A 107,762-nucleotide genomic window follows, 5' to 3' on the forward strand; every position below is an offset into this window, starting at 1 on the left:
TATTTATTTTTGTTTTAAAAAAATTTGCAGATTATTTTTTTGCCTAAACTATTGTTCATTATTAGGTTATAAATTTTTTATGTTTATATTTTTGTTATTATTAAATTATTAGAAGTGCCTAAAAATGATGACAAACTTTACAATTAGCAATATATATATAAATGCAGGAATTATTAGTGAATTATTAGAGTATTTTTATAATTAATATATTGACATAAATATTGAATCATATGAATAATGATGAAATTTCAAAGTAGAAAATAATAACTTATACTTATAAATATTTCGCATTGAATGTATGGGGGACTTTAATGTGTATTATTATATTGGAATATTAAAGTATAAAAATTTTCTGGTACTTATGATAAAATATCTGATTTATTAAAATAATTTTTACAAATTTTTTACAATAGAGTTTTTTATAATTAGTATAGGCCTTAAATATATTTTGTGCAAGTGTGTCTTTTTGTACATACAAGTATATAAGGATTTATATTCCTCTGAAAAATGGCGATAGGTTAAATTACGATTTTTGACCTATCGGTCCAAAGAGGTAGATTGCCGGGCAATTATCGTCGGGATTACCGAGAAATTGAGCATATAATTCCTGATAACGTGATAAAGTCAATCCACCGCGTCTTCTGTCATCATCCTGTCAACATGACGATTAAAATAATTATTTTTAACATGATGTTTAAAATATTTTAAGATTTAAGATTAATTTTCGATAAAAAATGTATGCATTGCTTGGAGATCTTTCTAGAATAAATTTGAAATATTTTGCTAAATTTTTTAAACAGGAATATGAAAACAATGAAATATGAAAATTAAACGAAATAATAATTATTGATTTGATTGACTTTATAAATCATAAAATTAAATTTCTTAACTTACGTTCAGAAGACTTTGAAAAGCTTTATCAAGAACATCTATGTTATCCACTGCAATCCTTGAAACACAGTCGTATCGAAATTCTTCCGCACCAATTACGCCATCCTCTAAAACAGGCATCATAGAATTGAATAATTATTTGTTTCTATTCGAAATTCATTATTAGATTACATGGATATCTCTTCTATTAAAAAATGGATTTGTTACACGAAAGATTTCTGAGACTTTGTTTTAAACTTTTCTTGGGAACTTAAAAAAATAATCTGCTGAACATTTTTATTTCCAGAACATTAATAGTACATTTAGTAACAAGCCGTTTTCTGCATCTGATATTTCGTAGTTTATTTCTTATCTCCAAAATTAAAGTTGAAAATGAAAGGCGTGTGTTTTGATGACATTTTCAAATTACGATTCTTTTTTTAAGCTATTTTTCAAAAAGACTTTTAATTATTTAATATGTTTAAAATAATTATAAAAAATAATTTAACATTTAATTAATAGATAAATTATAAATGTGTATAGAAAAGAATTCAATAACTGTAAAATCAATTATTTATTTTGAAGATGAGCAAGTCGTATAATATTTCAGAAAATAATGTATAATTTTGCGATTTTTTAAAATAGATTTTACCTTTGTGAGGATAAATAATAATTTATTTCTCACGTTCCGCAATATATATTCATATATATAAATATAAACATATGTTTATATTTATGAATGTTATACGATACCATTCATGTCAAGTATCTTGAAATGGCTATCGATGAACATCTTCATGGCTTGAGGAAAATCATTATAAGAACGACCAACGCAGCTACTCTGCACGGCTTTTTTAAATTCCTCTGTCGATACAAGGCCATCCTAAGAAAAAAAATAGAAGAATTACACCCACAAATACTATTATTAAGATATAATTTATGATATATATATTTTTTATTTAATTAATTTAATGTAAAAATAAAAATTTTAAAAAACTGAGTAAAATTTGTAAATAATAATTATTCTAAATTATTAAAATAATCTTTTCAATGTGATTTTGAAATTGAAATTAGAGTTTTTTTTAATAATAAAATTTAGAGGCATAATTATGCCAGTAAGTTTCTCTATAAGTTATTTTCGTGATATGAGTTTAAGTCAAAATTAACACTTTCAATAAAATTATTGTATGCATAATCATAGAATAATTCTCAAAAATCCTATTATATGTTATTTTATATACACCTATAATAACAGAACATTAACTAACATTTCTGAATCTTAATTAATGTTTCTGAAAGATATATTCCATATAATTGAACAAGTTATCACTAAAAATCTTAAAGTTAAAATTAAAAATAATTTTTTTATGTTATTGAGCCAAGAAATAAATCTACATTCTTAAAATTTAAAAATATTATTATATTATTATATGTGTAGGATTAAATAAAATCAACTATTTTACATTTAAATTTACAAGTAAAATTGTTAACAAAAATTGTAAACTTAATTGTCTAGTTAATGTAAAAATATAACGCGTATTCGTCAAGGAAATGCTTGCCAAAAAATCGAGAACAATATTCTGCATTGTCGAAGAAAGATATAACAGATTGCTATAGATAATTATTTTAAAACACGTGCGAAAGATTTATGTATCTCACGAATAATTTCGAGTTACAGTCTCGAAAGCTAAAATATTTGAAGAATTTGAAACTGGTACAAAATCTAAATCGTGCCAAGAGAGATGGCTATCTGTCGTAGAGACAATATCTCGTAAGCATACCTTATCAAAATCTGCCAGGTCAGCTATCTCTTCCCACAAGGAGAGCATGATATGGAGATTTTCTTGGTATCGATTGTAATTAAATTCACCCTTGCCTTCGATCAGCGTCATTCTCAATGCCATGCATTCGAAATCGTGCTTGTCCAAATATCCATTGTTATCTATATCTGCAGTTATATATATTTTTCATTAACAATAAGTACTTCTTTTGAATTGTAGATTCTTTAAATAATCATTGAATCGAGTTTTTGTCTGTCAGGGTACCAATAATACGCTTTAAAGAATAATTAAAAAGAAAATTTTTTTACTAAAAACTAATTTTTTAAAGGAAAAAAATAGATAATAAATAAATAAATAGAATAAAATAGGATGAAGAAATAATTATATTCTTCTGAGGTAGATTTTATTTTAATAGAAAATTTTAAATTGAGTTTTTAATTAATTACAAAGATATACATATAATCAGAAGATATACGCTAAAGATAACTTTTCTCGACGTTTATGTTAAAATAAAATTAACTCCAAATTAATCAAAGAATCCGCAAAGAAAGTATGTTAGCGTCTTGTATTTAATTTCTCTTTGTTTTCAATCCCTTGGGATACTATTGTATATGATATAGTGAAGAGATTAAGTGAGAGATAGAAGAAAATACAGTGTTAAATATTTTTCAGAAGTACTGAATATATATAATTCTTATATATAATTTTTTCAACTATTATTCTAAAGTTACTTATTAATGAATATTTTTTTGCCTATCAAAATTTCAACAATAACAACAAAATAATAATATATATGTGTATAAAAATATAAATTAGTTCTTTTTTTTTTAATAGAGAATATTGATCTGCAAAAATTTTTTAGATCTTTTAAAAGTCCTAAATATTTTAAGAAAATTGAAACATAATTTACGAGAAAATAATAAAAAAAAAAGAGTTCAAATAAAACTAAACTATCATATTATGTTTTTATTGTATAATTCTTGATTGGAGGTATATGTATTTTACAGGAAATACCTATTTTCTTTCTTTCTGCTTTCAAATCTTTTCTTCTACTCTTTTGGATTTTTTGAACGCGGACTTATTGTTTCTTCTTATTATAAAATTTTATATTATTAATATGCTTTATGAACAATCTCAAAAGAAAGAAAGAGATAACTCACTTAATCAGAGATTCACCGAATTGAATTTTTTTATACGGATAATCATTGATCTTTTCGTGTTCTAACGTTGTTTTACAATATTTTATTCAGATATAAAATGATTTAAATATTATAATTTTGACTCTAATATTTTTTGCGATATAATTCGAATTTTATTTTACGCGCGCACGATTCTAGTACAACAATAAACGTAATAAGAGATAAAAGATTTTGAAGATTTCTTTATTATTTTTAATAGGAAATAATGCAGAATAACGAAGAGAAAAGATATTTTTCTGAATTTTCCAAAATTAGAAATTACTTTACGCTTTCAACTAAAAACGTATGATTTTCTTTATATACATAACATTGATTAATTTTTTAGTACTTTATATATAAAATATTTAAATAATTTGTACTTTATTTTTATATGGTACTATATAATATTTTTTTAAACTGATCCCTTTTGTTATTATGTATGTAAAAGCATCGAAAAAAATTATATGTTTCTATTTACATAATAAATATAAAATATTATCCTTATAACAAATTAAGAGAAATGTTTTCTTTTTAATTATTTGATCTTATTATTTTTAAATTATACAGAGAAATCTTGTTATGTGTTTTTGCACTTTCTACGTTTAGTACTTATTTTATATATATGGAACTTATTGTGTGTGTGTGTGTGTGTGTGAAATAATCTATGTATTATCAAATTGCCACGATATTGTCACACCACGTGGTCCACATATACGTACACACATGAAAATATGAGAAATACAAGATAATGCAAGGGGCTATACGAATACATGTTCGACAGAGGAGAAAAATATTATTTTACGTAATAAATTAAAAAGAATATATGTGCATTTTTCATAAATTAAAATTGTACGGAATAATATATTTTGAATGTTGTAGATATAAATTTTAGAATCTACCTCTTTGTATCAAAGAGTCAATTTATGTTACACATTCTTTTGATTTATATCTACATAAATATCATTCATTTTTCAATTTTTACTCATCAACATCGCGATTCCGATAAACAGTTTATAAATATCCTATCTTTCTCGCATAATCACTATCTTTTTAATTGTCGTCCTCTATCGTAAATTTATATAGACTCTTGCAATATCTTTCGCATCTACTAACCATATAGAAACCTCACTATGAAATCAACACGATTATCCCAGCTATATGCCATCGCGATTGTACTTCTCCCCCTTTATTTTTCTCTCGAAAAATTCTTAGACGTGGAATATCGAAAAGAGCGAAGTGTTTTCCGGATCGCGACGAGCTCTTTTGCTCACAATCAGATCGAAACGCGACGTCCACGCGGAAAGGACGTCCCGCGTGAAGAAAGTGATTCGAGAGGATGGTGGTTTCGTACTGAACTCGGCCGGAGTGTCGCCGGGTCTAAACTTAGGCTATCCCCTCTGAGCGAGGGATACAAAGACCGTGGTGTTGTACCGGGGAAGGAACTCAGGTGGTGGAGGTGGAGGTGGCGATGGCGACAACAACGATGGAGATGTCATCGTGCGTCCGCGTTTGCATCTCGAACTTATCCCTCTTGCATCTGCGAAACTTTAAATCTGTTTACACGATTTCCCTTCCTTTAAGAAAATTCCTGTTTATTCGAGCATAACGTGGTATACCATTGATTGATTTTTTTTTTTTTTTTCATTTATAACACAAACTTTCTAACATATTTTTAGTATCAGACAGTTATACATTTTATTGAATTTAGTGTCTATATTTTTCTTTATATCATGTATTGTTTACTTGATATCTTTATCTTGAAGTTGTTTGAATGATTTGTCTCGAAGATTTGCTCGAGGCTTTCAAGAAAAAAAATACAATTATTTATTTCTTTCGCGCAGTAAAATACGGTAAAATTCGCTAAATTTGAAAAGAAGATCGACAGCATTTTATGTACATTAATGGTGACTTGAGGAAGTAAGTTCCGCGGTCGCATAATACATCAGGAAGTTATTAATTATCTGCTTGGATTCATATCGATCGCGCGGAATGGGATCTCTTGTATCGAGATATCTCCATTTCCGCCTTTCTAATTCTCGTTGACGGGAACGGATCTAAATTCTAATTGAGCCGACTTACGTTGAAGCGGATCGGTGCAGTCCGAATTTAACTGAGGCCCTGCTGAAATCAGACTCTCGACCGAGAACTTTCCTCGTGTTGTCCCGCGCGACGCGTGACGTACTCGGGGAGGTCGAATGTACGTTTTCTCGTTGCTTGGAAATTATTTCCGTGAGACAGCTCGAGCACAAAGCACCGCGCGGGAAATTATTTTCAAAGGGAAAGAGACAAGCACACCAAAAACGAAATCTTTGTTTAAAGATAAAAAGTAATATATACTATATATAAAATTGTATTGCTTTTTTTGTATAAAGTTTTCTAATTGGTTTGACAGGAAATGATGGGAAGGACAGCCGTCGTGAGCATTTATTTCGCGTAATATTTTTTTACTGCTATTATTGTCATGCGAATACGTGTAGGAATATATAAATTTGATTTCGAGAAGAAAAAAATTGTATGAAAAAAATTAATATATTTATGATATGTATATTACATTTAATTTAATATTAATATAACATATTATAATATTTAATAATTGAAGTGTGAATATATACGGTATAAAATGAAAAGTTTGATCGAATACATATAAGTATATTACACAAATTTCTCATTATTGAGTAGCAGATTTTTTTCAACCGAAAATATAATTTCCATTTATGGTCGACAATTGGACGAATTATTAGTTGATTAATTTGTGCGAAAATGCCCCATCATATACACCGGCCGTTCTTCTTCTCGCAGCATTATTCTAATTTGAACGGAGGTCACGTTCGAAGCAACGACTGTGCCTCCCGTAGCTACCTCGATTTATCTTGTTGCTCCGCGTAAGTGTATATTTTCGTACATGGTCTCTGTCCTCGGTGGACACGGTGGACCGTCACGAGACACGCGCGATCACGCTCTTTGTTGCCGATGATGCGGAAATGGGCTCGTGCGTTAATAAATTATAAGTATTTGTCTACTTCGATGACATTTTCGAGCATCTTCAATATATATCCACAGCAAGAAGCACTATGATAATAGCTTTTGAAAAACAAGTTTTTTATAAAACACAAAAATTGTAATATACTTTTGTGTTTATTGTTTAAAAAAAAAAATACACACACACACCACACACGCGCATATATATATTTTTTTTTATATGTACATTATAATCTCAATTAATGTATCATATGTTTTTGTCTCAACTTTATATTTTACATTATAGATATAAAACTTAAGAAAAAAAAATTTTAATAAAATTATGAAGGATTAATATATAAAACCAATATATAAAGAATATGAAGAATTATATATTTTAACAAATTTAATTTATTATATATTCAGAGGCAATATACATTTTATAATAATACAATATTATATACTGAATATCGTCATATATGCGATATATATTAAATTATTTCAGAATATTGCATACATCTTTGTTTATAGACATGAAAAATATTCACACATTTAATAATGTATAGCATGGATAGTTATGTAAAAATTACAAAAATAAGAATAGAACGCTATTTAAAGGAAAATAATTTTATTTAATTGTTCGCGAAATTGTAAATTAGATGTAATTGTATGTTCTTTAATAAGCCTTTTTGTAGGATTCACTCGGTATCGTTAATTAAAATAACACATTGTGCTATAAGTTAGATTTTGATTGAAATCTTAATAGATAACAAACCATCGTATAAAAAGATAATCATTTGTGAGATATGCGTAGTGAATATTAAAAAACCTGTTAATTTAAATATTGATTTAAACAGCAATATATCAAGCAACTCCCCGAATACATATTTAATATTAAATATGTTTTCCTCTTAGAAATTCTCCTGCCCAAATATCCCCCTCTTAGGTAATTATTGTACATATATATATTGACATACATTTGTTCCATTTATCATGGTCTTTTACCCATCGAAAAGCATTAACTAGGTATGTTCTTTAGTTTATTTTAATTATTAACATTTTCATTTTTATTTTATTTTTTATTTAAGTTTTTTCTCTTTACATTATTTATCACAGTTTTATCATTCTGAATATAAAATGACGTTATAAAATTACTTTATCAAAAACTATTGCCTACGAATGGAGAAATATATTTTTTAAGACGATCAGGATTACATTTTTATACATAATACCTACATAAAACACATATATTAAAAAAAAAATAGGAAGCACTTTAAATACCCTAAAAATTAGACTATTTTTAAACCGCTGTAACTCATCGACAAAAGTCATCATAGACAAAATTAAAAAAGCATTTTAAAGTTTCAACTTTAATGCATTATTATCGAGATTTTACTGAGGGTTAACAGATCACAGATCTCCGATGTAAACTTTATTGAGAGTACCGAAGAAATTATTATTAACATCTCGTCAGTGCTGAGGGTGACAGTCTCGGTGCGAATTTTACTGCGGATATGACTCTTGAAGAAATTTCTACCAGGGGGTGTGCATGATAGATTTTCGAGATTTTTAACGAAGTATATGTGCATGAAAAATTGGTACTTCTCAGTAGAAATCTCTTCGTAGATCTGTCATACCTTTGGTAAGGTCCATACCAGGGGTCTGTCACACCCTCCGTATAGTCCGTACCATGGTTCAATATGCTTAGGTTACGTTCTGTAACCCAAGAAAGTTTTCTTTTAAAGAAAAATTTTACTAAAGTAAATAATAAAATCAATCAGAAATGCTCGAAAAAATTTCGAAACAGCCATTGAGTAAAATTTTCTTCGAACGTAACCTTAGTATGTCATACATAATGCAGAGTGCAAAATACGGAAAAGAGAAAAAAATATATCCATCATCCGTCTTCTTCTATTATCCAAAATTAGCCGAAACGTCTCGAATCTAAACTAATATTGCTGTGATCTGTGATAAAGCAGTAGATGGTAGATGCACGTGTATCAGGATATCTTGCGACAATAAAATTGTTGCAAAATTTGTTGGTGCAAATCATTATTGTAACTGTCAAAGGAATTGTAAATGAATGCAAATGATGAAAACCTTGAAAATTCTGAAACATCTCAATAGACCGTTGATCAGTCAAAATTCATTCTCCAACAAGTATATCTAATTTTATCTCATTATTATTTAATTGTTACCAATCGTAATAAATCATTTTAACTTCTAACTTTATATAATTCGTTTCTTTTGTTATTCTTTGTTTTTTAAACATTAATCAGTTATTAATTAATTATCAATTTTGTTTTTGTTAGCTACGTAAATCTGAAAAAAGTATTTGTTTGTGTAGAAATAAGGATTGATGTTTCCTTCACTTTATAGATTGTTTGAAGGAAGTAAGATGGAGAGCATAAACAGAACAATGTCAACAGTAGATCCTAAAGAAATTGCACATCATTCTAATATGAAAAGTTTTTGGTGGGAAGAAAACAGTGGCATTAAGCTTCTCCATTCATTCAATCCACTTAGAGCACAATTTATGAGAGATAGTTTGGCTAATGCTGGCATAAAATTAGAAAATCCAGCTCTTCCATTAGAAGGACTCAAGATTGCAGATATTGGCTGTGGTGGAGGTATATTGACTGAATGTCGCCAGAATGGGAGTATATGTAACTGGAGTAAATGCAGCGACAGAATTGATAGATATTGCTAAAGAACATGTAAAATTGGATCCCACTATATCGGAGAAAGTAAATTACATTCAAGCAAGTATAGAAGAGTTTTCACCGAAAAATGAAAAATTGTATGATGCTGTTATAGCTTCTGAGGTCGTAGAGCATGTGAAAAATGCAGATATATTTCTAGAGGTAAACTGTGTGATATAAAAACTACAAGAATCATTACATATAAATATGAACAAGTTACTTTAATTACAAGTTACTAAATTCTTTACAGGAATGTGTGAGAATTCTGAAACTTGGTGGCTCAATTTTTATAACGACAATAAACAAAACTTTAACATCTTGGCTTGGCGCTATTATAATCGCAGAATATGTTCTCAATTTGATACCACATGGCACTTACACATGGAATAAGTTTATTCCTCCACATGAAGTACAATATATATTGGATAAATGTAAGTTTTATACATGTTATCTATATGTGAAAGAAATGACCAAAAAAGCATTTTGTGTTATCACATCCACATATAATTATAACAAGTTTGTAATAATAATTGTTCATGCCAATACTATATTTTATAATAATTTTTCATTATTTTGTTATTATGTTTAATAGGTGGCTGCGAAACTAAATTAATTCGTGGAATAAAAGTTAATCCAGTAACAGGTCAATGGTCTTGGTCGTTTACAGCTATCCACTATGAACTTCATGCAGTCAAACAAAGAGAAACTAAAATATGATAATAGCTTTGTGAACTTGGCACCCGACTTGCAGCAATCTTTTTTTTAATTATTTTTCGAAAGATTTTTGTATGTAGTTGAATGTAGTAACATAGATTTTGTTTGTAGTAACGCAGAAAAAAAAATATAACAAATTAAAAAAATGTCATCCCCCGACTTTGAAATTAATCAATTTTAACGATTGTTTCTTAAAGAGAATCGTTTGTAGTGGATTGTAGTAAAATTATTTCCGTTTGTAGTTGCTCCGTTCGCGAGATATAATTATTTAAATAATTTCATAAAAAATAAATTTTTCTAATTTTCAAGATATTCCAAATCCGCTTGCGGATCTTGATTCGAAGTTTTAACCTGCAGCACACTCTATCTATATTTTTATAATCCCTCTTTTTGCAGTAAAATATAATACTTTAAACAATTATTAATATTTCCGAAATAATCTTGAAACACTGTAATTGATGAATAAAAAAAAGAACTTGCGATATCTTTAAAATTAAAAAAAATTATTTTTTTCTAAATGTTTAAATAATTATTTCTCGGCAACGGTGCAACTACAAACGAAAGCAAAAGCACTACAAACAACTACAATCGATTCTAAATTAGATCCCACAAACGGATTTGCAATATCTTGAAAACTAGAAAAATTTATTTTTTATGAAATTAAATAATTATATCTCGCCAACGGTTTAACTACAAACGGAAATAATTTTACTACAATTCACTACAAACGATTCTCTTTAAGAAACAATCGTTAAAATTGATTAATTTCAAAGTCGGGGGATGACATTTTTTTAATTTGTTATATTTTTTTTTCTGCGTTACTACAAATAAAATCAATGTTACTACATTCAACTACATACAAAAATCTTTCGAAAAATAATTAAAAAAAAAAGATTGCTGCAAGTCGGGTGCCAAGTTCACAAAGCCGCACATCGCGTAGGTTGTAAACTCTATATTCGTTACCGAAATTTAAACAGATGGCAAGGACGGATAGAAAATTGCGCGAATTGGATTTTAAATTACAAATTCAGGTAATGACGCGTTTTCCGCTGTTGAATTTAATATACATACATGTTCTTTTTAATGTATTTACAAAAGAGATTCCATAATATCGTTCTTTTCGAAATCTCTCGGATGTCTTCCAAATTTTGCTGTTATTTGAATTCTGTATTATATACGCGTGTACATTTCTCTCTCTGATCGTGTTTTATAGTGTTTAGTTTGCCGAAACATTCAAGAATGATTGACGGCACGCTCGCGTAATAGCTAGAAAAACAAAGTAATCTTTGGCAAGGAAACAAATGTCTACAATGAAAATGTGTTGTCTCATTCTTTATTCTTATGTCATTTTATTATTTATATTATACATACCCGGAAGATGAAAAATAGAAAATTATAGTTTCGAACTTATATGGGGTAAAAGAAAATTCCAAAGTGTTGCGCATTACATCTGTGATGAATTCAATGTCATTTTTTTCTCCTCATTGAAAATTTCATTAGAGCTTCGTGAAAATATTTAATTTGATGTTTTAACTCTTTAACATTATTACTTAACATTAGATATTTACATAAACTCGAACTAAAATTTTATTCACGTAGCGTTATATTTTAGCGAAGTATAATTTGATAAAAATATAGTAAAAATAGAATCTTATTATTTATTTGCATTTATATGAAAAATTCGATTCTTGCAAATAATATAAAACTCGAGAGATGTTGTATGTATCATGAAATTTTTGTCTAACATAAATGTCTTTCAATTAATAAATGAAACTTTGTTTGGCTCGTTTTAAACCTGATGATAATTTTGCGAAATCTTTTAATTCTCAATAATTAATCAAGAAATTTGATCTAATATAAAACTTTAATTAAGAATGAAAATCGACTTTTTTCATCCAAGAAAACATATTTTTACAATTTTGTCACAATTATTAAATTCTTTGATGAAAAGGAAAGAGAGAGAGAGAGAGATAAGCAGATTTATATACTTTTGTAGCTGTGATACATAATCGAGATAACTCATGAGAAAGGTGCGCTACTTTAGAAAAATAGCGGTACATCTGGGTTATTTCGCACAGCAAATTAGGGCTAGCTGCCGAATCGAACGTCATCGTGATAGATTCTCTGCAATTATACACAAGCTTAGTACGGTTATTTGGCGAACGGCCCAACCGGTAATAATCGCTGCGAAATCGTACGGGTTCGCCTCCAACTGTGTAAACGGCAGGAATGATGGATGCGCGATTCATCCCACAGAGAGATAATTAATTAACGCAAGTAAATCGTCGCCTTTCGCGAAAACGTCGCGTGATTTAACTCTACATCCGAAATTCGGACAAAAATTATGAAAAATTTCTCTTTGTAAGACAATGTCGAATAGAGTCGAAAGACTAGAATCTTGGTCACTATCCATCAGTTAAATTAGCGAACTATTGTTATTTACACGTCATAGCCTGTTTTTACGAGTCTAGGAGCTAACAATCGTCCAAAAATAATGTTCAGCTTGTTTCGCTAGGTATATGTTGCTTTTCAACATTTATTTATCTTTATATTGAAAGTCTGAAATTATAAATTGCTATCAAGGTTTAAAATTTATTAAAGACTTTTATTTAGGTCTCTGAACCTTAATTAAGAAAAAATTTATATATCTAATCATTTCAAACTTTAAATTTGACCTTTTGCAAAATTTCAACAGTGTTATAAAGAAAACATTTTAAAAATTAACCAAAGAATTCTAAAGAATTCAAAGAACATATGTTTTTAGAGTGAAAAATTCATCGTTTCTAAATTAATGAATAAAGCAATAGACTTTATTTGCTCAACTGTTAATGTGAAATCTTTTTTAATTATTTATTAAATCTTAATTAAAGAATTAATAGCGAAGTTTGGTTGAACATACTGGTGTGCACTACAAAAGTTAAAGGTTATTGTACACAAATGTAATATAAATATAAATAATTATACATTAAAATAATTATAATAATATAAAGCTATTATTATTGTCATTATTATAATTACTTGTATTGTATAATAATAATAGCTAGTAGAATTGTTTTACTTTTTTAATTACTTATGTCAATATAAATTTGTGCAGTCCAACCGAATTGGTTAGATTTATAAAGCTATCATCAAGTAAAAATTGAGCTTGAATTTAATAAGCGATACATATTTTTATTTTTATTTTTAATTTTTTTACTAATTATCGAATAATTATTTATATTTGTATTGATACATAATTAATATGTTATGTTAATATCATTAAAATTTTAAATGAAAGAGCTAATTGATCGGTGCTTTTATAGTTATTACATTATTCAAAGAAAACGTTTCTTTGATCGATGACAAAATACGGCATCGATACAATTTTTATAATTTATTTTTGTAATTATAATTAGCGATTAAGAATAAAAATATTTTCTCATAAAAAAAAACAAAAGTGTCAACAGTGAAAATAAATGTAACAAAATCATACTTACAATTAAATATATATTGAACACAAATTTTCAATTAATTCAAATCAACTTTACTTGCATACAGGATTTCAATTTTGAAACTTAATTATAAAGATATATCGAAGAGTGGCAAATCGCAAGAAGCGATGACTAGCATGACCTTTTTGTCAAAAGGAAAAATCGATCCTAAATTGGCCAAAGAGTGTGCCATTAAGCGGTATTCGAAGTACTGGTATTGCAATCATCAGAGGACGAGTGAAACAGTCGTCTTGGTGGAGATCCGTGCGATTAAGCACCGTAAACTCGTCATATAAGGCGTGCTTTCGTAAGGGGCCGTCAGTTTGAAAGTGCGAGCTGACGCGCGTGGAACCCGCGTAAAAGATCCGCGCGCGCGAAAGATCGACATGAGATCAAGGATCCGTTTCGTCCTGATCGCACTTCTTGCCGTTTCCGGTGAGTTCGCAATTCGCGAAGTATTCGCGAGTGCGCGTCTTTCTTTATTCTAAGTTGCGCAAATCTGTTTTTTTTTTTTTTTTTTTTTTTTTTCAAGGATGAATTAGATCCTGGAAAGAGTTAAACTTAAGATCCGATTATTTTCCCATTTTTAGCGCGTTTATTACGATTCTGTTTATAAATAAATTTTTATGTTAAATTTATATATTAATTTGGAAAATTTATATAAAAGGGAATGATATTTTATTCTTACAAACATATTTATAATCGCATGTTAAATTAAACATATTTAACTTTAATTATGCATATTATATGTTTTTTTTTGTTTAGAAAAAACTCTTTGTATTGTTCGCATAAATTTTATTTAGACAAACTTATGCAATAAAATATTAATCTATTTATAACTCATTTTTTTAATTGCAGTCGCGAGGGAAGACAGTGCGCGATGATTTCTTATATATATATATATTCAATGCTAATCTTTATTGATTTTAGTAATAAGAATAACTTTAATTAACTAAAAAATTTAAAAATATTTTTTCATCAAATTGAAATTTTCAGAACGGTTTTCAATGTTGCAGAGATGAAAGAAATTTATGCCTATGTTTTTTTTATATTATATAATATATAAAACTTATTATTCGTTAATTTAAAAAATATTAACTTACAGAATAAGAGATCATTATTTTGACAGATTTATTATTTATGTATTATTTTTACTTTTATATTATTTAATACATAATTAGAAAATATATTATAAATTTAATACATAATTATTGCGTTTTTGCAGCATCGATTACTTTCTATTTATGACTCCAGTAAAAAAAAGAAATAAACTAAAAAAGATGATTTTTGTGTTTTTAAATTAATCAGAGATTGTAAAATAAATATAATCTGTGTATATAATACTGTATATACAATATACATATAAGTAAGTAAATCCCTTCTCTTTTCATTTTATGTGCAAGACAAGCAGGATAGATAACATAAAATAAATTTTTGTGTAATGGAAAAATTTCCACAAGAGAAAGTTGTTTGTGTGTATGTGTGTATGTGTGTGTGTGTGTGTGTGTGACGACACAAAATAATGTTTATAATAAAAACTATTATATTTATATATCATATAAATTTGACTGAAAACTATAGATATAATCAATGAAATTTTGATATAATTAATAAAATAAAGAATGAAAATTTTAAATTTAAAACAAATTAAAAAATTTTTTTATTCAAATATCTACCTGTTAAAAATAAATGATCTCGTTCTCTTCTTTATTCGTAGTTTCAAAAATTGTTTTATTTGATTTTATATATACATAAGTATATATACAAAATTATATCGCGTTTTCTGTCTTCATCAGCTACATAAAAATAAAATACGTAGATATAATGAAAAAAAAATACAAATTGACTTTGAAAGGTTTGTTTTGTGTGTAAATGATGATGCGCGCCGGAGGTTTCACTTCCGTTTTTGCATTCGGGTGAAAACGATGGCGCTAATCGCGCGAGATTTCTCTTCGAACGAGTATACATCGCACGCTACAGATATCCGTTTCCGAACCGGAACGTGAAAGTATCCCGCGCACTTGAAGATAATCTTATACCCATGAGATATCAAAATTGTTTCGATCAATAATATTTACTTTATGAAAATCGTCTTTCTTGAATGTATTTGAAAATAATTTTTTTTTATTATAAACCTTAATGTTTTTTCTTTCTCTTTTTCTTTTATATATACGTCTTTCGTAATTAAAAATTCTTAATTAAAAATTTTTTTTTGACAATCTGGAATTTAATTTTTTTTTTCATAAAAATAAAATTGATATTTTATTTGTTTTACTTTAAAAAATATTATTTTGACATAAAAAATATTACAAATTTGATTAATATGAAAGAAAGGATTGTGCGTCTTAAAATTGTGCTTGAAAAAAAAATCGCTAAAAATGTAAACTAATGTATGAAGAAGTCATTGATCATAAACAAATAAAAAATTAAGCTATTGTCATATCAAAGTGTTGTTGGACGTATTAATTTTGTAATAAGTGATCAAAGTGTTTTCTTGGTTGCATCATCAGTTATCAAACATCCTGTGCGTACAGGATACGCACAAGAAAAATTATAAGAAATTAATTATAAAATGTACGAAAATATTACAGAGAAAGAGAGAGAGAGATGAAAGTTTTAACAGATACTTGTAATATTTTATTTATTTTTTGTAATGTTTTTTGTAACGTATTTATTTTTTATAATGTTTTATTTATTTATTATTAATTAAATTCGCAAAGCGAAATTCTTATTGATACTTAAATATTTAGAAGCGTGGAAAATGTGGGTCGGGCAACTTAAACTCCGCATCGTGATGTTTTTTTCAGCAAATACTACGGCGGAGAAAGGAAAATCCGGAGAAGTCCCTTGTATAGACGACAACAAGTTCTATCGAAATCCTAAAACACCGTCGCATAACATCTGGTCGCCTACAGAATGTGCCAAATATTTTCTCTGCTTAGGTAATTATAAATAATAATACAAAAAAGAAAAAAATTATATTTAAAAGCTGACCATCCATCCATGAAATTAACCGCTCGCGTCTGTCAATAAAAATATATCACTTAGAAACTTGGCAATCTTTTTCCATCTTTTTTTTTTAGCACTAATATATGTATAAATAATAGTATATGTCAACTAATTGTCTAATAATAAATTGTTCAAAATATCATGCGATTAATTACGTTACAAAGAATATTAATTTTATAAATATTAAAATTTAATTATAATTTTATTTTTTTCATATAATTAAAAGTTTCTTTCATCTTTCCATTTATATATTTTCAATATACCTATAGGAAGAATTTATAGAAATAATACTTGTAATCATCTTTCGATATAATATTAAAATTGTGTCATATATGATATTTTGCAAATATATATGTTGTATTCTTTCTTACTTACCTTCTTTTTTTTCACGAAAATATTCTTATATGTTTCTGGGTTAAAAAAAACACATATATTTTGTAAATCTTATAATTATGCATTATTTTTATCGTTGAAACAATTTATATGTAAAGATATAAATAATACACTTTATATATATATAATGTAAAATCTAAAGCTATATGATACACGTAATCAATCAAAAGTATATGCGTGTTAATCATCATATTTCAGATAATGAAGTATTCGAATTCAAGTGCTCTCAAGGACTCCTTTTCGACGTCTCCAGGCAAATTTGCGACTTTAAGACAAATGTCGATAATTGTGATGTAACTTCAGGTATACCTACACATACTATGCATACTATGCAAACAGAATAAAGGCACCGGCGAACTTTACACGTCGATTTCTACTCGCGTAAGAAAATGATCGAATGTTATGCACGTAACTATTACTTTCACTTGAAAAATCATATAGCGCGGCGATGAGTTAATCTTGTTTCTTTGTTTGACCGTTAAATCTCTTATTGGTGGTTATCATTTTTGTCTATCATTAGTATCGAATGCATTTAACTTTAATTTTTAAATTAATTTTAAGCAAAACACGTTATAAAATTGGATCTTTTCGAGAACAAAGATCCATAAAGCTTCTCGTACATGTTCAAGGTGATTCAAGATCTCTGCAACAAATTCTGAAGAACGATATAGGTCTCGCAGAGACAATCATTTTTTATCGAACAATCCATATTCTTTGATGTTTGAGTTACGCGATCACACAGACAGGTCTCACATGACATTTATTACTTACAATTAGAGCCTCTCGCTACCATTTACGTCCATTGATTTTTTCTTTGAGGATATGTGAAGAGTATGCTATCTCAGTTAACACTAGAGATGAATTAATTGTGCGTATATACGCTGCTTTTAATTAAATTAATACAGATCTCAAATATAGAGTTTGACAATCAATGTTATGACAGTGTCATAAATGCAATCAGATTCAGGGTAAGCATTTTGAAAATCTTCCGTCAACTGTATGCAAATGTATTTGAAACAATAAATAAATAATTCATTTCATTATTAATAAATGTGTCATTTAAGACTTGTTTACACGTGTTAATAATAAAGAGCATGAGTTATGGAATAAAAAGTGATTCTTCCTGCGAACGCCTATTGTTTTTCAGAATTATCCTGTGACTTAAAAATGTATTATTATATTTATATACCAAATGGTGATGTGAAATTTGAAAAGCTTCTCGTAGATGTTCAACCAGCGAAGCCGTTGCTGAAGAATGGCGAGTGTGACGAGAAAAATCTGGCTTGCGGAGATGGCACGTGCCTTCCGGCTCTGTACTTCTGTGATGGAAGCGTCGATTGTCCTGACAGTTCCGATGAGGGATGGTGTGGTAAGAGATGTAAATGATGTGTAAATATATATGTATCTTGCGTCCAAATCTTTAATCGTACACGTAGATATACGTAAAGTGTTCTTTATCTTTTAAATTGCACATAGTTTTATCACGATAAATATATGTAATATATGAAATCGAAAAATAAAACTTAATGTAAAATTTAATATTAATTAAAATTATTTAATATACAGGGTGTTTGGTAATTAGCGAAAAACTTGTTAATGATTCTTGAGATCATTTGGAGTCGATTTTTCCTCAGCGAAAATATCGAGAGACATTAATTTTTGCAAGTTTCCAATTTTTATCATTATATATCTTTGTAATTAAGCCTTAAATTAAAATTCTATTAGAGTAAACCCCATCTGAAATTAACTGTAGAATGTAGTTTTTGTAATTTTTTAACTTCAAAAAGTTTAGTTTGCGAAAAGTGCCTTTTTTTCAATCGCCTATTATATAACTCAGAAATTATTGATGCCTCGACATTTTCGTCCAGAAAAAATCGTCTCCAAATGATCTCAAGAATCTGCCATTAGCAGGTTTTTCACCAATTACCTGACACCCTGTATGTATATTGATATATAAAAAATAATTGGGAGAAAATTTAATTGTATAATTTTATATCATTTTGTGTGGAATGCTCTTTATAGAATCATTCCGCGTTCGTATGTTTGAAAGTAAGAGAAATTGCGATTATTTCGATTTCACGAAATGAAAATATAAAATAATAATCTTTCTGATGCACAATTTAATTATTGATATAAGTATCATCGATCTGTTATAGATATGCAACATGATATAAATGCTGCACCAGCATGCGACACGCAAAAGTGCCGATTGCCAAATTGTTGGTGTTCCAAAGATGGGACTCGAATTCCAGGAAATCTCACCACACTCGTTGTTCCACAAATGATAACAATCAGTTTCGATGACGCTGTAAATGCTGAAAACTTCGAACTCTATTCAAGTAAGAGACAGAAGCTGGTATTTACCAACGAAATCAATTTCATTACCTTGATTGTTTCTTTTTTGTTTTTTTCTTTTAAAAAAAATTTGAATAAGAGTCTATATTAAGATTTTAATAATAAGTAGATATAAACATTATTTAAGCCTCTCAAAAGTTAAATTGATCAATTTCATTTTTTGTAAATTTTTTAATGGTGATTACCTTGATCTCTGAGAGTGACTCATTTATAGATACATATCAGACATTAATTTTAGTAATTTTTCTCTTTTTTGCTTGTGTATAATATATAAATTTATTTGAAAGAAAATGTAAGAATATATAAAGAATAAAATATAATTATATAAAATATAGAATAATAATAACACCAAACATTAATAAAATATAAAATAGTAATAACACAGACATTTACAGAAATATTTACGGATGACAGAAAAAATCCCAACGGCTGTCCCATAAGAGGAACTTTCTACATCAGTCATCAATACACGAATTACAGAGATGTACAGTATTTGTGGAACACTGGCCACGAAATAGCCGCACATTCCGTTACGTGAGTATTTTAAATAAGATGCTGATAAAGAAAAGAAATTAAGAGATGAGTCATAGAAAACCGTTTGATTCGATACGCAAAATAAATCGAGGATTATTATATACTTAGGCATCGCGGACCAGAAGAGTGGTGGTCGAGGAACGCGACGATCGAAGATTGGTTTGACGAGATGGTTGGAGTAGCGAATATTATTAAGAAATATGCTGCGGTTCGTATCGGCGATATCAAAGGTGAAAAAAATTTCATTATCATTATCAGTTCGATGTAATTTTACGAAAAATAATTCAACGATAATTATTGAAAGGAGTTTTACACATAAATATTGCACACATTTATATACTTATTGTATATTTAAATATATAAACTTAAATTAAAATTTAATTACAACAATTAATTTAAAACAAATGCCGTGTATCGACCGACTTCCTTTTCGAGCTCGAGATGACGAGTGTTTATTATGGGGCAATAATGTCGGTAGGGATAAGGGCCCCTTTTCTGCAGGTTGGATGGAATCGCCAGTTTCTGATGATGTCCGAATTTGGCTTCGTTTACGATTCCTCGATCGTCGCACCGTTTTCCGATCCACCTTTGTGGCCCTACACACTCGATTATAGACCGCCGCATCCGTGCGTCCGCGCGGGACAACTTTGCCCAACTCGTTCCTACCCGAAAATCTGGGAGCTACCTCTAAATCAGCTTTTGGCAAATGTAAGTAAATACCACACACGCAACAGACTGGAACGTTTCTCGTTTGTCGATAAGTACCGAGTAAAGATGAAAAGCTGAGATCGTATATATCTTTTAATGCAAGATTGTTACGCACGCGCAAAATAAATTGCGCAATTTTAAAATTTATGTATCTTTATAAAAAACACAAATCTTTCCGTTAGACTCATAGTCATGATTTACCGACGATTTATTGGAATATATGAACAAAATAAAAATGTTTCAACTTTCATCAAATGAAAGAGCGCTTCGATTAATAATAAATGTAGATATTAGAGCATTTACTTTTTTTAAAAATGAATTTTATTATATATAAAATATATAAATATAATAAAATCTTCATATTCTTAACAAGTCGGAATACGAAAGAATTTAGAATAAAGTTATGTAAAGTATGTAAAGTCAATTAAATAAATTTGCAGATACAAAAAAGTATACTTATAATTTATTATTTTTGTTTTATTTTAGTATTTATTTTATTTGATATCTATTTTATTTTAATATTTAAGTTAATCTTTCTATGTGTTTTTTATTAAAGATAAAAAAATTAGATAAATTCTATCATAAAAGTACTAGTTATATTTAATTATTATGCACTTTTTACTAAAAAAATAATTTTTACTTAGGAATATACTTGCACTACTGTGGACTCGTGCCCTTCCAATTTATCTGGCGAAGAAGTTTATAAGGTGCTCTTGTTAAACTTTAAGAGGCATTATCTCACCAATCGAGCGCCTTTTGGTTTACACTTACATGCATCGTGGTTTCAAAATCCAACATATTTTTATGCATTTAATGTAAGTAAAATTTTAAAAAAAGTTACCTAGTACGATTATTACCGAATAAAATCAATAATGTTTTTAATCTCAGATTAATGTTATATCTTTTTAATTAATTCATTTATTTTAGAAAAATATTTACTATATCTACCTCTTATTCTTAATAAAAAAAAAATCAGAACATTAAAAATTGCGGATTAAAAAATAATTAAAAGTAATTTGATATATTCAAGATTCAACTGTTACATAAAAATTGTTTAATTTTTCCAATTCTTTTCCTCTATCTGTATATAAGTATAAAGTTCTTATTATTCCTATTTAATTAATTATATTAATTATATAGTTATATTAATATTTTCTTGTGTAATTAGAAATTCATCGATGATGTACTTCGGCTGGATGATGTGTTCTTTGTCACAAGTCATCAGATTGTGGACTGGATGCGCAGACCAACATCTTTGAATGAAATTGAAAAGTTTGCACCATGGCAATGCGCAAAACGGCATTTTGAACCATTTGAAGTCGCCTGTGACTTGCCAAACAGTTGTAAATTACCCAGTAGAGTGCTTAAATCATACAGGTATTTACACACGTGTTTCGAATGTCCACAGCAATATCCTTGGTTAAGAAATGAATTCGGAATCGAGTGAAAATGTGCGTTGCAGAAGCAACGTAAGATTTATTCTCCTATGTTGCTTATTACACCAGGAGTACACATAGTACCTTATTTAGATATAATTATATTATTTATTATAAACATAGATATAAAACTATCTCTCTTTTTTTAAGAAAATGTCATTTATTTCCTAGATACAAATGTAAGCTTCTTCCATTCTCGATATGATGCAAAATAAATTATATTTCTTTATCATTAGAAAAATGGAAATGATTCAAGATACTGAGATGATTTTTTTTTTCTCCAAAATGTAACATCGTACTGGTTGTGTAAAGACAAATCTCTCCTTCTTATCCTTCCTGTTGTATGAATGGATTTTGAATAGACTCCATACCATCTACAGGACAAATAAGTACTACAGAGGTTCCTCTACATACTACCAATCCCAACATGCGAGTGTCCTGATTTAATTTATATGGATCATCTGGGTCTGTATAATTAAGAAAATTATTTATGTTTTGGGAAACATTCAAGATACTGCGTAAAAATATAAAATAGTAAGAAGATATATCAGAGTTATAATTTATAATCACATTTATATAACTTGTTGTATTATCAGTCATACCTCTAAGATACTCCTTTGTGTTGTCAAGTACTAGATTGAGTAAGGGATCGTAACCCTTGAGTATACCCTCAGCTTCTCTGCCTCCGGCAAACTTTACCCTTATGTTTTTTTCGAGATACTTAGATAGATCGAGAATACTCTCTTTTCTTTTCTTCTCTTTGTGCTCGACATTCTGTTGCTATAAAAATAATACGCTCAGATTGATAATCGGTTTAGTTACTATGCATGTGGTTGCATTACCTGTTTTGATGTCTGTAAGAAAAATAGTGAGGTTAACTTGAGGGTACCTTAACCTAAGTTAGAAAAATACAAAGGGTATATATAATTTCATACACTTACAGACATCCTTGTGGAAAGAAAGATTTACTCGTGAATGATAGACCTCTTTTTATCAATCAACAGAAATACATCACAATAATATCAAGTAAACACAAACTTGCGCGTACTTCTCAAAATTGTTTGTCAGTCTGATCGAATCTTTCAACAAGTCAAGTATCGATTTCTCCCGCGTTTTTAGAATCGATTTTGAATCGAGATTACGAGAATGCTATCTTCCATATATTTTCGTTTTGTAGAATAATTTTAATTTCGCACTATTTGTATTAAACAAGCGTTATAATATTGAACATTTTTGAAAAAAATTTATTTTGTAAGTAAATTAACTAATTTATTAAAGCTTCTATTATTGTAATATTCATGTTGTTTTCTTAAAGAATTCAATTTGAATAAATTTGTTAGAGAGAATGAAAGGAATGAGAGTCAATGCATTTAAAATGCTGGATATTTTTATTTTTATTCATAGCACTAGAAATAATAATAAATAAACAAAAACAAAAATAACAAAAAACTTTTAGACTTTTTATGAAAGACGTTTCCCAGGTAGCAAGCACGTGTCATTTTGATGTCGAAAACTGTCATTTCTGGTTCAGTGATGTCACGTGACCAAATAATGTCTAATTTAAAACGTCCTTTTTATGACGTCTTAATGATGTAAAAGAACGTCACGATATCATGATTCTTAAGTCATTATTATAAATCGCTTAAATCTTTTCCTCTAGCGTGACCTCGTGAAAAGTTTTATTAACGAATTCAATATTTGTGAATGAATTTGTCATTTTTTACGAGTTCACGTTAGAGGAAAAAATTTATGATCAAATGTCATTAAAACGTCACTAAAATGATCATAAAGTCACGTCTTTTTAACGTCTTGAAATGTCGTCATCGTCTGTAACATTAGTCCATTTTTACGTCATTACATCATCACGTCATATTTTGACGTCAAAATAATGTCATGTGCTTGCTACCTGGGCTTATTGTCATCTCGTTGCCGTTTTATATAAATTCAACAAACATACAGTAAAAAAGAAAAAAGAACACATCAAGTAAAAGCTTGATTTTATTTATCTGGCTTTATAAAAAAATACATGTCAATGGCATAATGTGTACGTGAACAATGTATATGCAATACGATTGAAGTATATATATATATATATATATATATATATATATATATATATATATATATATATATATATGACTGCTTTTACATCTGAGAATTAAAATCTATTATTATATTATATTGAGAATATTTTTCAACAACTTCTATATACGATTAGTGTCTTGCACATGTACGGAATCTTTCTTAGGGAATAAGTATAGTTTACAGAGCGCATATGAGGTGTTTTTATCATGTTTCTCTCTTTGAATAAAGCAAGCCGTGCAATGATCTTAACAAAAGTCCAGTAGAAAAAAAGAGAAAGTGACATCGCTATTTTCACAACTCACGTTATAAATAAATAAACATAAATTAATAAATAAATAACTATAATTAAGAGCAACAAATTGTCATATTAATAAAACTATAAAGCAAATTTTTCGACTAATTAAAATATCTTATGTGGAAAAATTTATTTATATATTATACGAATATATTTATATTCATGCGCATGAATAAAAAATTCGTAAATCAGGTCGCGAAAAACAATAAATAATAAAGATGTTAACAATTCAGGATACAGTCGGACCTCTTATCCTACGACATTTTCGGTCCGGAATCTTCCCCTTAAACCTCTGATCCTACGATAAAAATTTGAGAGTGGGGGTATAATTCCCCTTTTGCGGTCGTAGCATGAGGATTTTTTGTCGTAGGATAAGAGGTTTCGTAGCATAAGAGGATCGTAGAATAAGAGGTCCGACTGTATTTGGCCATCGTAATTGTGCGCGATAGCATAATATACGTCTGTACATGTAAGTGAAATCTAAAATTAATTAATTAAAGGTTGCGTAAACTATACTTTAGCCCAGTATCTTTCTTACTGTTACTAGGGCTTCGCGTGTGATATTTATTATCCCGAAATTACTTTTCGTATGTATTTTCGAAATTAAATGTAAATCTCTTTATATATGTGTATATACATATACACATACGATAAACTTATGTATTTGTTAATCTAGCTTCTGTAGCCTCTGTAACGGAACGTGTTACTTGTTCTTGACGGAATCTTGTACATTGGCTCGTGTGTCCCATATGTGTCCAACTGTCGCGTTGTTTACAATATTTCTACGCTATTACGCGATATTGTCCAAACTTTTTCTCTTCTGATTCGATTTTAATTGGATGGATAATTTTTTACGTATTATTATTATTATATCGATAAAACCTATAAGTATGATAATAAAAAGTTCGTCTCCTTATATTAACCAGACGGTTGCCGAAACTTTCGTAATCTATTCCATTTGCGAATAAATTTCGATGTATCGAATGCGTTAATTTGACATCTTACAGACCAAGATTAAAATTATTATTATCCGTTTATAACTTGTATAGCTTCGTAAGTAGAGCGCGAGACGTTCTCTTTTTGCTGCCATTGCATTGTTCCGACATAAATCGGCTTGTATTGCTTCGCTAATTTATGCTTCATGAACTAATACAATCGCGGAAAAACGATTGGTCTTCTATTCTTCCATCCTGATATATAATCAGACACACAGTTGGAAAATTTGTGTTAAATTTAACACAAATCGCATGTCGCAATCCCAAATTATCGTCAGAACCGAAATTTTTCTGTTAATTTAACATATTAGGCATATGTTAAATAGTAACATTAGTATCATGTATTTTAACAAAATAAATGTAAATTTCATAGTTTGACATAATTTTTGTGGGAAAATTTAACGAGAAAATAACATGTTAAAGCAACATGTTATATATGTTATTATTTAATACAAAGTAACCTATTATTATACGTTATTATTTATTATATTACAGTATAAACTCAATATTTTTTCTGCAAATCTTAACATAAAAATTTTAACTAGCAAAATTTTTAACAAAAAAAAAAAAAAAAAAAAAACACAAATTTTCCAACTATGCACGTAATAAAATGTTATCGTTTTGCATTACATAGAAAATGTGATATCGCTACATTATCGCAAATTCGAGATATCTATCGAAAAGAAAGGAAGCTGGAGACCTCAAAGTTAAAAAGGAGTCTTAGACTCCTTTCTTATATATTCAGAAGAGCAAATAGTATTTTCGTTTGTCGTATTCCATTTTTATGTCTAAGATTATAAATAATCTTAATTCCAGAATCTCGAATTCTAAAACTGCGCTTGCGAATAAGGCCTTAACTCATCTCGCCAAAAACGGCTCTAAAATACCTGCAAATTTCTTGAGAATTTTGGTTTGAAAAAGTAGGCGGCACATTAGTGATAGTACTATAGATCTCATCTATTTTAGAATTACCCAGCTATTCCTCTAGTCTGCATTTTTTTCCTATTCATTCTTTTCTAATGGTAAATACACAAAACGAAAACATTATTGTGCACTTTATCTTTCACTTTCTCATTCTATGTATATAATTATATGATTGTGCGACAAATGTGTATATAGCACAAAAAGATAATTCTAGTTTAGAGAACAGCTGTTTCAAAATAGAGAAAATCTAGAATAGAAAAAATCTATAGTATTTTATCGTATCTCATAATAGGCGTCATGTATGCTTTATCATACAAGTTAGATGTATTCAAAATGCATTATGATCACGTATTTGTATATCATAACTTACAATTATGCCTAAATGTCAGTATTTTACTTCAGGATATATATTTGATATATATGTAAAAAATTAAGCGCATAAGATTAAAAAATAAATAATCTCATTGTCAGTTGTACGATATTAAATTAACAAAACAAAAATATAAATAAATATAATAAGTTTTTAAACAATCATTATGCATAAGTAGGTATCTAATAGATATACATTTGAAATGTGCGTAACTTTATGATAAAGTATACATGACGAATTTTAATATATAAGAGCCATATTAAAAAATATTTAGATTATGTATGTATGCGTATATGTGTGTATGTACGTGTGTGTGGATATCGACAATCTCGCGTTAGATCCTGGTAATGTCGGTCGTTAAGTGGCACGAAACAGTTTAGACCATGTGTCATGTTGTCTGTTGATCCTCCTCTTGTTCAGCGAGTAGAGGAACGCCCGACGAAGTCTGTTCCGCATTATTGTTCTCGTTCTCATCTTGCTCATAAAGCAGCGGCACCGCCTGCTGATTATTATTATCGGTCTCCGAAGGCCTCCTGCTCTGTCCCGGCAAGAAGGACATCGGTATCGTTCCCGAGGGTGTCGTTGGGGCGGAGCGCGACAACCACCGCTTGGTTTTGCTCCGCGAACTCGGCAATCCCAACGGCATGTACAGTTTGCCACGAGTTCTCCTTACTTTGTACGAGCCGATGTCGCTGGGACTAAGAGGCCGTTGTTGCGTAGTACCATCGCTGTTGGTTACATATAAGATCGGGGTCTGACAATTTTGCTGGGAATTTTGCATGACGGTAGCATGTCCGTTAGACAAATGAGGAAGTTGTTGAATCTTGTCCAATAATTCCCGCAACTGGAAAATAGTAACGCGTTGAGTATATAAAAATATTTTTATTGCATAAGGAAAATTTATTTGAATTAAATTTAAATTTAATTGTGATTTATAAGTCTTTAAAGTATCTTTTACAAAAAAAAAAAAAAAAAAAAAAAAAACAATTAACAATTAACATTAGAATATTTTTATGCATCATAAGAATATTAGAAAAATATTATAAATATTTTTTGATTATATAAACATCTATTTAATATTATCAAAAATATTTTCTTAATTAATAAGAGAATTTGTAATATAATTTTATGTAAGAAAGAAAAAATATAACTGCTCGTTGTAAATTCATATTTTCTCTTTGTGACTATGCATTATCTTTATACCAATTGATTTGTCATTAGTCTGTGCATAAAAGTATGAAAATAAAAACCGAAAACTAAATATTTTATAAGATATTTTGTATTTTATATCAAAATACTAATTTTCGAATCTCATAATTCGAAAAGTATTTAATAAAAAAAAATACTTTATTATAATGTTTGGAAAAGCTCTCGAGATAAACTATAAAAATAGGGGGAAAAGTTTTATTTGAAATTTTCAAATTGGGTATTCCCCCTTGCATTTCCTTGGAAGAGAGAGCAACCCCTCCGACCCCCTTAAAAGAGTAACTCCTCGAAATAAACACGTGCTTTGCGATTTTTCGGAATTTTGAATCATTTCCGAAATATATTAGGGGTGGGAACAGACTTTATAAAAATCCTGTATATATTTGGTAATCTCTAAATTAATAGGTTTTAAATTAATTTTATGCAGTAGGGGCGTACCTCTATTGTCGGGCTAGTAGCTCTCGGCGGAGAACAAGGCGATTGAGCAGCTAAACTTGATATGTCAGAGGTTGTTCTGTGATTTGTCAACGAGATGACCGAGCCAACGTCGCCGGTCTCTCTTCTCTCGCATTCTGCCGCTGATAATTCGTCAATACTGTTGTTACAGGAGTATGGCGGTGGAATAATGGTGTTCGCTTCGTTCACCACATTACACATAAAACTTGAGCTCAACGAATCCAACGTGCTCGCATGAGACAACGATCTGAAGTAGCGCATCACAAAACCAGAAGTTCCTTTGCCTAAAGTGTCATCGTAACCGATCACCAATGGATAAAGATCCGGTTTTGCAGTCACCTAAACATAAATTGTACAATCAGAAACAAATCAAAACAATAAAAACTTAGATTTATATTCTTATTTAGTATAATAGTCTCGAAGTAAAACAAAATAGTATAAAAATACACATATTTATTTTCAAATACAGGTGAGTGTCTCATATAAAATGTGACAAGTAGTTTTCTTCGAAACAATCAAAGGTGAAAGAAAATTCTTTCTGCAGTTTTTATAGTTTATTGATGCTTTTTAAATAATAAACAAGGCATCGCCGTCAATCTTTTAAAAAAAATTACAAAAAATGAAATCTTGTTTTTTTTTAAATGGAATAGTATGCAAATTTTTTGAGTAGATTTCTTTTAATATAACAACATTTAATTAAAATATTTTTTTCATATTTTGCAAAAAAAAAAAAATCAAAAAATATTGGCGATGCTTCTGCTTCTATTATAAATATTAATGTAATTAATGCAAAAATATTTTTAAAAAATTAATAAATATTTGGAAATTAATGGGTAAAATTTGAACATTTATTATAACATGTATGAAAATATTTATTAGAAAATAAATACAATAATTTTATATTAAGGGTCTACTGTAAGAGAAACTGTAGATTTCTTCCCGCAGAGAACCGGAAACTACGTAATTTTATATTTTTTGTCACAACTTTTTAATTATGCAAAATATGAAAAAACGTTTTAAGTAAATATCATTTATCGTTTAAAAGATGCTAATAAATCATAAAAATGCAAAAAGAATGTTCTCCCTACCTTTAATAGTTTCGGAGAAAACTATTTGTCACACTTTATGTGAGACATCCTGTATAGAGAAAACAAATTTGCATGTTGTTTCGTACAATTTGTAGAGAAAAAGCGAGTGAAAAACAGAAGATGTATGCGTTCTAAATTAAAATTTTTTGCAGTTACCTCATTGTACGGTGGTGGTAACGCCTGGACGAAAGAACTACATCGACTGTAATGAGGAGGTGGATACCACGGTCCTGTGGAGGTTCTTTCCGAGGACACGGAATCTTCCGACAACGCTGTACGACGACGTTTCCATAGCCAAAAGCCGCATATTGCGGCTATGGCCAAGGCTGCGAGCACTGCTACCCTGTAAACAAAATATGATACTTCATTATTACATTTCATTTATACAATAACAAACATCGCGTTATACACGAAATGGAATATCATGTTCGGCAAACAGTGTGTAAATAATTATAATTGACTGTTAGATAGAAAACGGTGCTGCAAAAGTAAAATTGCTTTTTAAAAACAAGCGACGAGTAAAAAGGTCGAAAAAAATTATTTCCTTTTTACTTTTTGCGCCGTCGTTGAAGTAAAGAGTAAAAATAAAGATATACCAACCACAGGTACCAATAAGTCCAAATCAAGAAATTGAACATCTCTGAAACATGAGGATGTACCGGTGTGAAGACACTATAACAACAGCCGTAACTACAGCAATCTTTCGGAGGAGAGCAACTGAAAAATAACAATTACGCATTTTTCTATTTACGTTTTGTTTCGCAAATTTTACTTGGAATTCATTAATCTTACTACATATTTAGTTGTAAAAAAAAGGAACTTACACATGCCCTCCATCGCACAGCCTAGAAGACACCTTAAAAGATAAAACAAAAAATAAAATATATCGTATTATAATTTTTTTTTCTAATAGGCAGCAAATATAATATTATTTATAATAAACATACTAATTGAACTAGAATTTTTAAATTAAAAGTTACACATACATAAAATTGAAAAAAATAATCTCTTAATATTACTTAAACTTCATTTTTCATTTCAGATATTTATGAAAATAGTTTACGACATCGAATGCTGTTCAGGCAAAAACGACAGGTGTGATTTTCGCGACAGCGATATCTTCCTTAAATCGACGGGGATCGCGAAACAATGGGACAATCGCCTACGATGGATAATTAATTTAATAAAGGTCAACCTACACAAGATAAAGCATTTTAATTATACATTGCATGCGTATATATTAATAAATCACAATTGTGTTTTACAGATTTCTAGAATTATTAAATAATCTCTATTGATTTTTCAGCTTAAAATGATCGCATTCTATCTTTGAACGATTGGCTGTTACGTAAAATTAATTAAAGTCCGGCAATGGAAAAAAAACAAACATTTTTTTCATTTATATCTTCGCAAAATCCTTCGGTTTACTAATATACAATTTTTCGAGAAAAAAAAAGAAGAAAAAATGCTTCCGTATGTTCGTGAAAATTAGACGCAGAAGAGTTTGAAAGACCTTTATTAATTTATTAATAAACTTTTATCGCAACATTTCTCACCTAAGGTGATTCTGTTTGAAAATAAGGTTTCGTTTGACAGATGTGGGGAATGCGTTGGCGAATCCATTAATCGGTTAAAAGGAGCATGGAAAAGACTTATGCATCAATGGCAAGCACAGCGACATACGGTCGTGTATTGATCGAGAGCGCGAGAAACCGAAGGGACAGCAGGGGCTGCACGGACGAGGGTGCGAAACGCATGTGTCTCATCCTTTTCTTTTTCTCACACGCGAGATCTGATGACGCGTTATCCTGGAGAGAACCTGGAGCGACGTACAGGACAGGATGAGCGATCGGATCGGCTATCGGGATCGGTGGCTATGCGTTCTTACTTGATCGACGAGCGACAACAGCGTCAACGTCAGCGTGGCCGTCAAGAGCGGTGCACCGGATACGCGACTCCTCGCAGCGGTTTGCACCATACTTCTACCACGGGAGACTGTCGTGTGCACGCGTGCACGTCGTTACGCACGTTTATAGCAGCCGCTACGCGTGCCACCACCTCCCGTGCGTGTGTACGACACGCACGCACGTCTAAGCACTCGACGGCACTCGCCGCGTGCTCGGGAACCCCTGCCCTCTGCATCCATGCGCATCGCGTGGCGAAACGGTTACCGTCAGTCCGGCGCAGACGCGTGACGTAATTGGCATAAAACGTGCGTGTGCCATCGCCGTGCGCGTATATGTCACGTGAAGCCATAACGCGTGAAACTAATATTCCTACGTTTTCTCAACGTTGCTATACGTTTTGATGGCGGTCAATTTTTTATTTTTATAGAAATAAGCCTAAAAGAGTTGGCTTGGAAACTAGATATTTAAATACCCCAACACGTGAACAAAATGTCAACAGACACGAATGAAGATCAGCTGGTAGCAGAAATCGCAGAATTGCGTGAGTTATTGCACGCGAAGGAGGTTAAACTGGCACGTTTGCGACGTGATAAACAAGTCATGCAGGAGTATGGTTTGAATAATGATGAAATTTGCAGATACAGTCGACAGTTATTTCTGCCAGAGATTGGTGTGCGAGGTACGCAAGATTTTTTCTTGTAGCGTGCATAGAAAAAGTTCCATAACCCAAATCTTGCAATACATATATAAAGATTATGATCATATGAAAAAAAAGTGACATGTATTAAAATATTTCATAATTTTCAGGTCAGAAGAAGATAAAAGATAGCTCCGTACTCATTGTAGGAGCTGGCGGTCTCGGTTGTCCAGCGGCATTATATTTAGCGTGTGCCGGCATTGGTCACATTGGCATAGTCGATTATGATAATATTGAGATAAACAATCTTCATAGACAATTATTGTACACGGAAGCAAACATTGGTACTGCCAAAGTAACTGCAGCAGCAGAAAGGATTAATCAGTATGTGTTATTATTAAATTAAAATTATGTATCAAAATTATATTATTCAAGAACAATTTTGTATAACAGGTAAAATTCTACAAATTTTGCCATCAATTGGCTTAAAATTTAAGGAACTAAAAGATCAAATAGTGTTTAAAATTAGAAACTGTGTCTTTGCTATTGTTATTTTATACAGAGTGTAAAATAACATGCACTAAACGTATTTAAAAAAAAATCAATTCTTTCATCTCAAAAGCATTAAAATTTTTTAAAAATTTTAACAGTTATGAGTTCTTTAAAATAAAGGAATTTTTGAAGAATAAATTTTAGAAGCATAAATTAATATTTTAAATTGATTTTAAAAGTAGAGTTTTTAAATAAAAGTTTGAAATTTAGTTGCAAAGATAATGTTGAAAATTGTAAAATTATACATCCATAAAAATTATGATGTGACATTTTTCTTTAAATGAAAAAATTAACTTAAAAATTTATTGTAAAAGAAATATATCTGTGAAAAAGATATATATCTATATAATCTTATTTTTTTATTAGACAATTAAACTTTTATTACTAAATATTGTTATTTAATTACTATACTTTTATGCAATAAATGAATTTCTTTTTATTTTCTTGTTTTCAGATTAAATAGTTATGTAAAAGTCACTCCATATAAAATCCAGTTGATTAGTAAAAATGCTTTGGATGTCATAAAAAATTATGATATTGTAATAGATGGTACAGATAACGTAGCAACTCGTTATTTATTGAATGATGCGTGTGTGTTAAGTGGAAAACCTTTAGTCTCTGGATCAGCATTGAAGTTTGAAGGTCATTTGTCAGTATTTAATTACAACAATGGTCCTTGCTATAGATGCATATTTCCTAAACCACCACCACCGGAAACTGTAACAAACTGTGGAGATGGAGGTGTTCTTGGCGCAGGTAAAGCTCTTGTAATAGCAATTTTTTATACATTTTACAATTTTGATTTTTATCTTTCCTATTTTTTATTATTGAATAATAGCTGTAGGAGTAATCGGTGTATTGCAAGCGCTAGAAACGTTAAAAATAATACTTAATATGCCTGATATAATTTTCGGGCGACTTTTGTTATTTGATGGTATGGAAACAAAATTTCATGATATACGTTTGCGTTCAAAGAATGCAGATTGCGTAATTTGCGGACAACACCGCGTTATACATGAATTAATAGATTATGAAGAATTTTGTGGTGCAAAAGCAAATGACAAAGAACCTAATTTAAATTTATTGAGAAAAGAAGAGAGAATATCGGCTGAAGAATACAACAAGATCGCAAAAGGCGATTCAAAATCTATACTGATCGATGTACGTTCGCCTGAAGAATATGAAATTTGTCATTTACAAGATTCTATTAACATTCCTTTTACACAACTTAGCAAGGATCATAATTTAAATATAATAAGAAATAATATAGAAAAAGCTCAAGAAGAACTTCGTCCAATAGATAGTAAGATATTAATATTGATATTAATATTTATATTGTAATTTTTTAAAAATTAGTTTATTAATTGTGAATTAATTTTATATTTACTCTTTCAGTGTATATTCTGTGTAGACGAGGTAATGATTCACAAAAGGCTGTCCAATATCTGAAGAAGTTATTTACTGATGATACTTTACGAATAAAGGATATAATTGGAGGTATCTATGCTTGGAGCAATAAAATTGATCCAAGATTTCCTAAATACTAAATCTGTAAAAAAAAGGAAACAAAATATATATGTAGATATATTCTTTATTCAATAATATATTATATATATATTATGTATATATTATGTATATATTATGTATACAGTGGCATAGCCAGGAGGGGGAAATGGGAGCTCTCTCTCCCAGACTTCAAGTTAATGATTAGAAATCCCAAGAAATTTTGTAATTTTTAATCAAAAATAAATGGTAGGTTCCAAAGATATAGAAATATTTTTAACCCTCCTCCACTCAAAGCGGAGTCAGGCTACACCCCTAAATGTATACATATATCAATATTGTATATATATTATATATTTTATATATATATATATATATATATATCTATCAATAATATGTACATATTATTTTTATCGAGATAATGCAATAATTTATATTACATTTGTACCCAGATTTTTACTTATGTTATAAAATATACATCTTATTTATAGATATATTATACATTTAATTCCATGTTTCTATTTCTTCAATAGTTAGACTAGTTTCTGGATGTTTGTAGTGAGATTCTGGTAAACTTCTTAATTTTTCTGCTGCTTGTTCTGGCGTTAAATCCCTTTGCGCTTGAGCTAAGAGTTCATAGCCGACCATGTGTTTCTTTATTGTAGCAGATCGTAACAGAGGTGGTAAGTATATTCCATGAAAGGTCCAATATGGATAATCATGATTAAGATATGGACCTGTTGGAGCGCCTTTAATTGCAAATCGACAAATCAATAATATATAAATGAAAATAATATGTGATAATTATTTCTTACCATGCCATCCCATTGAGTATGGAAAAGAGCATTGGAAGAGATTATCATATTTAGTACATAATCTTTTCATAATGACAGATAGAGATTCCTGTTGACTGTCTGACAAGTCTTGCATTCTAGTAACTTGCTTCTTTGGTAATACCATAGTTTCATATGGCCAAACTGCCCAAAATGGTACTAAAACTATCCAATCACGATTCTCGATTACAATGCGATCCTGTAAATAATAATAGTTCAAATAATATAATTGAAATTATTAAGTTTATATATAAAATAATGCTAAATGCATAAATTGTTGATGTTAAGTCTTTTATGCTATTATGAAAAATATATATTATTTATAATAATTCTAACACCTTCTTTATGATCTCCTTCTGCATATAGTCAATGAGAAGAGGTTTCTTGTTACGCTCGTAGTAATCGCAGAGATATTTATCTTTTATTCTAGCTTCATTTGGTAAAAAGGAACTGGCCCATATTTGACAATGAGGATGTGCATTGCTGCAACCCATCAGAGCACCTCTATTTTCAAACACTTGAACCCAAGTCCATTTCTCGCCCAACTCGAGCATCTCAACAATCCATCTGTTACATAAAAAAATGTTCATTTCTCGAAAGAGAAATTGACATTTCTGATGAATATTCTCACATTTACTGAATATTATTCACACCGTTTGACCACTTCCTTGATCTCGTGAATCTTCATCAAAGCTATTGTCACATTTGATTTTGGATGGAAGCACATCACTTTACAGGTACCCTTGGCAGATTCCATTTGGAACAATTCATCTTCTAGTTTTGGTGGATCTGGTACTGATTCCAATAAAGCAGGAAAATCATTTACGAACGAAAATGTGCTCTGATACATTGGAGTTATCTACAATACAAAACAGCAATCCTTTAAATTATCTAATAGTAATAGTAAGACAAAACAGTACTTTATAAGTTGCTGTATTATTAATTTATACTGAACAAAATTATAAAGAGTAATAAATTTTATCAAGAAATTGTTTGATGATTTTTTCACTATTATATTGGATTGTTAAATTTTTAATCATATTTTGTTTAGTACCAAAAAGATTTTCTAAAAATGAATGAACTAAAGTGTATAAGTAGAGATATAGATAATAGCATATGATATTAAAATTTGAATAAACAATAAAGAATAGAAATATTCTTTTATCAAAACATTTTGGTATTTTAGTTAATATCAGAAATCATATAAAGTAACAAATCAATTCTGTTCATTGCATAAATAAAACTTAAACAATTACTAACTTCTCCACTAGCTCTGACATTTCCTGGGCAAAGTGGATTTTTTGGATCATATTCTGGAAGGTCTTCATCTGTACTAGGTTCTATCTGTCCTCCCCAAGGTCGCTTTGTACGATGTGGAGATACAAGTACCCATTCTCCTTTTAATGGATTATACCGTATATGTTGATGTTCTGCAAAGTAATTAAACCTTAATAAAACTTATTAAAAATTTAAAAATACAGTTTTATATATATATATATATATATATATATATATATATATGTGTGAATACATATCTAACCAGTTGGATCAAATAATGTATCCTCTGGACGTATGTTTTCTGTTCCATGTTCAGATTTGTCCAATGATTCATCACCTATTATAATTTATGAATTTAGATAATATAGTATGAATAATTTTTTTTAGAATATTCTTTCTAACATTATCATATAGAATAAACGAAATGTAATTTATACATCAATTTGCGTTAAAAGTGCAAAATTATATAATAGACTACGTTCTTATCATTTTGATCTGATTACATAATTTTCTCTTTGCGTTTTGTAATATTGTATATAATACCTTGTATGAATTATATAACAGATAACGTAAGATATTGTAAAATTTATAATTTTGCATTATCTAAAACTGGATTTTTATCAATATAAAATATATTTATACCTTTTTTTATTTAAAATCCATATAGAATAATTGGAATTAAATTCATCCTTTCTCATATCATGTAGCTAATAAAATGTATGTTGAGAAATTAACAACGATAATATTAAAATAATATAATTATTGCGCTTACCTTTGGCCGACATTTATGCACAAAAGTCTTGAACGATTATTCAGTTAATGCGCCGCACAATTTTAGTGATTGATAAACATATGTCAACATCGTTCCCTCATCGCGTTTATGTGAGTTGCATGTTCGTGTAGATTGTAGATAACGAGAATATAATACCTAACCTTCAGTTTTACCACTTATCATAATTGACAAAAAAATATGTAGTTTAATTCAAATTGTGTATGTTTGTATTTGTACACAACAAATATACACATATACGCACACACACAGATGACAACATATATATGTTTCAAACGAGGAAGCAATTAATTGTTTGTTTTGCATTGATTATTTATTATTATTACACTGTTTATTTTCGTGAATAAAACATGCGTGATAATTAAAATCATAGAGTATATATTATAATTATACTGATAATTGATAATCTAAAAATCTAAACAATGACTTACCAGCAGTGTCGAAAAATGGTCTTGGCTACGTAATTTCTTAAGTGGATGTAGATGACAGTACTAAATGAGACCGGCTGTTAGAGAGAGATAGAATGAGAGAAAAAGGGAAAAAGATAGAAAAGTTCACGTTAGCGGCGTAAATAATAATTTGTGAGCGGAAATCTAACAAAAAAAGCGTAGAAGAAAAGAGTATAATTCACGTAATAATCTTTACAAAATGTGAGTGTTAATTTTACATCTATTCTATAATTTGATTTGAATTCCAATTTATTCTTGACCTGTATGGTTTATGACATCGAATATAACCTTAATTATTTTGCATATTTGTATATACATAAATATGAATTTATTCGTATATATATAATTTAAGCATATTGACAAAAAATACTTTTAACATTATTATTGATTGAGCAATAATTATTTTTTTAGGTCTTCTCTAACCAAACCAAAATCTGAAATGACGCCGGAGGAACTGGCAAAGAGAGAGGAAGAGGAATTTAATACCGGTCCTCTCTCGGTTTTGACACAGTCTGTCAAGAATAATACTCAAGTATTGATAAATTGCAGAAATAATAAGAAACTATTGGGACGAGTAAAGGCATTTGATAGACATTGCAATATGGTTTTAGAAAATGTAAAGGAAATGTGGACTGAACTTCCACGTACAGGAAAAGGCAAGAAAAAAGTATGTTTAATGATTATAAATGCGTTTGTGGAAAAACCAAGATTTTACAAAATTAATTTTGTTATCAAGCAATTCAAGAATTTGAATTTATTGAAATCTTTAATAGTTATATATTGGATAATTGCTAATTATATATATATATATATATTTAATATATTTTATATAGTTGGACTTTTAATATTTTGAAATTATCAGCATTTAATACTAAGTAAATAATCAGATATTGAATTCAAAAGAGAAAAAAATTCTATATAATAAAATTAAACAAATGTTAACATTTTTAACATATTACATAGAAATAGTAAAATATATTTAGGATTCCACTTAATAAATAAAAAAATTGCCTATAAAATACATATATAATTGAATTCTTATTAATTTTATTATAAAAGATTAAAATTTCTGAATGTTATATAGAGTTAATAAGATTAATTATTTGTTATTAGATATGATATAATATTAGATATAATGATGAATAATCTTTTATATCTACATACTGACAATGAGAGAAAATATTAATGCTAATATTTGATATCACTTAAATACTTGCTTAAAATATTATTAATGTAAATATTTATAAACAGGCAAAGCCAGTAAACAAAGACAGATTTATCCCAAAAATGTTTCTACGTGGAGATTCTGTCATCTTAGTTCTAAGGAATCCATTGGCCACTGCAGCAGGAAAGTAATACATTAAGGACACTTTTAATATTATGAATTAAGTTGTAATGAAAAAAAATAAAATTTGATACAAACACGAGAGCGTATTATTTATTAACGCGCTCGACATATTTCTTTGCACAAATCCTCCAATGTATCTCATTCATAATTTATTAAATGTTGAGTAAAAAAAAAAGTGTGATAAGCAGGACACACTGTTTTATTTCTTACGAATTGTATACAAGATTATCAATCCTTTTCAGCAATTGCAGTTAAATGTTTATCTATCTCTTGCTCTGTCAGAACACTGTAACAAAAAGTTAATAAATGACACTAAAAATTATATGAAATATTTAAAAATCAAAATTATATGTTAATTACCAGAATTTGGGATGATCCTTTGATACAACTCCCACTTCAATTTCAGTTGGCTTAAAGTCCACAGATAAAACAGTAGATAAACAAGTAATAGCTAGTTGTATAGTCTCATCGTAATCATAATTTTGTTTCTTCTTCAGTTTTTTCTCGAGATAAGAATTGGCTTCGGTTTGTTTCGCCCCGACGGAAATAGCTCTGTAACCGCAAAAATAACCTGCCGGATCAGCTTTGTAGATGCATGGACCCTTTTCCTTGTCATAAGCGATAAGCATCATAGAACATCCGAGGGGTCTCATTTCTGCATTCTGGGTGTATACTTGACTGATGTCGGCAACACGCTGACACAAAGTGTCCACAGGTATTTCATAACCGTACTTGTATTTAAAATGAGCTGCTTCATATCGAGCACGTTGTACCTGAGATTTGCTGTCAGCTGTAAAACAAGAATCGAAGGATGACAGTTAAGATATAGCCAAAATAAATTATCGAAACTCACCTATCATACCCGTCATAACACAACCGATATTCTCGGTCAGTTGGAATACATGAGTGACGCTGGAGGCATCGAGTAACTTATCCTATACAAAAAAAGAAGCACATAATATGAATATTATCGTTAATGTGTACTCCTAAATTTAGGTGATCGTTGCTAACGAAATTTCGAGTTGATGAAGCATATCTGAAGGACAATATGAAGTGTCAACTGCAAAGAGCTGAGGTTTTAAGAAAAGGAGAGTCCTTGGAGGTTATCTTACAGGCACTTTCTTCTGTGTCGCGAATACGGCAGTGTCAACTCCTTTAACAGCTACGGATGTCAGGCCACCTTGATTGATAGCTTTGAAAGCGTATTCTGTGAACAGAAAAGGATACGTTTACAAATACGAGAATGCAGATCACGCCGAGTCATCGGCATACACAAAGATGTAATGCAAAAATAGGCATTCTACACGATGCCCATAATAAATACGCAAAAAGGTCGCTTGTAGTATATTTCTCTGATTCTTACCTACTTGGTAAAGCCGGCCTTCCGGCGAAAAGATCGTTATATGTCTGTCAAAGCCAGCACTGCTGCCGCGCGCCATGTTCGCTGATATATAGGAATCGACGATTATTCCGACCGCGATTTTGACGAAAACGTCAAATCATGTAAGCAAGCCAGGTCTATTCACTTTAGATCTGTCTCGGTTGGGCTGTCATTGTAGAAAATTTTCGGAACAATCCGTCTGGAAATTCTCTTTCCAACAGCCAATCGGTACATCCGACCAACCCGCGCGTTTGACAAGTGAAAGACCGCCTTAAGTCAACGGAGTCTGACGTGAGTCTGACACAATTTACTTCTGGAGACCCATTGGTCAGTCTCTTGTATTCGGCATACGATTCGTCGGAGCAATAAGAGAACGACTGTTCGGTTTCTCTGATAGGTCGATTTGTCATATACGGTTAAATTCAAGTTCAAAAAAGGCTGTACTATTTAGCTGTTAACCGTCATCGAGATTTTACGGAGGCTGAAGATTGGAGGCCGGAACAGTGTGAATTTTTGTTGTCCACGTTTCTTTTTTATGCATCGATTTTACGTTTCTTTTGTGATTGCGAGAATTTTCTTTCTTTAGGACACGGATGAATTCAAGTACAAAAGAAATAGGTGTTGTTAACTGTTGATCGTCTCATCGAGACTTTGCGAGGCCCAAATCGTCGTGCGTTGTTTTTATTTTCTACGTTTCTACGCACCGATTACTTCATGATTACAAGGATTTTATGTCTTCCTTTACGATAATAAGAAGACATGTTGCGTAAATATTAGGTAATTTTACGGTAAACGATAGGATTGTTTGAGTTGCTGCAATTGTGAAGGAGTGATTGTATTATTGTGACAAGGTTTGTTTTGTATTTTTTTTTTTAATTAGTTTAGATTAGTTGCTGCATGAAATATTATTTTTCATTTGTGTGAAATATATATATATTAGTTTTTATTTTAAATACGTTTGTTTTACAGATAAAATAAAATGCTGAAATATTGCAATGCAATCAAATTTTTTCTCAATATAGCTTTTAATTTTTGCACGAAGTATATTGAATTTGAATGCATGTGTATGTACAATATAAATTATAGATATATCTATATATATAAGATAATATATTTGACAGTGTAACTTTATGTAAAAAAATTTTCTTTACAATACAATATATGCATGCTTTACTTAGTATTTGAGTTTTTTAATTTAAATAAATATATCTTATATGTAAATACAGGTATATGCATTATGCTGCAAATATATATCAATATTTTTTTAAATACTAAACTTTTTATTGTCCGACAGATGGAATCTCGCTTACCAAGACCAAAAATTACACTAAAGAAAACAATTTCTACAATAGATATGAATACTAAAAGTACAAATGACAAAACAGCTAAAGAGGAAGGTGGTAATCCAACATCAACTTCAGTAGCAACAAAATCATCAATGGCACCAACGACCTCTCATACTATAACAAAATCTTTAAAAGAGAATAAACCAGTTACTCTAGTCCGTTCGAAAACATTAGCCACAATTACACATTCAAATAATGTAAAAGCTATTAAAAGAGTTGGTACTATCATTACACATGGGGAATCAAAAAAACCATGTCTCAAACCTGTTGTTGCAAAAGCAGTAACAAACAAAACAAATAGTAAAGCATTAATGACTAATAATACAGCAAATAAAATAAATAACAAAGTAATACAGAATAATACAGATAAATCGGACAAGTTAAAAAAATGGGATTTGCGAGGTCGTTTGGCACAAACGAGTGATAAATTATCAATTGCACAAAAGAAAAGTAAAGATATAGAATCAAAGTATAGTGAAATGCAAGAATTGGTAAATACTTTAAAAGCTAGCGAAGCTGTATATAAAACTAAAGCGGAAAAACTTGAGGATTCAAACAATATTTTAACTAATGAAGTTCAAACTTTAACAACAGAAATATCTACAATGAAGAAACATCAAGATGATTTGGCAAAACATTTGAAAGAGTCAGAAGATTTGTGCACAAACATTACTTGCGCATTGAATGAGTACAAAGAGAAATGTAAAACACAAGGGACACTACTTTCTGAACAAACAATAGAACTGAAAACTTTGAAAGCTGACTTAGAATTACAAAAACAGATAAATGAAAATCTGAGTAACGTCAGGGAACAGTTACAAACGTTAACATATAAAATGGACAAAGAATGTAGACTATTACATAATAATATACAAGAATTAAAAGGGAATATCAGAGTATTCTGTAGAGTTCGTCCGAGAACTCCAAAGGAAGTTGAACAGATGAAAGCGTAAGTAGACTTCTGCAAGTGTACTTTATAGTTAAGTATATCTCTAATTTGATAAAATAAAACTTGTTTGTTTTTGATTGTTTGTAGGTTATGTAATATAAATTACGTAGACGACTGTACTATTGAGGTAAGCAAATTAGATGGATCAGATGCAGTAAGTTGTGGTGGAAAGCAACGAGCAATAAAGCAAGAATTTTCATTTGATAAAGTGTTTACTCATAAAGCATCGCAGGAAGATATATTTGAAGAATTATCTCTTTTAGTACAATCAGCTCTTGAAGGATATAATGTTTGTGTATTTGCTTATGGCCAGACTGGTTCTGGCAAAACGTACACTATGGAAGGAGAATGTGAATTGCAAACTGAAGGCATGATACCTAGAACAGTACGTGTATATTTTTATATATTTATGATATAGTAAATATAATAAATGTTGTTTAATTAAATTTTAATTTATATATACAAATTTGAAATTTTTTTAAAAAAGAAAAAAGATTACATATAATTTTTTTATAAATACAATTTAAATTTATCCATGTAACTAATATTTTTTTTTTATCAGAGAATCAAACTTATTTATATATTTATATATTATAATTTTAGGTTCGTCGTATATTTAAAGAAATGAAACAGTTTGAACTTCTTGGTTGGGAGTATCAAATAAAAGCAAGTTTTCTGGAAATTTACAATGAACATATCATTGATCTTCTTGATTCGCACTCAAAGACGCACGAAATACGAATGGTGGATAGCAAAGGTCAGGATTTATATGTTAGCAATCTTCGAATAGAAGAAATTCACAACCCAGAAGAATTGCACAAATGTCTTCAAATTGCACAACGCAACCGAGCTGTTGGGGCTACTCAGTCAAATGAGCGGTAAGTTTGCTATATTCGTATGTTACATTTAGTTCAAATTGCAGCAGAAAGTTACAAAATGCAAAGCTCCATACAACTTTTTTTTCTATTTTAAATAAGAATGTAATATTAAGTATTTAAATGTTTATGTATGTGTAATTTGCTTTTCAGATCATCGAGATCACATTCAGTAACGAGAATACAATTAATTGGTACACACAGTAAAAAACAGGAAGTATCGATAGGAAACTTGAATTTAGTCGATTTAGCAGGATCTGAACGCTTGAAGAGCGAAGAAACTATCAGAACTACCGAAACGAAAAATATCAATAAATCGTTAGCAAATCTTGGTAATGTTATCTTAGCTCTTTTAAAAAAACAGGAACATATTCCATACAGAAATTCTAAATTGACTCATTTGCTTATGCCTTCTTTGGGAGGCAATTCAAAAACTTTAATGTTGTTAAACATATCACCATTAGCAGAATGTTATAATGAGACATTAAATTCGCTGAGATTTGCTAGTAATGTCAATAATTGTAAGACTGGAAATGTTAAACGAAGCCGAATGCTCTTACAGAACGCATCAAATTAAATTTTAAAATGTTAATTTTGATTAAAGACTAGTTTGGTTATCCATTTTATATTTTCCATTCATAATTTTACCTAATTGACATTTTATTAATTATTATGATTAATGTAAGATAATTTAAGGAAAAAAATATATGTATTCTTATGCGTGAAATTAGTGGCAAAATGACAATAAAAAGCCACATTTTATATATTAATAATTATTTTATATAAAGCAAGCATATAACAAGAAACAATAGATTGTTGCGTGATGTTACTAGATATCAATAAAAAGTAAAATATGAACTAGAGAATTGTATTATTATCAAATGAAATAATAATCTTACTTCTAAAGTCAATAATTCAATATCACAAGTCCTAACTCTTAAAAATGGAACATTATTATAAAATATAAATAAATTATGAAATATAGCAAAATATTTGATTTTTTTGAAGTTTTAAATAAAATGTCGATGCTAATATCAATATAGATTTATCTATTTCATAGTTTTAATTACATACATCATAACTTTATTATTGATTCAAATAATTGGGATAAAATATTTAAGAAAAAAATATATACATATATATTCTTTGCAAAAAATTAGTGACAAAATGACAATAAGTTAGCTATATGAATAGATATAATAATATTTAGTTTAACTTTTATATGTGTATTTATATAATTAAAAGTATAAAATAGATATCTTTCAAGATTAATACTGACAGTGATATTTTGTAATTCTCTCTGAACTTTACAGAGATCTAATCTACTAGAGATCACTAGATATTTTATAATTATCTCTTTTATTCTTTATATTTTATAATTAATAATATACGTTAGAAATTTTCGAATCGACTAATGGACTCAAGAAGACAGGAGTCATAGATATCATAATCTGTACGGATAAGGTAGCGGACTTGATCTCGGACTGGAGAGTCTCTAATAAATCTTCAATGACTGGACATGTGGCGCTAAGAGTCTATCTTTACAATCTTGGCTTAGCCAACCAAAAATGTTGCCGCCTATGCGGAGAAGATAGAGAAGAGGTCATTCATATTTTATGCCCCGTCCTAGTACTAAAGATACAGGTACCTGGGTAGTATGTTTTTAAATCCTCAGGACCTGGATAAAATAGGGGTCTGTAATCTATACACAGTCTGCCAGTTAATGCTGGGTTGGGATTGTAGTCACCCTCAATAAATAGCCGGGTCACGAAAGAACTTTCGGATCTAGGGCTCTATAAGCTCCTCCTGCTCTTCTATTACTACTACTGCTACATATATACTTGCTTTATACAAAATACATAATTTTTACATAATAACTATAACACCATATAGTACACTATATTGTCAAATCGATAAAAAAGAATTATATATCACGAAGAATAGAACCTATGATAAATAATAATAATAAACCCATATTCTCCACGATTATAATATAGATAATAGTATATTATGTTATAGATATATAAAAAAGAGATTGTAGTAAATTTCTGAGACAAATGTTTATTCAGAGTTTCAGTTTATAATTTATAAATAATTTAGTTATATGTACAAATGTCATTTATTTAATTACGAAAATTTATTTTTAATTTTAATTTTAGATATTTTTGCTACTATCTCATAAAGTAGCATTTTTAAATTTCTTTTGTACCATGATATATTATAATTGAAATGAAACTGCCAATTTTTATCTAAAAATTGCTTATAAAATACTGACATATCATCTGCAGTTATTTCTATCTTCCCTTGTGCTCTCAACAGTTCTTGAAATCGTTTACGTTCCTAAAATTTGATTTAATAAATTAATTAAGTCTAGTATATATATATATATATATATTGTAAAAAAGAGCTATGGAAATCACATACCTCAATGAAACTAGAGTTATGTTTAAACCAGAATTCTTGATTCCATCGTTGAGTTTCTTCCCTGAGATCTAGATATTTTTTTTCGAAATATGTTTCTTTCGCAGAGCGAGCAAATATAATAGGTCTCAAGTTTGAAATTGGATCAGGAGGACCAATTAGGTCGTGAATTTGTTGATTGTTTTTCAGTTTATCTGTTTTCTAATAGAGATATCCAGATAAGTACATAGAACAGATCTCATCGATGAAACTTGGTATTATTTTCGTGAGTAGAGTACAAGAATTATAATTAAGATTATTCCTCGCCACTAATTATTCTTCATTACTCACAAAAAATGATAATGATATATTTACCTATTAAAAGTGACATGTTTTGTGATTAGGAAACATGTTACAGGGATCGAATAAGAAAACTCGATATCGTGAAATATAAATATATAAAAAATATAAATTTTGTTTTAAATAGAGACTAGTCAAATTTCTTCAAGATCAGAAATGAACAAGTTAAATTAACGTTTACAATTATACGTAATACATGAAATTTCATCGACATTTATAAAGACATCTGTATATATGTATTTACCGTACTAAATAATCGGCATAATTCTACGAAATATTTTGCACGATAGTTATAACATTGTGATATAATGTTTAACATTTTTACAAGATTTTATCACAGTACAATATCTAGATTTTATCACAGTACAGTTGAGTACATTATCCCTTGAAAAAAGGTTATTTCTCGACTATGGATGGAGCCATTTTGGTCATGTGATCAAAATTTAAATCACGTGTGTGTTCAAACTTCAAACATATTAGGCGAGTTTTTTAATTCATCAATTGATCAATCGCATGATGCGCAAATGCAGCACGTGTTGTATTTACGCATCATGCGATTCATCAGTCAATGAATTAAAAAACTCGCCCATTCTGATGAGGAATACAAAATTAGTATTCATCAAAACATTGAATACTAAAATTTATTAAAAATTTTAGAATTAAAAATTACACTTGATTAAAAAGAAAAAGATATTTAAGTGGGTGTAAATTATCAGAAAAGACTTCGCTAAACTATTGGAAAATATTAGATATCAGAATAATTTTATGAGTATATAAAAACATATTTATATGTTATATTAGAGTATTTTTTAATTCACTATCTTCTATAATTCTTCTTCGATATTTTCTGTGATTTAAAATGTCAAAATGAATGAAAGAATTCGACAAAGATACAGAAGATTTCAAATCTAAACTATTTTTTAACTTTTTAAAAAAAATTTATATAATATTGGCTTTAAGAAAAAGTCATAATAATTTTATATAATTAACATAAAACTAAAATGTATTTGAAAATGCAATATATAGTTGCAAAATTACTTAAAAAATTCTTTAATTATAATATATTCAAAGTAGTCATATATTTATCTTTAGAAAAATTTGAGAAATTTAGTATATTAAAAATAATTATTCAAAAACAATATAAATATTTAAAATAAACTTTGAAACTTTAGTCAATTTTATTTAATGTTATCTAATATAAAATAATTTCGAAGATATTTGCGCTTAATATACTTCTTGCGATAAATAATTAATTTCATGCAATGAAGAAGCAGGCTGATTAATTTTTGTTACATTTGCAAAGTACGTTAGTGACAAAATAAAATCATATAAAAATATATGGAAAGAATAAAGTCATGTTTGGAAAGAAATCATCAAGTTATTACTCAATAATTAATCACGTTTATTTATAGTGTTATAATTAATATACATTCTCTTCGCAAATACAATCTAATAATAAGTTGAAGTTGTATCGCATGACCCTTTCAATTGAAATAAAATTTGTAATAGATCTAAGATAAGCTTGATTGATTTAAATTTTATTAAATAAGATCATTAGAATATACTTAATAATATAATCAAAGTCTTCCAAAAATATAGGATATACATGTACTAAATCTGCTTTCAATTTCCTGTGTGACATAATTGATTACATATTAATTGTAGTTTTCCATTGTAAAAAAAATTGTTACAACAATAAGTTATTTAACATCATCTATTATAAATTGATTTTTTCGTGTATATTAAGACTAGAGTTTTCATATCAGGTAGAAACATTCCTTTAGGAGACTGTCCGATGTTATCATCGTACATTTAAATATCATCCAACTCTATAGGTGTTATTTTTCTAATACAAAAATTACATTTTTCATGCAAATACAAGAATTAGACAACTGTTCTAAGTTCTAAACGTACGATGAGAATACAAATCTATATCTATGTGACTTGATGTCACTTAAGTGTCACAGGGCATTATCATTTTTTTCTATTTTTTAAAATAAAAAACGAATAACAATAAAATGTAAACAATTTTTGCGTATAGTGTTCCTCCACAAATTATTTTAATAAATTTGCAGATTTGTACAAATAGATTATTTACTTAATTCAAAGGCTTCAAATATGCTGCATCGAATGTATCGAGTTCGTTTATTAAAAAATTGGCCTCATTTCGAAGATGCTTTGCCTTGGACGCTGCTTTTTCTAATATTCCTAAAGTATTTGCTATAGTTTTAAGTTCAGTGTCCATTTCGGACGTTGCTTCGTCTACTAAATGACAGAGTCGCGCAAATGTACTGGAGAGCTCCCTATAAAATCATATTAGATATTATTATAGAAAAAATATATATACAATTATAAAAATTTAAGTATAGAATTACTTTATAATAAATGTATAAAATTTTGACAATTAGTTGAAGGGACTATTACGAGAAAAAAAATATATTATACATATATTTCTACCCTAAATAATTACATATAACTACATAAGACTTCAAAATTCTATTAGTATAATAACACACTATATATCATCATTATTGTTACATTACATAATCAACTTACTGTTGCACTTGATGACTGCAATTTGCAGAAGTAAGGTCTACAATTAATCGTAGTTTTTTCGTAGCATGCGCAACGTATTGTCGCTTAAATTCACGTTCTTTGGCGTTATTAGTCCACGTTAGACGTTCATAGAGATATAAAGCACCATATATCGCACCAGTTACTGCAATTAATCTCCAGCCTACTGTTTTTAACATCTGAGAAAAAGATTTATCTTAGTAATTTTTTCGTTTTTTTCTTTTGTAGAAAAATTCATAAATGTTAGATAATGTTATACATACAAAACCAGCGATAATAAGACCACCCATTGTACCCTGCGACGTTACGGACGCAATTGCTATACGACTAATTAGAGACCAATCATCAGATCTCGATGGAAAATTTGGTGTATTTGAAATAAATTTTATAGAATCTGTACTCTCAGCAGGTGATGCAATACATGGTGGAATCTGCAATAAAAGCATAAATTATTTTACACTTCTTTTATGAAACGTGATGTAAAGAACTATTTCTATCAATTGCAACAATATATTTATACTACATAGCTGTTATCAAATACATTTTCTTTGATTTATGATTTCTTGCCCAAGTTTCAGACGAATTTTCCTTAATCATATTGTTGAGAAGAATATTATTTACAATCACAAAATCTCTCAATATTATATCAATATTTTATATAATTTATATAATATATAAATTTTTCTAATAATTAAATTTGTTATATACATATATTTTTTGTAATAAGAGAGAGCTCTTTTTTTAATTTAAATTTCTATCATAATAAAATCTACTTTAAATTAATTGAATTGATTTTTATTTATTTGTTTCTCTGAAGTTTAATGTAATATTTTTGTTTATTTTAACTATTTATAGCTATTCCTTTCTCATACATAAGTAGATTCGAAAAATACAAGAAATCCGTAATTTAAAAAAAAAATAACAAAAGATATTTTATATATTGTTTACTTTTTATATCTTATATTAAATTATATATCCTACCTCTTGCGGATAATTAGCAATAGTTAATCTGTGACCTTGTTTCCCTGCAAATCTATTAATTATTGCCGTAAATCCCCAAGAAAAACGAAATTCTAGGTCCTCGTGGAAGTCCGCGCATAAATTATCGCAATTTAATCGATATAATATTTCGAATGGTTCTCGTCGTGGTAAAATGTTAAGCGACATTTGTCTTTTGTTTTCTGGCAATAAACTTGCCATTCTTTCGGTCATTTCTCGTTGCGAATTTTCCATATTCAATGCTAAAGCAGTGCTAAGTCTAGCACGTAAATTTGATCCTAAAATATAAAGTATTTTCATTGAAATCATTACATTACATCCTTTATATATCATGTCATGTAATCAATATCTATAACTAAAAATTACCCAAGCCATTTTCCACATGTGCATGAAGTTCCCGTTTAAATACGTTCAAAACAAGTGGTTCAGGATGAAATGGAACACTAAATTCATCCACTAGAACGGATAATCGCCGAATTTCTTCGCTTAAAGCTTTAGAGACTCTTTGCTCCACATCTTCTACTATATGATGAATTTTATCTTTCATTTCTTGAGTTAATAGCATCAATTGTTGTTCAGTGAAATTTAACTTGTCATGAACTTCTTTCTTAATATTCAATTGTTCACTTCGCATTTTTTGTGTTCGATCCAATATCTCATCTAATGCTTGACGTATTTCGCTGCAATTAACAATAGAGAATCAATTTACGTTTTTAGTGAATGCATAAAAGATAACGTAGAATAGTATTTTCTTACGTTGCGATATGTTTACCACGTTGAGAGTGTTGTTCAAATTTAGTTTTTACTGCAGACTTTGAAATACACTCTTCAAATTTTCTTTCGAAATCTTGAAACTCGAAATATCGATTTTGGAAACCTTCTGCCAATGCACCATCTATGAGTTATATTTGAATTAGAAAAATAGTTTTTAAACTTAAGAAAAAATATATAAATAATAACAGAACACATTACTATGAGCAGGTTGACCACGTTGTTCTTGCATACGGGCTTGAAGAGTTTCTTTCGCAGAAATAAAAAAAACCCGTTCTTCAGCATCCTTTGGGTTGTAAACTTTTAATTCCCTTGATAAAAAGTCAATAGCCCGTTCTTGATGTTGTGCTCTTACCTACGCATAAGAAATATTTAAATATAAATGGACTTTTTAAATATATATTATAAATTATTGTATATAATATAATCGTGATAAGCATAGACAAAACTATACTGTTTTGTGCGTAGCAGTTTATTTAGTGCAATAAAAAAAGTCACAGTTATTATTGAAATTCAATATATCTAATACATTGAATATAAAAAGGCATGTATTTTTTCTATTTTCTCGTTATAATATACATATAAAGCTTTTAAAGTTATGAAAGTTAATTTTTCGCATTATACAAACAAGAGATAAGAATAAAGATAATGTGCATTTATGAAAAAATAATACATTTGTAAATATGATTTAGTGTACAGAATATCCTTCATTTTTAGTGCATTATTTTTTAAAGACAGATTTTTTTGAGCTATTCAGAGTCGATTTTTTTCACAATTGAGAGAGGTCATCATTCATTACAGTTTCTTAATTTTTAACATTATATATTTTTATGTAATTAAATCTCTTATTAACAATAAGTCAAAATGTTTTTAACGTCTAAAATTAACTGAAGAATGTACTTCTGTCATCTTATTTCAATCTCTAAAGTTTAATTTTGTAAAAAAGATTTTTTTTATCATAATTTGAAAATTATTGACGTTCCGACATTTTTACTGAGGAAAAATCAATTTGAATTGGTCAAAGAATGTATCATTAAAAAATAATGTGCAAAAAGTGAAATATCCTAAAAATGTAGTACACATAAGCATCATTTTTTGAATAAGCAGCCCTTCCTTAAATAAACTTACCTCCTTTTGTTCTTTGACCAGCTAAAGAATAGAGAAAAATTCAAATTGTTGTTCACAAACTAACATATACCAGATTATTTAATGTGTATTCTATATTGTGAGTCATTTTGTAGGCATATATATATATATGCCTACACACACACATATATATATATATATACATAAATACAAATACATAACAAATTTAAATTATAAGATTTTAACTATTGATTCATATTTGATAAATGAAAAGTTTTGTATCAAATGATTCCTAATTATTTCTTATTGTAATTAAGAGTAAGAAATATACATATTATATTATGTATTAAAAATATCAAATATAGCAAATCCTATCAAATTGACTAAAAAATTGATGATTGTTAAATAATGAATTTAATAGTAATCAATTTTATAGGCTATATAATCAATTAGGATTTAATATTTTTAACACATAATGTAATTTTTATATTACTCTTAATTAAAATAAGAAATACGTAAGGATTACTTGATATAAACCTTTTCATTTATCAAATATGATTCAACAGTAAAAACCTTATAATTTAAATTTGTTATGTATTTGTATTTGTTAACTTTGTTTAATCGTTATAAAACAATAAATTTATCTACTTAATATTTTAAATACGAAAATTATATTAATTAGCATATCTCTGAGAATTTTGTTATACCAAATAAACATTAATAGTTTTTGTATTAAATATGTGCAATATATTATAATCTAAATAATACAGATTTTTTATTTTCTATAATTAGTGCTTTATAAATATACATACCTGATCAAAAAATTCTGGTTCAGAAGCAGAAGCATCCCATCGATTATTTAGAATAAATATATTCGGTTTTGATAATCTTGTTGAAACTTTATGAAAGAAATTTTTTTCCTGAAAGAAAAAAATAATTATCTATTTAAGATTTATCATAAAGTATATGCATTGATTATTGAACGACAATAAATTTGTTTTCTGTGAAACAGATGTAAAAAAAAGTATCTATTTCTATCTAAGAATTATAAATTTCTAAAAGAATGTGGCACATTAAATAATTGCCAAATAAAAGAAATATGTTGATAATTATTGAATAAATAAATATATATATATATATATTTTTATTTATTCAATAATTATCAACATATTATATAATAAATATATATATATATCTATATTTTTATTTATTCAATAATTATCAACATATTTCTTTTATTTGGCAATTATTTAATGTGTCACATTCTTTTAGAAATTTATATATATATATATATATATATATATACACAATATAAATATACTGCAGAATATATATTTTAATCTCTTGTGATTTTTATAAAATAATTTTTCTTTTGTGTATATAGGTAACTTTTTTGTTTGTTAGACTACAGCAAATATTGTGTTTGGTACAGACATTAAACTTACCGTAACCATCAAAGTAGATTCAGCATTTGCTACCAAGACAAAAACATCGGCATCTAAACAATGTTTATCAATCCATTCATCAAGATTTGGAGTTACATCTACTCCAGGACTATCGACAAATACTACATCATCTCGTAGCAATAAACATTTCTCCTTTGGCCAAAATATTCTTACTAAATGACTCTCACATAATTTCTCTTTACAAAGAGCATGACCCAACTGCCCGACAGATTGAACTGGCTGTTTTTCGTTGGATCCTTCCGTAATAAGGTATGATTCTCCATTATCTGAACCTTCAACTTGGAGGAAACAGTTTGTGGTGTGTCCTATACCACTTGGTAAAATTTTATCGCGTAGCATAGCATTAATAACTGTACTTTTTCCATTACTTGTTCTGTAATATACATATATATATAAATATGTACATCTATAAATCATATCTTTCACTTATATAAATATTGTGACTGACAAGAAAAAAGATTGCTAAGTTCTCGTGAGAATAATATTTTATATAAGTTAAACATTGAGATCAATTGTAATGAGATATTGTTTAATGTAATTGCTCACCTGCCAAAAAAGGCAACTTTCATATGATCCCTTCTAAGAACATCTTTTATTCCACGTACTTTGTCAATGTAATTTTTTACTTTTACTACTTCTTCCTCTGTTACAATATTGCGATCATTTTGCAATACTGTAAAAAGTTAATACTAATTAGATGAAAGGTTATATTATGACATTAGTCATATTCTCTTATATTTCTCTTACATTATCTGTTTAAATATTTACTTACATGTCATAAATTCTACAGTTTCTTCCACATATTTTTCTATATCCACAAATATATCATTTATCCTTTTCTTCGCCTTCACAAAAATCTGTAGAGGAGAATTATCAGTTCTAACATCTGATGATCGAAGTTGGCTGTCCCCTCCAATCATAGATGATTGTACAATTGTACGATTGATATAGGCAGCCATTTCTTTATATTTCTATTATAAACGTGATGTATTTGGCAAATAATAATAAAAGAGTACGGTGCAGTTTGTGGATAGGCAGTACGTTGGTACACAGTGCACAGCATGCGGAATCAACTGAAATCATAAAAAGCAGGAGTTAAACATTTTCTAAGAGTCAATTTAAGGACTATAATATTTGATATGTATTGACAAAATTAAAAGGTATTGAAAAGGATAACCATGATATATGAAATAATTACAGGATCTCTAGCTGACTTTATATTTTTTTTATGAATAAAATATAATATTATAAAATATAATAAAAAAATATAGTTGATTATATATTTTCAGAGAAATATCCTGCATATATAGTAAGGCTGTTCTTTATAACTGAATTGAGCTGAACTGGCTCACTGCAGTTTATCTTTTTCCTTTTAATGTGAAAAGAAAAAATAAACTCTAAATTAATAAAACCAGTTCAATTCAATCCTAATATTTGATACAACAGTGCAAAACTAATTCTGTAATAATAAAATATCAAAAAAAAGATAATAAAATAAAATTAAGAGAAAAAAACAAATAAGACAATGAAGATGCAACAACATAATATTGCTTTAAAAAACACTGAATTTTATATATAATATATATTTGCCTTATATATATTTATAAAGCAATGTATATATACAATATATATCACAAGCACTAACAATTTAAATTAAACATATATAGTTTTAAATTTCTTCTCTATTTGGTTTTTTTGCAATACAATCAAAAAATGTGAAAAGAAAGTTCTATACATATAGGGTATGTCATAGTTATTACAATTTGTCATTTATAATTATAGAATTATGATAAAACGAGCCAAAACATATTTTTTTTTATGTATATTGAAAATTTTTATACTAATTTATCATATCAAATTAAAGCTAAGTGTCATTAGTATAATTGTAGTTATTCTAATTTAACAATTCTCTGATCACAAATTATAATAGATTATATCCTGAGAGAAATTAAACTGTATCAAATTAAATTATTTAGTAAAAAAAATGGTTGCTAGAACAATATTTCTATCCAGAAAACTTCTTATGTAAATCAAAGAAATCATGTATGAAAACAGTAATTTTCAATAATTTTGGAACACCCTATATGTTTTTAATACTAAACACATATATGTAACAAGCAATACGTGTGTTATATTAAATAAAAACAGTGCAACCTTTTTATCTTTAGTCATTGATGAATCCGTAGAGTAAATCTATGATATAATTATTTGAATGTTGTCCTGTGTCCAAAATTGCTAAAACAATTTATATTTATTTATTATTAGCATAAGAATTTGTTACTACAAATTATATCTAGTTCATTTATATTCCTTATTATTCAGAAATATTAGATCGTACTTTGGACACGGATCTTTTTTTATTGCAAATTTATTGGAGTTTTTAATTTAAATTATACGTATTTAATAAAAAAATATGAGATAAATTGATGAAGTAACACACAAGATTTGTGTTTTTGAAAAAACAGTATCTCATCAAAGTATTAGATCATCCTTCTTTTAATATAAAAATCATATACATACATCTAATAATTGGATATTCGGACAAGATAGTATTGCGTAGAAGAATGGCTAAAATTGTTTTATATCATCTAACCTCTACTAAGATATCACAAAATGTGCTCAAATAATATATATGTCAATTTTTATTAAAAAACGTTAACGTATATTTATAGTGGCGTATTTGTCATACCATAAAAATAGTTGGACGTAAAGTGACGAACAATAATTCATGACTATGGATAAAAATGTCGGTTTAATCGGTAGATATATTAAATTACAATTAAATACCTTGAATCTATATATATGTATATATCAAAAATACGTACGCATACACATGATATATAAAAGAAGATGAACTCATATCAGTGGCAGAAATATGCTATGGCTGCTTCGTGAAATTTTTTTACTGTCAGCTCCGAAAATCTATAATATACGTCACGTGAACTGTTGATTTCCAGTACTGGCGGTGAATTTTAGAACGCAGCCTATATTACATGCGCGTCAACAAGATTGTGTGTCAACCAATCGGAGCGTCTGACAGTAAATTATGTCATACGACGAAGACGCAGTACCGTCCTCAAGAAACGAAAGCGTTCGGAACGTTCGACAACGTCAAGCGGAATGATATCTATGGATTTTGATTTCTGACTCGCTTTGGAGTTTGCTCCGGTTTGCTTCCAGTACTTCAGTTCGGAGAAATATAATACGGCTGAAGCGTTTCAAATTTGAATCTATAAAGCGCGAAAAACAAACGCGCGTACTCTTGAATCGTGAAGGAATTATCGGAATTTCGGAAGACATGCCGAGCATCAGGGTGCTTGACAGCGATACGGGAATCGTTCATACGTTGGAAGTTTCTCATGAAGATGCTGTAAAGGCTAGTCAAGGTATATGTCGAAAAGCACTCTGTGACTTACATAATCTGTATACGTGCTTTTTGTAAGTTGTTTTTAAAAGCTGGAAGAATTTCTGACACTTAATCTCTTACCTTTTTCAGATTCATTATTCGCGACGCAACTTATGCATAATTGTGAAGCGATAATTGTACACAGTGAACCTGTTCAACCAGTTGCTGAAATAGGTTTAAGATTATTATATAAATTTTATTATAATATATATTATAATTAATGTGTAACATAAAATATAAATATACTTACCTCTTTTAATATTGTATATGAATATATCTAAAATTATATTTTTTTATATATATTGTTATGTTTGTTTGTAGAATCTCCTGATCCATTATCCTCGGTACAAGAATTTTCTCAAGATTTTTCTCAGGATTCTTCTCAAGAAAAAGGTATGATATTTTATTATGCTTCTTTCTCTTTTTTCATTGTTTTTCGAACAGTGATTATTTGTTGGGAAAATTTGAGGAGTCTGAAAGGAAAGGAATGATATATATTGCTTTATAGATGGTTTTCGTTGGCCGCACGAGGCTATTCTTTTGCTTCTCACAGTATACAAAGAACAGGAACACCAGATTATATCTGGAACAATGACAATGAAAAAGTTTTGGGCTATAATTGCTTCTCAATTAATTAAAAAAGGTTACAATGTCAATGCTTCTCAGTGCAAAAGTAAAATGGCAGGCTTGAAAAATACCTACAAAAGTGTGAAAGATCATAAAGGAAGAAGTAAATATAACAAATTTCGAACATGGCGATATTATGATGTAAGTGTAGAATGAATATTTTATATCATACATAGTAATATATTATCTCTCTCTCTCTCTCTCTCTCTCTCTCTCTATATATATATATATATATATGTGTGTGTATATATAGATAAAATATTAACATATATTTTGATACATTATAAAGATTATGGATGAGATATTTAAAAGAAGGCCATGGGTGACTAAGGTCCTTACGGATAGTCCAACTTCATCTTCTGAATATAATGTTGATAATAAGAAAAGAAGTCAATCGCCATGTAAAACTGAATCGTCTTCCAAGCGTAAGTATACAGTATAAATATATATATATATATATATATATATATATATATATATATATATATATATATATACTACAATCAAGAATATTAAACTGTCAGGGATAATATTGAAATACTTCTTACGAAATATATTCTGCCTACATTATTATAATTGTTACTTAGTAAAATATATATTGAAATTATAGGTTTAAAACAGTTTGATATGTTAGAGAATATAGTTGCTGTCACAGAGGAAAACACCACTATACGAAGGAAAATGCATGAAGAAGCAATGGCTCGTCAGGATAAATTACTCGATATTTTAGGGAAAATACCTAGTAATTCATCATGTCCTGAGAACAGTATTGATAATGAAAAAAGCAGTTCCTATAAAACAGAATCTTCCAGATGTAGGTATTATAGCCTTTGATATAATGTATCTACTATAATAAGTCAATGTGTTTTTGTTTTGTTATTTATAAGTATAATGCAGATATTATAAGCTTTATATTTTAATATTAAATTAAATTTAGAATGGAGAAATACTGTTTATATCACACTAATATCATTATTACTTAATGTAATATATATTGAAATTACAGACTTGAAACAGTATGCCTTATTGGAAAGGATAATTAATGTTATGGAGGAAAGTACGATTGAACGGAAAAGGATGCATGAAGAAGCCATGGCTCGTCAGGATAAATTACTTGACATTTTAGAGAAGATACTTAACAAATAGCAGCACATAGATATAGTCTGATCATGCATATAGAAAGTTTTGTGATATTATTTTGTACTAACTAAAAACGGTAAATTTTTTTCTTCATTATTCTATATTAGAAATTTTTCATTTCTTTACATGTGTGGATAGAGACAAAAAAATCTTAGAGTGGTATTCATAATTCGAATTTATATTTAAGATCATCTTAAGTATAGTCTTAATAAATGTTATAAACCGATCACAGAGCTGTATCAGCTTTACTTAAGTCAGCTTGAAATAAGAACAGACTATTAATACTAATCTTATTGATAGTATAATAGTTTAATTTATATAATAAAAAAATTACATTTTATTTTCATAAAATGTGAGATGAATATACTATGTATAAATATTAATTATGTTCTATATATATGAACAGTTTTATAATTTATCAATAATGCATTTCTTATGTATAAATTGTACCATATATGTCCTTTTTTTTTACTTTTACATTAACATTTCTATTGTATTCCATTTTTCTCTTCACATTTTTCCTTTTCTACTTTTTCTATGTCTAGGACAATGATATGATTTTGCAATTATAATTTAAATATTATGCAGCAATAATATGCGATTGGATTCATGGATTCATAGCAATAATCCTAAAATAAAAGTTTTATTCTAATTGTAATATTTATTCATAAAAATATGAAATTGCAAAATGCTTATTTGCAAGCATTATTTTATTTTAATCAGTGACAATTGAATTTCTCTCAAATTACTTAAAATAAATTAGCTATTATACTACTGGATGCACCCATTATAAAGTTCTCTAAGATTAGTTACATACCATTACAAGCTTTTCGAAATTGAGAACCGCTAGATAAATCAGCTGCCTTTCGGATAATATCTCTCGACGCTTGTGTCAATTGTGAGCTTGATAATTCATACGTGATGGATTGAATGGATGAAGAAAATGCTATAGTCTGAAAGTTTACAACGCTGTCGGGAAAGATTCCAACAATCTTATCTAAGTATATCTTTAGGCCTTTATATGAGTTTTGTTATTCAACCTTGATCTTTAAATAATTATAATTTTTATAGTTCAACGAGTAGATTTTTCTTGGAAAATAAAATCATAGAAGGTAATGATAATTACTATCGATTGTAAGAACCCTAACAGCACACATGTTCAAAAGATGTTTATAAGAAATCCATAGAATGTTAAAACATATTTTAATATCCTGTGAATATCCTCTTATAAACATCTTTTGAACATATGTGCTGATAGGGAAAATACGTCAATTTTGTAGAGAAACATCAGACTCAAAGAAAATGAATTGATGTCAATCGAACGCCATACATAAATCGTCCTTTAGGTTCAGTTCAAACGATTAAAACAATTTGATTTAAATAATATATGGGTCCTAATAAGAATCACGTATTTTTTGTACTATTTTAGCTTATAAATAATATTAATTATCGAACTTTGATTTTTCTCTTTTGATTATTAATCACTAAATAGGAGCAATCTTGAAATTATTTATCTTAAAAGTTAAAAAAAAAAAACAAATTTTAAAAATTTAAAACAGTGATAAAATCTTTTTTTAAATTAATCTTAAGAAAAAAATTGAATTTATTTAATTAGAAACACGTTTAATGTGAAAGTTATAAAGTCACAAAAACTGCTAGTCTTTAATTTAAATTATAATAGGAAAAATTATTTTAAAAAATTATTTTAAAAATGATTAAAAAAAATCTTGTAGCTGAAAGAAAGTGACTCTTGTAAAACATTATGTATGATATAATTGATTCTATCGTTTTTTTTAGGAGTTGCAAACATTTTAATTCAAGAGGGCAATGTTTTGGAACTAGTAGTAATTTTAGCAGCAATCTTAAATGATACGGGTACTATATTTGGAGAAAGAACTTTCTAACAATGATAAAATGTTATCAATACGTAGAGAGACTCAGATAACAAACCTAATAAACGCTTCTAATATATCTCGTGAAGCAAAACTGATACAATTAGCTGATTATAAGTTAGATAGTTTGAGAGCCTTTGGGTTGGACAAAAGAAACAGTAAAAGGAATATTTTAAGGTAAAGCATTGTTGATAAAAATAACTAGAAAGTTATAAAAAAGCATTGCATTCAATATTACATCTCAAAATTTTGATTTATTGTTCTACATGAAAGCTGTCGAACATGGATGTTATCAAACTAATTGCGCTTTAGAAAGAGATGTAGATATTTTGTTTGAACGTTATTTAATCTGAAGAGCTCAATGCAAATTCTAAGAATATAATTGATGAATTTGTATATTGATATGAGAGAAAAAGAAATAACATCAAAACGTTACATAAAAGTTATATGCGACACAAATAACATTTCCGAGTAGATTTTTTTCTAAAAAATATATATCTATAAAAATATCATTTTCTCGAAGCGTTTACTTATTTTCCAGATTGTTTGCGATGTTCATTACAAAACCATTTCATGTAATCGGCCAATGCTTCTGCTTCTTTTTCTGTAACTGCATTATACAAAGATCCGCGTATTCCACCCACAGATCTGTAAAAAAAAATCACAACCACTTGAACATCAATTGAATATTACATGAAAAAAATTATTCTATCATTATAAAATTTTTGAACTTTTACAGATTATATTATAATGAAACAGAATCTCTCATTTTTGCCATAACTTTTCTGTGGTTAAATTTATCATCTTTGACAGATATTTTTTGCTGACCTGTGGCCTTTCAGCTGCAACATACCGCGAGCTGCGGCACCAGAAAGGAACTCCTTTTCGAGTTGTTCATCACCGTTATTTATCCTGAACGGAACGTTCATTTTACTGCGCGCGTCTCGCTTGATAGGACACGTATAGAAATCTCCTGAATTGTCAATTATATCGTATACCTTGCTGCTCTTCTTCTTTGCAAGGTTCTGCATACCTTCAACGCCACCGTTTCGTTTGATCCATTCAAACACCAATCCCACGAAATAAATTCTAGTCAAGAATATAGTGATCAATAAATTGAAAACGACAGTTGTAGAGGCTTTCATTACGAATCGGAGATGATATGAAAACAGATTATGCAAGTGTCATATATTCAGAAAATTATTTTTTGCCGAACAAAGCTCTATGCATTGAAACTAGAAACACTCTTGGTAGGTATTTCATGAAAAGAAATGTAAAAATATTTTTTTTAATTTCTTTTTTTGTAGGTTTTTATGTTATTATGTTAGTCTTCGATTACATCTTGTTTTCGTGCATCCTCTGTTTGTTCAGTTACGAAATCATGATATATGATATTGATGATAACTCACTGAAATACGGGTGGCGTGTTGTGCAAGGAATTATCATTTGCCATGACGGTAAAATTCAATACCGTTGGACATATATCCATGGGATGGCCGAGTAGATCGTCCCGTACAATTACCAAAGTAACACCAGCTGGGCCAATGTTCTTCTGGGCACCAGCAAAAATTACCGCAAACTAAAAGAAAACACATATAATACGAATTCTAAATAGATAAAAGTTGACAGAAGTTATTGTAAACAATTATATCGCTTTGGAATTGCTCAATTGCAAATCATTTAGAAAATGATGAAATAATATGAAGTCACATGCTGTATGATTTACAAACAAAATTCATCAAATGCGAGTCACATCTCGATACATTTTCAATTTCCAGATAGCACAGATAATCCAAAAAGAATTCTTTTTTCATCCCATTTTTGTTCTAAAACTTCAATTTAATCCCATAAGAAGTCATAAGATATACTTTTTTGAAATCCTTTTTGAATTACCGGAAAAAAGATTTTTTTTAAATTTATTTAGAATAAATAACACTAATTCATAAAGAATTTCAAAAAGTGAATCCCTTTTAAATTCATAAGGATTACCTGTGCTATCCAGATGGTTGTCAAATTTTACCTTAGATACATCGACAGGCTTCGAAAGGAAGTTGGAAGACATGTCAGCGACAAGTGGCACCCCGTTTGTCTCCGGAATAAAATCGAATTCAATTCCTGAAAGTATTTATTTTTTATATAATATAAGAAAAAAAACAGTTTGAAATATTTTGCTCACCGTGGACAGTCTCGTTGTCGCAATAATAGACATATGAAGCATTCGGATCTAGGTTCCAAGTGGAAGGATCTGGGATTTCTGTATACTTTGTTGTTTTAGGTAGCACCATGTTCACTTTTCCATATTTGACCGCCTCTTTCGCCGCTTTTGCCGACCATGAACCTGATTGAAAAAAAAAATTATTTCATTATTTTGTTTAAAAAATTTATAAATTGCTGCATTTTTTTATTTCTCACTCGTACCAGTTACTAGATAATCCGCAGTTCCGGTCTTCAGTATATTCAAGGGAACTGCCGCAAAAATGCCAGTGCCACCTCCTTGCATAAATAAGATGCGATAGTTTTCGGGAACGTTTCTTTAGAAAGAAAGCAGATTTTATAGAGAAATACCAAAAAAATCAAATATAATTTACATCGCAGTGACAATTGATCGTATTTTTATAGCAGAATAATGAACTGTAAAGAATAAAAAGAATCTTCGATTAAACTTTAATTGTTTTACCTAAACACTTTATTTAATTGAAGAAAAGTCTATGGTAATTGTTTAAGAATATTAAGATTGAGAGTTTTAGGATTTATTATAATTTTTTATTATATAATTTAGATCCTTTATTTTGAGAACGATATAGGTTCAATTTCTAATAAGTGCTTTGCAAAAATTAATTTACATACATTTAAATAAAATTATATCATATGACTTTATATATTATACTTTCAAAATAAACTTTCAAATAAATTTCAATAAATACTTTCAAAATAAATTTGTCGTACTTTCAAAAGAAACAGATCATTTGTGTCAAATAATATTTGGAGGATTTTTATTTTGATTTTAGACTCACAGGATATCTCGTAATGTGGCTTGAGCATTGTTGATGACATTGTTAAAGTCATTCGACCGATGACTTAATTCGAGGATGCTGATTTGCGTGTTTCCATATGCAAGTAATTCTTTTTGAACGTTTTTTATAACCTGTAAATAATGCAATCTCCGATTAACCGACATATGCGAGATAGTTCAATGAACGCAATTGACCCGCATTCCTTCACTATCTCCTTGTGTGTGATCCAGTATCAATCAAATTAATATAAAAACACAACATAATTTGTAAAGAATACTATTTCAGGTGTTTATCTCAATAGAATTTGCGCTTATCGTGGAACTTGTTATTTAATTATAATAATAATGACGCGCAAAGTTCACGACTGTTTTTTTGTCGATGTAACAAAATTTAAAACAAGTTGCTTTTGTGCAAGTCTCGAAAATTATAGTAAAAAAATTATCAGCATTTTGTACAGTCGCTATACTATTGCATACAGCATACGTAATATTTTTTATAAACATTTTTTTAAAATCATTATCGATGCACGTGATGCATACGCATTCAAATTATCATTGCGTGCCTTGCAAAACAGTTGAATGTTTGATTAGCGCACGATATTAATCAAATATTTGCATAATACGTAACTTGTTCAAATAGGAAGAATAATACAGACATAAGAAAACTACGAAATGGATTTGGTACAGATATAGAGCAGATATAGAACAAACAAGTAAAAAGAAATAAAAATTTAGACTTATAAAAAGAATATTGAAAAATGTAACTATACATTTTGTCATTTTAACTACATTAGAATTATAAAAAAAAAAAAAAAGAATTTTTGTATATAAAATATTTTGATATTATATTAACTTTTTTAATTTTGCAGTTACATAAACTGAACAAATAATTTGTTCATTTTGTATTAGTTAAAATTTTTTTTTTCAATTTCGGAAAGAACGAATTGTTATTGAGATCAGATAATTTTACGTGCAAATATTTGAAAACTTTTTTTAGCGACGCAAATGTAGAAGCTATCTGTAGACGATTGTTATGTTTGTCGTATCTCGGAAAAATAATGATGTATCTTTATTGCAGTTACTAATAATTACAGCTGAAATCTCTGGAGTTTTATGCTGTTGCACAGACGCAACAATCATTAAATTTTTTTCGTATATATACCCTGTGTATATCGTTTTTTTATAACTATATTACTTACATAGAATGTAAAAATATTCATATAATATATAATATTATTTGAAATAGATTAATAATAATATGTCATTTTTTCTCTTATAATTATATATACATTTTGAAAGATGTACACTATGAAAGTAATCTTCGCACTTTACATTTAATAAATATTATATTCTATATAATTATATATTAGAGAGAGATTTTTTCTATTTTAGAAAGATTCTATCCTATTTGTTCTATTACAGAGAGAAAGAGAGAGAGAGAGAGACACAGAGAGAGAGAGAGAGAGAGAGAGAGAGAGAGAGAGAGAGAGAGAGAGAGAGAGAGAGAGAGAGAGATTATTTTAATTTATGTGTTTTAATTAATGTGTATTTTTCAGTTATTTTTTAAAATTTATTATAAACTAGTAAAATTAGTTTTAGAATAGATTAATCGATTAAATTAGTTCTCTTCGAGATTAATCTGTTAATTTGTTAAATTTCTATTGGTAGAATTGGCAAGAATGTAAAAAAGAATGTAGAAAAAGAATTGTAACGTATGTAACGTTACAATTCTTTTTGTTACCTCGTGTGGTAATTTAGCCGGGCCGGCGCCGAAATTGATTACTTTATTTTGATCAGTCATTATGCTTGCAGTCGATCCGGACATGCGTGGCAGAGAGCACAGGGCAAACTGAGCAACTTGATGAAAGGCACAAACAAGTAGGCAGACAGACAACACTTAGTAGTCGTTATCGCAGTATCTTCGTTCAGTTGGGGGGAAGGGGGATCTTATCGTCTTAACAACCAATTTTATGCGCCTTCTATCTTAATTTACTGCGTAATTAGATATATCTTCGAGATGTCTTCTCGAGGTAAGTGCGACAATTCGCCAGACGCGAAGTGTCTGCTGTTGTGACTGGTTCTTTTGCTTCAATTTTATTAAGCGAATGGAGAGATATAGAGTGTCACAAAATCGCTTTCTGCCAAGGTCCAATGCTCAACACAAAAGCTATACAGCGCTTTTCAACTCTTTTATGCAACCTTTCATGGTTTATACATGAAGAGCACGTGAGTGTGACATTTGTTGAATTTATCCTAAATTATTTCGAGGCTAACAGGTAAAAGTCATTAAAACTATTATAGAATAGAACTTATAATCTTTCTTAAATTGAATAATTATATATTAAGTGAATTAGATTTTTACAATAAGCAAAATTTTAAAATGATGTGATTATATACAATATATATATATATATATATATATATATATATATATATAGTAATTATTTATAAATTCAATATATATCTTAAAATCGTATGAGCATATATTTTTTATATATATTGACAAAAAAAAATATATATGTACATAGTATAAAAATAATAATTATATAAATAAATAATTCAAATTTTTATTTTAGATTGAATGTAAAATCATCATTAATTCGTGACATTAACTTTAATTTTAAAATTTTATTTTAAATTTCTGCGCGCACGCGTATACGCACACAATATCACTGATGCGTCCGAGGAAACGCTCTCTATCAGAGTTAAAAATGTCGTTTTAGCTTTGTTAGATGCTTATTGAAAGTTGAACAAGGACAGAGCATGCTAAATAGCGTTTTTCCAAACGCACTCTCACTGTATAGATTGTGATATTTATTAGATTAGAAATAGAATTTCATAATAAATAAAATGATATAATAATTCAATAAGAATCAAAAATAAAATTATTATCGTACTAAAGATAATAAATTATAACAATTTTATCACTTGTATTTATCAATGGAATTTAGTTCTTAATTATATTAGAGTTAATTAATATCCTGTTGAAATATTTTTAATTAAATTTGAATTAAATCAACTTTATGAAAAAATACATTCAGATATAAAAAAACATATAATAAAAATAAAACATATAATTATAATTTCAAACATTAATTATAATTTAAAACATTACAATATTCTAGATAGAACAATAAACAGAAAATATAAATATAAACAAATTTCTCTATAAACATAAATTTGCTTGTGTGTGTGAACATAATTTTTTTAATAACTTGTGATTTTTTAAATATTTTGCTAAATCTTAATTAAAAATTTCATTAATAATATTTATTTATAATTTAAGTTTATTTTCAATATTGCTAAAATTTTCTCAAACACTTAAAATATTACTATTAATGTTTTTTTTTGTAATATTTTTATAAAGTATAATATTTGCTTTTTTGCAGCATAATTTTAAATAAATTTATTGAATATAACATTAAGACATATTTTAATTTGATTTTATAGGTAAGAAATTTTATATAATAGATTCCGTTTTGTATAAATCCTGATCGATACATCTGCTTGAAGAAGAGTTTCTGTGATCTAACGCCAGTGGACAGCATCGTACAAGTCAAGCAATTTGAAGATGTTGGATAACATTTTATTAGTATCATCAAATCGTAAAATGTGTTCAGGTAAACTTTTTCTTACAATCTAAATAAAATGTTTAAATTAAGAAAAATTTTATTTTTTAACTATTTTTGCAAAAAATAATTAATTATTAATTATCTAAAAGAAAAATAAAATTTTTTTTCAAATATTTATTTTCTAGAAAATTAGATATAGTATATATTAGTTCATAATAAATAAATATTTGACAGAGTTATTTTTTCTGAAAGATTTTCGTCGAAATGTGAATTCATATTAGTATTCGCGATTGTATTCGTGAATCCACCACAAAATTTCTGCCTATTGAGACATATTTTATTTGTATCATTATATAGTTAATATTTTTAAAGGTTTTCAGATACTATACAAATATCTAAAGATATTTAGAGGACATTTCGAAGACGTCCTATCGTCCTAAAGACGTCTTCGAGATCTCTTTTGGATGTATACTATCTGAAAGTACACACACGCGTGTATCTAATCGCGAATTCGGTTGGTACTCTAACGCAAAGTGGTGCACATTAAAGGGTTATCGTGCACACATTTATAATATAAATATAAGTAATTAAAACATTAAGATAATTATAATAATGTGAATTCTTCTTACTATTATTATACTTCATATTTTTTATTATTATTATTCATTATTCGTATTGATATAATAACTCTTTTAGTATTAATTAATTTATCTTTTTAATTTATTATACATGTTAATGTAAATTTGTGTTACGATAACGTTTGCATAAACTATGTTAGTGCACATATTAGTGCAATGCAACCGAATTCGCTATATGAATATATATAATTACAAATATATAATTACAAATACATAATACAAAATAGTTAGAGATATGCTACATGATATGGTTGCTTTATCAACATGTGTAGGTCACGGGTAGATAACAAGTTGACACGAGTTTTATAAAAATGTATCACGCCACCAGTTAGACCACATTTCAATTAAAAGACTTATTAAGATTCTTGTTTGAATCTTTGATTAACAGTTGTACTTGTAAATGTATCATAGATTTGTTTTTTTAGCTGAATTTTTTGTATTTTTCTTTTTTCCTTTCTTTATTCTTTCAATCTTTCTAAATTTACTTCCTTCTATTTCATTCTCTCTCTTTCTCTTTAATTTAGTTTAAGAAAAAAAAACAAATCTGTTCTTTATCCAATGTTATAGGCGTGTCTTTTAAATATATTTTAGAAGAGACAACATCAAAAATTTTTACATCTATTCATCAAGTAATGAGAGAAATCTTCTTAAGTTGACATTTTAAATTTGAAACTGTTTTTATTTGTAAGTTCAATCGGTTTCAAATCTGTGTTAAATCATCAATAAGAAATGTAGTCATCGCTTTAAGTGATGGTATCAGCAACTCTCTTATCCACTATCATCAGTATCATTCATAAGTATATTATACTTTACGCAATAGAAGTCATAATTTCAATAGTTTATTGAAGCCCGTTATTGACCTTCGCATTTATAGTACACGTTAGTTCAAATTTGGTGATGTCGAAATTTCTTCAAGCTTCTCCTTAAAGTTTTTGCTTAAATTGGACGAATATATACAAATAAAACAGACAAAACATATAAATAAAATTTTAAGTTTGCATATATATATATATATATATATATATATATATATATATATATATGCTTGTGATTTTTTAAAATATTTTGCTAAGTCTTAATTAAAAATTTCATTAATAATATTTATTTATAATTAAGTTTTATTTTCAATACTAAAATTTTCTCAAACACTTAAAATATTACTATGTTTTTTTTTTTTTAATATTTTTATAAAGTATAATATTTGCTTTTTTGCAGCATGAGTTTAAATAAATTTATTGAATATAACATTAAGACATATTTACACATATGTTTCAAGTTTTGATAATTAACAGGATATTATCCCGTTTGATTGTGAAAAAAAATGTCATATCGCGATTTTTATTTAGAAGTGCGCGAATACATTTAATTCTAAATATAAAATGGATATCAGTGATTATTTTGACTTTTATTTTCCTAAACATTTATATCAATGAACTTTTTAATTTTTTTTGACTCTTTAAATATTTTATATTTGGTACCAGATGTGAATGCTGACGTCATGCTTTTCAAACTGGGCGGGATTCTCGGTCGGGATCCCGGCAACGAATCCCTCGTCTCGACCCGAGTGTGTTTTTTATCGATCCCGCCGGCAGGAATGTTCTCTATCGAGTCGTCGGCAGGTAGGGATGCTATCGCGTGATGAAAATCAGCCGACAGTCGGTGATGAATAACTTGCCGCCCAGCACGCATGATCAGAGGGAGTGGTGACCTTCCGCGTCCTCAAGCCTGAAACGCCAGTCCATCACAAATCGCCGGGAGGTTTGCTTCGTTGCTTGACGCCTGCCATCGCTTGATTGATTTCTTGTTCATAAGAAAAAAATCGCGTCTTCATCCTCTCGCTTTTACCAGGCAAACGAGACAAAGGTAATCGTCCGTCAGTCCTTATATAATTTCTTATTCTCACCGCTATTGATTTTCTTCTACGCAACTCCATCTATTCCGAAGCCGTCTGATTTTTCGAGCAGCGAATCGTTCAAGGTCTTCGAATTTTCGGAGGGGGAATTAATGAGCAACATTTTGGCATGTAGGTCCGTCTGAAAGAACAGCTTCACCGTGCTGTTTTTTCACGTTTTTATACGTGTATGCGAAATAATATCGATACGTTTCTCTGTTAACAATCTTGATTTTCAGATTATAATGTGTATGTACATCATATGCATGTAGAGTACAAGTCAGTAAATGAAAAGATATTGAAGAAAATTTTAAATAATATATTTAGAATTATAATATTCCGATGAGTTTTGGAGATTAAAGAAATGTTGATAAATCCTATATACAGGATGTTTTGGAAAATTTAACCGACAAACTTCTAAAATTTAGAGGTCATCCAAAGGATAAAGATTTTTATATATTATAATATAGATTAATTCGGCTCAATTATCGAGATTTGAAGAATTTAATTCTTGTCAAACGAACGATTTGACAGCGCCCACCGGCCCCGTTTCGTTCAAAGTAATATTCACCATTAGATACGCATTATGTCGTCCTAAATATTATTTAATATTGAAACGTTTGGCTGATGTTAAGGCTACCACATATGTAACTCTATATATTATTATTATTATAGTATTTTTAGATTGTTATAAAGTGTCAAGTGAATAAGTCAAGAATAAGTAAAAATTATAAAAGTCTGTTATTTTTTGTTTATTACAATATTAATAAAATTGTCTATATCTCGAAAACTGAGCCGAATTGATCTATATATGTGTGTAATTTTTGCTTAAAGTGACTTCTAGAACATATTGTAGAAATTTGTCGGTATTTGTGGGACACTCTGTATATTCCAATAATTTTCTCGTTGCACATATAATTCTTTAAGAATATTGATTTATCAAAGTTTTTATTTTCGTCTACACTTTATCGGATTACGTTATACAAATACTCTACAAAAGATATAGCCATTAGTAATTATGTAATATTAATTTGTATGACACATATGTAACTTTTAGGAAAGATAAGAATTGGATTGCATATCAATGACTGCTGAATTTTCTTTGATGTTTTATTTGTAGTCAATAGGCTGATAGATAATCGTGAATTGAAATAGTCGAGCCCAAAAGTTGATTAAACTGATCTCTTAACTTTGCTTACAAAAAAATTTTAATTCACGTATACGAAGCCAGTAAATCAAATATGTGTATGATACCGGCTAATATTTCTCTTCTAAAAAAAAGCAAATAAATTTTTTCGATTGCATAGTGTTTTTTTCGAAAAAGATTATTGTTCCTTGGTAAATATCGCGTTGCGTGTAATTCACTCTATAGAATCTAGGGTCTCGCAGTGAGCATTTGCACATTGAGAACTCGGTGCACGATGCTCTAATTCCCGTTTTGATACGAGATTATTATTTTATCGCGCGGTAACGCGATTTAGATTGGAAGAAAGGATAAAGAGAGAATGAAAAAAAATGTACTATCGGTTCGAAAAAAAATGTTCGATAATAGCGTTTATTTCTATTCGCTTTTAATAAATTTCGGCTTTCCTCTCAAATTGTTCTTCCATTTATTTAGCGTTTTATTGTTTTCCAAGTCAATAGTATATTACATACTTCAATTGAAATCGATTCATTTGTCAAGGAATAATAGACGCGAAAATATTCAGGTCAAATGCAAATAGATATTATATACGCAAGAGAAATAAGTCTATACGATTTCGAAATAAATTGATTTTGATAGGTCTCAAGGATTTTTAGAAATTAATTTTTCATTATTTGTGATAATTATTTTATACAAAAATATAAGCTCTTTTTTTACGTATATTATGTCACGCGTCGTGACGATTGATAGTGTAATATAGATATGTATTTATAAATAGATATATATTTTGGTTTTATCACAATGAATGAAATCAACCGTAGAAGGTCAAGCGGTCGGAACTGCGCTGCTACTATCAGCTGATTACTTGCGTGGGCACGTGCTCACGCATGCTCTGAACGAAATCAAGGTGAACAGAATGCCGCGTGAGCGTTCGTCGGCTATCAATCGTTAAATGTTGTAAAATGTATTGCCAGTTCATTCAAAATATTTTAATTAACTAGCAATACACCTTTGATTAAAGACTTTTCCAATATTATTTTTCTCACGGAGGACAAAAAATAATTAGTTAATCTGATATCCTCTAATGTTATACTATAAAATTCCGGCGATATTGAATAAATGTATTGTAATTGTAGACACTCCAGATTTTTTCAATTTTTTTACTGCAAAATCGTTCCCCCCCTTTTTTTAAATATTTGTGTAATCCAAGAATATAATTGTAGACTTATTTCAATATTTTGCAATAATCATTAAGTCATTTGAATAATTAATTTCTGAATGACGTAAGAACATATGCATCTAAATATCTATGTGTCATGCATCCGGAATAATTCTTAGAAACGCTCAGGTATCTTGTGATAAAAAATCGTTGTATGCAATAGTAGACATACGAATGTGATAACCGTTTGTAAAACAAACAGAAGATGCTTTACAATTTGCAGTACCTACAGTTCCGTCGAATATATTTTTATGAACAACGGCGATTGCTAGTGCAAACGAATACTTTCGACCACTTTGAAACACATGACTTTGACAATCATGTTTTCTCGTCAGCACATAATTTTTTTTCGTTCAATTGAAATATTATCTCGAATAAATTAAATCAGCTTTACAACAATATGTAGGGCAAGCTTTTAGAACGATCTGGAACAAATTCTTAGAAATGTTTGCGGTAAATCTCTTCAAATTCAATTTGATACAATAGCAGCACGTTTTAAGAGAAAATTTGAAATTTTATTCCCATGTGTTTTATTTATATTTAAATTCTTTTATAACACACGATATTGAGATATATAGTTTCAAGGTTGTCAAAATTTCACATTTTGTACATAAAATTTATACAAGTGATAAAAAATGATATTTTTCGGAAAAAATGGCAAACATTGATCTTTTCTATTAAAAATGTTAAAATAAAAAAATTTTTTTACGTATAGTTACACACATTAATTGAGAACGTTTTTTTCTGACTTATAAGCTTTATCAAAAATTCCTAACAAATTAGGAATCGACGTAGCAAATAAATCTAAAATTACATAAAAAAATTTTAATTGCTATCACATTTTTCTTATTAAACTAAAAATTAATTTAGTAACATTTATATCTCCAAAATTTTTGTAGTAAAAAATCACATATTTATTTAAACTAAAAAGACTATTATTATATTAATTTTATTTTTTTAACCTATAATGATTAGTGTAATTTATTAAAGTAAACATACCTTTTTACATAAAGTTATACAAATATATTTTAGTGTTATATTATAGTTTTTGCTAATTTAGTCTATTAAAGGATAAAGCTCGGGACAATATAAACACCAGAATTTACCATTTAGTCACTGGAATTTTTTGCAATCAAGCCTGCATTTGATACTTATTTACATTACGCACCTTTTCAGAGAGATCCATCCGATCTGAATATAAGTCCGAAACTTTTCACGTCATTTCCCTGATCGATCTCCTCCTTCCCGGTCCACGAGGGATTATTTCGAAAAGACGCATTCCTCTTCATCCGATGCGGATTGCGGATGATCCTATTTTCGGATGCCGGATAGGGCCTCGATAGGGATTCACGCGAGCTTCTCGTGTGCACTGGCATCGTCGCCGATAGACAGATGCGTCGCATCCATGGTTTCCCACTCCGTTGGCATCTCCGGTTGTCGTCGACGACGCCGTGCACCTCATCGCGCCTCGTCGGCGACGCCGGGCAGCCACATTCGCGCGCGAACGTCACAGTCGGATGGAGTTTTCGCGACACTGTCGTTACAAACGTATTGTCACTAATCTCGTTCTCCCGTTTTCTCTTTGCGCAGCCCGTCAAAATGGTCTGGATCACCGTCGACGATCAGGTATACCGTCTCGTCAATCGCGACTGATCTTTCTTCTTTCGCCGAAAAGTGTGATTCCCAATGATTTTTAATCGAAAGACTAATGTAATCTCGGTGAACACGCCAATATTTTCTAATATGTATCTGTAATCTTGAAAACGATTTGGTGACAATCGTACATAGATTTTCTGCGATGTATTTAATTCACCGAAATTACAATGGTTTTGATATGTGTAGTGTTTTTTTTTGTTTTTATCCATTGTTTGAAGTTTTATTTTTTATTTGCGCATACACATACTCATACTATATGTATGGATTACAAATTTGCTCGCGTTTTGGATAATATAAAAAAATGTACGAGTAGCGAGACCTATACATTATGTTTATTCATTAGTGTTGTGATCTAAAGATCTTTGACGTAAATATGCGTACTAAACATAATACTTTGATGCGCGGAAATTAATCGGCGACATTGATCTCTAAATTAATTTTTTTTCATTTTAATACGAGATATGAAATGAATATGTAATAACATTTGAAGTGCGGACGTGTTATTATGAATTTTCTAACTTGTCTGCATTATTATTGTCTGCGATAACTTCGAGTTTCATATTAAAAACATCTCTTCTTTTTTTCTTTTTTTTTTTTTGCCATAATATTGTCAATTTTTTAATATTGCTTAAAAGATTTTTTAACTATGCGAAGAACTTCCTAAAATATCCGTGACTTTATATGGAGACGGTAAGATTAGTCGCACTTGGTTTGTAAGACACACGTCGCTTTATTTCTGCTGACAAAGATTTATCTCGAGAGATTTACTGACTTCTTCTTTCAAAGAATTTTTTGCTTGTCTAATAGTTATATTCAGTAAAAGGTATAGTTTTGTTTCTATGTTGGTGCAAAAATAGACACATAGAATTTGCTTTTATTAATATAAATTTTATTGATATAAATACTGATAATGTTACATAAATAATACATCTTATCATCTATTGCGGCTCTAATCATACGATATTATTTTATAATATTTTTATTATATATATTTGATTATTTTATTTTATTATTTTTATTATTAATTTAGCATTTTATTATATTTTTTATAATGCTTCTTGATGATTATGATATTATTATTTTCGCAATATTATTTGCATTTCTCTTATCATTTTGTTAAATACATTATAGTGACACTGATATTGTGATCTCGTGGTGTATTAAATAATTGAAATATTTACTTGATGATATTTTTTATAACATATATGGTTTGCTAGATGTGACGTTATATGACGACATTATATGAGTCAGAGTTTTGTGTTGCAATCATAATTAACGTCATTTACAATGCAAGACTTAGCACATTTCAGTATATAAATTTGCGTGATATTAGAAATTATTTGAGCACAGCAAATGCGACGTAGACTCGTGTCACCTTGCTAACAATAAGCGTTTGTTCGGTGTAGGTGTAATAAAGAAATATGTAATAGAAGTGTATGTATGTATGTTTATATGCATGATATAAATTTGCTGTCTTTAACATGTTTTTTTTTTAACCTTGTTCATCGGTTTTTGAAATAAGGCTTTACACGAGAATGCATCGTTTGCATTGTCTTCATAGAGATGACATTTATGATAATACAATTAAACGATACTTTCTTCGTGACATCAATCAACAAATCTAATTCATCCGCCTTTTGTCTCATGATATAGCGATAGCGAAAGCTTACTTTCTACATTGTTAAACATCACGGAGATTGAATCTTGATGTGACAGTTATCATACGTTCAATCTTGATGATAACGGGCAGTTACAATTTGCGTTTTTAGCGTCAAATTTCATTCTTTGAATCTGAATTTTTTTCTAATTTAACCCTCCGTTAGGCGTAATGTTTTCTCATTATTTTTCCCTGCTTTTAAAACAATTTCTTTAGCACTTGGCTAATAAATATGGCTAATAAATACCGGTATTAAATATGTAAAGAACAAATTGATTAATATTACAATGGATAAAAAATCAAGATCCGTGTCAAAAGCGCAATCATGAAATAATAAAAAAAAAAAATCGATAAGGCACAAATGTTTATTAAGCTTTTTGTTACATGCAAATTTTTTGAGTTTAAAGAATTTTAAAATTTATGGATTTATAATTAAATTTGCAATTATAAGATACGAGAAAATCAAGAATATTAAATGTTTAACGCAAAATAAAAAATGTCAATAAAATGCAGATATTATAACTCTTGCGTAAAGTATCTTACACTACATTCAATTATTCCATATCTAAATGCTTCTATTTTTATCGATGCAATTCCACCTAGAAACAGCAGGCACTTTATAATGAGAAATAATTTTCGCTATTTATATTTGATTCATAAAATGGAATAATCAAGAATAATGTTAACACGATGATCACAAGAATACTTTAAAGATTTAACATTTTCAAACGTTGGTTTTGTTTTGTCGACAGTGAATTCTTTTATATGCATGTGAAATTTATACATTAATTGATACAATAAAATTGTTAATATATATTGTTCTTGTTAAACGTGTGAATGTAAATTTAATTTATATCCTCTAGTTTAGTTGCACACCTATTCACGATCTACGTACAATTTGTATGTGGACACTTATGTTGTTTATGTGTGTAGATTCAAGCTTTGTAATTATAAAGCCTAACTGATTAATTGTCTAATCTATCTTTTTCAATTTGAGAGCTTCTTCTGATTTTTTTTTAATTTTCACAGATGGCCGGCAAGCCGAATACTCAGGCGTTATACGCCCAAAGTCAATTGGACCACATGTGCGCCCTGGACATCGACAGTCGAGTGTCCTTCGTCCGTTTATCCGGTATTATCTGCACGATCGGTCCTGCGTCCCGATCCGTGGAGACCTTAGAGAAGATGATCGAGACGGGAATGAATATCGCTCGGTTGAATTTCTCTCACGGATCCCACGAATATCACGCGGAGACTATCACCAATGTTCGCGAGGCGCAGAAAAATCTGACTGCTCGTGCTGGGATCAACATCCCCGTCGCAATCGCTCTCGATACGAAGGGTCCAGAAATCCGTACTGGTCTCCTTGAAGGCGTATGTGATTGATTATATTTATATATATATATATATATATATATATATATATATATATATACACATATATTTAAAAACTTAATTAAATAAGGTAAATTTAATTAAGCAACAAAAGTAATATTTTTAACACACTGTTTCAATAGGGTGGTTCGGCTGAAGTGGAATTAGTCAAGGATCAGACTTTTAAATTGTCCACTGATAAGGCGTACATGGAGAAGGGAAATGCACAGGTTATTTACGTCGATTACGAGAATATTTCGAAGGTATTGAAAGTTGGAAATCGCGTATTCGTGGATGATGGCTTGATTTCTCTCATCGTCACGGCCGTTAGTAAGTTTCAAAAATTATTGCAATCTCTTTTTTTCTGAATATTGTCATATTTTTTAAATATATAATTTAATTTAATAATTAGATCAATATTTAGTTTAAAATATCTAAAAATTGTAGCTTTAAATTGAAGCGACAAATTATATTTCGCACTTGTAAGGATGGTAGGTTTGTTTTATTATCAGGATAACCAATAACGGATAAGATTAAACTCTAGTGTTTATCAATATCAATAAAGCAATTAAACGAAACAGTCACCACACTTAATCAAATAATGAGTATATATATTTAATAGTTAACTCGAAAGTACAAGCTCAGTCGATTCGTAAATATCGAGACTCTTTCGCGACCTTCTTTCTAAACAGCTGATCGAGGAATAATGCTCTCTGTTTCGGCAACGGTCGTATCGCTGTCGTCCCGCAGACTCGCACCTCACCTCACCTTTCCTCCCTACTGTCAGCCAGCTCGCGTCAGTGTCTCGCTTGTTATATGACTCTCCTTCTAAGAACCTTCTTTCTCTTATTTCGCTTACACATTTAAGTATTAATATTGTATATTTAATCATGTGGGCCATTTATTTTGAAAAGTCTACATTTGAATAAGATTATTACGAATTTGAAATGCGGATATAAAAATTGAAACAATGTATAAATTTCAACAAAATTTTGAAATTATGATTCTTGATACTTCGAGTGTTGTTTATATATTTTTAATGTATAATTGATAAATGAGTACATTACTAAATATTAATTTTTTTAAAATTAATATTTGGTAACATATAAAAATAGTATATCAAAATTATAGCTTAAAACTCTAAAAAAGAATTATTATATATTATATAAAATTACTAATTATATATATTAATGCAATCTTGAAAGTCATTAAGAAGAATGTTTGTATAATTTCTTTTGTTCCTTAGGTCCCAGTTTAATCTCAACCTCTGTCGAAAACGGCGGTATGTTGGGTTCTCGCAAAGGTGTGAATTTACCGGGAGTACCAGTGGATCTTCCGGCAGTGTCGGAGAAGGACAAATCCGATCTTCAGTTCGGTGTCGAACAAGGAGTCGATATGATATTTGCTTCCTTTATTCGAAATGCCGCCGCTTTAGCCGAGATTCGTGGCATTCTTGGTGAAAAGGGTAAAAACATCAAGATCATATCGAAGATCGAGAATCAACAGGGTATGACGAATCTTGATGAGATTATCGACGCGTCTGACGGTATAATGGTAGCACGCGGTGATCTAGGAATAGAAATACCTCCGCAAAAAGTATTTCTAGCGCAGAAGTCTATGATCAGCAGATGCAATAAAGTCGGGAAACCGGTAATTTGCGCGACGCAAATGTTGGAATCCATGGTGAAAAAACCACGTGCCACAAGAGCGGAAACGTCTGATGTTGCTAATGCTATTCTCGACGGTGCTGACTGTGTTATGCTGTCGGGTAATTTATTTTGATATATTGATATAAAATCGAGGACAAATAATATAAAGAACAAAAAGAAATATATTCTTGATAGTCGCATCTTTTTCTCGCGTTTTATTACACTTTATTATTTTATTTTTTAATCTTTTTCTGAATATATACGTTTATAAATCTTGTGATTGGATTTTTAGGTGAAACCGCAAAGGGAGATTATCCCTTGGAATGTGTTCGTACTATGGCCAACATTTGTAAAGAAGCGGAAGCCGCTATTTGGCAAACTCAAATCTTTCACGATTTGACAAGTAAAGCTCTGCCACCTATTGACGCCACGCACGCTGTTGCGATTGCCTCCGTGGAAGCATCTGTTAAATGTTTGGCTAGTGCCATCATTGTTATCACAACATCCGGTCGATCTGCACATCTGATCGCAAAGTACAGGCCCCGCTGCCCCATCATTGCAGTTACTAGGTTCCATCAAGTTGCTCGACAAGCGCATTTGTACCGCGGAATATTACCATTGTACTATGAAGGTATAGTATCAATCATATATTATTTGTGAGAAAAAGAAGATTTTATTGATTTTTTATTGTTATTAAGAGATGTACATTTTATGTGAATACATGATATAAATATAATTTTGTGTTCTACAGGATCGCCATTGGCTGATTGGGTGAAAGACGTAGATGTACGTGTACAATACGGATTGAACTTTGGCAAAAGTCGTGGGTTCGTAAAAACTGGCGATTCGGTGATAGTCGTGACAGGATGGCGGCAGGGCTCGGGCTTCACGAATACACTTCGTGTTGTGTACGTAGAACGAGAATTGATTAGAGAAGATCCTGCATGTGATATTTATAGCGACACTGATTCTTACGATGATTTTTTTTAAATGTTGCACGAGAGACTCTTATCTTAGCCCCCCCTTTTTGTTATCTTTGATTTGTTCTAAATAGTATATAGAATATATTTGTCAAACACTAACATTATTATTAGATTATGTAGAAGTGCATTAATGTAATATATGCAAAGTTCCTATTTAGTTAAATATATTTTTGTACGCAGTAAAAATATACATATAGTATACACTTGATTTATATATATATATATATATATATATATATATATATATATGTATATATATACTTATTTATAAGAATCGAGAAGATTTTAATGTTGTCTATGTTTCAGCATATTGTGTTTTTAATACTTAGTTTGAAAAATCAAGAACCATTCAAGTATAGTTATTCCCGCTTAATATTTCCTCTTGACATTGAACATATTTTCGGCGATAAATTGACCAATTATTGATGTTAATCAACTTTCTTTTATTTTTAGGAATGTTGACTAAATCACTATTGGACTGGCATAGGAAGCACGATCTTTATGGAAATGTAGATGTAATACTAAAAATTACCGCCAACATATACGTAATTATATATCATCCTGTCATAAGTTCAAGTAAATATACAGTTATGTGAGACTTTCATTAGTATGAATCCAGTATTATTTATCATTGATGAATACACAAAGCACATAGAAACAAAATATGGATACAAATTAATGCATAAATTATATACAGATGCTATTATGTAAGCGAAATAATGACCTATGTCATTAATATAAAAAAATAGACAAATAACTCTTGGATTATTAAATTAAAAAAACTTGTCCAATGTTAAATCTTCGTGTTCCTGTATAGAAATAAATAAAGACATTTATTTTACAGTACGGATGTTAAATCATAATATCATACGAGTTAACATTTGAACATACATTGTGTCTTTATTTAAAATTAGTAAATAAAACCTTTAAAAATTAAAATACCCATTTATCCATATATAAAAAAAATGATTTCCTAGTTGATGAGGTGTAACATATGTGTTTTAATTAGTGAGTACTGATGCTAACAATCGTAGACTGTTGAATTTAAATTTATACTTGCAATATTAATGTTACATGATACATACATATATGTGTGCGTGTGTGTATGTATGTATCTTTTCTCTGTTACACATTACTTTTTATTTATTACTCGTTTAGGTTTTAATACAATATTATCGCTAGTAAAGAAAAGTAGAGGGAAAATAATAAATTATAATATAAGATATTTGCTTTGTCATATCTACGCTACACGTTAAAGTTTGTTAGTATATCACTGACATTATTATGACAGGTAAACATTGTACTTAGACATGATGCACTAGGAAGACGTACAATCACTGATTTATTTATAAATAGACTGAAAATAGGGAGTCTACAGTCAAAATTCGAGATTCTCAGCACGAGGATGAATCGTCGAGTAAGAAAGATGTAAGCTGAAATATAATATTCCGTAATGCATTAAAACTAACAGACATATATATAAATAATTTTTATAATTTGTTTAAATCAAGTAATATTATTTAACTACTAGTGAATTTTCGATTGTAATAAATAAAATCGATTGAGTCTCAATTTTCATAATTATAAATTTAAATAATACGTATTATTAAATTTAAATTGCACTCAATTTGCGAGTTTAAAGAGTTAAAAAATAAAATTTGTCTGAATTTTTCTTTCGAAAATATTCGGCTCGAACAATAACATTGTCGATCCTTTCACAATCAAAAAGAAGGACTAAAATCCTCGCAATAATAAAAAAAAACGTAATCGTTGCGCAGAAACGCGAGTAAGAGGCATTTCTATGTTGATTATGACTATCATTCCTTTTGCAATTGCAAGGATTTTAGTACTTTTTACGAGCAAACGCATTAATTTGCAGATTAGAAAATTATATATAAAGTACGAGTGGTTGAGTCGAAAATCGAATCCGACTTTTTTTACTTTTCAAGCAATTACAAACTATTTATATCTTACTTTATTTTATTTCTGCAACACAGTAATACGATATTTATTAATAATTAATTAATTTAGAACAATTTTTAGGAAATTTCGCTTAATGAATATCGATTGCCACAGAAAAATCTCCTCTACAGATAGCTACAATGTGACTTTAGGTTTACAGTCTGTTTAAAAGAATTTCCACAAAAATTTTAGTGCTTATATCTTGCATGAACAAGATGTGACAATTTTCGAGAACGGTTCTTTAGAAAGAAAGCAAATCTTATAAAAATCATCAATACAAGAGAAATACAAAAAAAAAAAATGAAATATATAATTCATGCCGCAATGATTACATTTTAATGACAGAATAATGAACTTTAAAGAATAAAAGAATTTTTAATTAAATTTTAATTATTCTCAATATGGATCGTTATTTTGAGAACAATATAAAAAAGTGGTTCAGTTTCCAAACGTTTTACCAAAATTAATTTGTATGTATTTATATATAATATATAAATATATTTACATATGTTTATCACTTTCATAATAAACCGGTCATTTATGTCGAATAATTTTAATGTGATTTTGATTCTTGGGATATCTCTAATATGGCCTGGGCATTATTGATGACATTGTTAAAATTCGATCGATGACTTATTTCGAGGATGCTGATTTGCGTACGCAAGTAATTCTCTTTGCACATCTTTCACGTAGCATTTTTTTCTTATTTCTACTCGTATAACGTACTGGCACAGTTTGGTAGAGGAAACCTGAAACACCCTTATAATCGAAAAAAAAAAAAAAAAAAGATTTAAGTTAGTTCAATGAACTCGCATTTTTTTCTCCTTATGATTATATATCGATAATTAATAAAAAATACAATGTAGTCGAAAAGAATATGATTTCAGGGATGTATCAGTATTACTTATCGCGCAAGAGAATGGAACTCATTAACTTATTTGCGATAATGTAATGACGGTTGTTTATTTGTCGGGGTGATAAAACTGAAAGTCACGAGTTACTGTTGTGTAAGGCTTGGTGATGAACTTGTGGGCAGCACGCATGATCAGAACCGCTTTGGAGTGATCTTTTTCACGTCCTTAACAGTTTATCATAGATCGTCAGGAGGTTTACATCGCTTTGTCAGTCGTCTATCAATGCTATTAATTTCCTATTCACGGAATTGTTGTTAATTTTCTTGCTTTACTAGGCAAACGAGACAAAGGTAATTATTGTTCATTCATTTTTATAATTTCTTCTCTGCGATTTTCTTGTAATTCTTTCTATTCTTAAGCAACTGGATTTTTGACAAATAAGTTGCAGAAGTTGAAGATCTTTGAAACATATTGGATACGATATTTTCGCATCTAAGCCTTATCTAAAAGGATAATTGCAAGATGCAGGGTCCTTTCGCGTCATTCGTGTATATAATACTATATTGATACGTTTTTGTTATCTTGATCTTTAGATTGTGTTCTAGATTAGATTATAGTGTATATCATGTAGGTGGAGTAAAATAAATTAGTAGTAATAAATGAAAAGTTTAGAATACTTTTTATTTAGAACTATAATATTTTGATGCACTTTGAAGATTAAAATAATGTCCCTCTATATATTTCTATAAACTTCTTATCGTCTGTACAATTTTAAGGATATCATTTATCAAAGGTTTTATTTTTTATATTATCAGATTATATTATACAAATTCTCTATATAGCCATTAATAATTATATAATATTATTAATAATAGTATAATATTATAATATTATAATATTATTAATATTTATGTAATATTATTTAAAATGTTATATACAAATATTCTACAAAGATAGCTATCGGTCATTATGTAATATTAATCTATATCACATTTAACTTTTAAAAAAAAAGATAAGATCTGGGTTGCACGTAAATGATTGAAAATTCTTTTTGGTTTTATTGGTAGTCAGGTTAAAATAAATGATAAATATAAATAGAAATAATTAAAGTAAAACAATTGTAACATGTATCAGTTGATTACTTTCGTAGACACGAGCTCATACACATGCTCTGAATGGAACAAAGTGGACAGAATGCCGCATGAGCAGGAAAGCGTATATCATCAACAAACATAAATATTGTAAAATGTATTGTCAGTCATTTAAAATGTTTTAAGTAACTAGTAATTGATTAAAAATGTGTAATAATATTTTTTTTTATAAATGACAGAGTAAAATTAATTGATAAATCTGTGTTATCTTTTAATGTTACAAAATACTATGAAATTTTAATGTTACGTAATACTATGAACTTCCGATAACATCGAATGAATATATTGTCGTAGTAGACAAGATTTTTCGTGTTTTTCATTGTAAAAACTTAAACAGTATGTTAAACTTTGCAGAAAACATAATTGCACTTATCTTGAATATTTGTAATAATTATTAAGTCATTTGAATAATTAATTTCTAATTGACAGAAGAAATCTAAATACTTATATCTCAAGCATATGTGTCATGTGCCACAATAATTCTTAGACACTCTTAAGAATCTTGTAATTCCTAAGAGAAAGACAAGTCAGCTAATTGATTAGAATAGCATACGCGCGTATGTGATAAACGTTTCTAAAACAAGCGGAAGATGTTTTGCAATTAAAATACAATTTCTTGGAATGTATTTTGCATAATGATGACGACATCAATTGCCAGTGCAAACGAATACACTTTGTCATCTTAAAACATATGATTTTGACAATCTCTTTTTTTCCCGTCAATACGTAATTCTGTTTGGTTTAATTAAAATATTATCTTAAATAAATTAAATCTGCTTTACAACAGTGTACAAAGAAAGCTTAAAGCAATCTGAGTCAAATTGTTAGAAATATTTTCAGAAAAGCTCTTCGATTTTAAAATAACACAATAACACTACGCGTTAAGATTACACTTCTTTATAATTCCACTACGTATAATTGCATTTACACAATAAATCCTGCGATAATACATATCTTTATTGAGGTACCGACATAACTGATACTTATCTATATTATGCCTTTGCAGAGAGATCTAAATATAAATCTAAATCCAAAACATTTTATGTCAAACGATATCTTCCTTCTTCTTTTCCGGGAGAAATTATTTTGAAAAGATGCGATTCTTTCCATTTGACAGATAATCTTATATTTTTCGGATCTCAAACGAAATGACGTTTGTGCAACATCTCGTATGCACTCTGACATCTTGCGCAGTTGTCTGATGCATCAGTTTCCCACATTCCGCCGACATTTCCTGTTATCGTTAATGATACCGTAGATCTCAACGTTCCTGTCAGCTACACCAGATAATCACATTCGCACGCGATTATTACAATCAAGAGTTTTCGCAGCAAATTAAATTAATCTTAATTAATCTTTTCTTCTGTTTTCTTTTTTTACACAGCCTGCCAAAATGATCTGGATCACCATCGATCATCATCGACGATCAGGTATACAAGTTCATCGTGCAATCGTCGTGACCGATCTTTATTTTTTTACTGAGAGTTTCGTAAAATAATATAATTTAATTTTGTGAAATTACAATGGTACTGATATGTGATTTTTTATTTTTGTGATTTATAGTACGCCATTAAATTATTCTACTTACTATTTAGTTATTCTCTATAAAATGCTTGTATTTTTGTCGATTGCAATTCCATCTTTGCGCAGCCAGAAAGAGCCACACTTTGTAATGAGAAATATATTTTCGCTGTGCATTGTTGTACATCTAATTTATAGAACAGAATTAAGAATAATTAACGTTAAACACAACATCATTTTAAAGGATTAATATGAATCTTCTAATCGCATGCATTCGTTTTATTTTTAAATGTCAATTATAAAATTTATAATTGACATTTTAAAATTATTAATATATTTTCCTAGTTGTTTCTTCAACGTGTGAATGTAAATTTAATTTATACATTCTAGTTCACATAGTTGCACAATTTATTGCGTACAATTTGCATGTGAATAGCGCATACTTAATATATATCTATACTATATAGATTCAAAGCTTGTAATTAAGTCTAATCGATTAATTGTCTAATTTATTATTTTCTTTTAATTCATTTTTCCTGATTTTTAAAAACTCTTTTTACAGATGGCCGGCAAACCGATGACTCAGGTTATACACGCCCGAAGTCAACTGGACCACATGTGCGACCTGGACATCAACAGTCAAGTGTCCTTCATTCGTTTATCCGGTATCATTTGCACGATCGGTCCAGCATCCAGATCCGTGGAAATCCTGGAGAAGATGATCGAGGCGGGGATGAATATCGTTCGATTAAACTTTTCTCATGGATCCCACGAATATCACGCGGAGACCATCATCAATGTTCGCGAGGCGCAAAAAAATCTGACCGCACGTGCTGGCATTTACATCCCCGTTGCAATCGCCATCGATACAACGGGTTCCGAAATTCGTACCGGCCTGCTTGAGGGTGTATGTAATTGAATATGTTTACATGTACATATATTAAAAAATAGGAATTTAATTAACAAAAGTAATATTAAAAAAAAAATGTTTTTGTCACGATAGGGAGACTCAGCCGAAGTAGAATTAGTCAAGGGTCAGACTTTTAAATTGTCCACCGACGAGGCGTATATGAAGAAAGGAAATGCACAAGTTGTTTACATTAGTTACAAGAACATCTCCAAGGTGTTGAAAGTAGGAACACGCATGTTTGTGGATGATGGCTTGATCTCTCTTATCGTTTCCGACGTCAGTAAGTTTCAGAAAATATTGCAATTTTTTGTTGTTTCATTTGGAAATTATTATTTTTCAAATTTAAAATAAAAATATAATAATGGCTCCGTGATGACAATATGTGCCAAGTGATATTTCGTGATTCGATTGTGGAAAGGTATATAATAGTTTTATATTTAAGCATGTCATTTATTTTCAAGTATATTCAGCAATACACACACACACACACACAATTTTAAAATATTAAATAAATCAGAATATATAAAAATTAATATAGTATAAATTTCCACAGATTCTGGAATTATTATATCACTTACAGAACGTGAAATATTTATTTTAGATTTTTATTCAAGTATTTTTAAAGAATAAATATCATTGATTTTTTTAGTTTCAAACTACAATTTTAATATGCTATTGTTTACATATAATAAATGCAATCTTGAAAAATATTACGAAGAATATTCGCGTAATTTCTTTTGCTCCTTAGGTCCCAATCTAATCACCACCACCGTTGAATACGGTGGTATGTTAGGTTCTCGCAAAGGTGTAAATTTGCCGGGAGTACCGGTGGATCTTCCAACAGTGTCAGAGAAGGACAAATCCGACCTACAGTTCGGTGTCGATCAGGAAGTCGACATGATATTTGTCTCCTTTACTCGAAACGCCGCTACGGTATCCGAGATCCGTAGTATCCTCGGCGAGAGGGGCAAAAACATTAAGATTATATCAAAGATCGAGAACCAACAGGGTAGGGCGAATCTCGACGAGATTATTGAAGCGTCTGACGGTATTATGGTGGAGCGAGGTGATCTGGGGGTAGAAATACGCCCGGAAAAGGTGTTCCTAGCGCAAAAGTCTATGATCAGCAGATGCAACAAGGTCGGGAAGCCGGTGATTTGCGCGACGCAGATGCTGGAATCCATGGTGAAAAAGCCACGTGCTACCAGAGCCGAAACGTCAGATGTTGCCAATGCTATTCTCGATGGTGCTGACTGTGTTATGCTATCGGGTAATTTACTTTGACATATTGATATAATAAAGGAGAAAATAATATAATATAATAAGTAGTTAAAGGAAACATATTTTTAACATTGTTTATATCTTTTTATCGTATATCGTGTGTTTTATTAAATTTTATTCTTTTATTTTTCTAATCTTTCTTTAAGAATATACCTTTATAAATTCTTATGATTGTACTTTTAGGTGAAACCGCAAAGGGAGATTACCCCTTGGAATGTGTTCGTACTATGGCCAACATTTGTAAAGAAGCGGAAGCCGCGATTTGGCAAACTCAAATCTTTCACGACCTATTGAGCAAAGTTTTGCCCCCTATTGACGCCGCTCACGCTATTGCTATTGCCTCTGTGGAAGTGTCTGCTAAATGTTTGGCTAGTGCTATCATCGTTATCACGACATCCGGTCGATCTGCACATCTGATCTCCAAATATAGACCCCGCTGTCCTATTATTGCGGTTACCAGATTTTCTCAGGTTGCTCGACAAATGCATCTATATCGTGGAATATTGCCATTATACTATGAAGGTATAATAATTATTAAATGTTTATTTAGCATAATGTTATATGGAAGAAAATAAAACTTATATATCTTTTAATATTGATATATGCATAATGTTAGAAAGTGCATAATTTTATTTTATGCTGAGAAAAAGGTTTATTTTACTGTTGTTATAATGCAGTGCATTTTTATGTATGTAAATATATTATATACATTTTTATACAGAAGCGTCATTAACCGACTGGCTAAAAGACGTGGATATGCGTGTACAATATGGATTAAACTCCGGCAAATATCGTGGTTTTGTAAAAACTGGTGATTCGGTAATAGTCGTGACAGGATGGCAGCAGGGTCCGGGTTTTACAAATACTCTTCGCGTTGTGTATGTATAATAGAATGAAAATTAATTAAGAAATTGATTAGAGAAGATTCTGCATGTGCGATTTATAGTAACATCAATTATTACAAAAATCTCTTTTGAATATTGCATGGGAGATTCTAATCTAATTTTCTTTTTTATCACTTTTCATTTGTCCTAAAGAATAATTATATAGAATATGTTAATACTAATATTGCAGATCTATATATTTACAATAATCATGAACAAAAGCCTTAAAGGATTTTAATATAATTATGCAAGGATATATATTATAAGATGTTTTCTATTACGTAGAAATGGATATATAATATAATTGATTTTTATTGAATTATAAATATATACATCTCTTTGTAAGAATTAAAATGATTCTAATATATTATTGTTTATATTTTAACATATTAAACTTTATAATGTGAGGTTGTATTCCTAATTTATCAAAAAATGAAATATTAAGACATATAAAAATTGCCTTGCATATTATAATAGAACTGCATACTAATTGATCTAATTATTTTGGATACAGAATAAATACCAAAATATGTATTCCTGTGTCAACTGTGTATTTTATTCTCATTTCTGTAAAGTTGCGATTTAAAGCTTACGTCCCTATATTATAAAATCCTCGATATAATCTTCTTAAAAATAATATATTTAGTTTTTGCGAAATTTAGAATCAAGTATATTATATTTCTGATAAAATGACCAATTATTTATGTCAATTAATTTTTCTTTTATTTTTAGGACTGTCGACTGAACTTGTATTACTGGACTGTCATATAGGAGGCATGATTTTTATGGAGATATAAACGTAACGCAAAAAATCATGAATATATACATATTTGTGTATCATCTTGTCATAAAGTATATCAGTAAATACAGTTACATAAGACTTATCTCGTTAAGCCTAGTATTATTTTATCGATGAGAAATACAAACTTATTGTGTAAGAAACAAAAAATGCATAAGATAAAGATACATGTTATGTAAGCAACACAATAATTTATATCTTATATTATAAAGAAGATACAAATAACTCTCAAATTATTAATTAAAATAATTTGTTGAATGTACAAAAAACTTCATGTTTTTATATAAATAAAGTCGTTTAATAGTGAATGTTAATTATAAATGATAATATCAATTATACGAGTTTATAATACATACATTATGTCTTTAAGATCCGTGCAAATAAAATCTTTAAAATTTAATAAAATTTTTAAAATTTAAAATATTTATCTATCCAATTATAAAATTGATTTTCTGCTGAATGGGCAATATTCTAGTTCTATATAATTTTATTTTGCGTCTCATGATATTATTAGAAACACAATAACTTTTAATAAAGCATAATTGACAGTACTTATGTAGCATAATACATAATAATATAACATTTTAATGTACTACTAGAGTAAAGGATTATTTTGTGCATGTCATATTAATTACAACTGCTCAAAGTATTCGCTTGGAGTGACTTTTATATTTCATGCACATTTCCAGACTCCAGAAGGATGAGTCAATGGAAGGATGCAACCTACTAATCTCGGAACGCACTTGTCAGATAACAATAAATGAACTGTGTAAGGTTTTTGTTAAACCGGTCAACGACCGCGAAGGTCCCTTTAACTAAAGAGACCTTTAAGGTCAGTAGGCCATTCTGGTGGTCACCTTTTGATAAGGGAATTAAATCTCTATTACGCAAGACAGGACCTTGTACGATTGAAGGAATGACCATCATAGTTAATAAATGATTATTACATGACTTGTAAAACAAAACTTAACTTTATTTATTTATTTAGAAAAAATAAAATGATAAAATAATGTGGTAAGTAAGAAAACGTTATGTAGGTAGTTGTTGTAATTATAAGAAAACATTAATATACATTAATGTAGAAAATTAAAATAGGAGAATAATATTAATATAATTGCATTAATATAGGAGAAATAAAATGTTGAGTAAATATAATGAGTATAAAATATTAAAATATAAAAGTATATAAGGTAATAAATGTAAACGTGCCTTATAATTATATAATATATAAGTGTGAGTGTGCGTGTAAGAGATAACGTTCTGCGGGTATTATATTTGGTTGAAATTTAGTGTCGCATACAATAATTTATATAAGTTGAATGGAATATTGAAGGAAGGAACAACAAGAATAAGGAAGATTCTTTAATTTTAAATTGTATCGTGGAAGGAGAAAATGTTCTCCATATAAAGCTTAAAAGAGAACTCCAATAGGAAAAAGGAGTTCCGAAATACTATGGAATAATGATATGGGATGATGGTAATGGGATGGCTTTCAATTAAGACGGTACGAAGGACTTTGTCTACCGAATCTGGAAGGGACCCTGGGAAAGAAAAACACGGTTTACAACCCACATTTGGGACCCACAATTAGTAATTAAACTATTTGAATTGCTCGAAACTAAATTTTGCAATTACTGTTTATTTCAAAGATTTTTAAGTTATATTAGTTAATTCTTCCAATTAGTTCCGTTGATATTCAGTTACGCAAAGATAATTTTTACTTAAAGGGCGCTAATCAAAATATTAAGTTGTTTAACTACAAAAAAAAGTCGTCAAAATTTCTCCCAAAGTAATTGCAATTTTTAGTTACGCAGGGTTAAAAGTAGATTATTTATGTAAACTTAGGGTTACGAGCAATCAAATTAATTTGATTACTAATCGTGGGTTGTAACCCCAAAGTGGGTTGTAACCGTGTTTTTTTTCCTAAAGGAGAAGAAAAAAGTTTACCTTTAAACGTATTTGGTACGCAGTCAAATATTGATTTAACACTAAATATGCATCAGATATTCGCAAAGGAGAAGGAGAAAAGAAGAGATTATTGCAATTTTATTCTTGTATACTTGGTTCCCAATATATCAAATACTTTTTAGACTCTAAATACAGAGATTTGCAGAATAGAAAATGGAAAAAGGAGAGAATATGATAAAAAGAGAGAATGTAAATAAATGAAAAATGAAAAGAGTAATAATGAGATTCAATGATAACATATAGCGGTTTCGATTGAACGGATTTTAATCCAATCCGGATTAATTAATCATTATTTTACTATGCATTCAAATCTTTTATTGGCAGAAACGATACAATGACATTATTATTCGCTCTCGGTTAGACTTGCTTCAATCGAAAACGCTAATAATTTTGAATTAAAAAATAATTGATGAACCAAAAACTGTTTCATTATGAAATAATAATAAATAATTAAAAAATTAATAAATAAAAATAATTAATATATTTATAGTCATATAATAATTAATAATTAAAAATTAATAAATAAAATGAATAAAATAAGAAAAGAAATTCGCGCAAAGAAGAAAATGATAATCGATAATCGGACTTACTACTTATAACGAGTGGCTGGCAGTAGAGCTCAAATGTCGTCTATAGTGAACGTGAAACAATCACTTCAGATATGTATGTCCACTAGTGATATTCAAACACTTGTAATATAATTTTTTCGAAAGGTACGCGCTCACACACACTATAAAGGTATGTAGAAAATTTCGTTCGTTAAGTTTGACTGTCGAAAACAGAGTGTGTATTTGCATGATTTTTCTTGACGTAAAACTTAGGATTTTACCACTTCCTCTTCTTTAAATAATTTAACAAATCAGAATTTTAATTCACGCCCCTGTAGACTTTGAGGGATTCTCTTTTCGATAACGAGTCTCAAAGGCTTACATTTATTGGTATAGACTTTTGTATAAAAATTTTGGTCTTAACCAATGGAGATGAATTTGGTATAGTCGGGGGAAGTTATCGCCTTGTTGCTATTATATATTCTAGAAATTTCTTGCAAGCAAATGTCATCTAAGGTTGGCCTGTCAAGTGAGCACTTATATCAAATATTCTTAGTTTTCATCACGGTCTCCAATTTATCTTCAGATTGTCACTCTAATTTTCAATAACAGTGTCTATTTACGACGATGCTATTTATTTAAAATTCTTCAATGCTAGAGAACCGTTTGAGTGTTTTATTCACAGCTCAGTTTCTAGCATTTGTTATCTCACAACTTAAAGGATTTTCTCGCCTGTCAGGTATTAGTTGAAAGTTAATATTGATAAGACTCGTGGAGTCTAACAATCTGAGTTAATTCTTAGAACATACGGTTTCAATCTCTTGCAGCTTTGTCACTATCTTTATCATCCGCTAAATATTTATAAGTGCTTTTGAAAGGAAAGAATTGTGAAGTGTAAATATAGTTATAACAATAATAGATATATATATGTATATGAAAAAAGTATGGCTTAAATAATATTAATTTATAATTTTATATTTAAAATGTAATAAAAGTATGAAATAAAACTAAGAGTTAGCACAATTTACTGAGCGAATGCTTGTTCAATCATTATCTTTGATTATGTATATATGTATACATATATGAAACTCATAGTTCTTATGTCTCAAAAAATATTTGTATAATAATATACATTGTGTGTGTGTGATTGCAAACTCTTTTCTCTAATGTTGCGCATTATTTTTTATTTATTATTTGTTTAGGATTTTACAAAAATCATACATCGTTGGAAAGAAAAATGCAGAGAATAATTTATTTTTTATGTCCAATATTTTTTCTCTTCATTCAAGAAAATTATTATTTCTTAAATAACAAAAATTTATTTTTTTGATTAAAATATATAAAATTTCTTTATTTAATCTCATTTTAAGATTTTCATTTTACATATATTGTCAAAATAAGAATATTCTTTTTTTCTGTGTGAGTTATTCCAATTGTGAAAGAATCTAGTATTACATGCCATATGTTTTTTCAGTTACACCCTATATATGTATATATAAAAACGTTTTCAATCTTTTTTTAGTAAAAATATTGAGAAAGGTCATTATTTTTTGCAAACTTCCAATTTTTGCTATTATATATTTTTGAAACTAAACCTTAAATGAAAATTTTATTAAAGTAAATTCCATCTGAAATTAACTAAAGAATTTAATTGCGTTAAATCTTTTAACTTCTCAAAGTTTAACTTGCAAATAACCCTTTTTTTTCAATCGTTTTTAACTCGAAAATTATTGACGCCCAACATTTTTACCGAAGAAAAATCGTCTCTAAATTGGCCAAAAAATTTACTTTATATATCATATATGTTTCTTCAGTTATATTCTATATATATGCATTATACTAAGAGTATATATATCAACATTTTAATATTTAAATTATTTTTATTATATGTGTATGATAAATGGAATCTCCCTCTCTTACCAAAACCGACATTCAAATAAAAACAATGTCTAGAATGGATATATGTAAATACTAAAAGTAATAATGACAAAATGACTAAAGAGGAAAACAATAATATTTTAATATCAAAATATTAGTATAGATTATAAAATTGAGAAAGCATAAGCTTTTATTACAAAAGAATAAATAATAAATTACTTCTTTTATTATTAATAGAATAATTAATAGAATAATTAATGATTATTCTCTTTTTTAGATTTGATAATAAGAGAGTTTATGCTTTGATTTTACAATCAATGCTGATATTGATGTTGGAATATTCTTTTCCTCCTATTCCATATTTTGCCATTAGTATTTTATATTTATATTCATCCTGGAAATCGCTTTTGTTAATGTAAGTTTTGATTTTGATAAGTGAGATTCCATCTGTTAAATGATATTTGTAGATTATAGAAAGAGAAAATTACGTGAAGCAACAATGTTGGAATTTTGCTTATTAGATACGGTACCGACTGTCACAGAAAAATCCGCTTTATGGAAAGTCAAAATGTGATTTCAGGTTTTCAATATATTTAAAAGAATTGTTAAAAAAATTTTCATTTTCATTTTGCATGAATAACATGTGATAGTTTTTGAAAACATTTCTTTAGAAAGAAAGCAGACCTTATAAAATTCAACAATACAAGAGAAATACAACAGAGAAAATTAAATTCATGTTGCAGAGACAGAGATTGATTACATTTTTACGGCAGAATAGTAAACACTAATTCTTCTATATATGTTATCTAAACATTTTATTTAATTGAAAAAAAATTGATAGTAATTATTTAAAAATATTAAGATTAAGATTGAGAGTTTTAGAATTTTATTATAAGTTTTTTATTATAAAATTTGAATTGTTTATTTTGAGAATAATATAAGAAAAGTATTTAGTTTTTCTAAATGTTTTTCAAAATTAATTTATATATATTTATATATATAACTTTCAAAGTAAACCATCAGTCATTTGAATAATTATTTGAATATGATTTTAATTTTTGACTTATAAGATATCTCATATAATATCTGGCCTGGCCATTGTTGCAAACCCATTTTTTCAAGTATCGAATATTTTATCACAAACTGTGATAAACTAGTAAAGTATAAAAAATGATTTCCTGGTGGATGAGCTGCAAAATTCTCTTTCGCGTTATATAATATTGTTAGAAATACAAGAGCTTTCAATAAGGTATATATAATTAGTACTTGTATACATGTATTAACATAATATTATACTAGCCAGATTAATAATTATTTTTTGCACATTATATCAATTACAAACTATTCATCAAAGTACCGTTTAAAATATGGTTCGTTATGTGTTTCATGTATTCCAGTTGTAACAATATTAAATACAAAATATGAAGAAATTATTGGTTAAATAATATTAATTTTTAATTATATATGTAGGAATCAAATGTGAGAAAAGTATAGAACAAAATTAGTAAGTGCCAATACAAATTATTAAGTTAATATTTGTCGACCATTATCTTTGACCATACGTACGCACATACAGAGGGTTTATTTGAAAAGTTTCCACTGTGTTTATTTCAGAACCGATTAATTTTTGCGAAAAATACCAAAAGACGTCAATTTGTTTTGGAGAGAAACGTATAAATCAATGTAACGGTATTACTTCATTGCCTTTGCAGGGGTAGCTACTCCTTCAAAAATCTTAAATGGAAATAGGGATCAAGTGATATATAATTTTAAAGGTCTTTTGATTCTCTTTACAACCGTGTTTGTTTTTTTAATTTGACTGAATATTTTTCGAGAAATCGTACTAGAAGGTTTGAGGTATAAGAAAAAAAATTTTAGATGCAAAAATACAATTTAGAATAAATTTATTTATTTTACATGTTATTTAAAATGTTCTCCGTTATTTGCTAAACAATAATAAAGACGATTCTCAAACTCTAAGTGAACATTTTTAAAGGTATCTGATGCTGGCTCTATATTCCTGTACAATTCTCCGACGCAAACCATTCATATTTTCTACTGTTTTGTAAACAACAGATTTTAAGTGTTGCCACAGAAAGAAGTCCAGAGGTCTTGATATCTCCGCTCGAGTGGTTTCCATTGACCCCATTTTAAGATTTTTGAAGGGATAGCTACCCTTGCGAGGGCGATGAAGTAATACCGTTGCATTTATCATATTTATACGTCCCCTTCGAAAACAAAATTGATGTGTTTCGATATTTCTCGCAAAAATTAATTGGTCACAAAATAAACAGGGTGGAAACTTTTCAAATAAACACTCTGTATAAAAAATTTATAGAGTTCTTAGGTATATTTAAAAAAATAGTTGCATAACAAAATATGTTAATTACAACTTTTTTTCTATAATGTTGCGTATTGCGCATTACTTTTTATTATTTGTTTAGACTTTTATAACATTATCGCTGATGTAAAGAAAAAACAGGGAGAATAATCCAATAAGACTTCTTTGTTTTACCTACGCTAACAGATGATATTACGGACATGTGCAAATATGCGCTCAAACATGTCGCACAAATGACATACAATCAATGCTATATTTATAAGGAGACTCTAAAAATAGGATGTATAGATTCAGAACATTCAAAGTACGACGGCGGATCCTTGAACAATGAAAATATAAACTGGAATATTACGTATTAAAGCAAGTGTATAAAATATAAGAATATACATATATAATTAATCTATAAAACGTCTAATTAAATTTAAGTAATGTTGTTAATTTAAACGGCTAATAAACTTTTAATTATAATAAATAAAATCAATCAATTCTCAGCTCTTTCACACAATTATAAGTTTAAATAATATATTATTAAAGTCTATTGTATTCTACTTTATTAATGAATTTACCAAAAACCATACTATGGATCCATATTATATGGATAGCGAACTGTGCGTATATCGAACTAACGCTCATTCATCGCATCTCAATAATAAATAAATAATAAATAAATAAATAAATAATAAATAATAGAATTATAGTATTCCAATCTGTTGACAAAAATTTGCAAATCATATTTATAATATCGTTATAAATATAATTTGCAAATTTTTGTCAACAGATTGGAATGCTATAATTCTATTATTTATTAGATTTATTTATTATTTATTTATTTATTTATTATTTAGATGCGATGAGCGTTAGTTGGATATACGCACAGTTCGCTATCCATAGTATGGATTTCTCTGTTCTGGCACAGTGTGAGTGTTGCATCCATTTGAGAGAGATAGACACATCGCTTTCGTGTAACATGACTTTATTATTATGTCTAAATAGCATTAGGTAGCTAGAGCAGTTGCTTGGAAAGCGAAAGATATCAGTTTGATTCAGCCACTCTTGCAGAAATATTGACAAAGAGTAATTCTTCCGGCTAAAAAATGTTGAGAATGCTTTACACAGAGTACGATAGTCGCTGCCAGATTGCTACAGCGTGTTTGGATCATTGTCATTCTCTACTACATATATCCTGTTTATTACTTATATAAGGATAAAAAATATAAACTATTACTTTGTTACAATTTTTACGGTCAATAATTATTTATTTAATAATCCTTGAACTCAAATATATTTCAATACCTTAAATTTTTCATCAATTTAAATTTAATTGCTGTCAGGATTGAGATTGAGCAGTGGACACAAATCGTGGAATTGGGTGATTAACGTGACGAAAAGCCTTGTAATATATTAATCGTATATTATATATATATGTAATAATAATTATTATATTATTGGAGTGAGATCGCATAATAATGCATAAGTTTAATTATAATAATTAAAGTAAACGAATTAAAGTAAAGAAAAGCAATAATATATCAATTGCTTAATTAATCAGTAATTTAAAAAAAATCAGAGTCTTTTGCATACATTTATTTTATATTGCGTTTCATATAAATAATTACCATAGGTACCAAATTAATCTACCTTTCACAACGCTTAGTATTTATTTTCTTAAGGTAAATAAGATTATTTATTCGAGATTTATTCCATTTAATAGGAAATCTATCATGTAAACAAATAATAAATTTAATTTCATTTTCAAATATTATAACCCGTGAATATTTATTCTTTATTTTTAACTTGTACGTTTATTCACTGGTGTTACAATGTCATAAAAATATAATCTCTTAATTATAAAATATATTTTTTTTTATAAAATAAATTACAAATTATATTTTATATTCAAAATTATATAAATTAGTTTAAAACTTGATCGATTACCCGATAAGAGCAGGGTGGGATCGTTTAGTTCTGTTCTGTCTCTTGTCTCACGTACCATATGTCGCTATACGTAGCTTATCGACCTCTTTTTTCCCTACATTTTAAAGGCATATCATGATGATATCATAAATAAATTGTGTCTAAGCGAGCTCGAGTCATTCTGAGAATCAAATATGATATGAGAAACCATGGTACAAACAGCATTCGCGTTCCTTTTATCGGTTTCGTCTTTTTCTGCTTTCAGCTTAATTCTGGCTCGAAGTTATCTCGTCAACTAAAAGTGCTATTCTTATGCGAAACGAATTTTATAATATTTTATAATATCGCTTCACAATCACGAAATTTGCCGTGCACTCAAATTTAAGAGCGTCCTTCAAAGTATTGCATGTCCAAGTGCGGGAGTATTGTTGTGCGTATGATTCAAGGGACCTTGGCATTTTGGAAGGAAGAGAAGAGACATCGAGCGCCGGCGAAGCAATTCTTAGGTGAGTAATTTAATATTTGGACATTAATTGTATATTCATTGCGTACGCGAATTTATATATATTGCATGATTTATCATGTAACTTGATTTATTTAGATGATTTAAATAAGAGAAAATTACAGAAAAAATTTTATATAACAGCTATGATCTTGTAAAAGTTTTTATTTTTAAAAAATTATATAGAATTATTTATATAGAGTTATTAGAGAATTATTATAGTGAAGTCTTTTCAAAATTTATAAAATTATTTTATTAATTTCCTTATTATTATGTACGTATTAAATATAAAATTCAATGTGTGTGTAATTATTAATTATTTTGAGCACTATTATTAATTTGGGTTTTCAATTTGTATTTTATAAATCAACGTAGCTTCAAATATTAATTCCACCGTTGGGTATCAGTCGGTGAATGACAACTTTTATTTTATTTTGAGCTAAAATAAGATTCGTTGATACCATAAATGTAGATTGTAGATTGTAGATAGATTCATTGCCTTAAAATAGATGGGTAGATTAATAGATTTGACAAATTATATTGAATATTGAATAATTTATATCGAATAAAGATATCAAATTTTGATATGTTTATTTAATATAAAACATTAGTATTGCACTAGAAAAAGATGGAAGTATTTTTTTCAGTTGATAAATTTTATCTAACTTCATAAAAAACGTATGTTATTTTCAATTATTTATATATAGTGGTAATAACTTATTTTTATAACGCACGTTGATTTTTTTTAGCTTATCTATCTATATGTTCCTTAAAATTAACATTTGTTATTGCAAAAACTCTCTTTAAACTTTGTAACTGACGTAAAAGAGCTAAGTTATCAATCAATTGAATTTAAGAAGCTTTTCTTAAGGATTCAAATATTTAAAAGCTTAATTAACGCAAACATCTTTTTATCTCAGATTGAAATTTATAATTTACATATTATTTGAACTTTGATAATGAAAAAGTGTATATATATATATATATATATATATATATATATATATATGCAGTATATACAAGAAAACTCGTTTAACACGCCCACACACACACCATAAAAAGAAAAGTAAATATGAAATTTTTTAATGTATGTCATTTTTTAAATGTAACTATCTTGGATGAAGAAGTGGATAAATGACAAAGGCTAAAGGCTTTGAGCGAAGGTTCGTGTGTCTATAATGGACATCATGCACAACAAATGCCAACGCGAGATGAGACTTAGGTCAAGCTAGCTTTGAATCTCGGGTATGATTTTGTCATCACGAATTTCGCATGTGATGCCAAAATTGTTGATGCTGTGAAACGCCATGCGAATCGGTAACAAGATGCGGTCTCCACAATCACAGAGGTGTCCTCGACGCAATGTATGTTTGTCCTTTGTAACGCGATTTGTCCTCCAAAAGCGCACGTCCTAACCTGGTGAAATCCTTCACGTGGCAAGATTTTGAAGATTTCGAAAATCGCCGATAATATCATATATTACGATGTCAAACAAAATGCATGGAAAGAGACCAAATAAAATATATCATATTTTTTTAAATATCACTTTATCGTTTAAAAAAAGTGATATGACTCGATAGTTCAATTTTATTTAAAATCGTGAATATTTTTGGTTAGTAATGAAATAAAAACACATTTCTCTATGATCGTATATATTCAATAAATTTTTGAAGATTGAAAAAAGTTGTAATAATAACTAATTTTGAAAGAAAATATATTTTGTGTTTTATATATAATTACATCTTTATATAATTATATTTATTGTGTTTTATATAAAATTAACATTGAATACTACTCATTTATTAGATACATGTGATAAAGTTTATAGGCTATAAATGTTGAATAAAAAATAGATAAATAAAATAGTACTAAAAATATAAATAATTTAGTTTGTTTTATAAAATATATAATTAACTTATTTATATTATTACTTATATTATTATAAAAAGTAGCATTTATTTTCTATACTTTTATTTTTAATTTTTACTTTTTTCTCTATTAGCCCGGAAGCTTTTAGCATCTACAATATATGAGAATTGAAATCGCCTGTTGAGAGAGAGAGAGAGAGAGAGAGAGAGAGAGAGAGAGAGAGAGAGAGAGAGAGAGAGAGTGTCTTAAATTTTTATTTAACACAATGCAGTAAAAAAGAGAAAAAAAATAATCATTCAATGTAGCTTTTTGATACTCAAATTAAAAAATGATTTTGAAATTTAAGATATTTTATCACGTTACGATTTTAAGAAATTTAATATTTGAATTGTAAAAGGAGCTATTTTTTATTATTTCGTAATTGTTATATTTGTCATAATTGTATACGATAAAATACCAAAGTTTTATTAAAAAAAATTAAATATATTGTTAAAACTTTTTTTAAACTTCAGAAAAAAATTTGTTACAAAGATTATAGTATCTTCGGGCATAAGGTCAATCCACCTACGTGAGTATTGGATTATATTCCAATAGATTTTCACGGAAAACTTACGATAGATAGATAGTAAAGCCGAACGTTCGATGTGTTGGAAGAGTGTGTCCTTCATCAAGAAATGTAAACGTGTTAACGCACGTATCGGGGGGATACATTTACAGTCGCACACGGACGTAGAGCATAAGGCGGAAGAGACAGAGACCATTCTGTCCATTGTTGCGATTGTGTTTTGTCGCTCAGTGATTAAGCGGCCAACGTGGGAAAAGTTTGTAGAATGCACGATAAAGTCGATGACGCGTGAAAAGGACGCGATTCCCGGTATCTCGATTCTCGCCCTCGATTCATCGGTCGCGCGTTATCAGCGTCTCACCCCTTTCGACGAATCGACCCTTTCGACGAGGGACGCGAAATTTCGCTCTCTCTCTCTCTCTATCTCTCTCCTCGCTTTCTCGCATCTCGATTGCTCTGGCGCCGACGTTTCTCTCGCGGTTTCTAACAACCCCTAGCTCCGACCGACGCGTGAACGAGCAATTTCGTGAACGAGCAAAACTCGTCCCGCATGACCCTTTGTACATACACGTGAAATTCCACGTGCGAATAATATCAGCGCGAATCAATGAGAAATAATAGATTTGGCTAAAAATTCGGAGATTTTTTAAGCGTTAAAATTTTTAATTACAATCAGTCGCACACATGTGTATTCTGAGGTAAATTAATCAGCAATTTCATTACGTGTGTATGTATTATAAATAATATTTAATTAAAATCAAACGTTATTACGAATCAAATATATCATAACTTTACAATATTAACTTATCGTCGTTATTTATTCGTTATTTTCCACAAACTTGGAATTAATTTTTGGCAAAGTATATTAAAGTTTACTAATTTTTTTAAAATACATGGATTTTTTCACATACAATAGTAATAACAACAACAAAAATTCTTCTCCTTTGTATAACTTTTTAAAAATATTTTTAAGCTAATATAACTACATTATTTGATACAAGGAACATAATAAACAGAGAGCTATTTCATTATATCTTATGTACATCGCCACCTTTCTCTGCACGAGGTTAAAGTAATTTCTACAGTTTTTTGCGATTTTAACATTTTACTTCTCCCTTAAACTTGTATTTGCAATCAAAGAGTCATAAAAGCAAAATGCAATAAAGGAAATACGTTTCACAAAATAAAACGTTGAGAAGATGATTTGAATATTAATAAATCTCTCTCGTGCGTACGTGTAATTCGAGATGAAAAACGTAATGATAGCTCGCCACTCCATCTATTCCGGGCACTTTTGATATCATACGTGAGATCAATTAATGTCTCCATTAGCGATAGATATGTTTATTTAGACATTAGCGGCGGAAGCGTTCGAGTGGATAGTGACGCTTGATCCCGTATATACATATATATAATAATTATCCTCATATAGTAGTGTAATGTTCAATCCCATGTATTTGCGCCTCTTAGTTCTACCCACTCTCGCAATCAAATTATTCCAACAGTAAAATACGTCCAAGACTTTAATTAGTAAATTAGTAAAATTAATTAGTAAAGTAATGCAATATAATGTTTATGTGATAAATTCGAGATGCTTAAAGATATGTCGATGACTCTAACGTGTTTTTCATATTTACTTTATAGATATTTCAAGAGTAGATTTGAATCATTTGATATAAGCAGGCTAATTCGGGCAAAAAAATTGTCATATTTTTTTAACAAAAAACCGTATTTAATAACTATGTTTAAATGTTTGTAAAACACTAGAAATCATATAACAGATAGAATTGCATTTATCTGATCGATTAGTTTGCTATGAAATCCGATTGAAATGCATCTTTGGAGAGAGAGAGAGAGAGAGAGAGAGAGAGAGAGAGAGAGAGAGAGAGAGAGAGAGAGAGAGAGAGAGAGAGAGAGAGAGAGAGAGAGAGAGAGAGAGAAAAAGAGAGAGAGGAAAATAACTCGAGAAGTGTAACTTTATACTATTTATGGCGAACAGGACGGGAAGAAAAATGTATGAATTTTTAGATTCACGCCTCTGTGTGTCTTACTTAAATTGCATAGGGTTATAGCGAGTTGGACAGATGAATTTTTGATTAAGTCAAAGTTGATTTAACTACTCCTGTCGTAAATTCACGATGCTGTTGCAAAGGACGGGAATGAAGAAAGTTCGCGGCGCGGCTTGGATGCACTTTAAACAGTTTTAAGATGTAGTTGAATATTGTTAGAAGGCCGAGCAATATTTGCATTTTCATATTACGATCGCCACAATGAATGCAAGAGCACTCTTTCTCTCTATTTCTGGTTTAAATTCGCGACAAAATTCACAAAACAGAATTCTATCTATAATTTTATGCACCGCATATCTTAATGCGTGACATACATCTTATGTACATACCTGTATATTTTACTTCTACAAATGTTTTCTGTATACTTAGTACGATATAGAAAATAATAAATAAAATTTATTCGTAAACTATAGATCGTCTTAAAACGAACGTTTCATACGAAATTTGAATTTTTGACAAACCAATTTATGCGCGAAAATAAATATTGAGATTGTTGTTGGCGAACTGAAACTCTAGTAATTATAGTGTGTATTTTTTTGTCATTATGACAAGCTATGAATTTTTGACACATTGTACACAGAGAGAACTTGTTTGAATAATTTCTTTGGATTTATTTATTTTATACAAACAACATTATGTCATATGAAACATTACCTTTATTGACTGAAAAAGTATTATTTCGTTGAATTAAACAACATTATATGAGATACATATTATTTTAAAAATCCAATAATCTTATTAGTTTCTTGAAATAAATAGCTTTTTTCGACTATTTCAAGCATAAATTTCATTAAATCTAAAGAAATTTTTTTCTCTGTGTAAAAGCTCTCTGACGCGCACGTGTTCTTTGAAAAGATTTTATCATAGTTTGCCATCGCGCTATATCTTAGATTCCTCTTGTTCTTTTCATATTGTTAATATATTTTGACACATTATATTCTGTCGTGCTATGACTTCTTATGAGTTGTTGTGATGTATGTAGCCTTGGGCCCTTGGATATATACTGAGATATTCTGCACTTGCTATACTTATACATAGGAAGTAATGGAAGACAACGTAAAAATGAGGGACATTTTTACCAATTTTATATTTCTCGCGCTTTCAAATTTCTTTCACAACTTCCGTTTTGTATTCTAACGTTGATAATTGCAATCATTTTTATTTCTTTAGATCATTTTTAGTTCCTTTTGAGCTTGTTTTTAAATGTCTATTAAATTCTTATTTTATTTCAAGGAGAATTGAAAATTTTATAAAGTTCATTTTAATAAAATTTCACTATTTTTAACTTATTTTTTTAAATATTTGATGAAATCTTCGTGTGTACGTATAAATGCAAATATCAACGCACTATACTCGAGTGGTGATGATGACATAGCAGTGATTAGCGTGCCACGATTGATTCGTTAAACCATTGTAATGTCCTACCCGCAGAAACCATTGCCGGGCGCTATTTGCTTCTCCACACGATGCATTATTAATTAATGTCACCGTTATGAATGTAATAGATGTTATCGAGAGAATCGCCAAACTAGAAGATTTCATTTGATGTATTAAGTAACTGAAATACATTGTCAAGCAACACGAACAAACTTGCATTAATATTATTTTTGAGGTTTTTTTATTTTCTTATTTCGACAAAATGATGTGCAAAGTTATTGGAGAAGACAAAATATTTTATATATATATATACAGGATGTCCTGTAATTAGTAAAAAATCTACTAATGACAGATTTTTGAGATCATTTGCAGACGATTTTTCCTCAGCGAAAATGTTGAGGCATCAATAATTTCCGAGTTATAAGCGATTCAAAAAAAGACGCTTTTTGCAAGCTAAATTTTTTGGAGTTAAAAAATTATCAAAATTATATTTTTCTAAACTTGCAAAATATTCTTATAAACTTGCAAAAATGATGACGTCCCTCGATATATATATATATATATATATATATATATATATGTATGTATCTTTCTCTTTCTTTTTCTCTTTCATGATATACATTTAATATAACATTAATTCGATACAATATGATAATGAGAGAATAATTATTCCAAAATAATATATTACTGCGTTTAATTGTATTCTATTAATTATACAATTGCTAGAATTGTTTATTATCATTAATCATAATGGACAAACGTTTTCTCTTCGTAACAAGCGGTTTCAACTATGAACTTTATGCGTGCTTGCAGACAATCTCTAGCGACGTATAAAATATATTTTCAGATTAAATATACATTATAAAAGTTTTGTAAAATTATAAGGCTGCCATGCGAAAGAAAGCCTGCATACAAGTATTTATGTTTGTTTGAATCTCATATACGATGCATCCTACTATTCAAAAAGTTAATCGCTACCAAGCGAATATTTGTAAAAGAATTTTCTCATTATTTAAATGTGTTGCGTATGCGTGTGTGTGCATGTGTATGTGTGTATTAAGTGCATCGTATAATATTTACATCGTCTTTGAACATCTTTCGCATTGTTTCATATTTTTAGATTACATTAATATGTAGAAAAATTAATAATAATTACTTACAAAATATAATATCATAAATAAGCTTCCAAACATCTTTTACACACTTATTACATCTTTTACATACTTATTAAAGTTGAATTTACGATTGAGTTCTCCAGCTTGTGATAAATTTAATCAGGTTCATTGGTGACATAAAGATAAAGCTAAACGTTAGAATTCACCAACAATTTGTCTGAAAGTTGTTGTAAAAGTTATTTGGTAAAAATTAACAAATTACGATTATTAATTCTTGATAATTAAAACATATTGCGCTAATTTATACGAGAAACAATTATCTTATTGACTAATCGTATATTTTGTACTATTAACGTCTATTTAGAAAAAAGTCACTCTTTCGAAGAACTAACAAATTTCGTGACGCTCACTCACATAAATTTTGTCCATAGTTAAATTAATTAGTTAAATATTAATTACTCTCGTTAATTTTCACACTAAGCACAATGTAATGATATATTAATTTCTTACCTCACTCGCGTATCCGGTGGAACAGTGTTCGCTTCAACGTTGACTTTGCTTCGCTCCATGAGTGTGCTTTATAGGGAGGGGGAGGCTTGGTGGGAACTGAGCTTAAAGGGAAGTTTTTTATGGGTGATTCGCGTCGGTCGCGACCTACCTCACGGTGGATTACATTAAAGTCGTATGAGTAAACCAGCCACTTTTACGACTCAAGTCCAAGTCATTTGCATTCTAAATCGTGCGCGTGTTATTTTTCGATGCACGTCGTCCCGTTGCTGAACATTTACTCGCGACCTGTGACATGTAATTCAATATTTAAACGTCAAATTATTTCTACGAGATATGAAGAGAGCGAGCGAGAGAGAGAGAGAGAGAGAGAGAGAGAGAGAGAGAGAGAGAGAGAGAGAGAGAGGGAAAGAGACACACATGTTTGACACAGAATGATGTTTCAGCGTCCTATCTGACAGCATCACGCAATACATAAAGTCGATTTTAATCCATCTACCATCGATATATATATTTTAAAGAGCGCGCGTGGAAAACAATCTCTCTTTCTTTTCTCGTGTAATTTATTTTTTAAATAAATAAAAAAAGGAATCTTTGGTTTTTTTTCTCGAAGAGAAAACTTTTATTTCAATACATATACAGGTACATATACATGTTTGCTCCACGCATTTAATTTAAGAGCACAACATAAGAATAATTATATATATATATATATATATATATATATATATATATATATATATATATTTCAGTTTTGTATGTATTACAATTTCATATAACATTAATTATGTTTATTATCTCTCGAGAATACTTAAATTGAAACACTTTAATTATAAAATAATTCTAATATGAAACGAGAGACGTAATAATTCACGTATGTATTTATTTAACTGTCTTCTAGTAAATCATTACAAGTTAATGAAAGTCGAAAGTTAAGTTTTATATGTTGATGAAGATAATAAGATTATAATGCACGCGATGCGTCTTCGTTTACGAAGAAGTAAAATTAAATCGTAGAGAGAGAGAGAGAAAGAAAGAGAGAGAGAGAGAGAGAGAGAGAGAGAGAGAGAGAGAGAGAGAGCATCGGATCGATTTTAAAGCTTTTACTACACATTGATTTATCGCGCGAGTTGTACCATGATCCGACATCGATTTTTCTTCTTCCACTTCCGGATTAAGAAAAGCGACTCTCCAGTGTCTCCTTATAATTTATTATTTTGCACAAGACATTCCAATTGTAAATACTGTTTTAAGCGTTCTTTCGACATAAAGCTTCCTCGAACATTTTCTCGTTAAAATTGATCGTAAAATATTGCTGGTAATTAATTAAATAAATTGATTAAGTTCCACGATAATAACATATATGATAAAAAATATATATATAATTATATGACGGGAGAAAGAGTTGAATATTAATAAAAATAGCCCCTTTAAATCTTATGTGCAATTAATATAACGTGAGACACATAATATGAGAACGTACATGATCATTTCTGTCACGTTTTATGTTACAATGTCGTAATTATTTTCTGAATTTCTCGCATCAGAAAATCGAGTTCTGTTGTCCTTTTCGTTTCCAACCGAAAAGGAAGAAGAACAAAACGGGACGTCGGACAGATATTGCTCGGAGAGAACGTGACAGATGGAATCGGTATTAAAATTTCAGAATGATCATTCCTCTATACATATGGAAAGAAAAAAAAAGGAAATTAATGAATTTCTGGGAGAATGCTTGATTTATTGCAAAAATACAAACCAAACCGTTCATGTTCTCATTTTACTAAACTTATCACGCAAACGTAAACTGTGTACAAGAAACAGCGAATAGTTTGACGATGTCAGGACAAGAATTCCAAAAAATTTGTTCTAAAAGTTATTAATAAGTTTGCGTGAAGCTTTTATTAATGTCGGTCGATTTACCTATTTCCTTCGACGAAAGTAATTTAACTATTTTATAACGGATTACTACTTTGATCATCAGCATCCCTAAAGGTGAACACTATCTATCTTCGTGTGATCGTTCTTAAAGAATTTTTTATTAACTCTCGATAATTCCTCAACCTCCGCAAATATTTTTCGAAAAAAAAGTTAATAAATTGTTAATGTGAAGAATATTTAAAAAAATAAATTTAAAAAATTTAACTCTGTCTACACTCTTGCAATATACATATATTTTGTTTATAAACTTTATTTGGACACAATTACACTTAATGCATTCTAAGCGTTTTTATAAAAGAAGATGGAATCGATAAAACTAATTTTTTATTTAACATGCACATACATACATATCTTTCTTTCATTTTGATTAGATATATATAAAATGCTTGTTTACTGATTTATGTCTTGCAAAATGTACGAGATTTAAAGCACGCATAAGCATCTTTTATGCAGCTTCATTGAATGATGATTAAAGCGATGATGATAAAAAACTATTAAAAACTCAGTATTTTTTTTATTGTGATAATCTTTGCACTTTCAGGTTTTAAAATTGAGAGCAACAGTAATGAACTCAATATTTTATTACAGAAAAAATTTTATAAAATGTCGTGAAAACTGCTTTTAAATGTTAATAAAAATTACATATATTTTAAGGCTCTAAAAATCAGTAATTGAAAAAAAATACAAAACATTTGTTTTTAAACCAAATATACATTGAAGAGATTCAACATTTATGTTGGCTGTTTCATTTAATTTGTGTGTATTGACTATTATTCTCTCTCATACATATATTATATGTATATTTTTAATCTTAAAAAAATATTGAATCCTTATATAAGTTTTGAATATTACATTATTACAATAATAATTCAATGTCTGTGTACTATTAATAATTAAATTATATTAATAGCAATTTT

At 28.8% G+C, this 107,762-nt stretch overlaps 16 protein-coding genes across 33 annotated transcripts; 8 read left to right on the forward strand and 8 right to left on the reverse strand.

The window, feature by feature from the left end:
• Window positions 1–359: 359 nt before the first annotated feature.
• On the reverse strand, window positions 360–5,217 carry Scp1 (Sarcoplasmic calcium-binding protein 1). Its single transcript, XM_072895195.1, has 5 exons — window positions 4,943–5,217; window positions 2,652–2,818; window positions 1,624–1,753; window positions 895–998; window positions 360–652 (listed from the first exon to the last, which is right to left on the reverse strand). The coding sequence occupies exons 1-5, from the start codon at window positions 4,992–4,994 to the stop codon at window positions 524–526; spliced, it is 582 nt and encodes a 193-aa protein (XP_072751296.1). The 5' UTR covers window positions 4,995–5,217; the 3' UTR covers window positions 360–523.
• Window positions 5,218–9,287: 4,070 nt separating this feature from the next.
• Chld3 (Chitin and LDLR binding deacetylase 3) lies at window positions 9,288–22,119 on the forward strand. 2 transcript variants are annotated; one of them, XM_072895048.1, is made up of 11 exons: window positions 9,288–9,651; window positions 9,740–9,920; window positions 16,481–16,615; window positions 17,274–17,378; window positions 18,301–18,444; window positions 19,232–19,414; window positions 19,826–19,964; window positions 20,073–20,194; window positions 20,443–20,672; window positions 21,317–21,487; window positions 21,841–22,119. In XM_072895048.1, exons 1-11 carry the CDS (start codon window positions 9,442–9,444, stop codon window positions 22,117–22,119), a joined length of 1,899 nt encoding a protein of 632 aa, XP_072751149.1. In that variant the 5' UTR covers window positions 9,288–9,441. The 2 variants fall into 2 exon arrangements, with proteins under 2 accessions (XP_072751149.1, XP_072751157.1); XM_072895056.1 differs by lacking the exons at window positions 9,288–9,651; window positions 9,740–9,920 and adding exons at window positions 10,218–11,234; window positions 13,741–14,108.
• A 316-nt stretch (window positions 22,120–22,435) lies between these two features.
• Window positions 22,436–23,189, reverse strand: Lsm7 (U6 snRNA-associated Sm-like protein LSm7). Its single transcript, XM_072895220.1, has 3 exons — window positions 23,050–23,189; window positions 22,711–22,888; window positions 22,436–22,575 (listed from the first exon to the last, which is right to left on the reverse strand). Exons 1-3 carry the CDS (start codon window positions 23,053–23,055, stop codon window positions 22,436–22,438), a joined length of 324 nt encoding a protein of 107 aa, XP_072751321.1. The 5' UTR covers window positions 23,056–23,189.
• A 1,154-nt stretch (window positions 23,190–24,343) lies between these two features.
• LOC140667298 (uncharacterized) lies at window positions 24,344–31,644 on the reverse strand. 2 transcript variants are annotated; one of them, XM_072895094.1, is made up of 6 exons: window positions 31,416–31,644; window positions 30,352–30,383; window positions 30,128–30,244; window positions 29,684–29,870; window positions 28,422–28,778; window positions 24,344–27,621 (listed from the first exon to the last, which is right to left on the reverse strand). In XM_072895094.1, the coding sequence occupies exons 1-6, from the start codon at window positions 31,503–31,505 to the stop codon at window positions 27,166–27,168; spliced, it is 1,239 nt and encodes a 412-aa protein (XP_072751195.1). In that variant the 5' UTR covers window positions 31,506–31,644; the 3' UTR covers window positions 24,344–27,165. The 2 variants fall into 2 exon arrangements, with proteins under 2 accessions (XP_072751195.1, XP_072751204.1); XM_072895103.1 differs by lacking the exon at window positions 31,416–31,644 and adding an exon at window positions 31,084–31,346.
• An 85-nt stretch (window positions 31,645–31,729) lies between these two features.
• Uba4 (Ubiquitin-like activating enzyme 4) lies at window positions 31,730–34,425 on the forward strand. The gene is made up of 5 exons (XM_072895082.1): window positions 31,730–32,113; window positions 32,242–32,455; window positions 33,078–33,379; window positions 33,462–33,926; window positions 34,019–34,425. The coding sequence occupies exons 1-5, from the start codon at window positions 31,924–31,926 to the stop codon at window positions 34,168–34,170; spliced, it is 1,323 nt and encodes a 440-aa protein (XP_072751183.1). The 5' UTR covers window positions 31,730–31,923; the 3' UTR covers window positions 34,171–34,425.
• On the reverse strand, window positions 34,195–37,580 carry Galt (Galactose-1-phosphate uridylyltransferase). Of its 3 annotated transcripts, XM_072895126.1 has the most exons (8): window positions 37,459–37,580; window positions 37,010–37,184; window positions 36,500–36,574; window positions 36,220–36,389; window positions 35,613–35,818; window positions 35,298–35,526; window positions 34,942–35,158; window positions 34,195–34,875 (listed from the first exon to the last, which is right to left on the reverse strand). In XM_072895126.1, exons 2-8 carry the CDS (start codon window positions 37,020–37,022, stop codon window positions 34,631–34,633), a joined length of 1,155 nt encoding a protein of 384 aa, XP_072751227.1. In that variant the 5' UTR covers window positions 37,023–37,184; window positions 37,459–37,580; the 3' UTR covers window positions 34,195–34,630. The 3 variants fall into 3 exon arrangements, with proteins under 3 accessions (XP_072751227.1, XP_072751235.1, XP_072751216.1); XM_072895134.1 differs by lacking the exon at window positions 37,459–37,580 and having other exon boundaries at window positions 34,195–34,863; window positions 37,010–37,347; XM_072895115.1 differs by lacking the exon at window positions 37,459–37,580 and having other exon boundaries at window positions 37,010–37,339.
• LOC140667347 (probable small nuclear ribonucleoprotein Sm D2) lies at window positions 37,554–38,900 on the forward strand. Its single transcript, XM_072895208.1, has 3 exons — window positions 37,554–37,677; window positions 37,888–38,143; window positions 38,728–38,900. Coding segments are annotated over exons 1-3 (363 nt in total). The 5' UTR covers window positions 37,554–37,675; the 3' UTR covers window positions 38,833–38,900.
• On the reverse strand, window positions 38,888–40,347 carry LOC140667337 (proteasome subunit alpha type-6). Its single transcript, XM_072895183.1, has 5 exons — window positions 40,188–40,347; window positions 39,937–40,031; window positions 39,678–39,759; window positions 39,185–39,614; window positions 38,888–39,110 (listed from the first exon to the last, which is right to left on the reverse strand). Exons 1-5 carry the CDS (start codon window positions 40,261–40,263, stop codon window positions 39,053–39,055), a joined length of 741 nt encoding a protein of 246 aa, XP_072751284.1. The 5' UTR covers window positions 40,264–40,347; the 3' UTR covers window positions 38,888–39,052.
• Window positions 40,348–40,626: 279 nt separating this feature from the next.
• On the forward strand, window positions 40,627–44,241 carry LOC140667230 (protein claret segregational). Of its 3 annotated transcripts, none has more exons than XM_072894979.1 (6): window positions 40,627–40,708; window positions 40,792–41,056; window positions 41,500–42,500; window positions 42,588–42,885; window positions 43,104–43,378; window positions 43,529–44,241. In XM_072894979.1, the coding sequence occupies exons 3-6, from the start codon at window positions 41,500–41,502 to the stop codon at window positions 43,950–43,952; spliced, it is 1,998 nt and encodes a 665-aa protein (XP_072751080.1). In that variant the 5' UTR covers window positions 40,627–40,708; window positions 40,792–41,056; the 3' UTR covers window positions 43,953–44,241. The 3 variants fall into 3 exon arrangements, with proteins under 3 accessions (XP_072751080.1, XP_072751074.1, XP_072751089.1); XM_072894973.1 differs by lacking the exon at window positions 40,627–40,708 and adding an exon at window positions 41,175–41,269 and having other exon boundaries at window positions 40,718–41,056; XM_072894988.1 differs by lacking the exon at window positions 40,627–40,708 and having other exon boundaries at window positions 40,718–40,982.
• Window positions 44,242–45,487: 1,246 nt separating this feature from the next.
• Coa8 (Cytochrome c oxidase assembly factor 8) lies at window positions 45,488–46,549 on the reverse strand. Its single transcript, XM_072894360.1, has 3 exons — window positions 46,380–46,549; window positions 45,800–45,997; window positions 45,488–45,715 (listed from the first exon to the last, which is right to left on the reverse strand). Exons 1-3 carry the CDS (start codon window positions 46,452–46,454, stop codon window positions 45,503–45,505), a joined length of 486 nt encoding a protein of 161 aa, XP_072750461.1. The 5' UTR covers window positions 46,455–46,549; the 3' UTR covers window positions 45,488–45,502.
• A 994-nt stretch (window positions 46,550–47,543) lies between these two features.
• On the reverse strand, window positions 47,544–55,997 carry Marf (Mitochondrial assembly regulatory factor). 7 transcript variants are annotated; one of them, XM_072902790.1, is made up of 14 exons: window positions 55,857–55,971; window positions 55,186–55,266; window positions 53,804–54,104; window positions 53,578–53,704; window positions 53,011–53,404; window positions 52,378–52,485; window positions 51,608–51,628; window positions 50,681–50,834; window positions 50,465–50,603; window positions 50,075–50,388; window positions 49,691–49,986; window positions 48,973–49,140; window positions 48,692–48,888; window positions 47,545–48,438 (listed from the first exon to the last, which is right to left on the reverse strand). In XM_072902790.1, the coding sequence occupies exons 3-14, from the start codon at window positions 53,988–53,990 to the stop codon at window positions 48,234–48,236; spliced, it is 2,310 nt and encodes a 769-aa protein (XP_072758891.1). In that variant the 5' UTR covers window positions 53,991–54,104; window positions 55,186–55,266; window positions 55,857–55,971; the 3' UTR covers window positions 47,545–48,233. The 7 variants fall into 7 exon arrangements, with proteins under 7 accessions (XP_072758917.1, XP_072758891.1, XP_072758874.1 ...); XM_072902773.1 differs by having other exon boundaries at window positions 55,721–55,859; XM_072902799.1 differs by lacking the exon at window positions 55,857–55,971 and adding an exon at window positions 55,819–55,837.
• Window positions 55,998–56,013: 16 nt separating this feature from the next.
• On the forward strand, window positions 56,014–58,600 carry LOC140671539 (uncharacterized). Of its 2 annotated transcripts, none has more exons than XM_072902896.1 (7): window positions 56,014–56,417; window positions 56,528–56,611; window positions 56,759–56,830; window positions 56,946–57,205; window positions 57,354–57,489; window positions 57,699–57,878; window positions 58,071–58,600. In XM_072902896.1, exons 1-7 carry the CDS (start codon window positions 56,330–56,332, stop codon window positions 58,208–58,210), a joined length of 960 nt encoding a protein of 319 aa, XP_072758997.1. In that variant the 5' UTR covers window positions 56,014–56,329; the 3' UTR covers window positions 58,211–58,600. The 2 variants fall into 2 exon arrangements, with proteins under 2 accessions (XP_072758997.1, XP_072758988.1); XM_072902887.1 differs by having other exon boundaries at window positions 56,020–56,417; window positions 57,675–57,878; window positions 58,071–58,596.
• A 534-nt stretch (window positions 58,601–59,134) lies between these two features.
• Window positions 59,135–60,449, forward strand: Mesh1 (Metazoan SpoT homolog-1). The gene is given in 5 exon segments (XM_072887880.1): window positions 59,135–59,155; window positions 59,463–59,550; window positions 60,002–60,089; window positions 60,091–60,237; window positions 60,302–60,449. Coding segments are annotated over 5 exon segments (492 nt in total).
• LOC140671534 (phosphoserine aminotransferase) lies at window positions 60,331–65,010 on the reverse strand. The gene is given in 9 exon segments (XM_072902873.1): window positions 60,331–60,646; window positions 60,648–60,744; window positions 60,925–61,185; window positions 61,506–61,675; window positions 62,117–62,211; window positions 62,273–62,434; window positions 62,515–62,627; window positions 63,111–63,241; window positions 64,851–65,010. Coding segments are annotated over 9 exon segments (1,137 nt in total). The 5' UTR covers window positions 64,935–65,010; the 3' UTR covers window positions 60,331–60,622.
• Window positions 65,011–69,029: 4,019 nt separating this feature from the next.
• On the forward strand, window positions 69,030–79,499 carry LOC140671494 (pyruvate kinase-like). 3 transcript variants are annotated; one of them, XM_072902834.1, is made up of 8 exons: window positions 69,043–69,182; window positions 73,164–73,199; window positions 75,916–76,260; window positions 76,404–76,590; window positions 77,507–78,028; window positions 78,202–78,540; window positions 78,661–78,817; window positions 79,346–79,499. In XM_072902834.1, exons 2-8 carry the CDS (start codon window positions 73,173–73,175, stop codon window positions 79,356–79,358), a joined length of 1,590 nt encoding a protein of 529 aa, XP_072758935.1. In that variant the 5' UTR covers window positions 69,043–69,182; window positions 73,164–73,172; the 3' UTR covers window positions 79,359–79,499. The 3 variants fall into 3 exon arrangements, with proteins under 3 accessions (XP_072758936.1, XP_072758935.1, XP_072758937.1); XM_072902835.1 differs by lacking the exon at window positions 73,164–73,199 and having other exon boundaries at window positions 69,030–69,182; XM_072902836.1 differs by lacking the exon at window positions 69,043–69,182 and having other exon boundaries at window positions 73,164–73,247.
• A 2,398-nt stretch (window positions 79,500–81,897) lies between these two features.
• On the forward strand, window positions 81,898–89,171 carry LOC140671525 (pyruvate kinase-like). 3 transcript variants are annotated; one of them, XR_012047760.1, is made up of 8 exons: window positions 81,898–82,058; window positions 84,943–85,287; window positions 85,384–85,570; window positions 86,039–86,560; window positions 86,755–87,093; window positions 87,293–87,449; window positions 88,188–88,254; window positions 88,944–89,171. XR_012047760.1 is itself a non-coding variant. In XM_072902860.1 (8 exons), the coding sequence occupies exons 3-8, from the start codon at window positions 84,943–84,945 to the stop codon at window positions 88,198–88,200; spliced, it is 1,563 nt and encodes a 520-aa protein (XP_072758961.1). In that variant the 5' UTR covers window positions 81,905–82,058; window positions 84,244–84,289; the 3' UTR covers window positions 88,201–88,575. The 3 variants fall into 3 exon arrangements, 2 of the variants coding, with proteins under 2 accessions (XP_072758948.1, XP_072758961.1); XM_072902860.1 differs by lacking the exon at window positions 88,944–89,171 and adding an exon at window positions 84,244–84,289 and having other exon boundaries at window positions 81,905–82,058; window positions 88,188–88,575; XM_072902847.1 differs by lacking the exon at window positions 88,944–89,171 and having other exon boundaries at window positions 88,188–88,575.
• Window positions 89,172–107,762: the final 18,591 nt, after the last annotated feature.

The sequence above is a fragment of the Anoplolepis gracilipes genome, chromosome 1, assembly GCF_047496725.1.
Source record: "Anoplolepis gracilipes chromosome 1, ASM4749672v1, whole genome shotgun sequence".
NCBI lineage: Eukaryota > Metazoa > Arthropoda > Insecta > Hymenoptera > Formicidae > Anoplolepis > Anoplolepis gracilipes.

Excerpts from the sequence above, each read along its gene's own strand:
- Scp1 (XM_072895195.1), bottom strand. The coding sequence starts at position 4,994 with ATGGCATATAGCTGGGATAATCGTGTTGATTTCATAGTGAGGTTTCTA. Across the intron at positions 2,819-4,942 it reads CATAGTGAGGTTTCTATATG|ATATAGATAACAATGGATAT; the intron begins GTTAGTAGATGC and ends ATATAACTGCAG. Across the intron at positions 999-1,623 it reads CAAGATACTTGACATGAATG|AGGATGGCGTAATTGGTGCG; the intron begins GTATCGTATAAC and ends TGCCTGTTTTAG.
- Chld3 (XM_072895048.1), top strand. The coding sequence starts at position 9,442 with ATGGGAGTATATGTAACTGGAGTAAATGCAGCGACAGAATTGATAGAT. Across the intron at positions 19,415-19,825 it reads AAACTTCGAACTCTATTCAA|AAATATTTACGGATGACAGA; the intron begins GTAAGAGACAGA and ends AGACATTTACAG. Across the intron at positions 20,195-20,442 it reads TCGTATCGGCGATATCAAAG|GGATAAGGGCCCCTTTTCTG; the intron begins GTGAAAAAAATT and ends TAATGTCGGTAG.
- Lsm7 (XM_072895220.1), bottom strand. Across the intron at positions 22,576-22,710 it reads CACAAAGGAGTATCTTAGAG|ACCCAGATGATCCATATAAA; the intron begins GTATGACTGATA and ends TTAATTATACAG.
- LOC140667298 (XM_072895094.1), bottom strand. The coding sequence starts at position 31,505 with ATGGTGCAAACCGCTGCGAGGAGTCGCGTATCCGGTGCACCGCTCTTG. Across the intron at positions 30,245-30,351 it reads CTGTGCGATGGAGGGCATGT|TTGCTCTCCTCCGAAAGATT; the intron begins GTAAGTTCCTTT and ends GTTATTTTTCAG. Across the intron at positions 27,622-28,421 it reads CTACTAGCCCGACAATAGAG|TTGCGGGAATTATTGGACAA; the intron begins GTACGCCCCTAC and ends ACTATTTTCCAG.
- Uba4 (XM_072895082.1), top strand. The coding sequence starts at position 31,924 with ATGTCAACAGACACGAATGAAGATCAGCTGGTAGCAGAAATCGCAGAA. Across the intron at positions 32,456-33,077 it reads GCAGCAGAAAGGATTAATCA|ATTAAATAGTTATGTAAAAG; the intron begins GTATGTGTTATT and ends TCTTGTTTTCAG. Across the intron at positions 33,380-33,461 it reads TGGAGGTGTTCTTGGCGCAG|CTGTAGGAGTAATCGGTGTA; the intron begins GTAAAGCTCTTG and ends ATTGAATAATAG.
- Galt (XM_072895126.1), bottom strand. Across the intron at positions 35,527-35,612 it reads ATCAAGGAAGTGGTCAAACG|ATGGATTGTTGAGATGCTCG; the intron begins GTGTGAATAATA and ends TTTATGTAACAG. Across the intron at positions 35,159-35,297 it reads AGAAGGAGATCATAAAGAAG|GATCGCATTGTAATCGAGAA; the intron begins GTGTTAGAATTA and ends TATTATTTACAG.
- LOC140667347 (XM_072895208.1), top strand. Across the intron at positions 38,144-38,727 it reads CAGGAAAAGGCAAGAAAAAA|GCAAAGCCAGTAAACAAAGA; the intron begins GTATGTTTAATG and ends ATTTATAAACAG.
- LOC140667337 (XM_072895183.1), bottom strand. The coding sequence starts at position 40,263 with ATGGCGCGCGGCAGCAGTGCTGGCTTTGACAGACATATAACGATCTTT. Across the intron at positions 40,032-40,187 it reads AGGCCGGCTTTACCAAGTAG|AATACGCTTTCAAAGCTATC; the intron begins GTAAGAATCAGA and ends TTCTGTTCACAG. Across the intron at positions 39,615-39,677 it reads TGTTATGACGGGTATGATAG|CTGACAGCAAATCTCAGGTA; the intron begins GTGAGTTTCGAT and ends CTTGTTTTACAG.
- LOC140667230 (XM_072894979.1), top strand. The coding sequence starts at position 41,500 with ATGGAATCTCGCTTACCAAGACCAAAAATTACACTAAAGAAAACAATT. Across the intron at positions 42,501-42,587 it reads GAAGTTGAACAGATGAAAGC|GTTATGTAATATAAATTACG; the intron begins GTAAGTAGACTT and ends GATTGTTTGTAG. Across the intron at positions 42,886-43,103 it reads AAGGCATGATACCTAGAACA|GTTCGTCGTATATTTAAAGA; the intron begins GTACGTGTATAT and ends TTATAATTTTAG.
- Coa8 (XM_072894360.1), bottom strand. The coding sequence starts at position 46,454 with ATGTTAAACATTATATCACAATGTTATAACTATCGTGCAAAATATTTC. Across the intron at positions 45,998-46,379 it reads TATGCCGATTATTTAGTACG|AAAACAGATAAACTGAAAAA; the intron begins GTAAATACATAT and ends TATCTCTATTAG. Across the intron at positions 45,716-45,799 it reads ATAACTCTAGTTTCATTGAG|GAACGTAAACGATTTCAAGA; the intron begins GTATGTGATTTC and ends ATCAAATTTTAG.
- Marf (XM_072902816.1), bottom strand. The coding sequence starts at position 53,990 with ATGGCTGCCTATATCAATCGTACAATTGTACAATCATCTATGATTGGA. Across the intron at positions 50,389-50,464 it reads CGTGGTAAACATATCGCAAC|CGAAATACGTCAAGCATTAG; the intron begins GTAAGAAAATAC and ends TGTTAATTGCAG. Across the intron at positions 48,439-48,691 it reads TGCAGTCATCAAGTGCAACA|GGAGCTCTCCAGTACATTTG; the intron begins GTAAGTTGATTA and ends ATGATTTTATAG.
- LOC140671539 (XM_072902887.1), top strand. The coding sequence starts at position 56,330 with ATGCCGAGCATCAGGGTGCTTGACAGCGATACGGGAATCGTTCATACG. Across the intron at positions 56,418-56,527 it reads TGCTGTAAAGGCTAGTCAAG|ATTCATTATTCGCGACGCAA; the intron begins GTATATGTCGAA and ends TACCTTTTTCAG. Across the intron at positions 57,879-58,070 it reads TAAAACAGAATCTTCCAGAT|ACTTGAAACAGTATGCCTTA; the intron begins GTAGGTATTATA and ends TTGAAATTACAG.
- LOC140671494 (XM_072902834.1), top strand. The coding sequence starts at position 73,173 with ATGGTCTGGATCACCGTCGACGATCAG. Across the intron at positions 76,591-77,506 it reads TCTCATCGTCACGGCCGTTA|GTCCCAGTTTAATCTCAACC; the intron begins GTAAGTTTCAAA and ends TTTGTTCCTTAG. Across the intron at positions 78,029-78,201 it reads TGACTGTGTTATGCTGTCGG|GTGAAACCGCAAAGGGAGAT; the intron begins GTAATTTATTTT and ends TTGGATTTTTAG.
- LOC140671525 (XM_072902847.1), top strand. The coding sequence starts at position 84,943 with ATGGCCGGCAAACCGATGACTCAGGTTATACACGCCCGAAGTCAACTG. Across the intron at positions 86,561-86,754 it reads TGACTGTGTTATGCTATCGG|GTGAAACCGCAAAGGGAGAT; the intron begins GTAATTTACTTT and ends TTGTACTTTTAG. Across the intron at positions 87,094-87,292 it reads ATTGCCATTATACTATGAAG|AAGCGTCATTAACCGACTGG; the intron begins GTATAATAATTA and ends ATTTTTATACAG.